The sequence below is a fragment of the Acartia tonsa genome, chromosome 7, assembly GCF_053477335.1.
Source record: "Acartia tonsa isolate MP-2025a chromosome 7, ASM5347733v1, whole genome shotgun sequence".
In the NCBI taxonomy this organism is placed as follows: domain Eukaryota; kingdom Metazoa; phylum Arthropoda; class Copepoda; order Calanoida; family Acartiidae; genus Acartia; species Acartia tonsa.
In genome coordinates, this window is record NC_137266.1 from 49,809,460 (window position 1) to 49,914,171 (window position 104,712).

Here is a 104,712-nt window from a genome sequence, read left to right on the forward strand (position 1 = left end):
TACATATGTCTTCTAAGTAAAGGTTATTTTACTTTTATCTAGCAAAGCTTCTCTATACATATTACTGTAAAGCAATAGAAGGGGAAGGGGTTAAATAACTGTATATCCCTTTCCCAGGATCCAGTGCCGACTTAACAAATAGCGTCGGGAATATTAACACAGCAAAGTGGCTACAATACAGCAAAAAGCAATTTGCTAGCAGACGAAAAAGGGGAACCAGGTATTTGTCTGGGTACACATCTATATTATAGATTTATTCTATATTTCACTTAGTCAACACTTTAAAAAGGAAAAAATGGGATTTACTCACATGTTAAAAGAGATAGACAGCTGAGCTATTTATTTCGAACTTTTGATTTAATGCTGCGCTACTTTTAGACTTATTACAAGAAAGGTACCTTAAAAACATCTTAATTTTTATCTATTTCAACATCTAATTTTTGTAGGATAAAATTATCCAATTTTTTTGTTTAGATTTCGAGAACAATTAGGCATTATGTAATAAGCGAGGCTTCTCTACAATAACGTTTTAAACTTTATGTATGTCCCTATTAAGCATTTAGTATTTAAGTAATATTGAATAAGTTGTTACTCTTGTATAATTGTTATTTGTATGTTTGTCTGACCGTCTGATTTGTTGAGCTTTTTTACAAAAGACTTAAAAAGTTAAAGCACCAGTTTTAAAATTAAGGTAATGTTTATTTTTATGAAATTCAAGTTTTTCAGCCGCGGCCTGCGGGGGGAAACATCACCTGATTTAAGGCTCGGGATATTATAGCTCTCAAAATTGTTCTCTTGCGAACACAGGTTAAAAAGCAGATACTGTTTTGAAACATTTAAAATATAAGTATAAAAAAAAAAATATGTGAATAATTGTTAATAGAAAAGGCATAAAGTTATACAAACTCAAAAATGGCCCACTGTCATAAAGAGTAGCTTACCTTCTAGAGGTTATGAAAATTATTAGAGTTACAAAAGAACAAAAATTTTTATATACAATTTAATAAATGCATTTTTTTGTGGGGAAGAGCTTTGTACAGTATATAAGAATACAAAACTCACGAACGTGGCTCAACACGTCGGGAAGGTGATAGGTTCAAATCTCAGCCCGACAGCATGTCATAACCAAAGACGTTAAAAAATGGTTCCTACTGCTGCTATGTCAGGTGCGCAACATACATAGTTAGAGTAGGGGAAATTCCTCGGCCCATTAACAAGCACAAGTCATTACCATGCACAGATTTTAAAAGGGTGGTTGTCTGTTGAATGTTACATAACCTAATATCCTTGGGCGTTAGAGTATCACATACAATTACAAGCTGATGATGCTATGGATTCTTTAGATGCGACTTAGCAATCGAGAATAAGAATCCCATCCTTATAACGATATAAGTAAGGTATTTCAAGAATACAGACTTGTTATTTGACTCTAGCTACAGGCGTGCGAAACATTTTGTCTAGGGAGGGTGTGCATGTGAATATTTACAAATTAATTTAACAGATAATCCTGGCACCAGAAGAAAGTCAATATTTCTGATTTTTAATTTCGAGCAACTTTACTATCAGAGATATATTTAAATTACACATTTTTCATTAAAATTTGAAAAAAAATCTTTTGAAAACAATAGTCTATATCAACTTTATCCTATATTAAACAATAGATGCTTACAGAGAGGATCATCAACCCTGATAGCAAAAAACTGAAAAAATTCCCCTGTTAAAACCCACTGGACGACAATGATATAAAGTATTAATTTTTTTTGGTTTGTCCGGCTTTTATGATTTGTTAATTAACTTTAAAACTTTTAACAAAAAGAAGGTTTTCTATAATTGGGATATGCCCCTACGTTCGTTCGCAACTGTTAGCTCTTTTTGTTTATGTAAACATGTTAGAATTGTCCTTTCGATTTCAAAATTTGCATCACGATTCCTATAACAGTTTTTGAATTTAATGTATCCTGTATTTAAACAATTTTGCAACAAATATATGTACATTACTGTTTAGATTTACAAATTAATGTTCTACTTGATATGTTCTGACACTATAAACAACTTATTGTTCGTTTGTCCTTCCTTCTGATTGTTCAGCTACGCTTATCATGGATATACTCATTACCCGTCCTTGTTTTTAGGTACTGGGCCAATGGATATAGGGTATACGTGGATATATTGACAGGGAAAAGTTTTCTGTTAATATGAACCTCTTTAATTGGTCAGTTCGTTCATCCATTAGGGGATGGGATAAAGAGGTGAATGGGGGGTATCGTTATTTTAGCCAGCTTCGAGCATTACTTAATCAGAGTACGGGAAAATTTGGCGCTTCATCCAAATAATAATCCTCTATAATACAAAGTAGAACGATGTCTGTCTGTTTGTGTGTGTGTTTGTTTGTCTGTTTGTTTGTAGCGAAGGATCTCGCTAACCGCTGAACCGATCGGGTTCTACTTTACCAGGGTAGCTTCTCATAGGTCCCGGGAAGGTTTATAACTATTTTGGGGGAGGGTACCACCACCCTCCCAAGAGAAATCGCCCCTAGAAAAAATTTCCCCCCCCAAAAAAAAATATTTTTTTTTTTAATTTTTTTTATAACAAAAATAAAAAAATAGATGGGGGGGACATCCCCCCCCCCACAAAAAAAAAATTCCCCCCCAAATTTTTTTTAAAATTTTTCTTATAAAATCTAAAATAATAAAATTGGGTTATAAAATTCGACTCTCCTCAAGTGCCCCTAGAGGCCTCTAGGGGGCGTAACCGCTAGTAATACATATAATGCTAGGCCTATTCTTAACGTGTGTACTGTATAATTCATCTTTTTCCCCATTCTTAGTTGTTGTACCTTTTGGGTCTGTCTATTTTCTCCTCTAAAATCAATTATGTAAACATTTAAACAAGAATGACAACATCCATAAAAGCATAGCTCTTAAACGGTAGGACAAACGAATATAAGAACTAAAAAAGCCGTATATAAATGTATAATTACAAAAATGTAATTAAGTTTGTTACAAAACCGATACGGGATACTGTTTAAGGACATACTTAGATTTTAAGGACTTAATTGTAGAGATACTTTGCTTATAACATTATACTTTATTGTCCAAGCAATGAGTTGATTGTAATCAGATGATTGTAATGATTATTTAACTACAATAAAATACTTTTGTCAAAAATGTTAAAAATCATCATGCTTCAAATCAACGTAAGGACATTTAGTTTACGATTATAGAGTTGTTCGCTTTTTAAATCGTACATTACTACAAAAAGAATCACCATAACAAGTTTGAAATCTGTAGGAAAATTCTAACATGTCTTAATTGACAAGAGAAGCTATTCGTTGCGGACGGACCGCCCCCAATTCTAGAAAAGCTTCACTTTTAAAACACACTTTTATAACTATCCATACAATATATGTAGATTTCAGTAAAGATAATAGGTTTTCTCCGATTTCCCCATTTTTAGTTCTTGTACCTTTAAACCAAATGGTCATTTTTCCTTATGAAAAATTTATGTAAGGAGTAAAACCAATAAAAACACACTTACACAACTATACCTCCAACATATCCATATAATAAAGTAACAGGATGTCAGTTTGTCTCTCTGTACCAAAGGATCTCACTAACCGCTGAACCGTTTGGGTTCTCCTATACAGGGTAGCTTATCATAGGTCCTAAGGAGGTTATTATCTATTTTGGGGGAAGCTACCACCACCCTCTCAAGTGAAATCGCCCTTAGAAATAAAATGCAAATAAATTTTACTTTTTTAAGACTAAACTTAAAAATAATTTTTTTAAATTTTTTGTATCTAAAATAAATAAAATAATAAATAATAAAATTTAACCTTCCCCCTCATCAAGTGCCCCTAGAGGCTTCAAGGGCCATAGCCGCTAGTATTAAATTAGTTGGTTGTTTCATTTAAACAAGCAAAAAGTAGGAAGCAAAATTTTCTTCTAAAGAAAATTATGTAAGGAGTTAAACCAATAAAAAGACACTTATACAACTATTCATACGACTTATAGTAGATTAATTGATTGTTTTTATCACTAATTTAAACAAGCAAAAAAAGCAGGAAGCAAAAACACTAATGTTATACTTAAATTTGAGGGATAATATTAGAGTAAAACAATAGAGGAGGAACGGGTTAAATAACTGTATCTCCCCTTCCCGAGGACCCAGTGCCGACTTTCACTTGGGTCTTTGAAAATCAACAAATAGCGTCGGAAGTAGTAACACAGCCAACTTGCTACAAAAGAGCAGAAAGCATTATACAAGCAGACGAAAAATGTCCACAACAGGGGGATCTTGATAGTTCTCTGTTTATACATCTATACTATTTAGATCTAATTTATTGGGCTATCAACTTTTGTGCAGTTCCTAATAAGAATTTTAACTGTAAGTAGTCAGAATCATATTTGTTTCCTTTGCCCTTTTATCCAACAACCTTTGTTTAAAACTGCTGTAATTTTCTTAGTCTGCAGATTACACATTTTTAAAAAAATTTTTGTAACTTCGGCTAAGAATTGTACTATTCGGGGGTTTGCCACAGTTTTGTTCGAAAAGCCAAACTACTCTGTAATTTTATTTATCTATATTTCCTCTGTAACTTCGTAACCCTGTTTTTCTAGGCTGCTTTATTAGTTTTACAGCTTTCAACTTTCAAGGCTGCTAGCGATCAAAATTATCGTTTCTAAAAACATTTTATCGTAAACTGTTCCAGATCGATATTTTTGATAAAGGTTACTAGGTATCATATCCAGCTTCTTTCTATTTTGTATTTCGCTACTTATGAATGCTGCAATATTTAGGTTGAAATAGCCTGAAGATAGCCTATGAGGACGGGATACGAGTCTTAATTTGGAGCATTTCCGAAGCAAATCTTGTCAAAATGGTTTATGCCAAGGAGAATGTCGCGCACCTGACATATCAGCAATAGGAACCTTGTTTTAACGTCTTTGGTAATGACGTGTACGCTGTGTTGGGTTGGGTCCACGATTACCTTCCCGAAAACAAGCATATGCCACAGTCACAGGTCACCTTTGATTTAATAACGATAGGATATGAACAAAATAGTGTAACCTAAATTGCCTTGAATAAAGATTTATTGAATTTTCTGTACTCAAAAACACTGAAACTTATTTTATAATTTATATTTATAAAAAAATAGATAAAATAATGATTGAAATTTACACAAGAGTCCATTTTGTATTGTCAAAATGTCAAAGATCTTAATCTTAATCTAGGATAACAAAAAAATGTTTAAAACTAAGCTATCTCTAAGCCGCTAGCATGCCCAGTAAGATATATAAGTTTTCCGGAATTTTAAAGTTAGGGGGAGATTTGAAATCTACATAAAATTTTGAGGATTTTTTTTTATAATATTCGTTTTTTCTATAATTCTTTATCTAAAAGCGGAAATGCAATTTAAGTTAATTAATTTTGGCATCTGTGATTGGTGGATTTAAAAAATCTGCGCTCTGATTGGATGGCATACATCATTCAACCAATTAGAGCGCAGGTAGTTTAAAATCCAATATCCTATTGGTCAAAATTAATTAACTTAAAAAGCATTTCGCTTTTAGATAAAGAATTATACAAAAAACGAATTTTATAAAAAAAATCCTTAAAATTTGATGCAGATTTCTAATCTCCCCCTAACATTAAAATTCCGGAAAACTTATATATCTTAATGCCCAGCTATTGGAACAATATTCAGCCGAAGTCGCCGAAATGAATATATTTGTTCCATTTTTTGTCAACATTTCTTGGTTGCCATAAAATTGCAACTGCAACTAATCTAAAATTTAGGGGCTAACGAGATCAGATAGTTTTGTGACGTAATGTTGACGTAAAACTTGTTTTGTGTTGTAACTAAAGGAAATTGGGCAAAGAAGGAAATTTTCATTTATAATTGTTTGTTTAGAATTCTGGTCCCTGAGATCTTCAAACATAATGAGAATGGTTATGAATAGTCATTTTATTTAGATAAGCAAATGTCGTCGTATTTATTTTTGTTATTACAAATATTTTCAAATCTCACGTAAAAAAAGATAATTAACTAATAAGTAAACCGTTTTTTTTTTAACTGGAATGGGTCAACTTCTTGGTTTCAGTACGGACGAACGAACATACTATATTTGTATAATAGCTACACAAATAATACAGACTATAAGATTTGAATGAATGTATTTGATCGAAACTATTAGATATTGTCAGATATACAAAGTAAGGTTAATTTTACAAAAAAGTTCAGGCGGTCAAATGGCACATCATTAGGACCGGCAAAGTATGGTCTGCAAGGAAGCTCTTTACCGTGCCTATAGAAAATGACGTTATACAATGCAAATGCCTAATGATAGTCCGAAGCACAGACTAATTTACCAGTATAAATTTTAATTGACCAGTATTTGGCCATTATGCCGACATTTTTATAGGCAATATAAAAAGCTTCGTCTGCAAGTGCAAGAAGCTAAAAATGTTCATGTAATGTGAGGCCATAGAAGCGTAACGCTTAAAATCTTTTTAAAAGCGAAGCTTTTCTATAATTTGGGTAGGCCCGGAACCTTTAGACCTTTCCGTTTATCTAGACTTGTTAGAATTGTCCTATATCGATTTAAAATTTTGCATTAGGATTATTATGACACAGTTAGGTACGATTTAGGAAGCGTACTAACTCTATAATAGTTACCAGAAAGTCCTTACGTTCATTTAAAACATGTTCTGATTGACACACTACAAGTGCTAATGTGCGTTTGTCCCATCGTTTCAAAGCTCCGCTTTTATGGATGTTGTCATCCCTGTTCTTTTTAGTGAATAATTGGGTTTTATTTACTTCATATTATTTGTATGATTTTTTATAACGGTTCTAAAAATGTGCAATATACAATAAACCATTTTAACTTTAAAGTGAAAAACTGGAAATAATTTATGATTTTTATTTTAATATTTTTGGTGAAATGTCTGTAATACAATGCTATACATGATTTATCAGTATAGCTGAAAACCAGTTCTATGTATTGGACTATGATTGATCATTTGTATTATATGATGTCATTTTTTATAGGCACTATAAAGTGCTTTCAAGTCAGATAAACAAAGATATACGAAGGCCTGGGCTAACGGTGTATTAATCTTATTTTAATAGTCGTGGAGAAATGTCTGAAATACGATGTTATACATACATGATTTCTTAGTATAGCTAAGCACCAGCTCTCATCCACTGGATAATAATCGGTTTCAAAACCATACTGGAAAAATAATGATCACATCTTTATCTTGAACTAAAATCAAATTTAAACTATTGAACAGAAATATTAAAAATGTTTGACAATTCTGAAAGATTTCTTCTATCTGCTAACTCCTAAAAATTAATATACAAATTTGATTAACTTAAATACACGAAACTACCTAATTATTTTTCTTGTTGCTTATCCTATAAATGTTCAAAACATGCATGTCTTAAATCTTTCATTAAATTAGCATAGCATTTGAAAAATTACATGTATAAAAGTAAAAGTTTGGACATTTTTAGATAATCTAAGTTATTTTTTTCTTATTATCCTATTATATAAAGAGTTTTTTTCTGTCTGAATTTTAAGATTTCGATAACTACTGAACTGGAGTTCTCTATTTTAAGGAAGCTTCACACTGGTCCTGAATGGTTTTATGCTATTTTTATAATTTCTACCTTCGAATACAAAGCTCTTAAATATAAAGAGTATTACCGTGTTTGTCTGTATGTTACGATTTCGATAACTACTGAACTGATGGAGTCTGAATAGTTTTTGGCTATCTTTCTATTTTGTCCAACCTTTCGAATGCAGTGTCATTAGATGATAGAGCACAGCCGCATCATCAAAATCTTTTTTCTCTTTTTGCTTTAACAAATATTTAAATTATAAATTTGTATTTAATATCCTTGAGATCAGGTCTATTCATGAGACTGAGGGCGAGTCTCAGGGAGGACCAAACAGTCTCTGACATTGTTGAGCTGGTGTCTGACCCTGCGGGACCTCGACCAGTTGCCTAAACAACAAAAAGTAAAGGGTGTGCAAAAAAATGCGGACCTTTTAAAAAAAAAATTGTGCGGCTTGTGTAGTAAAACAAGGATGACAACATCCATAAAAGCGAAGCACAGAAACGGTAGGACAAACGGACATTAACACTTGTATAGTGTCAGAACTGAATAATCAGAATATAAATGTATAAGAGTCAACGCAAAATTGTAAGTAAATTTGTTGAAAAACAGCTTGATTCAGGATATTGTTTATGGACAAACTTACATTTTTAGGACATGATTATAGAGTTGCTTCGCTTATTACATTATACTTTGTTGTCCCAGGAATCAATACACCAAAAATCAGATCAATCGGATGATCAGATCACATAAAAATTTGTTGTTAAAAAAGTAAAAAAAATCAACATGTTTAAAATGGACGTACGGACATTTTGGTGATGATTATAAAGTTGCTACGCTTTCTAAATCGTATCTAACTATTAAAGGAATCACCATGCAAATTTTGAAATCGATAGGACAATTCTAACATGCCAAAATTAACCGAAAAAGCTATCCGTTACGGACGTACGGACGGACCGACCCTAATTATAGAAAAGCTTCGCTTTTAAAAATGTTACGCATATTGTTAGAATCGCTTTGAACTCTTTTTTTTGGAAATATAAGAACGATTCCTGTGCTATGTATCGTTAGGGAGCTACGTGGTAAAATGTCCCAACTGACTTAAAACTTGACTTGCGAGTAAAGTTTGGGACATTTTACCACCTAGCTGCTATAAATTATTCTCCTAAATTTTGCTACTATTAACACAAGCCGCGCAAATTGAAATTTTAATATGTACTCAATTCTTTTTGCACACCCTTTTCTCAAATATTTAGTAATATACTTGAAAGTCAAGTTTTGCGTCAGTTGGGACCAGATAAGTCTATAACTAAAAGTAGCACAGGCATATTTTTTTTTATTTCCAAAAAATAGAGTTCATAGCGATTCTAATGATATGCATAACACTTTTTTACTATTAACACAAGCCACGCAATTTTAATTTGATAAAGGTCGGCATTTTTTGCACACCGTTTTTCAATAAATAAAGGTTTATCAATAATTTTAAATATAAAAATTGTCTAAAAAAAGCCTAATAAGAGATATTTAAAAAAAACTATAAAACGTGTTCCAACACTATAATTTGTTTTATCAGAAAAGCTTTTAAAAACATTTCTCTATGGATTTCTCATGTCAAAGCAAAAACTTTAGAATATTTATTTTGTTTTGGTTAATAAATTTAAAATTTTTCTTCAGGGATCAGGCCGGTAAATTGATGTACATTCCCAATGGTGATTCATGAAATTACCCCTTCTGTAGAATATAATTAGTGGTTGGAACGTTTGGACACTTAACTTAATTATCCAACCAATCATAATTCACTAAAAGTCCCCAAAGTTGTTAAGCCAACAAATGAGAAAACGCTATTATAAAACTTTGAGGACTAATATAATAAACAGCCTATTGTCCCCTCTATCTCTGATTTTTCTTATTTTCGGTGACGCGAATAAAATTTCTGTTATTGACAACATAAATTTATTGCTTAGAAATAAGAAAAACAAAATAATCAGGGAGCTAAAGGGATAAGATAATGGCTGGTAAATTAATGTATATCCCAAATTATGATGAATAAAATTACCCCGTCTGTAGATTAAAATTAGTCATAAAATAGAAAACATTAATATAAAACTTCGGGGACTAGTGTAATAAACCGTGCAATGTCCCCTCCTTTATTGCAAAATAATATGTGATTCAATTTATTGGTATATTAAAGGTTCTAACTTAAAACTAAATAAATCTAAATATAACCCTTTTTAAGAAAAATAAGGATGTAATGATTTCCAACCAATTAAGTACCCAAAACTAGAAAAACGTAGAAATGTGTTATGAGAGATTCTGAAATACATAGTAAGCTATAAAAATTGGAAAGAATTTTAATGAATATAATAGATTTGAAATCTGCATAAAATTTTAAGGAATTTTTATAAAATTCGTTTTTTGTATAATTCTTTATCTATAAGCGCAAATACAAATTAAGTTAAATAATTTTGACATCTGTGATTGGTGGATTGAAAACTATCTGCGCCCTGATTGGAGAAGCTTAATTGACATACATCATTCAACCAATTAGAGCGCAGGTAGTTTCCAATCCACCTATCCTATTAGTCAAAATCTATTAACTTAAATTGGATTTGCGCTTTTAAATAATGAATTATATAAAAAACGAATTTTATAAAAAATCCTTAAAATTTTATGCAGATTTCAAATCTATTATATTCATTAAAATTCTTTCCAATTTTTATAGCTTAGTACATAGTGTATTATTTTGTTAAAAAATTTAAAAATATGTAAAAAAAAAAAAAAAAAAAATACTAACTTTAAAATATTAAAACAAGACAACATATATTACTTTGAAGCCGGCTGTAAAAAAAAGTGGCTTCGAAAAGGAGAGAATATATGCTTCATTAATCATATTAATGATAGATACATGTATCTAGTAGCAATGTTTAGAGATATGATTACCTGAAAATTTAGAGCAGTAAGAAAATGTTCTACAGCAGAATCATATGCCTTCAGGTTTATACAGGAGATACCCAGGTTATAGCGACACCGTACAAACCCAGGGTTTTGCCTGAAATTAATTGATTAATTTATTATAGTTAGGGATCTAAAGGGATAAGACAATGGCCGATAAGTTAATGTACATCCCCAATGATGATACATAAAATTGCATTACAATTATAGATTGAAACTGAATCACAGGCCTTCAGGTTTATACAGGAGATACCCAGGTTATAGCGACACCGTACAAACCCAGGGTTTTGCCTGAAATTAATTGATTCATTTATTATAATTAGGGATCTAAAGGGATAAGACAATGGCCGATAAGTTAATGTACATCACCAATAGGGTGGGTTCATATCGGAATTAGACAAAGCGGGGATATGCAACAGATAAAATTAACCTTAAAAACATTTCTGACCGAAAAAGAATTTTAAAAAATTGAGTTTTAGAACACGACCACTTAAAAATATAATTCATTACTTATTAGTATGCAAAGACGACATTCAAAAAATATTTTGAATCAGAACTATGGCTTCATGGTGCTCACTGGAAAGGCCTTGAGGAGCTGAATCAGGAACTTTTGTCCGTTCCAAAATATCTCGTTCCTAGCCTTAGAAATCACTAAAAAACCAAAAAATTTTAAGGTTTATTGAGAATTGTCCAATTTGTAGAGGTTTTTTAGATTTTCTCAGGCTAGGAACGAGATTTTTTGAAACGGACAAAAGTTCCTGACTCAGCTCCTCAAGGCATTTCCAGGGAGCACCATGAAGCCATAGTTCTGATTCAATAAATTTTTGACTCCTATTTACAAATAGCTATACAATTGAATGTCTGGTCGTCAGCGGTTTTAAGACTTAGGATAAATTTTAAATCATCCAGAGGTGTATTATATCTATATAAATTGAGTGCAGATCCCCGCTTTGCCCTCAGAAAAAAAATGTCCAAAATCGACCCACCCTAATCACCAATAATGATACATAAAATTACATTACAATTATAGATTGAAGCCGAATCATACGCCTTCAGGTTTATAACGGAGATACCTAGGTTATAGCGACACTGGACAAATCCCGGGTTTTGTCTAAAGATTAATTTGTTAATTTCATTTATTAGAATCAGGGGACTAAAGGGATAATGCAATGGCCTGTCAGTTAATGTACATCCCCAATGATGATACATTCACATCCAGGGTTTTGCCTAAAATGAATATGTTTATTTAATTTATTAAAATAGATAGATAAATCCTGAAAGACTATTACTAACACTAATCCTATTATATAAAGTAGTAAGTTTTTTTTGGTCTGCGGTGAAGGATCTTGCTAACCGATGAACCGATATGGCCCTCCTTTTCAGTGAACCTGAACAGACAATCCATCTTTTTGAAAAATGATTTTTGTCACGCTAGCTGGTTGATACTTGAGGCTTATACGCAACCGAAGCGCGGCTGCCGAGTAGGGTGGGTCGATTTTGAACATTTTTTTTCTGAGGCCACAGCGGGGATCTGCAAATGATTTTTATGAGTAAAATACACCTCTGGATGATTTAAAATTTATCCTAAGTCTTAAAACCGCTGACGACCAGACATTCAATTGTATAGCTATTTGTAAATGGGAGTCAATTTTTTTAAAATCAGAACTATGGCTTCCTGGGGCTTCCAGGAAAGGCATTGAGAAGTAGAATCAGGAACTTTTGACCGTTTCAAAAAATCTCGTTCCTAGCCTGAGAAAATCTAACAAACCTCTACAAATTAGACAATTCTCAATAAACCTTTAAAAATTTTGTTTTTTTAGTGATTTCTAAGGCTAGGAACGAGATATTTTGAAACGGACAAAAGTTCCTGATTCAGCTTCTCAAGGCCTTTCCAGGGAGCACCATGAAGCCATAGTTCTGATTCAAAAAAAATTTTGAATGTCGTCTTTGCATATTAATAAGTAATGAAATATATTTTTTAGTGTTCGCGTTCTAAAACTTAATTTTTTAAAATTCTTTTTCGGTCAGAAACGATTTTAAGGTTAATTTTATCTGTTGCATATCCCCTCTTTGTCTAATTCCGATATTAACCCGCCCTACTGCCGAGCCCTGAATATTGATCTTATGCTACTTTTCAAATAACTTTCGTGGTTTTAGTTTGTTGTATAATTTTTTACAACATTTTATATGATTGTGGCTTAGAATATAACATATCTTATTTTTTTCAGTCGTTTATGAGATTTTTATGGACAATCAATCATTACCTAAGAGCTGAATGATAAGCGGCTACAGCTTCTTCTGAATTATTTCCATTTGCCAGAGTAGCTCCAAGTCTAAAATATTAACAAAATTTTGCGTATGTAGGGCAGCAATATAAAACAAGGATGACAACATCGATAAAAGCGAAGTTCTAAAAACAGAAGTAAGGACAAAAGTCGCATATTAATTCTTGTTGAGTGTCAGAATTAATAAGCAGATCATAAATTTTAAACTCATTGTAAATGCATTTCTTGCAAAATTGTGTAAATAACGGATACAGTAAACGGACCTACTTTAACTTTTAGGATTTATCTATAGTATCATAATACAATGTTTGAAATCGATAGGGCAATTCCAACCAGTCTAAATTAACGAAAACAGCCAATGTAGAGAGCGTCCCTAATAACAGAAAAGCTTTATTTTTAAAAATTGACTCAAAAAAAGGAAAAGCTTTGTACTAGATAAGTTTTACAACTTTTCCTTAATAAAAATTTAAAATAATTGATCATTTTACGTCAATACATAATTCCCCTACTTATAAAATCTATAATATTTTTCTTATGGATGAATTTTCGAACAGTGGTTATTCAAGAAAACTTTATATTGGAGCAAAGCTTATAAAAGTGTATTAAGCCTATTTTGCCCTTCCTTTTTATTTTTGTTTTACAAATTCAAGATAAGGATTTGAGTAAAGGGGTTAGTTTATTTTTCAATGGGCAATCCCTGCCGGTGGAACTAACCTTGCTGAGCCTAACCCTGCGGCGCTTTTGATAATATAATTTTGATAAATCAATGGAGGGGGGGGGGGGTGTTATGTGCTCTACTAGACAATTAGAGGGAAACCGCAACACCATTAAGACATATAATCACAGGGCTAAGCAAGTTATGAATTTATCAGGACGATTTTAACATGCCTAACAAGCAATTATTTCCAAAATTAAATGTGTTAATGTTTTGCAACGCTTTTTATGTAATGTGTTATTCTTTTTTCTTATGGTAAAACTTTTTATCCAAGTTTTTCTTCTTAAACTTGTTTTTCGCAAAATGAAAAAAATATAAAAGAGTACACATTTCGCTAGGGAGGGAGGAGACATTGGACTGTAAATTGCACCTGGACCCAAAGTTTTATAACCCCTTTAACTTTGTTGGCTAATTAACTTTGGGTACTTTTATAAAATTTTTATTTGTTTGTTTTAAACTACTAGAGTCCAAATTTTTCAACTAACAATTTTCATCTACAGTAGTGATGATTTTGTTTATTGTCATTTGGGATGTAAACTAATTTATCATTCATTGTCTTATCCCTATAAACCTTGGTATTAAACAGAAGAATTTTTCATGAACTTATTTAGGGTTAACCATTCTAAGTAAGATAAAGGGATAAGACAACGGCCAATAAATTGATGTACATCCCCAATGAGGATACACAAATTACCCCAACGGTAGATTAAAATTAGTGGTTGAAATGTTTGGATACTCAACTTAATAAACCAACCAATTAAAATTCAAGTCCCCAAGGTTGTTAAAGCCAACGAATACGAAAACGTAATTGTAAGACTTTGGGGACTAGTATATTAAACAGCCCAATGTCCCCTCCCTCTTATGTTGAACCTTGCGGGGATACAATAAAAAGTTACCTGTTCCAAAGCAAAGGGTCATTGGGGGCAGAACTTACGGCTGCTCGAAAACAATCTATAGCCTAAAAGAAAATAGCCTAAAACCTACGAGAAATTATATATATTTACATTTTTTGCGTTTGTGAATTGTCATTCCAATTAATATACTGAAAAATCATGAATAGCATCGTATTAGAGAATTAAAGGAAAATTTTAAAAAATAATCTTCTAATTTTGCATTTTATTATTTGCGGAAATCTGTCTATAATACAATGCGATAAATAAATAAATATATTTCTTTTTTTTGTGGCTAATTTTTTAAGTCTTGAATTTAATTCTAATAATCTTCTACCTTTTCATAATCACTAGAAAGGTTGAAAAGTACTCCAAGGCCAGCCTGAAAACAGTTTAATTTGTTTATTACAAGGACTTTATATTCATTACTAGGGAATCTATATTCGAAGGAGGAGGAATGAAAAAAAAATAGCATAAAACCATGCTTTTCACATTTTACAAAATTACATGTTTAAAAATATATTCTATTCTGAAAAAAAATGAAAAAAAAAATTATTCATTTAGGGTTAGACCTTTAATATTTTTAAACAACAAAGATTCATAGATACTAATAAAGATAAGTAAATCCAAAAGTTATAGAGCAATCCTTTCATGGAACGATAATGGGATAAGACAATGATCGATATATTGATGTATGTAAATCTCCTAATGTACAAAATTATTCCTTCTGAAGAATACAATTAGTGGTTGAAACGTTTTAACACTCATTGTAATGAACCAACCAATATTTTTTAAGTTCCAAAGTTGTTAAGCCGACCAATAAGAAAATTTTATAATAAAATTTTGGGGACTAGTGTAATAAACAGCTCAATGTCTCTTGCGTTAACCAGCCTATTTTTCCTGTTTACATTTTCTTACCATAAAACACTTGTAACAAAATAGTAAACAACATTTAGAACATTTTAGAATAAGTTGCTTTAAAAATAGTGTACATTCTATGTTTTTAACTTATATGTTCTATAAAGCTTAGAATCCATGAATCTGTTGTTTTTAAAGCTTAGTTTCTTTATAAATCACATTGTCCGTAAGTCCGTTAATGTGTCTTTTTTTCTTAAAAAAGTTGAACAAACATTGTAATCTATTTCAGTAAAGTACTGATATTTAATTTTAAAAATTCTTTTTTCTCAGAAATCTCATATTTGAAATAAAAAGTTAAAAGAATACAACAAACATGTGAGGTATTTTTCATTTATATACAATTCTCAATGTTACACAAGACATACAGACTTTGCATAAGGAAACATAACAATCATATTCAAACAAGGATGACAACATCCATAAAAGCGAAGCACTGAAACGGTAGGACAAACAGACATTAACACTTGTATAGTGTCAGAACTGAATAATCAGAATATAAAAATATATGAGTCTAAGCATATTAATTGTAAGTAAATTTGTTGAAAAATTGCTTGGTGAAGTATAATGTTTAAGGACATACTTACATATTTAGGACTTGATTATAGAGTTGCTTCGCTTATAATATTGTACTTTTTTGTCCCAGGAATCAGTATACCAAAAATCAGATCAATCGGATAATTAGATCATATAAAAAAATTTTGTTAAAAAAGTGAAAAATCAACATGTTGAAAATGGACGTACGTACATTCTGGTAACGATTATAGAATTGCTATGTTTTCTAAATTGTACCTAACTACTACAGGGATCATCATACAAAATTTGAAGTCGATAGAACAGTTCTAACATGCCTAAATTAACGGGAAAAAGATCTGATTTTATTTTAAATGATTTTTTTGTACCTGAACGTCAGGATCCAAGTTTGCGCCTGTTCTCAGCCTGGCAGCCTGTAATCAGAAAATTTACAATAAAAACTTTGAAGCAACATATAATGCCTATAACAAAATCACGTAAGGCAACACTAATGAACAATGATAGGCCAGTATTTATTTTACCATTGGTCCATTAAAATGTATACTGTCCTATCATTGGTAATGTCAATTTAATGCCCAAAACTTTTCATTTAATTTTAACTAGAATATCATTAAATCAGTGTAGATTCTAATTTAAAGCATATCAGAGAGAAAAACTAATTAAACAAGGATGACAACATCCATAAATTGCGAAGCACAAAAATTATGGATGGACTGACAAAGTTTTTTTAAAAGGAGATATTTATAATATTTATTTTGTACCAAAATTTTAAAAATTGAAAAAAAAATATTTCTAAAAGGATAATGCCGAAATATTTCTTTAGAATTACCTGGATATACATATTTGTAACTTTGCTGTGTAGATCCTAAATAGAAATATTAGTCCTTTTTATAAAAGTAACAGTATGTCTTTTTGTTTGTAGTGATGGATCTCGCAAACGGCTGAATTGATATAGGACTAGATAAATAGAGTAAAAAGTGGTCTAAAGATATTTTATAACTATTTTTTTAGATATATTTAAATGCAAATATATACAGTATTATTTTGATTAGATAGTAGCTTTACTCCTCAAAGAATGTTTTAAAATAAGTCATAGACAAAATCAAGGAATCTAAGATTTATATAACACTTTTGTACCAGGGAGGGAGGGGATATTGTGCTATTTATTACACCAGTCCCCGAACTTTTATAATTTAATGTTTTCTAATTCGTTGATTTAACAACCTTGAGGACTTTTATTGAATTTTTATTAGTTGTTTCATTAAGTTGAGTGTCCGAACTTTTCAACCACTAAGTGTAATCTGCAGAAAAGGTAATTTTGTGTATCATTATTGGGGATGTAATCAATTTATTTGTTATTGTCTTATCCCTTTAGATTCTTGCAATTTTACTTTAACCAACCACTAGCTAAAAATATTTATGTAAATGTATAAAATACATAATTAGATGTAAACATAATTTTCTCTGTGGGAAATTTAATTTGTCCAACTTACATCATTTACCACAAAAAAACGGAAGATAAAATATTAAAAATATAATAACAAGATCATTTTTTTTGAAAACTTACGCCTTTTTAATTGATAACACTTATATTAAAATACTATTTTCAGTATACAAAGCGATGAGATAAAAAAAATAACATGTTAACTTATTTACATTTGAATGGCAAGAAGCTGCTTATATACGGCCTTCAAAAAATGATAGGCCAGTACATATATATTTATATTAACCAAGTGTAAAATGTATACTGGTATTTCATTGGTCATTTAATTGTTTGATGTAACTTTTAAAGGCACCATAAGCTGCTTCGAATAGCAACCAAAATTTCGCGGAATAAAAATAGTACGGTCTTACCCCTGCAAACAATTGACAAATAAGTAAAAGATTTTATTAACAGCTGGATCGATATGAATCTTCTTTACTTCTTAAAGGTCCCTATTATGTTTGTATAATTTAGGAAAGAGTATGTATAACCTCACAAGAGAAAGAATACTCCTATTTTAAGTCGCCGCTGGTACAATATATATAATTTTATTACAAAATACAAACCTGGGACATAAATGAAGATTTGAAGTCTAGATTACTAATTTTATTGTCCACCAGATGTGAATATTCCTGATTATGTTCTAGCCATAGTTGTAGGGAATCACAGGCCTGAAAATTAATGGTATATACTATTTTTGGCAAGGAAACCTACTCCAGATTGGGGAGGATAATGGTTCGAATCTTATTTTAATTATGAAGCTTTTTACATAAAGACAAAACTACACTATGATATACTCTAATGACATAAAAGTTAAGGTGACCTTTGCCTTTAACAAATATTTAAGACTTCGGAATCCCTTTTTTTTCTAGGCCAATTTCAGAAATTGTATAGAATTTGGCCTAATATGTTTATTCGATATATTTATATTTCAATATCCATTTCATAGGATTTTGTCCAATATGCCAATTTAATTATCTCAATATTCATTATGTACCTGTTTTTGATAAGATTCATTTGTAAAGCTAACAGCTATACTCATCAAAGCTTCTAAATTTCCAGGTTCCAAGTTTAAACATTGTTTTAATGCTGCTATAGCCTAGATAAATAAAAAAACTTGATTGCGACATACAAAAGTAGCAAGCACAAATTGATTGACAAACAGAAAAAAATAAATTAAACAAATGTTCTGTGGTCAAAGAATTAAAGGAAGATAAAGAAAGACTTGAAATTTTGTCAAGAAAAGTCAGATGTATAGCTTTAATATCAACTCAGTAAATTTCATTTCCCCCATAGCGCTAAGAGCATACGGACAAAGTGAATTATAGAGTACCTTCGCTACTAAAAATAAATAAATAAGATAAAACGAATAGTAATATTAACCTCATGAGTTAAAAAATATCCACATTTTACCACTTCGCCCCAAAAATATTTCTACCTCAACTATTTTAGTGGGTCGTAAATCGTCCATGAAATCGAGAATTTGAAATGATCTTACCTTGCTATCCTGTTCATTTTGTGCCTGTGATTTGCCTAGCAGAAGCCAGGCTTCTGGTAACTCGGGATTCTAAATAATGGGAAAATAATTTATACTTAATTATGCATTGTACTATAGCCATTTTTCCGCGGATATTAAAATAAAAAATCATATAATTAACTTGATCACAAATTAATTTTTTTTCACCTTTGCCCTATTAAAAGTCAAACAAAGATAGCCAAATGGCAAATAGCTTCTTGGGTAGAATGTAACCAAGATAATTCATTTAATATAACTGGTCGCTAAAGATGTTTTTTTTCAGATTTGTAAAAGAAAAGGTTTTCTTTTTATGGGCTAAGCCCAGAAATGTAAAAAACGAAGTGCAGACCTTTCCTTCTTGTAAAATATTGCGGGAAAGTGTAAATTGCTTCTTATAAAATAGTTTCTACCTGTTGAACAGCTGATTCAAAAAGAAGAACAGCACTTGGTATATCTCCATCCTGAAACATGATTTGTTAATACAACTTTCAGTGATACTTTATAGTGATATTTGAAATACTAGCAGCTTCGCCCCTAGCCTCTAGGGGCTTTGCCCCAAGAGGTTTGATTAAAAATTATTTATATAAAATAATTTGAAATAAAAATTCAATTTTTTTTTGTTGGGGGGGGGGGGGGGGATGGAGAGGGGGAATAACGTAGTCCATCAATAAAGAATTGAAATTTCAAAAATCTGAAAATGTTTAAGAAAAGTTGATTAAACAGTGTAGAAAGTCAGGGATCTTAAGGGATAAGACAATGGCCGATAAATATATTTACATCCACAAAATTATCCATTCTGTGGATTAAAATTGAAACGTGGGAACACTCAACTTAATAAATCTACCAATTAAAATTCAGTATAAGTCATTAAAGTTTTTATGCCAACAAATAAGGTAACCTTATTGTAAAACTAGTGTAAAAAATGACCCATTGTCCCCTCTCTCTCTGGTAGAAATCAAGTTATAGACGAACATGTGAAAAAGTGAGTTATAGAGTAGATGCTTTTCGGTAATGAATCTTTACAGAAGCTTGCTTTAATAACAGTCTAGTGCTATTTCACTGTAGAAATTCAATGTCCAGAATAGCATTATCTAATTACAAAAAAGTATCTACCTTAAAACAGACGAACGGACAAGCATACGGATATAGAGTAGCATAGCTACTAAAAAATGTCCCACCTTCAACTTTTTCTTTCCTTCCTCAAGAGCATTCAAATTGTCTTTTGCTGCGTTTTCCTCCTACAAAAAAATATTGAACTTAAATTGTAGTTTTAGTGAAGCTGTATCAAAACCGGTTCTTAGCGATACTGAAAAATCATGTATAGCATCGTATAAAAGACAATTTCCACAAATATTAATATTAATAAACATAACAGGTTAAATCTTATAATTTCTTATTTTAACATCTGCTGCAATCTTTCTATAATCCGATGCGTTAAATAACTATTCTTTATTTGTATCTATCTATTTTCTATGCACGTATTTCTATCTGTGAAAGTTGATGACAAACATAAAAAATCAGGGAGGGAGGAGACATTGTGCTGTTTATATTTCTAGTCCCCAAAGTCTTATAATAACGTTTTCTTGTTCGGTGGCTGAACAACCACCTGGGGGCTTTTATTGATTTTTGATTGGTTCATTAAGCTGATCCAAAAACTGATTGTAATCTACAGACAGAGTAATTATGTGTATCATCATTGGGGATGTACATTAATTTTTCGGTAATTGTCCTATCCCTTTAGATCCCTGACATGAAATGCATCATAAGATTATACTCTTTGATTTTTTCCTATTTTCATTTTGAGCAAAGCTTTATAGAATTCTATTGCACTGTTAAATTAGTTTAGAAGTAAAAATGGACAGCTAAACAAATAATTTTTAAATTGCAGATCTTATTCCCAAGTAAAAAAGGGAGAAGTCGACCTTCCCCTATTTATTTTTAAAAATAAAAAAAACTTTTTAATTGGGGGGGGGGGGGGGCTAATTTTTTTTCTAGGGGCTATTTCTCTTGAGAAGGTAGTTGTACTCTTCCTCAAAATAATTATGAACCCTTACAGGAACTATGGTAGACTACACTGTAAAGAAGAAACTTATTGGGTCAGCAGTTAGCGAAATTCGTCGTTGCAGACAGAAAAACAGGCAAACAAAAATAGATTTTTTTACTTTAAAGGTAAAATGATATATTTCTCGTCCCAACCCTTTCTCTTTATTAAAGAACTTCTAAACCATTTTTTACTTTTACAAACTTGTCCTTGTGTTTTGCACTTTAATGTGAAAATTTTCTTTTTTTTCATAGTGGAAATAAAACATTTTGCAATAAAGATGAAAGATTCATTTTTGTTTATAGAAAGTAGAAACTATCGAAAATAAATTACGCTGAGGAGGTAAAAGGTTCGAATCTCGGTATAACACCGCGGCATAACTAAGGACATTAAAGGTGGTTCTTTCAGCTGCTATGTTAGGTACGCTACATTAATAGTTAGAGTAGGAGAATGCCTTGGGCTAAAACAGGCGCAATTCATTAATATGAACTTCCAGGCAAAGGTCGTGCCATTAAAGTGTCTGATGGGTGTTTCTTAACCTAATACCCGGGTCCCGGGTGTTCGGAGAGAAAAGGAAAGATTTGGCTCCCTTTAATTATACTGAGTTGCTGTACTTGACGTGAGAGTGGGAAGCAGCCTTGCCCGTATCTATTTGTAATCTAAATATAATCTACCTATCTGTATATGTACTAACAAATCTTTATAAATATTTATTAATCTATCTATCAATGTATAATAACATTGTATATGGCTAAATATGTGCCCTATATTGACATCTGAAGAGGGAAAACATGCTCAAAACAGTTTTTAATGCTTGAATGAAAAATGTAAAATTCATATTTTAATTGTGAGTTAATCTCTTGTATATTTATTTATCGTTTCTATTAATCTATCTCTACCTGGAAAGAATATTCTTGAAATGGCTGATAAGCTTTACAAAACTCCTGGACCCAAGGATGATTTTCTTTCGACTCTAGATCTATCTATCTATCAATATCTAGAGAGTATATTCTTGAAATGGCTGATAAGCTTCACAAAACTTCTGGACTCAGGGATGATTTTTATCATATTCTAGATCTATCTATCTCTACCTGGAAAGAATATTCTTGAAATGGCTGATAAGATTTGGTAAACTCCTGGACCCAGGGATGATTTTCTTCAGATTCTAGATCCTGCCACTCAGCCTCCAAGTTCTTCCAGAAATCCTACATAAATATTCTTGGGTACCATTCAGTTTTTTTTACAATTCCTTTTGTTTGTTTTTGTTTTGTATTGCCCTTCCCTTTACGTTTACAACGCAAGTTTCTTCTGTGGTAATACGACACCCAGACGGACAGGCCGTTTACAGAGTTGCTTCGCTGTGACTTATGATAACAAACCCCCCGCACTAATCCTATTATATCACTATCCATCTCATGACCGCTGTTGACCCCGCACCCAGCGGTCAAACTAGCCTGCCTAAATGTGGGGAGGGGACTTGAACATGCAACTATCACGAGTCCCTCACGCGCTTATATAATCGGGAGGCGCTGCCTCCCCTTTTACCACCGCTGCCCCCACAGCCTGTCTACCGTCGGGCGCTAAGCCCTAGCGCCCCACACCCCCTTCAAACCTAACCATTGTTATATTTTGTTGTATATATATAGTAAACATAACTTGTAAATATTATTCAGTTTAAATATATAATTTCTGTATGATTGAATCCTGCTTGTTTGTTTGGTAGAATACTTAAAGGCTAGGGCTCGTTGAATCCGAACTCGTTACCCCGTGGGCCGAGAACGCTCGGCTTACCAGAACTTGGTGTCAGCGTGTTTCAATCGAGCCTTACAGAAACTAGCCTATTCTACCTCTGATTGGACCCTTTGGCAAGTAAGGGGACAATCAGCCGCCAACTGACCCGTGAGACGGCCTTTTTAGGTCGAATTTCCATCATTTTGAACGCAATATGTGGGCCTCTGGCCTACGGCAAGCAGATTTAGCCTGCTAAAAGCGCCAGTTAAGACGCTTTTTCCGTGTCGTGTAGGAGTAGCGCTAGGTGCGCAGCCACGGCAATCGGATAATTTAGCTCAGACGGCTACAGAACTGAGTCTAAATTGGCAAGTGTAGCTGGGACAAGCCCCAGGACACCCAGGCCAAACCTACGAGACAGACAGCTGTGTGCTGGTCTCCCTAAGAAGGCAATGTGTGGCTGCGAAGCTTCAGCACACAAGTAAGCCCTACCACTGCGACGGATAGCAGATTTTGAGCTACAGGCACGGCAGGACGGGACATTCCCTGCCGCTGCCTCCCAGGATTCGAACCCGAGGCGCTGCAGGACGGGCCATTCCCTGCCGCCATTTTTCGGGATTCGAACCAGCGGCGCTGTAGGACGGGTCATTCCCTACCGCCGTCACCCCTCTGAACCTTGCAGGACGGACATTCCCTGCTGCCAGTGCTTCCAGAATCACACCTAGAGCTCCTAGTGATAACAACACATCAGTGTGTATAAATGTCAACCAAGTGATAAAAATAAATATAAAATTGTTGACCAAGTGATAATTAATAAGCTCTATTGATTCGAAGCTACAGTCTAAGCCACCATGGTAAGCGATACCACCATAGCTGCGGTGCGGCCACCACCAAAGTTTCTGCCAACCCCAGCCGAACGAGAGGCCCCCTTGTCTCAAGGGCAGGACCTCCACTTCCCCTGCCATGTCAGGGTGAGGTTTCCTACTCCTGACCCTGCCCAGCATGTACAGGTTGATGCCATGATTGATTCTGGCAACCGTGTACCAGGGTCTGCTGTAATTTCTGAGCATCTCATGCACGCGATGGGCGTGCAACGCATGTTGATTCCGGACAACACCCAGATCCTGACTGCTAATGAGGAAGGCCAGCCCCTCCAGGTAATCGGAAAATTAAAAGAGTTATATATGGCAGTTTCACACACTCTTATACTCCATCTATACCACGTGACTGTGGTCCGGAATCTCTCACACCCTCTGAACCTAGGAGGGTATTTTCTCAAGGAGTTCGGAACTAGGCTCTGTTTCGACATGCAACCACCTTGCTTGTGGGTGCGTGGGGAGTTTATCCCACTCCGTGGCGTCCCCATTGACCGGGAGACAGCCGAGAGAGAGCTAAGCTATGAGGGGCCTCTGCCGCGTGTGGTTGAGAAAGGCACACACTGGGTGGACGCTGAGCTCAACGCACACAAGGGAGCTAACCTGCTAGCCATGGGGTTGCCCCCAGTGCCCAAGGTGCCAAGGGAGAGCCTGCCAACAACGTTTCCTGAGATTGCCAGCCCTCCAGAACCAATCTTCTCCGCCGACATTTTTATCAAAGGCCAGCCGTGTCCACCTGGCCCCCTCTACCTAGGACCTCCAGCCAGTCCACCAGCCAAGCCCGAGTCCAGACCCGTCAAGTCGCGGTCTGATGTACCCGGAGCCACACTCAACTCTCAGGCCCCAGCCTCTCCCGGCGTCGTGCCCGTCAAGTCGCGGCCGGACGCCCACGGAGCCAAAGCTTGACCCAGCACTTTGGCCTCTCCCAGCGCCGAGCCCGTCAAATCGTGGCCGGACGCCCCCGGAGCCATGCCTGGCTCCGACACGTCAGCCCCTCCAGAAGCCGAGCCCGTCAAGTCGCGGCCGGTGGGTCCCGGAGCCAAGGCTGACCCCGCACCAGCCACGTATAGGCTAAGCGCTGTCACTCCAACTGACGGTCAACCACCCCAGCTCCGCACAGCCAAGCGGGTGGTCCTGCCTGGCCGCGGGGTTATGGCGGTCCCTGTTGAGCTAGTAGGCCATCGCACCAAGGATGCCATTCAACTAGCTGCCCCAGAACAGAGGTTTGGGGAGGACCTTGTTATTCCAGAGGGCCTGTATGCCCACAGGCCTGGCTCTGCCACTGTGTTTAGAGTACTGGTGGTCAATGAGGGGGAGGTGCCCCTCTTGCTGGATGCTGGCCTCCCAGTGGCAGGGGAGCTGGTCAAACCTGACATTTTAGAGGTCTCTGATACGCCTCCCCCGCGTCTCCACTCGTTCCAAGAACCTGCTGAGCCTATAGACATGCAGGAGTTGTGGGAGGCCCTGGAGATGGAAGACAATGAGTTCCTACGCAAGGACCCCTTGCTCAAGAAGGAGGTCTGGACTACGTTGTCAGAGTACAGGGACGTCTTCTCCAATTCTACCCCCGGCTGCACAGATGTGGTTGAGTTGCAGCTGCGCCTCAAGCCAGGGACCCAGCCGATCCGCCAGAGATTTAGGGATCTGAACCCGCGGCAAGAGGCTGAACTGGAGAAACAACTGGACACCTGGCTACAGGAAGGAGTTATAGAGCCGTCGGACTCCGCCTGGAGCAGCCCCCTGGTGCCCATCAAGAAGAAGGACGGGAGCACCCGCTGGGCCGTCGACTACAGAGCCCTCAACAAGTGTCTGGAGCTGGACAGCTACCCCCTGCCTAGGATCCAGCAGTTGGTGGAACGAGCTGGCGGGCACCGTGTCTACAGTGCTTTAGACGCGGTGGCCGCATACTACACCATCCGTGTGTCTGAGGATAGCCGGCCCTGCACCGCCTTCACCACCCCCAGGGGCTTGTATCAATGGAAAAGGATGCCCTTTGGCCTGGCTACGGCACCGTCTGTCTATTCCAGGTTTATTGCAGGGGTCCTAAACCCACTAGGCACAGCCAACCTCCAGTCATACCTTGACGACGTCCTGACCTTCCATCAGGATACCTGGGCCCACCTGGCCAGGCTCCGAGAGGTCTTGGAAGCCCACCGTAGGGGAGGGATCCGCCTCAAGCCAGCCAAGACCAAGTTGTTCCGATCCAAGGTGGATTATCTGGGCCACACCCTCAGCCGTGAGGGGATAGCCATGCAAGAGGACTATATTGACCGCATCTTGGACTGGCCAGCCCCTAGCACCCCCAAGGATTTGCTGGTGTTGCTGGGCTTCTTTGGATACTACCGCCTGTTCATCCCAGAGTATGCAGACCTCACCTACGAGATGAATCGGCAGAAGACGGCCAAGGCCCTAACCTGGACGCCTGAGATGGAAGCCCAGCTGCTGCAACTCAAGGACAAGTTCCGCAAGGCCCCCATCCGAGCGCCGCCCAGGTTTGATTTGCCAGCAGTGTTCCAGCTCACCACAGATTTCAGCAGCCGCGCCATCTCTGCCATACTGAGTCAATGCCAGGAGGGCAAGGAGAGGCTGATTGCCGCCGTGGGGCGCAAGACAACCGACCCTGAGACGCGCTACCCGTCCTGGAAGGGAGAGATGGCCGCCATTATCTATGGGATCCGAAAATTCCACGGCATCTTGTCCTACCGCAGCTTCCAGATCAACACTGATTCCTCTGCCTTGCTACAGATGAAATCACTGAACACATCCACAGGGATGGTGGCCCGCTGGCAGGAGGAGCTAGCGGCCTTAGACTTTACCGTCTGCCACAGGCCTGGCACCCAGAATACCAACGCCGACGCCCTCAGCCGCCGGGAAGATGCCAACATGCCAACGGCTAGCGCCGAAGAATTAGCAGAGCAGGCTGAGTATATCCACAACCTTTGCCAGCTAGGGGAGGCCGCAGCTAGCCGGCCTCCTGCCGCCCGACTGGATTCAGCTAGAGTATTGGAAGCCCAGACACAGAACCCCCTCCTGCTCCGTGTCCGCCAATGGGTGGCTGATGGCAAGGCCCCAACCAAGGCTGAGCTGCGTGGCAAGGAACGAGACGAGCAGCAGTACGCCAGCCGCTTCCCAGCCCTGGGGCTTGACGAGCACGGCTGCCTCACCACCACTGACCAGACTCTGACAGGAGAGAGGACAAGATACCTGCTGCCTTCGGCCCTCCAGCAGGACGCGTTCTTTCTAGCCCATGGGACCCCCATGGCTGGGCACTTTGGGATGGACGCAACTATCGCCCGCGTTGCCATGCACTTCTGGTGGCCCAACCTGGCCCGTGATGTCCGCCTGATGGTACAAACCTGCCCTGAGTGTGTCCAGAAAGTCACCAAGGAGAGGCTGAAGCAGGGGATCCACGTGCCCTCCCGCCAGGGGTATCCACAGCAAGTCCTATTCATCGACCTGGTGGGGCCACTGCCAGAGACCCCAGCTGGGAACCGCTACATCCTCACCTGCCAAGATGGATTCAGCCGGTTTGTCAGCCTCTACGCCATCCCCAACAAGCGCACCCTCACGGTGGCTGAAGCCCTGTTGCACCGCCACCTGGCCACGTTCGGATGCCCCCTGAAGATCCATTCCGACAATGGAATGGAATTTACCGGCCAGGTATTCCAGGAACTGGCCTCCAGGCTCGAGATTGGCCTGACACATCCACCACCCTACAACCCGCAGTCCAACCGAGTGGAGAGGTTTCATAGGACGCTCAACACAGGCATGCGCCTGTTCCTAGACAGAGACGATAACAACTGGGAGCCACACCTGCCGGCCATCGCCTTTGCCTACAACACCAAGGCCTGCAGATCCACTGGTGTGACCCCGTTCCTGGCCTTCTTTGGGAGAGAGGCCAAACTTCCGGTGGACATGGTGCTACGGCTGCCAGAGACCGAATATGCTTCAGTTCCAGCCAACGTCCAAGCTCTCTTGCAGCGCTACTATGCAGTGTATGATGCCATCCAGCAGAAGGAGGAGGGAGCCATCAGGAGGAGCGCGGCAGCTTACGAAGGCACGGCCAAGTATGAGGTTGGAGACTTGGTCTGGTACCTGGCCCCCCGCCTGGTGCCAGGGAAGGCAGCCAAGATTACCAAGAGATGGACTGGCCCCTGGAAAGTAGTGAGGAAAGCTACAGAAGTCCATTATGTCATTAAACCTGCCTCTCCAGTAGCCAGGATCTCAGAAGTTACCGCGCATGTAGGCCGACTGCGCAAATACACTGGAGATGTGACTGCCCACCAGATCCCAGAAGACATCCAAGTTGACATGGACGGCGACGAGGATGCCACCGAGCTGCCAGTTGGAGCGGCGGCGCCCGCAGCTAGCAACCCAGGAGAGTTCCCAGTGCACCAGCCAGCCGCAGCCGCCCCACAGCCTAGCGGCCAAGATCGTGACCCAGTGGAGGAAAACCTGCAGGAGCAGCCCAACGAACCACCGCCGCCGCCGCCCGCTCCAGAGCCACTCAGAGATGCCATCTGGAACCCTGACGCGGACATGGAGAACCTGCCAGCCAGCAGCGAGCCTGTAGGAGAAGAGCCAGCCACTGCGATGGAAGAGGCCGCCCCAGAAGAAGAAGAAGAAGCCATGTGCCCCCTGCTGATGACAGCCATCCCCATCCGGGTAGGAGCTAGGAGGCCAAGCAACCTGAATCAAGCAGGCGCCCCCATGGAGTTCTATGCACCCTTTGCCATCACCATTCCACCCTTAGGAACCACCAGAGTCTGCCTAGGCCTCCGTGTCCAGCTACCAGCCGCGACAGAACTGATCCTGCAGACGAGGCAAAATTTCCAGCGGCGAGGCCTGGCCGTCGCCAACCCACGCCTAGAAGCCAACCAGGAGCTGACAATGCTGATCACCAACCACAGTCAGACCGAGCAAAGAGTGTCCCAGGGAGCCTGTGTAGCCCGAGCTGTCCTCCATCGAGCTGTGCCCCAAGAACTGCCTGTCCGGCGCAGGAGCCGGCTGTCGTATCCCCAGGTTCAAGGCCTGGTGGCTCAGGAGCCACGCAACCCTTGAAGGGGAGGTTGTGGTAATACGACACCCAGACGGACAGGCCGTTTACAGAGTTGCTTCGCTGTGACTTATGATAACAAACCCCCCGCACTAATCCTATTATATCACTATCCATCTCATGACCGCTGTTGACCCCGCACCCAGCGGTCAAACTAGCCTGCCTAAATGTGGGGAGGGGACTTGAACATGCAACTATCACGAGTCCCTCACGCGCTTATATAATCGGGAGGCGCTGCCTCCCCTTTTACCACCGCTGCCCCCACAGCCTGTCTACCGTCGGGCGCTAAGCCCTAGCGCCCCACACCCCCTTCAAACCTAACCATTGTTATATTTTGTTGTATATATATAGTAAACATAACTTGTAAATATTATTCAGTTTAAATATATAATTTCTGTATGATTGAATCCTGCTTGTTTGTTTGGTAGAATACTTAAAGGCTAGGGCTCGTTGAATCCGAACTCGTTACCCCGTGGGCCGAGAACGCTCGGCTTACCAGACTTCTACCACCCCTTTTAGATCTGTATTGAACCAGAAATCGGGAGAGAGAGAACAATGGTCAATTAAATTAATGTATAGCCCCAAGGATAAATCACAAAATTGTAGATTAGAACTAGTGGTTGAAATGTTTGAATACTTAACCAACTAATCAAAATACATTAAAGTCCCTAAAGTTGTAAAGCCAACTGATAAGAAAACGTTATTATAAAAAAAGTTAGGACTAGTGTAAAAAATAATACAATGTCCCCATCCTCTCTAGTATTGTCTTACCTGTTTATATGCATCATCCGTAACTTGAATATTATTTTCTCTGTGTGATCTATGGAGACGAACATACTTGATTTCATACATGAAGTTATACCATGTCATAAAACTTAATTGTAAGGGTTTCCTTGATTTCGACTAGAGTTAAAGCAACATAAAATGAAGCCAGAGTATGATCATTATATAAGAGTAACATGATGTTTGTCTGTGTCTGTAGCTTTTGATCTCGTTAACCGATATGGATCTTTTTACAGTAAAGATTCTTACAAGCCAAAGGAAGTTACTATTTTAGGATAGGGTAACACCAAACTCACAAGAGAAAACGCCCCAGGAAATGAAATAAATACCATCTCCCCCTTATTTTCAATTTATTTTTAAGAGTTTACTGCTCGATAGCCACTTTGATGAAAAACACTTGTATACCTGTCACCAACAAATACTAATTTGTATGATAATCTACGTAGGATTATAAAAAGTATGAAAATATAAGTTTAAGGTCAACAACAAAATGACTTTTCGATAACAAAATGAATTGAAAATGATTGCTAAAATCGAAATATATCTTCATGTCCTAGAATAGTGTATTTTTTAAAAAATAGGTTGAAAAACATACTAACTTTAAACAATTTTCAATAATCCCAACTTGAAAATTAAAAATTTGTAAATTAGAATTAGGAATTACATCTCTTAATATTAAAGAAACACAAGAATGTCTTCTAAAATTGATTGTCAAGGTGTTTTGTAAAATACTTTTGAATTTTAGGATGTAATCAAAAAGAGAAAATACTAAAAATCAAACATGCTTGAAATGGACGGACAATAGGTTTAGCACCGACAAGCCGCTTCTACCGTGCTTCGATTTAATTTAGGAGCTATCCATTACAAAAATAAGGAAATACACAACGTAAAGAGCAGGTTCGCTCCTTAAGAATGAACGAACCGCAGAGAGAAAAAGTTTTGTTAAAGGAGGAAATGAAACTATAAAAAAGTATAATTGATATAAATCTTCAATTTGTGTCCTCTAATCTGACGCCAGAAAAAAAACAAGAATACAATTGTTCAATCTTGCACAACAAAGAAAAAAAAGCAAAAGAATTTAAATAATCGGTGAAAAAAAATTGGAAATCTTATTTGTATTATTCGGGGGATGGGGCAAATTTTTGGCAAAGGGGTTTTTTAAATGGTTAGGAAGTAGGCGGAAATGTGTTAGGTAAATTTTTTCAAGAAGGAGGGGAACAATGTGGGAGGAGGCGAGGGGGTGGGAGGGGGGAGTGAGGATTGTGGATTTTAAACTTGGCCCTGAATGGTAGATTGAAGTGTAAATGGTGAAAAAAAATGGGCGGAGTTTGTGAGAGTTTATTCTGGGAAATAAGAGGATGGGAAAAAACTTTGGCAAATTTCCTGGTTTGTTTAGGCTTAAAATTGAGGAAGTTGTGAATTATTTGGAATTTTTTTTTTGATAATCCTTTGAAATTACCAAAATAAATAAAAATAATTTTTTTATGAAACTTGACATGAAAACTGCAAGGTTTTAGAAATTTTTATGAAGCAATTTTGATGATTTTTGTTTAAGGAAAAGTTCACTAAATCAAATAGCCAAAAATAACTGCATACATAGGACAGGATTTTTTTATATAAATTTTACAAAGGCACACAGTTGATTTGGGTTTTAATATGTTTAGAGGTGTTTCGCATCTAAAAACCTAAATGTAAACTTTTTTCAAAGTTTATACATTTGCCATGGAGGGGGAGAACAATGGCAGATGAATCTACACTACATTCTTTCTCCCAGTTTTGATAACCTATCAAATGCAGAATTGCCCCTTAAATCCAAAGAGTGGACAATGGGTTGTTTATTACACCAGTCCCCAAAGTTTTTTAATAACCATTTCTTATTCGTTAGCTTATCAACTTTGGGGACTTTAAATTTTGATTGGTTGATTCATTAAGTTTTCAACGTTTCAACCACTAATCTTACGCTACAGAAGGGATTATTTTTTATATCATCATTGGGGATGTACATTAATTTATCGGTCATTGTCTTATCCCTTTAGATCCCTGTGATAAGACGGCGGAAAAGTTGATATTTCCAAGTTGATTTATTTCTAAATTCAGATACAAAGTTTAAGAAGCTGTTTCTACAAAATTATTGAAATTTGTTCTAAAATGTTTACTTACGTAGTTGATATATACTATCAATAAAAAAGATCAGGAAACTAATATACAGTCTCAAATAAGGATGACATCATCCATAAAGGCGAAGCTCTGGAATCATCATGCAAAGTTTGAAATCGATAGGACAATTTTAACATGTCTGAATTAACGAAATAAAGCAAATTATGGGAAAGCAACCTATATTCTCTATAGATTTATTGTATATTTATGATGTTATGAATATTTTGGTAAGATAACAAGAACAATGGTTGTATTGAGCAGAAGAAATTGTCTGTAAAATTAAGAAAGATCAGACAAAAACAAGCTAAACTTTTCAATTTCAACTTTAGTTTCATTTTTTACAAACATCAGTTTTCAATGCCAGACTTTTTTTTCAGCATCCTATATTAAAATATGCTTATCTTCAGTGAAGGTTCTTAATTTTCCAAGAAAGGTTTTAGGCAAGATTGTGCTAAAGTATGGCTCGGTCTTACTTTTATTTCTAAGAGTTTCGATCGTAATAGATGTTGTCATCCTTGTTAACTAAGTTTTCCTATTTTCTGAACACAACAGTTTATTTGTGTAATTTTTAAGGTAAATACCTTTATTGTGTATTTTCCATTGATTGATAATCTAATAATAATCAACAATTTCAAACTTTGCTGTACAAAATTTTATTTGATTGTTGCCTTTTATTTATTATTTTGATTTGTTTCCAAATTTTTAAAAAACTATTAGAAACTAGCGGTTATGCAATTAGAGGCCCCTAGGAACACTTGAGGTGGGTTAAAGGTTGAGAAACACCCGCTCACCATTTTAATTTTTAATGTTTGAATTTTTTTAAGGAGGGTCATTCTTTTCTAGAGGCTATTTTTCTTTAGAGAGTAGAAATCTTCCTCCCGTAAAATATAAAAAAACATTCCTGGACCTGTAAGTAGCTTCACTGTAAAGCAGACCCATAACGGTTCAGCATTTAGATAGATCTTTAGGTACATACAGACAAACAGACACACACCCTGTTACTTTTATAAAAGGATATATATATTTGTACAAAATATTTTAAATTATTATAAATTGAAGTATACATAGTTATATAATCCAGACAATTGGCTTTTTGGGGACCGTTTTTCATATGCTTGCAAATTGCTTTCTGCTCTTTTGTAGTGACTTGGATTTATCAATATTTCCGACGCTATTGGCTGATATTCACAGACTAAATTGAGGCCCATGGACATTCAGTTATTTAACCCCAGTCCCATATATTATTTTACTTTAACATTGAAAGTATAGAAATCAAGCAATTCCTTGTCTGAGCTAAAAATTCATCCACCATTAGACTACTAGCTTCTTGTAACTTTTCTTCTGACACACCTGCTAGAAATACAACAATTAGTTTTGGGAGGGAAAGGACATGGGAAAGTAAAAGAAACTGGAACCCCTGGTAAAATCTTTATCGGTGTCCAAACTAATCAACGGAAAGAGTAAATTTTTGTAACATCAATGGGAATGTATATCAATTTATCTCCATTGTCCATTTATCCCTTAAATCTCTAGTTTTACTATAGCCTCTTGATTTTTGATTTTTAGAAAAAAAAGTAATTACAAATTATTTCAGGTCCTTTCCCTTAAATTGCAAGCACAGAAACCTTTTTTTTGAAATAAAATTAAAAATGAGGTTTGATAGTTTTTTTTGTATTAATGCCTAGAATCAGCAGGGCAACCCAATATAACGTAACCTAACCTTACCTAAAATAAAAATACATAAAAATTCTTATTACCCCCCTTTATTTCTAATTCATTTCAAAATAGAGTGGGGGGGGGGGGTATTGTGCTTGACTAGACATTTTGAGGGGAATTAAACTGCCTTTTGCCGTGGTGTAATAATATTTTTTTATTCGAACACTCCGCGTATCAATTTCAATAATTTTTTTTCTTCAAATTACAAATTCTATACAGAAAAAGAACATATTAATATACAGGAACTAAAGTTTTAAGCTTCTTTTAATACTTAAATCTTTATAATGCGATTTTCTTTTAAACTTTTGCAATACACAGTTAAACTAAAGAAATAGAAAAATCTGTTAAATAAAAATAAATCTGATGCGAAGTAGAAATGTAATTTTATTTACTTTTATTTTCTGATAAAGTATTATTTAAACTGCAGCTGCCAGTTGGTAACCTTTCCTGCATTGTTTGACACTTTTGTAAGGTTGGTTTACAATAAAGAGCAGGGATAAGGGATAGGAAACCTGGCCATAAATTAGGTCTCGGCCTGGTTTTCAAAGGGATCATGCAACTTTTACCATTTGCCTAATTTAATGACCTTACTGGCGGACGGCTCATATTGGCTACCGCTCTAAACCAATAGTGTTCTGTGATTTGGGCTTGTTTTGTATCAACCAAACACCAATTGGCGGAAATTTTAGAAGCAGACAAATCTAGAAAAAATAGTGATTTCGTCTGCTACGAAAAAATAAATATAAATGGTGTTAGATCACATTAGTTTAATTATCAAATCTGCTTAGAGTTAAACATTAAAAACAAAAATAACGGGATTATTTTTTTGGAAAGAAGGTAGCTACGAATTTTCATTTGGTAGTTTATAAAATAAGATGTTGTATTTTGAATTTTAAAAATTTAGTACTGAATTGATACAACACCTTAACCCTAATTTTTGTACAATACAACACAGTACATATATATCATTACATTATAGTATCCAAAGAACTTGATAGAATGTTACCCAAGTGCATATTTATTTGTTTATTTTGAATTTTAATTAGCAATGAAATTTTCAAATAAAATTTTTACTCATTAATAAAAATGCAAATAATACAAACTAAAATCTGTCTGAGGGAAACCCAACGATAGCTTTCTGACAGTTCAAATTACCAAAGTAAAAGATAAAAAATTTTGGGAGAGAAAAAACTTCATTTTAACAAAAGCCATTAATATATAGGTTTATAAAAAGTTATGTTTTTTACTTTAAACTAGCTACCTGAATTTGATTCTATAATTTATCTACACACACACACAGCTTTTTCATTAGCGTTTAGGACGAACCACTGCGTCATCCCAAAACTGGTTTATTAGGCCTAGGCTTGAAATAGGCCTGAAATAATATTTTCCTACGTTTCCCATCCCTTATCCCTGATAAAGAGGTTATTAAAAATAAAGGTTATTAAAAGATGTAAAACCCTGAAACATAATTTAAATTATTTAATTTTTGTATATATACCTGTTTTATTTTTAGAAAGTCCCTCCACAAATTGCCTATATTCCTCTGGATCTAAATAAAACAAGAATAATTAAATTCATATGCTGACAAAATTTACAAAACAAATTTTTTAATTTCACCAAACTTTTTATTTTCATCAAATTAATTTAGGCATTTTTAATTCTTTTAAAGTGTCGTGTTCCATTCATTAGATAAGCAATAAATATTTCAACACAAAAAAATATTACCACTTCATATAACAGAACATCTAGTGTATCTACTTGTTTGAGCAGAAAAGGGCTAGCAAAATAGGATAAACCATTCTCGCATCTATAACCGCTTTTGGCATGTTATTTTACACAGGGAATGAGGGGATATTAAGCTGATTACACACAACGTTTTCTTATTTGTTGGCTTAACAACTTTGGGGACTTTTAGTGAATTTTGACAGTTTGAATAAATGAGTTAAATGTCCACATGTTTTAACCGTTAATTGTAATTTATAGAAGAGGTACATTTGTACTTTTTCGTCATCATTGGGCATGCACGTTAATTTATCGGCCATTGTCTTGTCCCTTTAGTTTCCTGATCTTACCTATATCTTGATTGGTAAGTGTCTGATCAGTAACTTGACTTGGAATTGTGCTAAGAAAATCATCCGCCCACTCTCCGCCATTCACAGACTAAAAAAAGTTTCATTTAAGTAAGCTATTAAAACCTTATTATCCAATAATTGTTTTGAATATGCTTTGGCCTTAAACTGAGAGATATTTTCAGGATTTTATTATTAGGGTTTTTCAATAAAAAAGTAAGTTGTAAATTAAAAATATGTAAATCAAATTCAAAGGGTTAGATATTATTAAATTGTACTCATTTGAACAACTATAAAACATCAAATTGCAAGAAAAAATGTTTTAAATGTCAAACTGTTGTTAGCTTTAATTGAACTTTTGAATATAAATGTCCTTATTTTCTACATATGGAACAAATCTTTATTGTCCTAGTTTCTACAAGGTTCATTGTATGGTATATAAACAATCATGTGTAAGATAAGAAAATTTATATTCTAAGCAAACTAGTTTGGATTGAATTTATTGGGTTACTTTAAGAGGCAATGCTTCTTTACAGGCTAGGTGTATATGTAGGTTAGTTGGTCAGTTGTACTGTTTAAGAATGTAGAATAGCGCTATCTGAATTATAAAGTAAGTTATTTATAACAATCAAATACTTTTTTAGTATATAGGGACTCTTTGTTCAAATGAGAAGAAAAGGGTTAGAAAAATATTTGAAACCATCCAAAGACTTAAATAAGAAAATAAAATAGCCTAAAACCATCACAGAAAACTATGTGAAGCTTGCCTAAAATACATAACCTAATCAGTTCAGTAGTTTTTGAGATCTTATGCTTCAGACAAAAAAAACTTTCTTCTTTATATAATACTAGCGATTTCGCCCAAAGCATCTTGGGGCTTTGCCCCAAGAGTTACTAAACTGAAAAAAGAAAAAGAAAATAATTTCAGTTTTAAAAAGAGGGAGGGTATTTTTCGTTTTGGGGGGATTTGGGGGTGTCCTACCCCCCAAGAAAATAGCTTAAAACCATCACAGGACAAGTAAGTATATTCCCTGAAGTGTAGAGCTTAACCGGTTTAGTGGTTACTGAGATCTTAAGCTTCTGACAGACTGACATCGTTCTACTTTGTATTATAGATAATTAAAGGATATTAGTTGAAAAAGCTTTGGTACTATAAATTGGACTTATTCCTTATATAAGGAAAACTTTCAAGAAAATTGGTTATTTTATTTGATTTATCAATTCTTTCTTTTATGCATGAATAGAGTAGATGGCAATGTGTTTCCGCATAATGTCGGGGAAAAAGTTTTTTTATTTAATTGGTTTCTACCACTGTTTTTTTTCAGTTACATGAAAGTCATATAAGATTAGGGTGTTGCATTGACCATTATACAGGCATAATCTATTTACCATGGACAGTAAAAAACAAAACATATCCTAAAAGTTTAAAAAATTTTTTATATATATAAAAAGTGTTATTTGAATTTGTGATATGCTACTTCAGCATAAAATGTAAGATTAATAATAAAAGCAAGGATGACACTATTCTCATTTATATTAGAAGATATTTTAAATTAACAATATCTTATCCTTAGACAGTTTCATAATCTTTTAATTCGCTATAGCTTACTTAGACCCAATATAATCAAACCTAATTTAACCTAAGTCAAAAGACACGAAACCTATCACACAAAGCATCCCCCCCTCCCATCCAATATTTCAATGTAAAAATAAGAAAGACTGAATTCTTCTGCTCGACTTGGTGCTTTATGGAAAACTTCAGAAAATATTCACCGGACTTTTAGACATAGCTCCCATAAATAATGTTACAGACAGACATTTGTAAATTCAAAAAGGCTTCTCTATGAACTAGAAATCATCAATAATTTTTTAGCATTATGAGAATTTTCTATTAAAAGATAATCTTAATGGTTCTACTCCAATTATAACTTTTGCAGTAAAATAATCATAAAAATGATACCTATTTTCTTTTGTCAAAAGTTAAAATTTTGTTTTAGTTTTATTAAAACCAGCCAAAGAAAAAAAGGCATCAGACAAAGGGTCCATGACTGACATGCCGTTAATCAAAAGAAAAAAAAATTCATTCATAGCTGACCATATTATCACCATATTAAATTACTATTATCATAAACCTTTTATTTGGCTGGGATATTGGGCGATGAAATAATCAACAAGGATGACAACATCCATAAGTGGAAAAGCTCAAAATTATAGTTGGATATTCTGAAAAAATGAACTATAGAGCAGTTTCATATAAAATAAATTTAAAAAATCACGAAACCTTGTAAAATTTTTAACGTGAAAATCTAGGAATCGATCTAGCACCTCAACCAATAAGCAAATCTTGATGAGACTTTGTGGGGATATGTAAATTGTGAACATATTTAATCCCTAAAAATATCAGTTATCTCAAATAGGAGTAAAGAGAACCATGAAAACCTAAAATCTAGGAATTGAAAAATATGGTGAAAATATGAAGAATGTTAACATATTTAATCCCTGAAAATTTCAGCCTTCTATTTTTTCTGTCTTTGACGGACGGACGGACATTTCAATTATAGAGTAGCTTCGCTACTATTAAGAATTGGAGTAATAGGTAGACCATTTTTTACAGTGCATCTGTAATACTTTCAATTATGTATGTTCAAACCAACGGACATACCATAATTAAAGAAATGGATATATTGACATGAGAAAATTTGTCATCATTTTAGTTTGCTAATATAGACCTTAATTATTAGTCAGTTAGTTCATCTAGTAGAAAGGGAGAAGGGGGGAGGGTTGAATAATTTTTTTAGCAATCTTTGAGAATCACTTTGTTAGAAACCATGAAAATATATCAACCATTATAGAGTAGCATTAAAATATTTCATTCATTGTACGCTTTTTCATCATAATACATTCATGTTTTCACTCTTAGTTTATTTAATAAATAACAGGGAATAATATGTACCAAAGTAACAAATTAAGATTTATAAGCATACAAAATTAATATAAAAAAAACAATAAGCAGTAAAAATCTAATTTGAATTAAAACAGAGAGAGGGGAAAATGAGTTGTTTATAACTCTAGTCCTGGAAAGTTTAAAAAAAAAAACATTTTCATATTCGTTGGCCTAACAACTTTGGGGAATTTAGTAAATTTTGATGGGTTGGTTCACTAAGTTGAGTGTTCGAACGTTTGAAGTCAACCACCAATGCTGTGGTTTGGGGGGGGGGACTTAAACAAGTCTCTACAGGTGTTACATGTAAAGCAGGTGGGCATATGTAATGAAAATATGAAGGTAAAACATAAAATTGGTACACATGGAACATAATTAAAGAAATGCCTAGATACTAAACCAAGCACCTATTTCTATCTTATTCATATTCATAAAGTTTATCATGTACTCAATAATATAATAGGGGAAAATTAGGTTACTATTGACAGTATGTTAATTCAATTTTGGTTTTTCAGATTTTTCGTCTAGCTTCATAATATATTTTATCTTTAATTAAAATGTACTAAGAAATAATGGTTTGTACAAAATTCTGCTATTTTTTATCAAGAGTAGAAAATGTCAAATTTCTTGTATGTAAGAAATAGTATGTAGTCATAATGTCAATATAATAAGTCGATACTATATCCAGGAAGGCAGGGATATTGAGCTGTTTATTTTACTGAACCCCAAAAATTTAAACTAATGTTTTCTTATTCGTTGGCTAAATAACTTTGGGGACTTTTATTGAATTTTGATTATATGGCAAATTCAATAGAGTGTCCTAATCTTTCAAAATCTAGTTGTAATCTACTGGAGGGATACTTTTGTGTATCATGATTGCGGATTTACATCAATTTATCGGTCATTGTATTATCCCTTTAGATCTCTGTATTATATATCAGTTATGGCCAATTTTATTAAATGGTATATAGACGACATAATAATATCAATATCTATAATAGAAAGTAGCTTGATTTCTGTCTGAAACTTAAGATGTCTGTAACCGCTGAACCGATCAGGCTCTAATCTTCATGGAATATACCTATATGTCCTGTGATGGTTTAACGCTATTTTAAACTCAAAAAAAAACAATTAATCCCCCTTTTTTAAATTAACTATTTTCTATTTTAATTTTTAAATTTTTTTCTTATCTCTTGTCGCAAAGCCCATAGATACTAGGGGCGAAACCGCTAGTACTCTAAAAAACAATAACCTGATATTGTAGGGATGGAGCATTATTTTCTAAAAATTCTTGTGACCAGTCTCTTGGCTTCTAAATAATGAAAATAACAATGAACAAGGATGACAACATAGATTAATAGTAAAGGACAAAATATCAAAAAGTGATTTAATAAGCAGATGTACAGCAGTCATAAATCAAGAATATATATGTATAGAATTAAACAGAAAAGTTTGTATTTGAAATAGTTTTTTCTTAACTGACATACCAAGTAAACCATTTTCCAGATTTTTATTGGCATTGCATTGGGAAGCTTCACTTTAAAATTAGTCGTCTATTATGAATAGGAGCCAAGAAAATTACACTTCCTCCATCGCGTTACGGACTGACAAACTAATGGACTGACGGAGAGATAGACAGAGTAAATTATAGAGTAGTTTCGCTATAGATAAATTAAATCATTTAATTTGTTTAATGTTGGGAAAACACGATTTACTTGGCTTATTAAAGATAGACATGGCTGAAATTCTTTTAACTACAGAAACAATGCGCCGTATACCTGACTTCCATCTGATAAAATATGGGTTATGACAAGTCACTTAAGTTAAGAAAATGAAACATAAAGTTGTATTTAGTTTTGGCGCAAAGTCTTCAAAGTGATCATTTAAAATTATATTTGTCGAGATTTTTGTTCAGAGACAAAGCTAAAAAAGAATATTTTTGCTCAAAGCTTAGGTCATGGTTTCAGGTGGGGTCTAGGGGCCCTCCATCTTTTTGAATACTCCGATCAAAAGCTACTGTAAAAATACGATGAAACCCGCTACTTCGTTTTCTTTCCATGATTGGAATATTCTTTGTGTAAGTTTGTTAATTGTATAGACAGGACCACCTATTCCTTCATCTATCCTATTATATAAAGTAGTAAGCGTTTTTTGTCTGTCTCAAAGGATCTCGCTAACCGCTGAACCGATATTGTTCTCCTTTACAGTGAAGCTTCTTATAGGTCCTGGGAAGGTTTTAAACTATTTTTGGGGAGGGTGTCTTCACCCCCTCCCCCCAAAAAATTATTTTTTTACTCTTTTGAAACTCAAATTTTAAATGGGATGATGTCGACTTTTACCCCTACAACCTTAAGTGCCCCTAGAGGCTTCTAGGGGGCGTACCCGCTAGTAGTCTATAATTTATGGACTTACCTCCATAGACGTCCAAGTTTTTTTTTTTTTTGGGGGGGGGAATTCGGTTTTGGGGGGGTAAAATGGCGCGCCGCAATTTTTTTTTACCCCCCTTCCATAATTTTTAACCCGGGGGTAAAATTTGCTTGGAGGGGTAATTAATTACCCCCCCTGAAATCTGTTGGCAGGGGCAAATTTTGTTTAATCAAATTTAATTAAATATTTAGTATTAAAAATGCGCACGAAGCGCGCAAAAATTTTTTTGTTAGAGATTTTTTATTTTGGGGGGGGTAAATCCCCCCTCCTAAATGATTGGGGGTGCCGTAGGCACCCCCAGGGAAGGGGTAAATTTTAAATGGGGGGGGGGGGTAAATGAAAAAAACTTGGGGGTGCCTACGGCTCCCCCAAATTCGTTTGGGGAGGGGTAATCGCCACTTTACCCCCCCCCCCTCTTGGACGTCTATGCTTACCCCTTTAATAAAATCTCCAACCCAAGCATCAGCTAGATTTGGTTGATGAAGGGTTCCTTGGACTAGGTTATGTTGCATTGGTATTGCTTCTAGGTTTTCTAAATAGGCAAAAATAACAATTAAAGTTAGCTTTGAAGCTTTTTATACAAAATGACTTCATAAAATACAAATGACTTATAATAGGCCAATACACATTTTAATTGACCGATGGTAGGCCAGTATTTATGTTGATTGACCAATGGTAGGCCAGTATGACTTAATTGTTTTATTGGCACTATTAACAGCTTCCAAACTTTTCATTATTTATAGTCATTACAGGTGTCATAAATTCGTCAAAATTCGTCATGCCTATCAGAAAGTTTCCAAATATGAACAATTATTGTCCCAAAACGAAAATCTTAGTTTTATTTTAGGCTCTAAACAGATCAAATAAATTATTGAGGATTTATAAAAATTATAAGATTAGCATTTACAAAATGTTTATGTTTAAATAGAATTTTAATCTTTGCTACTTAATGAAAAGCAGGGCAAGGTAGCCGCATATAACTTTTTGAAAATACTGACTAATTCTTAAAAATTAGCCACAAACGCCCCTTTAATATAGGATATATAAAAATTGCATTTCATGCTAGACAGTGCTAAAGATAATCACAACCTTAATTTTTATGCAAGCATTAGTGATAAGTAAACAAATTTGCAGGGATATAAAGGGATAAGACAATAACGGATAAATTTATATACATCCTCTATGATAATAAACAAAATTACCCCTTATATAGATTAAAATTTGTGGTCGAAAAGCTTAAACACTCAACCAATCAAAATTTACTAAAGTCTCCGAAGTTACTAAGAATAAGAAAACAATATCATAAAACTTTGGGGACTATGATAATACAAAACAACCTATTGTCCCCTCTCTCTCTGACAAATTTGTCACGAATTATATTTTTTCATTAATTCTTACAATCTAAATACAACATTGGCAGCGAAGCGGCTGACGAGATTTAATGAAAAGAAAATTAATTTAAAAGATGAATAAGAGTTGAAAAGTTTATTAAAAATGCAAAGAAATCCAAAACTTTTTGAAAAGATTTCTGAATATGTTATTTACTGGATTATATATGTTTTTTGTTTTGTTTTATGCAACTTTAGAAATGCTACATAAGTACTTGTATTGTATAATTATATACTTGTAGCCTAATCTTTTGAGGTACTATAGTGTGTATAATACTAGTTGATACGCCCCTAGAGGCCCCTAAGGCACTTAAGGTAGGGGGTCCTCTAAATACGGTTTCTTTTAGGAGTTTGGGGGTAACCTACCCAAGGACTTATTATAAGCAATACTGTAAAAGGGACCTGTATCTGTTTTTTTTTACCGTTTTATAATAAGTACACCATAGTGGTTTCGCCCCAAGATATGTTACAGGTCAAACAGAAATACAGTTTCTAGTTTATTTAGATACTTGTTGCTTTGCCTCTAGCCAATAGGGGTGTGTGGGTTATGTCAGGAAATTATCCTAAAACAATGCAGAGGCTATAAAAAGCTTTCCTGAAAAATATATTTACTTCGGACCAGTAGTTTCCGAGATCTTAAGCTACAGACAAAACTACCTTAATCTTTTTTATGATAGGATACCTGCTTGTCTGATTCCCTGTAGTAAACTGCCCATGTTGAAAGTATTTGGCATTGCTTGATGGCTTGGCCCAACTGAAATCTATACACAAATTCTCAAATAATTTGAACATACAATCAACATTTTAAAATTTGGTATTTTTAAGTGTAAGTCGTAAGATAAGTGCGTGCGTGGAGAGGTTGTAACGCACCTCTTAAAATTGAATTTTGGAATGATTGCATTCCTCTTTCTTTACCTTCAAATGGTTTCCCATTCACCCCCCCCCCCATGAATCAATGTGCACGCCACTGATTGAAATTAATGCCAAAAATCAGCCGCCAGTAAGCTTCAAGGAAATCAACCTTTTCTAATTTTTTAATTCAGCTTGAAGTCTAAACCTGACTCGAAAATGGCAATTCCTCATATAATAAAATACAAAGCATCCAAACGGGATGAAATTTGATGATTAGTCGCAACTGCCGAGTATGAAAATAATACATGAAAATTTTAGAAGAAATCATACTTGTGGATTTTCATGCAGAAATTCTTGGACAAAATTATCTGCACTTCCTTGATGACTAAAACCTTAATGAAAACAAGGATAATCACAATCAATAGAAGTGAGGATTTTAAAATAATCAAGGAAAGAAAATTTTAATGTGTTTTTTTTCACAAGGGATAAGACAATGGCCGAAAAAATTATGTACATACCCAAGGAATTACCCCATCTGTAGATTACAATTAGCAGTTGCAACGTTTGATACTCAACTAAATTAACCAACCAATCAAAATTCAATAAAAGTCCCCAAGGTTGCAAACGAATAAGAAAACGTCAACAAAACAGCCCTATGTCCCCTCCCTCCCTGCTAAACTATACCTGACATTTGTCCATGATGTTGAATCCTGTGAACGCCTCTCCCCACCCCATCTTCGAGTCTTGTTCGTTCCTAAACATTAAAGTTTCGAGGATTTTTGGCCTTGCAATTCAAAGATTTATTAAAGAAATTGATGAAATGATAATTCACTCTCCTTTGTCCTATCCTATGTCAGATATAATTCATTCAACTAGAAATATTATTACAAAAGGCAGGGCTCGACAGCCGCGCGTCAGATGCGAATAAGCCTCATATTTAATCAAATTTGGGTGAATTCATTTTATATTGAAACATAGTAGTGCCGTATTTTGGTCATGTTTAAACTTCGAGCTTATCTATAATACAAAGTAGAACGATGTCTGTTCGTCTGTCTGTCCGTCTGTCTGTCCGTCTGAAGCTTAAGATCTCAGTAACCACTGAACCGATTGGGCTCTACTCTTCAGGGAATATACCTACTGGTCCTGTGATGGTTTTAAGCTATTTTCTTGTGGGGTGGGACACCCCCAACCCCCCCCCCCCCCAATAATGAAAAATACCCCCCCCCAAATTTTTTTTTTTTACTTTTCTTTTTAAATCTAAAATACGAAAAATTAGGTAGCGAAGCCGCTAGTATTTTAAAATGTAAAGTGTTGTTTTCCCTGAGGCTTATAGGCGGCTGAGGCGTCTCTGCCTAGCCCTGATAATAAGGCCAAATAAGCAAAGTTATGAACCTAAAAAAGTCAGGTCTTTTATAATGAATATAAATGGTATAAATTAGGATTACCGTTTAAAAATCAATATGGCTGTAATTATAGAATAAAATGAAAAATAAATGATTTATGCCTTTGAAATTTGACAAATTTAATCAGGTAAACCTAATTAGGTAACCATTTGAAAATTAAATAAAGTTTAATTTTCCATATTAGAAAAATGTAAAATCTAATATATTTTGCAGTGAAGGTTTATTTAAACCAAATTTTGATTAAATTAAACTTTAAAGAATAGTTTTTTGTAATATGAACATTTTTAAATTATGTAAACTCTTTTTTCTTTCTTTTTAATATAATTTTTTTCTCTTGAATTATAATGATAACAAAAAAAATGTAAATGAAATTTATGTGAACAGTCTTTTATACTTCTTAGCAGGGTTCAGCAGCCACAGCCACCATCTAACGCGCGGCTTCGTTTGTTAATTATAAGCCTCTTTGTCAGCCGCGCAGATTACTCAGCCTCCAAACCAGCCGCAGTGTAAACTTTAGCCCTTTAAATTTCACATAACCCACCATAAGTCTCAATTAGCCTCAGCCATCCTCAACCGCAGCAGTTTCACCAAGTAGCTTTTTGTACTCGCAATAAACCGCGCGGATTGGAGAAAGCTAGGCGCCTTTGGGGGTTAAGCAGTTACCCTCAGCCACTGTCCGTTTAAGCTAACATTAGCCAATGTAACTAAATTTTAATTTAGCAACCCCAAACCGCAGCTAGCAATAGTCACTCTCAGTCGCAGCCACACAAAGCCAACCTTAGCCTTAGGCACACCATTGCGCGGCTGAAGACATGCCTGCCAACCCCTGCTCCTTATATTATATAAATATGCTCTTTAAAAATACTTAAGAATTTAGAGGGCTTTTCAAGGATGAGACAATGTACGATAAATTCATTTACATAACAATGTATAAAGCTCCTGTAGATTAAAACTAATGTTTAAAAAGTTTAGTGACTGCTAAGTTGAACCAACCAATCAACATAAAATACAAGTACCATGGATGTCAAAGGATTAATCACCCACCTTATTAAGATTTTGTTGTCATTTCCTCAACACAAAAAAATGTTACTCAAAATCAGCCACGCGACGTCATAAAAATGAGGGATTATCCATCTCTTTTTTTAAGGGATTTCTTTCCCACTTCTTTTCTCTTCTCCCTCATTTTTATAACGTCACGTGGCTGATTTTTAAGTCACTTTGTCCCACTATATAAAAAAAAAATTTAAGTTTTAAATTGTACATATTTAATTTCTAAGAAATAAGTACAATTTAAATAAATGAATCCTAATAAAAGAGAAAATATTTAAATTAAAACAAATTTTATATCAAGTAGGTGGATATTTTTTCTAAGTTTTTTATTTCATTTAATTTTGATTGGTGTTATAATTTTACAAGAGTAAAAGTAAAAGTCTAAAAGCTCCATTGATTGTCCTATTTCATACTTTTGTGAGAAACATCATATAATAAAAAGCGGAACTTTTCTATAATTAGGGCTGGTCCGTCGGTCCGGAAAGGATAGCTTTTTCGTTAATTTAGGCATGTTAGAATTGTCCTATCGATTTCAAACTTTGCATAATGATTCCTGTAGTAGTAAGGTACGATTTAGAAAACGTATCAACTCTATAATCGTTACAAGAATGTATGTACGTCTATTTTAAACATATTGATTTTTAACTAATTAAAGTATTTTAAACGTTTATATCTAAATGTATTTCTATTATGGGAAGCGCTATAGCAAAACTACAGTTGTGGGTAAATGACCGCTATGGCATTCATATGAGAGCACACATAAGTATGATCACCTACATTTTAAATTTTATATGGCAAAAGCTACTGTGAAAATACAAAGAAACGCCCCTTAAAGGACGTTGCCACGAAAGGGACTATACCCAAAGTTTGAAATCTCCTAGAACTTTCATGTGTTCATAGTATCATATATGTTGTTCATATATTGAAAAAGAGCAGATTAATATCATGTCAAGAAAAAGTTAGATAAATGTCTACGCCAATGTTTAAAAAATAAACCATAAAAGAATAATAATTATGCCATGCCTGCTTTTAATAATCAACTAATAATCATTTAGATGAGAAATTGACAGACTCATACCTGGAACCTCAAATTAGTTATACCTTTGTATAATGTGATCTGAGCTGGGTCAGCGGGTTTTGTCCCCCGCAGTCCCCCTCCAAGAGACCCCTGGTTGCCATTTTTGATCTTCAAATATCTGAAAATATAAATATTGACCTCAGATAAAACAAAACAAAATGCATTAATTTTTGAAAAAGGATTCATTTTTAAAACTGACAAACAAACATACAGTATAATATAAAAGAAAGTATGTTGAATATCTAAAATACAAAGTAGAATGATATCTGTCTAATTGTCCGTCTGTATGTCCGTCCATCTGTCCGTCTGTCTGTCCCTTAAGATCTCGGTAACCTTTGAACCGAAAGGATTCTTCTCTTCAGGGAATATACCTACTGGCCCTGTGGTGGTTTTATGCAATTTTCTTGGGGGGTGGAACACACCCAATCCCCAAAAAAACATAAAAATCCCCCCCAATTTTTTTAAGAAGACGAAGCACCAACTATTTGGTGCTTCACCACAGATACTACATTCATAAAATTAATTTTTAACTAGAGGCTAGGGGCGAAGCCGCTAATTTAATAATATTATAGTAGTTGTTAATCTTTAATAGCTTCACAATTCCTCTATAAAAACCTATGGTTGCAATTTTTTATGTTCAAATATATTAAACTATAAATATTGATTTTATAAATAAACAAAATTTATTTCTGAAAAATTTTGATCATAGACAATTGCACAGATAAACAGTTTTAAAAATTGTCTTAATTTCATTTTTAGAATAAAATAAATATTGACATTTTTGATATTTTAAATTTTTTAAATCTTAAATTATTAAGTAGAATCAAATTCTAGATTTGATTATTTAGCAAAATTTATACAGATATCTTTATATATCACCTAAATTTAATAAGTATCGAAGCTTGGATAACAAGATCGATATACCCGGATAAAACTATATAAAGTGTAGACGCTCATTAGATTGGGGAATTATCACAAAAAATCAGCGAAATTCACATTTTAATCTTCATTTTGTTTATTAGATACTAAACATCTCATTAGCCTTATCTTTCAATTCAAGACATACATAAAAGATAAGAAAATAAAAATAAAGGTACACTATTAATTCACTGCGTTTATAAAGAGGGATCTAAAGGGATATGATAATAGCCGATAAAATGATGCACAAGAAATCTCTAATGATGTTACACCAAATTATCCCCTCTGTAGATTAATGTTAGTAAACGTTTGGACACTGAACTAAATGACCAAACCATACAATGTCCAAAGTCTTCAAGTTTGTTAAACCAACGAATAAAGATGAGACTTTTGGGACTAGTGTTATATACATCCTACTGTATAAATTCATTCTAAGCCCTTTCGTACTTTCTAAGCAGAACAAAAGAAAAATTTAATAATTTAAAAATTACTATCCACAAAAAAAACATTTCTTTTTGTTAGTAAAAGACTCTGGACCTCTAGGGCTAGCAAAACGGAAATGAATCTTATGATTCTCTTATTTTATTATGCGCGGATAACGGTCTATAATACGTTGGATGTACATATATATTAGGGCGGGTTCATATCGGAATTAGACAAAGAGGGGATATGCAACAGATAAAATTAACCTTAAAAACATTTCTGACCGAAAAAGAATTTTAAAAAGTTGAGTTTTAGAACGCGACCACTAAAAAATATATTTCATTACTTATTAATATGCAAAGACGACATTCAAATTTTTTTTTGAATCAGAACTATGGCTTCATGGTGCTCCCTTGAAAGGCCCTGAGGAGCTGAATCAGGAACTTTTGTCCGTTTCAAAATATGTCGTTCCTAGCCTTAGAAATCACTAATAAACCACAATTTTTATGGTTTATTGAGAATTGTCTAATTTGTAGAGGTTTTTTTGATTTTCTCAGGCTAGGAACGAGATTTTTTGAAACGGTCAAAAGTTCCTGATTCTACTCCTCAATGACTTTTCTGGGAGCATCATGAAGCCATAGTTCTGATTCAAAAAAAATTTGACTCCCATTTACAAATAGATATACAATTGAATGTCTGGTCGTCAGCTGTTTTAAGACTTAGGATAAATTTTAAATCATCCAGAGGTGTATTATACTCATACAAATCATTTGCAGATCCCCGCTTTGGCCTCAGAAAAAAATGTTCAAAATCGACCCACCCTAATATATATGTAGAAAAACTAATGTCCTTTTAAGCATCATCTGTTTTATTTTTGTACGTATAATCAAATATAGTACCACTTTACTTCTTTTATTTTTGTTTTTTTTGTGTATTACACATAGAAGGAAAAGCAACCTAAATGATGCATATATTAATGGATTTAAATTATGCCAGGGAAAAAATTGTCGTCAATTTAGGTTGCCAACATGAATATCACTTATTGGTCAGTTCATTTATCAGTTCAGTAGGATGAGAGGGGATATGGTAAAGAGGGGTGGATGAGTGGCATAAGTAATTAGCCAGCTTTAAGTTTCACTTTATTAGAGTAAATGATAATCCGGTGTTAGATCCAGATAATAATAAATCCACTAGCATAATTTAGAAAAAAAATTTATTTTATTTTATTTAGTCCTCTTAATTTAGCTAGCTACTCTATACTTGTGGTTCGCCAGAGGAGGGAGGGCGCAATGGGCTTTCTAAAATATGTATAAGTCTAAAAACTTTGGGGACTATTATTAAAAATTAACCAATTTAACCAATAATTTTAAGAGTGGTAATTTTGTTTATGATAATTAGGGCTGTGCATCAATGTATTGTACATTGTATTATCCTTTACGATCCCGGGGTTTGCCTTTAAGAGTATTTTCAAAGAAATAAATAAAATTGTTTGTATAAAAAATATAAATTTTCACTTTTATAACTAGTCTTATTACAACATTAACTAGATGTCTTATGGTTTTGCTTATAAGGCACTTTTAAAAACATCAAGTTGCCAAACTAAAATTAAGTTTTAAGATTGATAAAACAAAAATATTTAAACTCAGATTATTAGGGGTTAGCATATAAGTATATGTTGTAATATTGTAATTAAATGCAGAGAGAGAGAGAGGGGGGACAATGGGCTGTTTATTACAGTAGTCCCCAAAGAATTTTAACAACGTTTTCTTTTTCTTTGGCCTAAAACTTTGGGTACCTTTATTGAATTTTGATTGGTTTGATCATTAAGTTGAGTGTCCCAACGTTTCAACCACATAGGGAATGTACATCAATTTATCGTCCATTGTCTGATCCCTTTAGAACCCTGCATTTAAGCTTATTTTTGGTGGAAAAAAAAACAAATTTAGATTCCAGTGGCAACCCTGGTTGAATTACTGGTCTGACCACTAATACAAGCATATGACTTCAAGGCATGGGGGTGGTAAAGGGACACACTGCAAGGATAAGACAATGGACCAATAAATTTATATATATCCCCAATTATAATACACCAAATTACCCCTTCTGTAGAATAAAATCAGTGGTTAAAACAATCAAAATTCACCAAAAGTCCCAAAAGTAGTTATGCTTACGAATGAAAAAATCGTTATTATAAAACTTTGGGGACTAGTGTAATAAACATCCCATTGTCCCCTCTCTCTCTCTCTAGATATTCTGTCCTTTCCTTTGTTTACCTACATTATTAAGTAATAAGGTGTTCGTCTTTCTTTATGCACGTGAGGTTTTAAATAAAGGGGACCTTCAAAATTATTTTTTAAAATCCCATAATAAAGCCATATATATACTCAATCAGCAAAATGTTTAAATGTTTCATAAGATCTCATGAACTAATGATATATGTTATATTACTCATTTTTTAAGGTCAAATTAATATGAAATTATTAAATATAAAAAAAATTCTATATATTAATAATCTTATTTCTTAAGTAGTATAAAACAAAGTTTAAAAGTCTCTTATCAAAATGGTCTGCTACTGACACTGATCTAGTTTTTAAAAGTAAATCTTTTGCACAAGGCAGTTGCGATGAGGAGATACAGTTATTTAACCCTTTCTCCCTTTTACTCTAATTTTCAATTTTATTACCTCAAAACTATGTGCACACCACGAAGCGTGTATAGAATAATGATAAAACATATATTGTATATTTCTAAACAACCATACGAAAAGACAGATAGATAATTTAAATAACGAATAACAATGTCTATAAAAGATAAACATACAATTGATTACCCATTTTTCCCCTTATTTCTGAAGTTGAACAACAGATAACCCAACTATTGCAAAAGTTATTTTTAGCTACTCAAATAAAAACATAACTTTTAATTTTATACATTATAAATTCAAAATTTTAATTTTTCAAATTTAAATTTTTTTAAAGTTTGAAGCTTTTTTTGGTAATAGTAAATATTGAGATAGGATGAGGGTGATACGTACAAAATCGGAAACTAAGATTCAGCTGGTCCTATAAAAGCGTCAAATAATAAGAAGCTATCAATTATTGAAAGCTATTAGTATTGTATAATATTTATGCTTTACTTAATTTTAAAACTCTCTCAAAAAGTTTTAAATTGAATTCCAGTATGGCTTCGAAACCGAATAATATCTGCTGCATAAGAACCATTTCTCAGCCATACTAAATATTAACAGTCAATTTTCCATGAATAAAAATTGGTTCTAATGTTATGATTTTCCATTTTTATATCCACGGAAAGCTTTCTATGCGAATAACTATAATAATAACCATACTTTTAGCAAATTTCTAAAACTTAAGTTTTACAACTTGTTAATATTTTTCAAATAACTACCGACTATCCATCATTTTAAGTGTATATGAGGATCAACGATTCTTTGCAAAATGTTTTTACATTCGGTCTAAAACGTTTTTATCGCAAAATTTTCTTGTTTTATATAGTTTGTAGCAATGTATTATATAATAAGAAATGTCCACTGTCTGTCTTCTATGCTTTGATATTAATATTTGATGGGGAAATACGATTCTCAAAGTTTAGTTATTTCGAATTTTGTATAGACATTTTGATGCACCATGAGAATGTGTTCCTTTATCCATTTTTCCTTCCATCTGCTTGGCCGCTCTTTTACTTTCATTATTTTATGACCTTCGCTAATTAAAATTGTTGCAATTATTTTTTCTACCTTCATTTTGAAAATTTAATATTTAAAGAATATTTGTATTTAATAAAAGTAACTCTAGACAAAGGTTGATGGTGAAAAAAGTCCCATTTTAAATAACATGTAAAGACTATACAGCTGTCAAGGATCTGTTCAAATTTGTTGTGCACGTAGCTAACTTACTTCAGATTCTTGTAAAAAGCGAAGTTTTTTTTAATTAGAGTAGTACCGTCAGAACCGTAACTGAGATATCTTTTCGTTAATTTAGACACGTTAAAATTGTCCTTTGAATTTCAAACTTTGCATGATGATTCCTATAGCAGTTAGGTACGCTCTAGGAAGCGAAGCAACTTATAATCGTTAACAAAAAGTCCGTACGTCCATGTAAAACATGCTGAATTTTTACTATTTTGCAACACATCTATGTACAATTTTATTTAGAATTACAAATTAATGTTTTGCCTTTAGTTATTACCCTTTACAGGAGTCATTTTTCCTTCCTTCTGATTTTAGAGCTTCACTTTTATGGATTTTGTCATCCTTGTTTTAGGTAAGGTTAGGGTAAGATAGAGCAAGAATGGCCCCACAGAGAAAGTGTTGTTTGATGAATTAAGATATAAAATTTGAATTTAGCTGGTTTTCAAGAACTCTTTTCCAATAAATATGATGTATGAAGATTTATCACTAGTTCAATTATTCAATACTATACACAACATAAATTTTAGGTTTACAAAATTCATAATTTTTAAAATTAATCTATAATGCAAACTATAACGATGTTTGTCTGTCTATCTGTCTGAAGCTTAGAATAATGTAATATTTTAAAAATAGGTTGAAAAACATATTAACTTTCAATTATGTAGTTTAAGAGCCTGGAACTACAGGTCTGATTGGGCTCAACTCTTGAAGGAATATACCTACCGGTCCTGTGATGGTTTAAGCTATTTTCTTGAGGTTTGGGAAACCCCCCAATTTTTTCTTTACTTTAAATCTAAAATAAAAAATTGAGTTGTCAAATCAATCCCCCCCCCCCCTCTTTGGATTTCTAGAGGATTATAGATTATCATTAGTGGTTAATGAATCAAAAGTCCCCAAAGTTGTTAAGCCAACCAATGATTTTAAGTAATAAATAGCTTTAAAGATATTTTTAGTCGCGAAGCTACTATATGATTCGAAATGTCCGTCTATTTGAAAAACTAAAAAGTAAATTTCTCGGCTACTAATAAGGATAGACGGCTGAAACAAATTTTGGATGTACTGCAGTTCACGGTAAAATATTGCTGGTAACGAATATTGCTAAAAATTTATGAATTTTAAAGGCTGCTAGCTGCCAAACGGCTGAACGTACAGATCAATCTTGCACACTGTTTTAAGCGGTATAAGAAGGACTACAAATAATCTGGAATAGCAATAAATCAATAATAATAATTATCTCGCAGTGCAGAGAAATGCGCGAAAAAGACCTATTTTTCGCGGTTTTTCTTCAGTGAAGCTTTCCCTGTGCATCATTGGATCTTGGATATTCCAGATTATTTGTAGTCCTTCTTATACCGCTTAAAATGGTGTGCAGGTATTATCTGTACGTTCAGCCGTTTGGCAGCTAGCAGCCTTTAAAATTCATAAATTTTTAGCAATATTCGTTACCAGCAATATTTTACCGTGAACTGCAGTAGATCCCAAATTTTTATATATTTTATACCATAGAGCTTCCATTATATAATTTACTTAATCTGTTAGTCTGTCAGTAATTCTACAAAAAAATCATTATTAAAAATATTTTTTAAAGTTACCATGATTTTTTTTCTATTAATTTATATTGGATTAATTTCAGCTAAACACCGGCATTTTAAATCCTTGTCAGATGTCTATTTATATTTGGTTGTGGTTTACATCTTATGGATATTCTCATTCTTGCTTTTTATTGTTCTTGACTCTCCTTGTTAGTAAAGACAGTACATTTCTTCAGAGAAGGAGGGGACAATGGGCTGTTTATTACACAAGTCCCCAAAGTTTTACAATAACATTTTCTTATTCATTGGCTTAACTTCTTTGGGGACTTTTATTGAATTTTGATTGGTTAGTTTATTAAGTTAAATAATCAATATTTCAACTACTATTTGTAATCAAGAAGGAGTAATTTTGTGTATCATTATTAGAAATGAGCATCAATTTTGTAGGCCATTGTCTTATCCTTTTAAATCCCTGACACTTTATAGAAAATCTACAATTTAAAGACAATTAGGGAGAAATCTTCGATTTATACAAAACTTTGTTGAAGTAAAATGCGCAAAATTGCTGGGATCTTAGGGGATAAGACAATTGACTATAAATTAATATATTCCAATGATGATAAACAAAATCAATCATTCTTTAGATTAAAATTATATGTGAAAAGTTTGGACATATATAGCTTGAAAGCAACCAATTAAAACTCAAAACAAGTATCCACAGTAATTAAGACTATGAATAAGATAACTTTTTTGGGTTTCAGCATAATTTACAGTCCAATGTTCCCTCCCTCCCTCCCTGGCCAAATTGAGAAATGTGAACGTGTCCCTGTTCCCACTTCAAATCCAAATTGTATTTTGTGTTGTTAAAATAAATTGAATTTCTTTAAGAATCACATTACACAAATCTGGTAAGACCTGTTGAAAAATAATGGTTGTATGGACTATGCAAGTAATAAGTGATCTAATGGGATAAGAGAATAGACAATAAATTGATGGAATCCCTAATAATGATACACAAAATAACCCCTTATGTATATTAGTGGTTGAAACGTTTGAACATTCAACTAATTGAACCAATCCATCAAAATTCTTTATAGCCCCCAAAGTTGTTGAGCCAATGAATTAGAAAACATTATAATAATACTTAGGGGACTAGAGTAATAAAAAGCTCATTGTCCCCTACCTCCATAACAACTAAAACAGGAACAATTAGTAGTGAATAGTAGCGAAGATAACTTAAAGCACAAACTAGAAATAAGAGCATAGCATCGGAATTAATCTTTTTAAGTAACCAAAATTCAGTATTTAAAAGTTGATAGTTTATTTGTTCAGCAAACAGAACAGACAGAAAGACAGACAAATAAACAGAGAGAAAGACAGACAGGCAGACAGACAGTTAGACAGACAGAAATATTGAAATTAGAGACAGACTAACAGAAAGACAGACAAGCATAGAGACAGACAGACAGTAAGAAAGACAAACAGAAAGACAGACAGTTAGAAAGACAAACAGACATAAAGACAGAGAGAACTAAGGGGATTTTTTTTTCGAGTTAGGGAATGCATTGGCACAATATAGGTTAGATATGTCTATATCCCCCTTCTCAAAGGCTAGCCTTGACGTTAGGATTTCTTTATACATAAATATAAAGGAATATGTAAAACCTAGGATAAGGTTATCCAAGACAATTGTATATGATTAACAACATTGTTTTTATGTATAACTTAAAATTAACATGGAAAACGACAATGAATGATTTCCAACCTTATTCTTTTAGAAGTACATGCATAATGACATTTTTGTAAGAAAGGAGAGGAAATTGGACTGTGAATTAAACACCTGAAGTGTCATAAACTTTTCCATCATTAATTTTAGTCCACAGAAGGCTTTACCTCAAATCATCGTCCATTGTTTTATTCTTTAATATTTTCTTTGATAGTTAACTGCATTGGCTAGAAGAGCACGAGAGAGGAGAGAGAGAGAGAGAGAGAGAGAGAGAGAGAGAGAGAGAGAGAGAGAGAGAGAGAGAGAGAGAGAGAGAGAGAGAGAGAGAGAGAGAGAGAGAGAAGAAAAAGAGAGAGAGAGAGAGAAAGAGGGAGAGAGTAAAACAGAGAGAGAGAAAGAGTGAGCGAGACTGAGAGAGAGAGGGAGAAAGAGAGAGAGAGAAAGAGAGTGAGAGATTGGAAGAGAAAGAGAGATTGAGAGAGAGAGAAGGAGAGAGGGAGAGAGAGAGAGAGAGAGATTAAAAGAGAGGGAGAGAGAGAGATAAAGAGAGACACAGAGAGAGAGAGAGACAGAGAGAAAGAGAGACAGAGAGAGAGAGAGAGAGAGAGAGAGAGAAAGAGACAGACACGATATTTGAATGAATTGCTATGCTAATATTAAATTTGTTAAATTGGTATTATAAATATTCCAGAGAGAGAGAGAGATAGGGGATAATGGGCTGTTTATTACACTAGTCCTCAAAAGTTTTTTATAGCGTTTTCTCATTTGTTGGCTTTACTTTGGGAACTTTGTGAATTCTGATTGGTTGAATCATTAAGTTGAGTGTACAACCGTTTCAACTATTAATTGTAATCAACAGAAGGGGTAATTCTATGTATCATCATTGGGTATTACATCAATGTATTGGTCACTAGAAATTTATTTCCAATTTTGCAGTTCATTTAAAAAGTGAAACATGATTTTATCAACAACAAAAATTAATATTGGAATAATACACGGCAGCGATGTTGAAAAGAGACTATCCAAGGAAAAACACACAGCTCATTTTGTAGGAATATATTTCGATTAAATCACATCTAATCCTTGTCAAAATTAATATTAGATTATATAAAAGTAATATGAAAAGGATAACATATATTTTCGTATATAATCTTACATCAATAAAAGTTCTTTCTTGAGAAAATATTTCAAAAATTTTATTAATTATTTATGTTAGTGCGTCAATAAATAATTGGTATTTAATACAGAGATTCTGATGAATACGACAATGGACGATTAAAAAAATGGTGAGACAATGAAAGTTTGAGCCAACCAATCGATCTTTAATTAAAGTACACTAAGTTTTCAGATGGCACATCCATAAAAGCGAAGTCTTAACAAAATTGTACATAAATTTGTAGCAAAACTGCGTCAAACATGGTACAGTAAAATGAAAAACTTTAATATTTAGGATTTGATTATAGAGATGCCTTGCTTATTACATTATACCATGTTATCCTAGGAATCATTATTCCAAAAAACAGATTAATAGGATTGTAAAAAAGTTAGTTATTAGTTTTTTTTTAATGGGCATAAAGACTTTCTGTTTATAATTATAGAGTTGCTTTGCTTATTAAATATTTGTTAAAGGAATCATCAGAAAAAGTATAAGATCAATTGAATACATCTAACATGTCAAAATTAACCAAAAGAGCTAACCGTTACGAACAGACGGACCTACCCCAAGTACAAAAAAAACTTTGCTTTAAAACGGAGTTATCTTTAGTTTTAATTAAGGTTTGAAAGGAACTTTTGGTTTCGGGTTAGAATTACTCAGCAAACACTTTAAAAAATCCTTTTAATTTATCACAAAGACCATATATAACTATACAGTTTTTAGGACAGCTGAATTTAAGTTTTCATTGTGTACATAGTTTCCTCATCCTATCTCAATATTTACTAATCGCTAAAAAAGCTTCAAACTTAAAAAAAATCTAAATTTGAAAAATTAAAATTTTGAATATATAATGTATAAATCGTTAGTACGTTATATCGCTTTTCCCTTTGACCGGAGTAGCTGAAAAAAGGATTTGCAATATCTGGGTTATCTGCTGTACAACTTCGGAAATTAGGGAAGAAATAAGCAATCAATTTTCAGATTATCAGGTTTTATTTACGTGTCCTAACTTTTGCTAAATTTTTTTTAAATAGCTAGTCAGTGCTTTTAGTAAGTAGTAGATGTAAAATGATCCATAGAATTTAGAAGATTTTTGTAGACCTCTTATTTTTGAAGTAATTTAAGTTTAAAAAAAAAAAATGGTTTTAAGTTACTAAAACCGCCATTATGAACAAAAGTAGCAAGATCTTTAATCTACAGCTTACTTTTTAAATTCTGTTGAGTAATATTTGAAAAATTTTATTTTGTTGAACCCCGGTGAATACAACTTTGAGCTTTGGGAGCTCGTCACGAATAGGTTAAAAAATCACAAAAGTTAGGACACGTTCTATTTTAGGGGTGATTACTCTTGGGATAAGCTACTTTGTAATGGAGAGCCAATTCGGTTTAGCAGTCAGCAAGACCGACAGGCGCACAGACACACATCCTGTTACTTTTATACAAGAATTATTTGGACTCAAAAAGTCCAAATATGCGGATTTTAATGTACCCCTTTCAAAACAACTTACCTAAAATTAATTAGAAATTAACGAGAGAAAAAAGATCTCCTTCATCAAATTGTTTGTCATCCAAAGTAAATATAAAACAAATTGTTTCAATTCAAGTATCTCTATCTGCAGGGATCAAAAGGGATAAGACAATGGCTGTAAATTGATGTATATCCCCAATGATTATAAAATGATTAAAATTGGAGATTGAAACGTTTGGATACTCAATGTAATATATAAACCAATCAAAATTCATTAAAAGTCCCCAAAGTTGTTAAGTCAGCGAAAAAGAAAACTTTGGGGACTAGTTTAATAAACAGCCCATTGTCCCCTCTCTCTCTCTGAAATATAAAACTAATTGTTTCAATTAAAGTATCTCTCTCTGTCTAGCTATCAAGTTAAAGTGGATTTAGGATTAAAAGTTGAAGTATTATGATGAAACTTTTAAGTCCTGAAATTGGTGTTCAATCACTTACACATTTGTCATAAATTAAATATGCAGGGAGGGATGAACACAGGGCTGTTTACAGGAGCGTCCAAGCTTTTTTATTTGGGGGAGGTAATTTTTTTTGGAGGGGGGTTAATCCTTTACCCATCCCCTTTGGACGTCCTTGGCTGTTTATACCACTAGCCCCTAATATCTTAAAATTATGTTTTCTTCTTCTTGCTAATACAACCTTAGGGGCTTGTATTGCATATTGATTAGTTAGTTCATTATGTTGAGTGTCCAAATCTCTCAACCACTAATTGTAATCTATAGAATGGGTAACTTTGTGTATCATCATTGGAGGTGTACATCAACGTATCAACTATTTTCTTTTTCCTTTAGAATTTGTTGTTTAGATTATTTAATTGTGATAAACATTAAATGAAAGAGATAACTCAACTTAAAATGCAATAGTTTTTAAAAGCGAAGCTCTTTTATAATTAGGGTCGGTCCGTCCGTACATCCGTACCTAACGGATAGTTCTTTTCGTTAATTTAGGCATGTTAAAATTGTCCTATCGATTTCAAACTTTGCAGGATGATTTTATAGGAGCTAGTTACGAGTTAATTTTTATGTGATAAAATTATCCGATTGGTCTGATTTTTGGAATACTGATTTCTAGGACAACAAAGTACATTGTTACAAGCAAAACATCTCTATAATCAAGTCCTAAAAATATAAGTATGTCCTTAAACAATATCTTATATTTAAGCAGTTTTTCAGCATAATTACTTAAAATTTTGTTTCGTTCGACTTTTATACATTTATATTCTGATTATTCAGTTCTGACACTATACAAGTGGCACATTATTTACGAAAAAAACATTTTTCTGCATGAGGTCTTAGATTTTGATAAAAACTTCCAGTCCCCTTCATTTGGTCATAAAACTAAGGGCTGGGTGATTTTTAACCTTTTTAATCCATTTTAAAATCACCCAGCCCTTAGTTTTATGACCAAATGAAGGGGACTGGAAGTTTTTATCAAAATCTGAGACCTCATGCAGAAAAATGTTTTTTTCGTAAATAATGTGCCAAGTGTTAATGTCCGTTTGTCCTGCTGTTTCAGAGCTTCGCTTTTATGGATATTGTCATACTTGTTAACATAATACTCCCTTATTTAAAAAAATTAAGATATCATGAAGTTCAAGAAATGTAAGGAATGTCTTTTAGTGTTGGTGACAATAGTGACAATTGCCAAATGTCAATACTATTTTGGGCCAAAAATTCATCAATCCAGCCATTTTATAGATTTTAGATAGACACAAATACATCCATATACTTCAGTATATACATTAGAGGTTTTTTTCGGCTTTTTTTAAAATTCAAGTAGTGCAGTTGCAATTATTATGCCTTTTGGTAAAAAAGCACTTGTGTAAAAATTTTAACCATTTTGGACAAATATTATGCCCAGTAATTTCACTTTAAAATTTGAGAACCCCTTATGAGGGTCGAAAAATCATTGCATCAGAACTATGGCTTCATGGTGCTCCCTGTATAGGCTTTAAGGAGTAGAAGCAGGAAATTTCGAAATTTTCTAAATATCTCGTTCCTAACCTGAGAAAATCTCAAAAACATCTAAAAATTTACCATTTTTCGAAAAGTCCTAAAATAACTCAAAATTTCAAAGTGAAATTACTGGGGATAATACTTGTCCAAAATGGTTAAAATTTTACACGAGTTTTTTTCACCAAAAGGTATAAGAATTGCAACTGCACTACTTGAATTTCAAAAAAATCCTCTAATATACATATTTAAAACACAATCTTACAAAATAACATTCGATATATTTAATGTTAGAGTAATACAAAAACTTTTATAATTTTATTTTATTTACATTACAATGAGTGAAATATATTTAAACTTTGGCTTCTTTAAATATAACCTAAGAGTCATTTATCATTTAAATATGATTTTTATATAATTCTTTTTTATCTTTTTATAGAAAATCACAAATGTCTTTAATAAGTAAAAGTTTGAATTGTACTTGTCTTGTAGTAAAATTGAGAGAGGGTAGGTAAAAGAGATTTAACAATAATTCAACAATAAATAATCTTTTTAAATCTTTGTTATAATTATTTTGGGGAAAACAAAGAGGTTAGGATTAATTTAAGCTCTATTATCTCCTCACTTTTTATAAGTTAAAATACAATACAATAATATAAATACCTATGTCAAAATGTCAAAAATATAAATAACTTAAATTTTTTGGCTTTGTCCCTTTTATCGTTTTAATTTAATTTAAAGACACAAAATTAAAGGATAAATGTAATATATATTTAATTTTCTTGTTTATAGGGCCCGGCAGCCATTAAAAAGCGAATCAAGTAAAATACTAGTTTATAGCTTCCAAGCACTGTAAATTTTGATATTTAGACTTTAAAATAAGCTATATATAAAAAAAGACCTTTGCCAGAAGCAGCTTTTAGTGCCTATAAAAAAAGACGTTATACAATACAAATGACCAATGATAGGCCAGTATACATTGTAATTGATCAATGGTAAAATATATACTGGCCTATCATTTGTCATTTGTATTGTATGACGTATTTTTTTATAGCACTATTAGCTGCTTACCTTTGCCTGAAAAAAGATACATTTAAGGATATTTTGGATTGTAAGGTGGTGGTGCTTGCGGAGCATACTGTTGCTGGTACTGCGGCGCTGCTTGGTAAGGTTGTGCTGGGTAACCCTGGTTGTACATTTGCCATCAGATATGCATTTGAGAATATGTATCCAGGGAGGTAGGGAACATTGGGCTGTTTGTTACACTAGTCCCTAAAGTTTATAATGCTATTTTCATATTTGTTGACAACTTTGGGGACCACTAATTGTAACTTAAAAAAGAAGTAATTTTGTATAACATAATTGGAGATCAATTCATCGGTTATCGTCTTATCCCTTTAGGTCCCTGGAATTTACCCAAATTGTTACCTAATCTTTTTTAATTAAGAGGGCTTGTGTACTATTTAGTCCAACATCAAATTTTTAACAAGAACTAGCTTATGCAAAGACAGTGAAAATATCTGATAATTTCCTGAGGTTGGACAGGAGGATAGTTGACCACCAGAGTTGCCTGTACATTCTAAATAAATATAGATTATTCAAATGAAAGAGAAAATAACAATAAGTCACACTTATATTTTAGTTAGCTGTAGACACAATATAGAATGGCGTTATTTTTCTGATATTCCGTGAAATTGGGTGCCAGCTTCCAGTCAAATTGAAATTCGATTATTAAATCAAACTGTTCTTAACTTTAAGTTTTAATAAGACCAAGTGTTTGATCAAAATTATGAACAATTTGACATTATAAGCGCATTTGACTGAAAGCATGCACCCAACTTTACAGAATAATGCCTTTTATTTAAACCAAAGCTGAGGAATTAGAATAGCTAAAAAATAGCTGCATTGAAACCTAGCTAATTTTCTCATCACTTTGTGCATCTGCCGCCAATTTCATGACAACTTGCTTTAAACAAGTCACTACTGTTTTCTTAATTTTAGGAATTATCTTACATCTGAAGGCTTATAGTTGATATTTGTTGAAAGCATAACTTATTTATGTACATAAAAAAAAACATAATTAAGTAAAAAAATAGTCTTAAATGTCTGTGTATATCTCAAACAATGATACAATTGTGGCCTTTCATTTAGCTAAGCTTCATACAAAGCTCCCTGGATGGGTGTATGTGATTTTAAAGCCAAAGTTCTGAGATGATTTTAGGTTATATTTTCTCTACCTTTCTTCCGCATCGAATGCAACCCCCCTAAATGCTAGGGTAGAAGCCACAAAGTATTATTAAAAAAATATTTTATATACATACTGCAATAAATTTATAAATCAAGCACTACATTATAAAGTTTGGTATTCCTTGTACAAGATAAAATTATCATCATAAGTTATATTCAAGGTTTTCCCTTGGTCCCAAAGCTATATCTTATTTAACCGATAAGAAAATATATTTTATCTACATACATATTTGAAATTATATCCCTTTAATAGGACAAACGTCGGAGAAGACACTTAACCTAATTTAACCTATTTCAAACCATCTTCTTTGTTTTTACATGCCTAACCTCTGCAGGGGGCTTATCTTAACCTAGCCTAACCTGGAAAGTTTAAGACACTTAAGTGTTTGTCCACTCAAACCTTTGCCACTGCTGCGTTTGTTCTGGAACCTTTATTACCAGAAAAAAGCTTGTCTGAATTTATAGTTATTCAATCTTATGTCTATAAGCTAAGATCATGAATCTAACTATAGGTTCCACCCCAATATAGGAAATTAAATCACTCCATTTAATGATTTGATACAATTATAAAGTTTCTATTTATATAAAATTTCGTTTTAAGGCGATGGATTGATTTCATACCTACATTGGCAATTTATTCCCAAAAAAAGGATATTTAGAATTTATGGTGGCTTTGTTTTATATCTCAAAATAAAATATTCAAAACATCTTTTGACATTATGTTCTTTATCAGAAAATCTAAAATATTATTTCCAGTATGGCTTCGAAACAGATAAATATCCGCTGGATTAGAACGGTTTTTAGCCATACTGAAAAATCATGTATAACATCGTATTACAGACAAATTTCCACGACTATTAGAGTAATACAAAAATTAACATCAGATTTAGCCTGGGATTTTCGACACTTTGGGATAAAAAAATAGTTTTAATCTTTTAATTTTTATATTCACGGAAACCTGTTTATAATACGATGCAATAAATAACTATTTAAATATGGAGCACATATAATTTGTGTACTAACTAACATTTTTTATTTTCAAATTGTATTGGAAGCTAGGGATCTAAAGGGATAAGACAATGGCCGATAAATTGATGTACATCCCAAATGATAATTCACAATATTACTCCTTCTGTAGAATACAATTAGTGGTTGAAACGTTTGGAAACACAACTTGATTAACCAACCATTCAAGATGTAACTAAGACCCCAAAGTTGTTAAGTCAACGGATAAGAAAATGTTATCATAAAACTTTGGGGACTAGTGTAATAAAAAAAAATGTTCCATCCATGCCCGATTTTATTATGTAAATATCTATAATACAAAGTAGCTTGATGTCTGTCTGTCCGTCCGTCCCTTAAGATCTCGGTAACCACTGAACCGATCGGATTCTACTCTTCAGGATATATACCTATTGGTCCTTTGGTGGCTTTAAGCTATTTTCTTGGGGGGTATGACACCCCCAACTCCCAAAAAATAAAAAAATCCTCCCCATTTTTTGTCTATGGGGTAGTTAGTTCACATAAAACTACTGGCAGCACCAGTAGTACTTAATTTTTAAATTTTTTTTATTACCTCTTGGGGCAAACCCCCTAGAGGCTAGGAGCGAAGCCGCCAGTTAGTATCTAAAGTACTATCTTTCTATAATATGGAGCACACTGGATTTTATTTTGAAAATGTGGTGCAGTGATGTTATTTAAATTGACAACATGATCTAGCATAATCTAGAATACAAGGTTAAGGTTAGATGAAAAATACATTTTCTGTAAAATTTTAACATATTCTGTACTAGAAAGAAGCATTAACCCACATACAAATTCCGCGAGTCAGCTCCTTTTTTTCTGGCTCCCAATATCGAATCTCATATGCATTTTAGTAAAGATTATAAGCAAATTTACATATATAATCCCAGAATTTTGGGAGCCAAATCATTTCTTCAAAGGCGATTTTTTTCAAAGATTTTTGGTGTTTATGCATTTTTTAAGCCTTGACTTCTTACTTTTTTTTTTATAGTTATACTTTTAAACCTGTCTCCAACCTTAGAACAGATGTTTGTTTAAACCCCTACATAGCCAAACTACTTCATCTTTTTTCATTAAGATCTCACTAACTACTAAACCCATTGAGATTATGAAAGCTTTCTGAGTTGGATTCAAGATATTTTTTTTTAAATTTAATTATTGAAATGTTTTTAGTCTGTTTTACAGCCCTTCCATTCCATAGATGTGGGTGCAGCCACTAGTATTTTTTGTCTGAGGCTAAAGATCTCTGGCACTGGATGTCCAAATTCCTTTTTTTAGGGAAGCTTTATAAATGCCCTGGGGTGGTTTAAGCCTATTTTCCTGACCTCTCCCATTCTAGCCTTGAGTGCAATCCAAAATACTTGACAAACAAATATCTGCTTTTACAATTTTCTTAAGCCTTTGATCACTGAGAAAAAATAAGGAAAATGTGGGAATTTTCTATTTTACTAGAGAAAAAGCAAAACGAAGATAAATATATTTTTAGCAGAGAAGCTACTCTATAATCAGGGTCAGTCCTTCCGTTCATCTGTCCGTCCACCACGGACAGTTAGCTATTTTTGTTAATTTCAACGGGTTAGAATTATACTATCGATTTTAAACTTTGCATGATGAATTCATTAACAATTAGGTACGATTTAGGAAGCGTAGCAACTCTATATCATATTTATCCTATTCATCTGAATTTTGGAATACTGATTTATAATACCACAATGTACAATGTTACTTACAATTTTGTTTAGACTCATACATATATTCTGCTTATTCAGTCCTGACACTCTACAAGTGTTAATGCTCGTTTGCCCTACAGCTTCATAGATTCGCTTTTATTGATGTTGTCCATCTTGTTGTGAATAAATATATTGGTCCCTAGTATGGTAATGGTAGCCAATAAAAAAGGAAAAGTTTGTAGGAAAATAAACACAATTACTTTCTAAATATAAATAAATATATTGGGATGCAGCATAGCAACTGTATAATTATTCCAGTCCCAACAATAATGGCTGTAGCATTACGTGGATATTATGACAGAGGAAAAATCATCGTCAATTTAGGTTGCTATTTCCATTGTCTTTCATTTGTCAATATCATTATTCATTATTATGACAATTAGAAAATTGCCATTTAACTCCTGCAATTTCTATTATATCCTTTAAATTTAAACACAAATTAGATGGTATATTTGATTTAGCTGTATTTAAATCGATCTAAGACTTTACTCATATTGTTTTGTCATAATGATTAAACTTGCCATGTTTCAATAAGGAACTAGTTAGGGTAGTAAAGTAGACTTCTCCTAAAACTATGGGTAACTGCATTCTTGTTTACTATTGAGCTATTTTGGTATCAGACAATATATTAGTCTATCATGGGTGCAGGGGCCGTCATTCAGTAAATTAATTCCATTTGAAATTGATGAAAATTTTAATATTTTTATGGCGTAAAACTTATTTTGTACTGTAACTAAAGGGAAGTAGGTAATGCAGGAATATAAAGGGATAAAACTATGGTTGAGGAATTAATTTACATCCCCAATGTTGATAAACTAAGTTACCTTTTTTTAAATTAAAAATAGTGGTTGAAACGTTTAAACACTTAACCTAATGATTCAACCAATCAAAATTCACTAAAGTCCCCAAAATTGTTAAGCCAACCATTAAGAAAAAGTTATCATAAACTTTGAAAACTAGTGTAATAAACAGACCATTGTCCCCTCTATCTCTGATGAATGGGTAATGGGGGAGGGAAAAGAAGAAAGTGTGTTAAGGAGAAATTTTCACTTAGAATTGATTGTCAGAATCCTGATCCGTTGTCCCTGCATGGGTGGTAGGAGGATTGTATCGTAAATAAATCTGTGTCAATTTTAAATTAATCTTATTTAAAGAAGCAAATCTACTCTATATAATCGATTTCACTTTGAAAAAATCTTTAGATTTTATGCTATGTTTTTTATTGTGTTAGTCATAGCTAAAAAGTCAAGTGACTCAATATGATATATAAGAACTTGAATTCCTAACTAAACCTTTTATATTATTGACTAGTATTTATGAAGTTTGGCAGGTGTCATTCTTGAAGCATCTCAAATAAATGCAACATAACTGTAAGATGTAGGGGTTATAAAAAACGACATATGTTTTGTTAATTTTTGGGTAGACTTGAACAATCTACCCACATTACTGTTAGCAAGAGTACATATAAACCTAACCTATCCAACTATCCGAGCAGGGAGGGAGGAGACATTGGGCTGTTTAATACACTAGTCCCCAAAGTTTTATTTTTGGCTTAACATCCTTAAGGCATTTTATTGAATTTAGGCGAGTGTCCAAACGTTTCAACCACTAATTGTTATCTACAGAAGGAACACAGTAATAGTGTCTGACTGATTATGACGTAACAAAAAAAAATAGCCAATGAGAGGCCACTATAAATTTTACCATTGGTCAATAACGGCCTCTCATTGGCAAATTTTTTTTGTTACGTCATAATCAGTCAGACACTATTACTGTGTTCCTACAGAAGGATAAAAAAATCTTTATTTCAGGGATCTAAAGGAATAAGACAATGGCCGATAAATTGATATACATCCCTAATGATTATACACAAAATTACCTCTTTTGTGGATAACCATTATTCGTTGAAACTTTTAGACACTCAACTTAATTAACAAATTAATAAAAATACTATAAGCGTCCCCAAAGTTGTTTAGCTAACGTTAATATAAAACTTTGGGGACTAGTGTAATAAAGAGCCCAGTGTCCCCTCCCTTCCAGTCTTTATTTACCAAATTGCATATAAAAATGATGAATTACTACTGATGTTTGTCTTATTGATATTCAGCGGCCATATGTTTGTATCAGACCAAATCTATTTGGAGACGTAGCAAGAATATTAAGTTTTCTCAGCCAGGGATCTAAAGGGTTAAGACAGTGGCATATAAATTAATATACATCTCCATAGATCAAAAATAAAATTACTCATATTATAGAGTTTAATTGTTGGTAGAAAAAGTTTGGACACTCAACTCAATTCACTGTATGTCCCTAAAGTTATTCAGCCATCGAATAAGAAAACATTATTCTAAACAAATTGAGGATTAGTGTGATTAACTGTCCAATATCCCCTCCCTCCCTGAAGTTTTCTCAGCATACAATTTTATATAAATCTATATTTATTACATTTAGTAGAGTATGCTTACAATAAGGGGCGGAACTACTCTTCAAGTAGAAAAATATAATTGGTTAGCAAGCATCTAGGGACTCTGGAAGGGTAGAAAGGGGATAAAATTATAGCCTACAACAATCACAGGACCGATTAGAAGCTTCCCTTAATGGAGCACTTATATAACATATAAAATGCATGTATCTTTTTATTACTTACAACCTCGAAAATTATATAAATAGGGTGAATATTATTAAATAAATCATATAGAACTAGCGGCTACGCATCTAGAGGCCTCTAGTGGCACTTTAAATGTTTTTTTTAAATAGTATGTTACTTATCTATGTTGCGTTCAAGTCTCTAAACGTAAATTTTTTTGATTTTTTTGGAATTTCTCTTGGGAGGGTATTTAGTGGAACCCTCCCGCAAAATAGTTATAAACCTTCCCAGGACCTATGAGAAGCTACATTGTAAAGGATCCTTCAAAACAAACATTGAAACACAAAGACAAACACACAGACAGACAAACAGACATCCTGTTACTTTAGTATATTGATAGTCTTTCAGTAGAAAACAGCGAATATTTGCTGGAGACTTTTTTAAAATTATTAAACAAGTTCTAATATAAAATTCCGCGAAATTTTGCATCAAAAAATTTTCCTGGTTAGGTATATTTTCAAATAGGAAAATGAAAGTTTTTTTTCTTTTTATTTTCTTAATTTAAAGAAAAAATCTCTAGTTGACATTTTATGTAAACTTATTTCCTACATGCAAACACAGATTCCATATATAAACCAATAGATATAGGATATCCGTGGATAAATTGATAAGGAAAATAGTTTAATTTGCTATTATGAACCTCATTTATTGGTCAGTTAGTTTATCCAGTAGGAGAGGAGGGTTGAGGATAAAGAGGGTGAATGGGTAGTATCGTTAGTTTAGCTCAGCATTCAGTGAGTATTACTGTAACAGAGTAATCTGGTGCAACATCCAAGTAATAATATATTGATTAAGATTTATAAACCCTGTCAACTACACAAATAATCTTGTTAAACTTTAAGTAAATGTCTTGATTTCAAACACAATATTATCTTTATAGTATATAGTTTATTATACTATATAAAATTTATTAGCTATATGTTTTATAAACCCTTCTGTTTCTAGATTTATTCAAATAGACCTCTTAGTTTTTGCTCTCATGCAAATGAATAATATTATTTAATCTTATAATTGATATATGATTAATGTCCTATGCAAAATATCTAAGATTGAAGCTAGCAAAATTTTATCATTGGTCTTCAAGTTGATTTTCATTTAATTCTGAGTATTTGAAATATACATCTTTTAAAAATTTTCCAGAAATCTTTTTTTTTTTTTAAATATACTATGGACCTAGTACCTTCATTTTATTTATAATCATTATTTATACGCTAAGATAATAAAACAGATTTAGGCTAATAACTAAGATTCAAATGTGTCTACTCTACCAGGGTTTCATTTTTAATATCTAGTTAAAAGTAATGAAAGTAATTCTATGATATAAAGTGGAACACTATAAGTTTGTTTCTGTGTTTGTATGTTGTGTGTCTTTTTGTCCGTCCATCCATCCTTATATCCTGAATATAATAACATTTTTTTTTTAAATAAGGGCTTTGATAGTTAATATTGATGATAACACTCGACGGGGAAGAGATGAAATAATTGTATTACTGTTTCCCGAGGACCCTGTTACAACTTTCAATTGGGTCTTTAAAAATCAACCAATAGTGTCGGGAATATTGACACAGCAAAGTCTCTATAAAAGAGCAGAAAGCAATTTGCTAGCAGTCGAAAAAGGTCCTTAATAGGGGGATCCAGATAGTTATCTGGTTAAATGTACTTCTATACTATACTGACGACGCATAGCTTTAGAGTATTCATGTCATTAGTCCTAGTTTTAGAAATGGTTCGTTTAAAAAAATTAGCACTTTTTTGTAATTTGTAAAATCTTTGATGTCTGACTAGCTGAATTAAAAAGTTTCACCTGTGGTGTGTGATTAATGGGTCTCGTCACTATTTCCCTGTAGAGAGACCAAACCACAATAAACACAGACAGATAGAATAACAAGTATGTCAGGGAGATATAATCCTATAATATAATTTCTATGTAGAGTGACCAGACTACTATGAACATAGATAGATAGAATAACAAGTATGTCAGGGAGATATAATCCTAGAATATAATTTCTATGTAGAGTGACCAGACTACTATGAACATAGATATATAGAATAACAAGTATGTCAGGGAGATATAATCCTATAATATAATTTCTATATAGAGAGACTAGACTACTATGAACATAGATATATAGAATAACAAGTATGTCAGGGAGATATAATCCTAGAATATAATTTCTATATAGAGAGACTAGACTACTATGAACATAGATATATAGAATAACAAGTATGTAAGGGAGATATAATCCTAGAATATAATTTCTATGTAGAGAGACTAGACTACTATGAACATAGATAGAATAACAAGTATGTCAGGGAGATATAATCCTAGAATATAATTTCTATGTAGAGAGACTAGACTACTATGAACACAGACAGATAGAATAACAAGTATGTCAGGGAGATATAATCCTATAATATAATTTCTATGTAGAGTGACCAGACTACTATGAACATAGATATATAGAATAACAAGTATGTCAGGGAGATATAATCCTAGAATATAATTTCTATGTAGAGTGATTAGACTACTATGAACATAGATATATAGAATAACAAGTATGTCAGGGAGATATAATCCTATAATATAATTTCTATATAGAAAGACTAGACTACTATGAACATAGATATATAGAATAACAAGTATGTCAGGGAGATATAATCCTATAATATAATTTCTATGTAGAGTGACTAGACTACTATGAACATAGATAGAATAACAAGTATGTCAGGGAGATATAATCCTAGAATACAATTTCTATGTAGAGTGACTAGACTACTATGAACATAGACAGATAGAATAACAAGTATGTCAGGGAGATATTATCCTATAATATAATTTCTATATAGAGAGACTAGACTACTATGAACATAGATATATAGAATAACATGTCAGGGAGATGTAATCCTATAATATAATTTCTATGTAGAGTGACTAGACTACTATGAACATAGATAGATAGAATAACAAGTATGTCAGGGAGATATAATCCTAGAATATAATTTCTATATAGAGTGACTAGACTACTATGAACATAGATAGAATAACAAGTATGTCAGGGAGATATAATCCTAGAATATAATTTCTATGTAGAGTGACTAGACTACTATGAACATAGATAGATAGAATAACAAGTATGTCAGGGAGATATAATCCTAGAATATAATTTCTATGTAGAGAGACTAGACTACTATGAACATAGATAGAATAACAAGTATGTCAGGGAGATATAATCCTAGAATATAATTTCTATGTAGAGAGACTAGACTACTATGAACATAGATAGAATAACAAGTATGTCAGGGAGATATAATCCTAGAATATAATTTCTATGTAGAGAGACTAGACTACTATGAACATAGATAGAATAACAAGTATGTCAGGGAGATATAATCCTAGAATATAATTTCTATGAAGAGAGACTAGACCACTATGAACACAGACAGATAGAATAACAAGTATGTCAGGGAGATCCTAGAATATAATTTCTATGTAGAGAGACTAGACTACTATGAACACAGACAGATAGAATAACAAGTATGTCAGGGAGATATAATCCTATAATATAATTTCTATGTAGAGTGACTAGACTACTATGAACATAGATAGATAGAATAACAAGTATGTCAGGGAGATATAATCCTAGAATATAATTTCTATATAGAGTGACTAGACCACTATGAACATAGATAGATAGAATAACAAGTATGTCAGGGAGATCCTAGAATATAATTTCTATATAGTAGTGACTAGACTACTATGAACACAGACAGATAGAATAACAAGTATGTCAGGGAGATATAATCCTATAATATAATTTCTATGTAGAGTGACCAGACTACTATGAACATAGACAGATAGAATAACAAGTATGTCAGGGAGATGTAATCCTATAATATAATTTCTATGTAGAGTGACTAGACTACTATGAACATAGATAGATAGAATAACAAGTATGTCAGGGAGATATAATCCTAGAATATAATTTCTATATAGAGTGACTAGACTACTATGAACATAGATAGAATAACAAGTATGTCAGGGAGATATAATCCTAGAATATAATTTCTATGTAGAGTGACTAGACTACTATGAACATAGATAGATAGAATAACAAGTATGTCAGGGAGATATAATCCTAGAATATAATTTCTATGTAGAGAGACTAGACTACTATGAACATAGATAGAATAACAAGTATGTCAGGGAGATATAATCCTAGAATATAATTTCTATGTAGAGAGACTAGACTACTATGAACATAGATAGAATAACAAGTATGTCAGGGAGATATAATCCTAGAATATAATTTCTATGTAGAGAGACTAGACTACTATGAACATAGATAGAATAACAAGTATGTCAGGGAGATATAATCCTAGAATATAATTTCTATGAAGAGAGACTAGACCACTATGAACACAGACAGATAGAATAACAAGTATGTCAGGGAGATCCTAGAATATAATTTCTATGTAGAGAGACTAGACTACTATGAACATAGATAGAATAACAAGTATGTCAGGGAGATATTATCCTAGAATATAATTTCTATATAGAGAGACTAGACTACTATGAACACAGACAGATAGAATAACAAGTATGTCAGGGAGATATAATCCTATAATATAATTTCTATGTAGAGTGACTAGACTACTATGAACATAGATAGATAGAATAACAAGTATGTCAGGGAGATATAATCCTAGAATATAATTTCTATATAGAGTGACTAGACCACTATGAACATAGATAGATAGAATAACAAGTATGTCAGGGAGATCCTAGAATATAATTTCTATATAGTAGTGACTAGACTACTATGAACACAGACAGATAGAATAACAAGTATGTCAGGGAGATCCTAGAATATAATTTCTATGTAGAGAGACTAGACTACTATGAACATAGATAGAATAACAAGTATGTCAGGGATATATAATCCTAGAATATAATTTCTATGTAGAGAGACTAGACTACTATGAACACAGACAGATAGAATAACAAGTATGTCAGGGAGATATAATCCTATAATATAATTTCTATGTAGAGTGAATAGACTACTATGAACATAGATAGATAGAATAACAAGTATGTAAGGGAGATATAATCCTAGAATATAATTTCTATATAGTAGTGACTAGACTACTATGAACATAGATAGATAGAATAACAAGTATGTCAGGGAGATATTATCCTAGAATATAATTTCTATGTAGAGTGACTAGACCACTATGAACATAGACAGATAGAATAACAAGTATGTCAGGGAGATATAATCCTAGAATATAATTTCTATGTAGAGAGACTAGACTACTATGAACATAGATAGAATAACAAGTATGTCAGGGAGATCCTAGAATATAATTTCTATGTGGAGTGACTAGACTACTATGAACATAGATAGATAGAATAACAAGTATGTCAGGGAGATATAATCCTAGAATATAATTTCTATATAGAGAGACTAGACTACTATGAACACAGACAGATAGAATAACAAGTATGTCAGGGAGATATAATCCTAGAATATAATTTCTATATAGAGAGACTAGACTACTATGAACACAGACAGATAGAATAACAAGTATGTCAGGGAGATATAATCCTAGAATATAATTTCTATATAGAGAGACTAGACTACTATGAACATAGATAGATAGAATAACAAGTATGTCAGGGAGATATAATCCTAGAAAATAATTTATATTTAGAGTTACTAGACCACTATGAACTCAGACAGATAGAATAACAAGTATGTCAGGGAGATATAATCCTAGAATATAATTTCTATATAGAGAGACTAGACTACTATGAACATAGATAGAATAACAAGTATGTCAGGGAGATATAATCCTATAATATAATTTCTATGTAGAGACCCTAGACTACTATGAACATAGATAGAATAACAAGTATGTCAGGGAGATCCTAGAATATAATTTCTATGTAGAGAGACTAGACTACTATGAACACAGACAGATAGAATAACAAGTATGTCAGGGAGATATAATCCTATAATATAATTTCTATGTAGAGTGACTAGACTAATATGAACATAGATAGATAGAATAACAAGTATGTCAGGGAGATATAATCCTAGAATATAATTTCTATGTAGAGAGACTAGACTACTATGAACACAGACAGATAGAATAACAAGTATTTCAGGGAGATAAAATCCTAGAATATAATTTCTATGTAGAGTGACTAGACCACTATGAACATAGACAGATAGAATAACAAGTATGTCAGGGAGAATAACAAGTATGTCAGGGAGATATAATCCTAGAATATAATTTCTATGTAGAGAGACTAGACTACTATGAACATAGATAGAATAACAAGTATGTCAGGGAGATCCTAGAATATAATTTCTATGTGGAGAGACTAGACTACTATGAACATAGATAGATAGAATAACAAGTATGTCAGGGAGATCCTAGAATATAATTTCTATATAGAGAGACTAGACTACTATGAACACAGACAGATAGAATAACAAGTATGTCAGGGAGATATAATCCTAGAATATAATTTCTATATAGAGAGACTAGACTACTATGAACATAGATAGAATAACAAATATGTCAGGGAGATCCTAGAATATAATTTCTATGTAGAGAGACTAGACTACTATGAACATAGATAGAATAACAAGTATGTCAGGGAGATCCTAGAATATAATTTCTATGTAGAGAGACTAGACTACTATGAACACAGACAGATAGAATAACAAGTATGTCAGGGAGATATTATCCTAGAATATAATTTCTATATAGAGAGACTAGACTACTATGAACACAGACAGATAGAATAACAAGTATGTCAGGGAGATATAATCCTATAATATAATTTCTATGTAGAGTGACTAGACTACTATGAACATAGATAGAATAACAAGTATGTCGGGGAGATATAATCCTAGAATAATAGACGGTATTTTTAATAGGCACTATAAATAGCTTCCTTAACTATTATCTATTAACTCTACCTCAAACTTAGTCCAATCATGTGTGATGATGACATAAATATATTTGATCATGGTCAGAGGGATTATCACCATCCACAAAATCAGCAGACAGGTATTGCTTCGCAAGGCTGAAAAAATTTAAAATCTTTGAAAACTTTGATAGAAATTAAGATGTGTATTTTATTTTTGCAACAATCAAAATGATATTTTAAGTCTGAGAGCCTTATGGTTTAACTTAGGGAGGATTGTATTTGCTCAATAACAGTTTTAATCCTTAATTTACCAGTTAATCTTATAAGATTAACTGGTAAAAGAAGAAGGGTAAATATCATATCGCATTATTTGAACACACAAATAGAATCGTAGAAAAATTAAATTAGTTTATAGATAGAAAACCAACAAATTTTGCGTTTAGAGCAGTTTTTATTCATCAAAATATAGATGGCAAGATAAACACATGTAAAGTGATAAGACACTAAGTATTATACAATACACAATTAGATAATGTAATAGTTATTTCTCGCATCGTATTATAAACGGCTTTCCGCGGATATAGAATGTACAATTATAAGATTAAACCAGTTTTTTTAGCCCCGAGGTGCCGAAGGATATAATACGATGCTAGACATAGTTTTTTCATATGGATGAGAACCGGTTCCTATCCACCGGATTCGAATGAATACGAGAAAAAATCCTTACCTCCAAAAATGAGAAGCAAAGAGCAGAGTATACCAAAAAAGGCATCATACACTAAAATATAAATTAGTATTTTAATTCTTTGTAATACACTAGTGGCTGCGCACCTAGCATCTTCTGGAGAGAAGGTGGTAGAGAACTGCTGAAAAGTAGCTTAAAACCACCCAAAGACACTTAAAACTGAAATTTAAATAGCCTGAAACAATCACAGCACCTATGTTAAGGTTATCTAAAATATAGAACTAAATCAGTTCAATAGTTATTAAGTTCTTAAGCCTCAGCTAAAATACCCGTACTACATTTTATAATAGGATAATAATTGAGTATTCCATTACCTAAACCTATCTTACATCTAACTTGTGAAATAGATAAACACAAATCTTTTAAATATTTAATTTAAAATTGATTTTCAAATTATTTAAGGACCTAGAACCCTAAAAAATTCATAAAATCAGAGGTTATTATATCTAAAAATAACAAATTATCTTATCTTATACCAGACAGTATTTTTAATTAATACATTTGGTAGGTAGATCTTAAACTACAAAAAAAAAATAGAAAAAAAATTCTAAAGCAAATTATCCAAAAATTTAGTTAGAGATAAAATTGTATATCTAAGGACAACCTTATCAAATAAATGTCAGAAGGATATCCTTAGTCTTATTATAAATGTCACATATCTGACAAAGCAGAGGGGATACAATATTTTCAGTAATAAGGTATAGCCAACAAGCAAAATAAATCTAAATTCATATTTTGAGGGCAGATAAAAATGTCATCAATATTAATAAGTGTTAACCCCCAACGACGAGCTGAAAATCAAGTATAGGTTTAGTGATTTTTTTCGAATTAATTTCGTGGTTGGTATAAGCTGAATTTTACCTGCATATTTAATTATTGGTCCAATACAAACATCTGCATCAGGTGGACATTCACTTCTGTAAATAATATTAATTTAGTAATTAATCTATGTAGTGTCTATTTGCAGGGAGAAAGGGGATATTTGGTGGGTTATTAAGATTTTTTGTATATACAGAAATAGGCTTTTATTTACAGATTATTTTAAACCAAAATGGGATTATTACTTAGATTTTACACCAGATTATCATGTACTCGAATAAAATTAAACTTCTAGCTGGCTAAAATAACTTCCACTTCCACCACCTTTACCATATCCCCTCCCTCCTACTAGATGAACGAACTACCCAATAAATTATTTCTATAATAGCAACCTAAATTGACGACTTATTTCTTCCTGTTTTAATATCCACGTATATTCTATATCCATAAAAATAAGTTACCTGTCATAACCCTTTTCATATGAGATTATATTCAGGATAGTTGCTACAACTGTTATAAAAATTTCTGAATAAAACATATTTATTAGAATTGAGGATCTGTATAGTTTTGGTATTATTATTCTATTAAATTAAGTAATAAGGTCCTTTTTGTCTAAATCTTAAGATCTCAATAACAACTGAACCGATTCGGTTCTTTATTTTTGGCAAGGTGACATAAATCCTGTGATTGTTGTAGTTATCTTATTTTTTTATTTGAAACTTAAGCTTGATTTAGGTTACATTTCTACCCCTTTTTAACCTTTGAATATAGAGCCCCCTAGATGCTAGGGGCGCTTCCATTATCCCTATTATATAAAGTATTCAGTGTTTTTGCTTAAAGCCTAGGATCTCAAAAACTACTAAACCAATAGGATTCTTTAAATTCAGGTAAGTATAGGTCTTGTGATGGTTTTAGGCTATTCGGGAAAAGTCCATTTCGTAGCAACGACCCTTAAGGGGCAATTCGTCGTATTTTTAAAATGGCTTTTGATAGGTTAGGTTATATTGAATTAAGTGATTTCCTTACAGGGTTAGGCAATTTGCCCAGCAGGGTTAGAGCCCCTCACAGGGGCAACACATAGCAGAAAAGCTTCTGTGAAAAAAACGAAGAATCGCCCCTTAAGGAGCGATACCACGAAAGGGACTATACCTGGCTATTCTACCTTCGAGTACACTTAGATGTTAGGGGCTTAGCTGCTAGTCATATCTTATAGATATTTGAAATGATGATTCATATGACGATCAAAAATTAAAATGTTACCTATTCCGCCAATAGCCAGAACAGATTTTTTCAGGGATATTCCACAGCAGTTGGTCACAAGGGGACCCCCACACATTTTAAATCACTTAATAGCGTCTGGAATAGAAAAAATCTTTTATTGACATGCCCTTGACAAATTGGATATATTTGCGGCGAAGCAACTACAAAAGTAGTTAATGTCCGTATGTCCAACGGTTACAAAATATTATAGAGAGAACAATTCTGTTCTATTTTGTATTTTAATCAAGATTTAATAATCTTTTCAAAGAATACGCTGTAATCCATAAATCATTGATAATACCTTCACAAATTCAAACCAAAATAGTTATCACTATTTTTCAATAAAAAAGTTGTGTAGCTTGTTATTGCTGCGCTGCTTGAGGATATAATGTTTCAATTACAACTTTTCTTAAACAAAATATTCACAAATACATATTTAAATAAGTTATAACTGTTTGATGATAAACAGTTAGGGAGTTGAATTCATTTTTATAGAAGCAGAAATATAATCTATGATTATGGTTTGGACCCTCTAAAACTGTAATCTACCTTTCCACTTTCCCCTCTCTTGGTGAAGATATCTTCAACGCCTATACGATTTTTGAAATGTAAGATTCTACTTTCCCTTCTCTTGGTGAAGATATCTTCAACGCCGATACGATTTTTGAAATGTAAGATTCCACTTTCCCCTCTCTTGGTGAAGATATCTTCACCAAGAGAGGGGAAAGTAGAAGGGTAGATAACAGTTTTAGAGGGTCCAAACCATAATCATAGATTATATTTCTGCTTCTATAAAAATGGATTCAACTCCCTAATTGATAAACAACACAATTATAAACTAAATACAATTATGATTTGATATAAAAATGTAACAATTTCCTTACTTTGCGTTGTTATCAAAACTGAAAATCAGATGTTTTACTCAGGGATCTGAAGGGATAAGACAATGGCCGATAATTTTATGTACATCCCCAATGATGATACACAAAATTACTACTTCTTTAGATTACAATTAGTGCTTGAAACAAATGGACACTCAACTTAACAAAAAATCAAAAATCACCAAAGTTGTTAAGCCAAAGAATAAGAAAACGATATATTAAAACTTTGGGGACTAAGGTAATAAATAGCTAAACGTCCCCTCTCTCCCTGTGTTTAATTTACTACTCAATTTCATTGAAAAATGAGTAATAACATTGGGTGTGCAATCTATTCCGCATATTTTTCTAATCGAATGGTTCATATTTAAAAAAAAGACATTTTTGCAATATTTTTGTGATGGACGTTGGGGTTTTACTTCAGAAAAATAGTTTAGACCACCGCAGCAGTTACCAAGATCTAAGGCTTCAGACGGACAGACAGACATATATCGTTCATGAACTTAAATCTTAAAACAAAATAGCCTAAAACCTACACAGGAAGTATTTGAAAATTACCTAAAATAGAACACAAAATCAGTTTTGGTAGATATGGAGATCTTAAGCTTCAGACAAATAAACCCTTACTACTTTATATATAACTAACGGCTTCGCCCCTAGCCTTTAGGGGCTTTGCCCCAAGAGGTTTGATCAAACCAATTTTCGTATTTTAGATTTAAAATAAAAAAGAAAAAGAAAAAAAAAATATTTGGGGGGGAATTATTTTTTTTTTTTGGGGGGGGGGGTTAGTCGACCCCAATATTTTATTTTTAGTTTTAAAAGAAAATTTTTTTTTTTTTGGGGGGTGGGTATTTTTCATTTTTGGGGGGTTTGGGGTGTCCCACCCCCCAAGAAAACAGTTATAAACCTTCCCGGGAACTATGAAAAACTACCCTGTAAAGGAGAACCCGATCGGTTGAGCGGTTAGCGAGATCCTTCGCTACAAACAGACAAACAAACACACAAACACACAAACAAACAGACAGACATCGTTCTACTTTGTATTATAGATTGGATATTTATATTATACATATATTAAATCACAATAGCAATACATTATTCACTAGTAGATTTTCACTGTTAAATTTACAGTTTTGTCAAAAATCACTGTATTAGAATCAAATCTTCTTTTGTTTAAATATTTAAACAATATTGAATATTCAAACACTTCAGTGGATTGTAACTTACGTGTTTGATACAATTGATAAAACAGAGTTGCCACATAAGAAAATTGTTTATTGGTAGTCTTTAAGTTATTGATTATGACTCGATAGAAGGATTTTAAATAACAAAAAGGCTGGTATCTAAAAGAATAGGAAAATGGCTAAAAAATTGATATACATACCATTAACCAATAATGATACACAAAATCCTGTAGATTGAAATTAGTGATTAAAAAGTTTGAACACTCAACTGAACATACCAACCAATCAAATTTAAGTAAAAGGCTCCAAAGTTATTAGGATTTGTTGACATCCCTCTAAAAAAATATTTAGTTACTAAGGAAGTGACAATAACATCAAATTAGAATATGCATAAATCTTAAAGATACCAAATGTCTTCACATAGTAAAAGAATGGGCATTCACCTGATTCAAACACCTAAAATAAGCCAATTTTGCACCAAAAATCTTAATATTACTTTAAGCAATCCTCAAAGCATACTCGTAACCAAAGTTGTGTAAACACTTTGGCGCATTCGGTGGTTTAAAACTTTGGATAATTCATTAAATGTTGTTTAATTAGTACAAACTTGCAATGTCCTAACTTTTACATTTAATAATAATATAAAAGGAGAAATTTTGTTTATTAAAAGAGGGAATGTACAGTTATGGCAACTCTGTTTTGTTTGTTTTATTATGCCTAGTGAATCACTGAATATCTCCACAGAAAAAAGTGAGTAAGCCTACTGAGATGAAGAGATAGGTTAAAAAGGGATCTAAATGGATAAGACAATGGCCGATAAATTGATGTACATCGCTTGTGATGATAAACAAAATTACCCTTTTTGTAGATAACAATTAGTAGTTGAAACGTTTTCGACGCTCAAAATGTAATAAAAGTCGATAAAGTTGATAAGAAACGAACAAGAAAACGTTATTATGAGACGTTGGGGACTAGTATAATAAACAGCCCAATGTCCCCTCTCTCCAGGGTTTTCCACATATACAGAAGAATCTTGATAGTGAAATAATCTCTTCAATGAAATAAAAATGAACCCCATATAGATTTATTTTTTGGAATACATAGAGAAAAATAGATTATCATCAAATTGTTTATCCCTATATCCGAATTCTCAACATTTTCTTAAAACTATGCATGGAACACTTTGTAGGTGTGTCATAGCTTTCACATTAGCAAAATCTTTCATAAATAGACGCGTTAGGAATTGTATTAGAGGGGGGACAATAAAAGTGGAGCAAGGAGAAAGGCATAGTTAGTGCCACAGTAATAATTTGCGTTTAAAATGATCGATTTGGTAATGTTATACATTTAGTGGAAGTAGTAATTGCTTGATAGGTGGTTTGTAAAAAAAATATCCTTATAATAAAAGGATATCCGTCTGTGTATGTGTACCGAAGAATCTTGCTAACCACTTAACCGATATGGTTATCCTTTCCAGGGTAGCTTCTCTTAGGTCCTAGGTAGTTCCATAACTGTTTTGGGGTAGTTCGCCCCTAGAAAAAATTACTCCCGCAAAAAAAATTACAAGTTTCTCTTAAAAGCAACTAACAATTAAGTATAAAAAAGATGCACATTACACTGTGTCTATGTTATTGCATGTGAATAAAATCTAAGAATTTTCCAATTATGTAATCAAGCTACAAAATCAGTCTTTTAAATCTACATTTAATATTTAGAATGAGAATTTCATTATTGGTTGAAATATGCTTCTTTTTTAAAATAATATTTTTTGACAAGGGAAACAATTTAAAGCTGTTTTATAAAAATTTAATAATTTTGCATACATATAACAAATTTCATTTAATATGTATGATTTTTAGTAATTTCCGTTTTATTAACTATTTTTTTACAACAAGATATGATACGATAAATAACAAATAACTAAAAATGCAGTTAGTTCTAGTAAAATTATTTCCAGACAATAAAAACATAAATAAAAAGGCTGCTTGTAAAATATGAAAGAATTATGATATAAACTCATTTTCTGTATGATGTAAACATTTGTAAATTTACTAAAAGCCGTCACTTTCTCCTCCCAGAGAAAACCTTTCCCTTGGGCTTTCTCCGTCATTATACAAATAAATATTAAAGCTATGGAAATCCCAAATTTATTGAAGCTAATCGTTAAAACCAATTACTAAGGAATGCATTGCGTCATCATTTGTTATTTTGAAATAAATGGGACTGTATAAGGTCATAACATGCAAAGAATAAAAATGGGGAAAATTACAAAAAGGAAAAAAATATAGAGTTTTAAATAATATATATTACACTTTTTTGTATGTCAATAAATAAAAACAAGATACATAGTGTCTGTTGAATTGATTACACAAAGATTTATTAAAAATCTTAACAAATACCAAACACAAACGGCTTCGGCCCAAGACAAAATAATTTCATAAAGTTTCCTTAACTATATAATAGACTATGTACCGGGCCACTAGCCCCTAGCCTCTAAAAACTTTGACTAAGCAAAATAAATCCTAAAGCCATTCTATTTTATATAGATAGAAATGCTTCACTAATAATTAATTAATCAGTCTTAAAACCGATAGAATTTAAATCACGGATATTTTAAACAATGTAAATATACATTTTCTAAGAGAGGGTTGGGGGGCATTTGTCTATTAATTACACTATTACCCAAAGTTTAATAGTTAAGCATTCTTATTCGTTGGCTTAGCAACTTTAAGGGCTTTTAATGAATTTTGCTAGGATGGTTCATCAAGTTCAGTGTTCTTGTTTCAACCACTAATTTGAATCTTCAGAAGGAGTAATTTTGTATGTATATCATCGTTGGGATGTACATTATACATCAATTTATCTACCATTGTCTTATTCCTTTACATCTCCACTGAGTTTTTTACAATGAGAAATAGTTGTGTTTAACAAAAAGACAAAGTATTCTGGCCTTTATTTCGTAAACAAGATTATTAAATAGTGTAAGCATGACGATCTTTGTTAGGATTTTAGAAAATTTAAACTGCCTTTATCGTAAAAATTAAGTCTTTATTATAGAAAGAATAAAAGTAAATAGATATATAATTACTAACTTCTTTGCGATAAAAATCGGGTATAGTCCCTTTCTTCATAACGCCTATTACGGGGCGTTTTGTCGTATTTTCACATTAGCTTTTCTCCTATTTCTAGCTCCTGCAGGGGCGCTAATCCTGCGGGGCCAATTGCCTAACCCTGCGGGGCAATTACTTAACCTAACCTACAATTTCAAATGTTTACAGGTTTATTAGAAAACTCTTTGCAAAGAATTTTGAAGATGCAATGTTCACAAATGTGTAGGCCCAGAGAGATGAAGGTTCCGTTTTGATTTTTATTTTTACGTAAATTTTAAGAGTTATGTATGTTTTAGTTAAAACGATATTCCAAAACTTTATTTGGTGTGAGGATATTTGATTGTGTATCTTAAACAAGGGGGATTAAAATTATATCCTTGTTAAAAGCGAAGCTTTTCTATAATTAGGGTCGGCCAGTCCGTCCGTCCGTCTGGGATGAGGGATGAGAGGAGAAGTAGAGATGGATTTAGACGTATATTTATGACGTCGCACATGACTAGCTCCAGTGCTTAATCCAATTTGACAGCAACTGAGAAATTCTTCGACTTCAATTTTGACTTTTAGAGTAGCTTCGCTAAACAAATATTTTTTCAAAAAAAATTAAATAGGGGGTAAAAATCCTCCAAACTCAGAAAGACAGGTTGGACAAACAAATAGCGGCCATATTCAATTTTATTACTTAATGGAATTGCCCAAAATATTTTTACAAACATCAAAACAAAATTTAAAATATTTACGTTTTTTTTCTGGTTCAAAATGTTTAACCATTTTAAAATATAACAAGGATGAAAACATCTAAAAAAAGAAACTGTGAAATGGTTAGACAAACAAAAATTACCACTCTAAAAGTGTCAAAACTGAATAAGCAGAATATAAATATATAAAAATTGATAGTAAATTTGTTGCAAAACTGCTGAAGTACAGGATACCGTTTAACGACATATTTACTTTAATAGGACTTTGTTATAATAGGAAACAATAATCCAAAAATCAGACGAACCCCAAACTGTCCCACTTTATACGTCATATACGTTTCGGGAAAGAAAAAGGGAAGGGGGGAAGAAATCTCTTTAAAATGGAAGAGATTTTCTTCCCCCCTTCCTTAAACGTATATGACGTCACTGGAATCGTCTTTCTCAAAGTGGGACAGTTTTGGGTTCGTCCAAAAATCAGATTAATAGGATATTGAAATTACATAAAAAAATTCTTGCCAAAAAGGTTAAAAACAAACATGTTTAAATTGGACGCACAGACTCTCTGGTAGCGATTATAGAGCTGTTACTCTTTCTAAATCGCACCTGATTGTTATAGTAATCAACATGCAAAGTTCGAAATCGATGGGACAATTCTAACGAAAAGAGCTTGCCGTTAAGGTCTAACGGACGGAACGACTCTAATCATAGAAAAACTGCACTTTTAAAATAAGAACAACATATATAGGGGGAAAAAAATATATGGTATGTTCCCATGGTAGGAGGGGACATTAGGCTTTTATTATACTAGTACCCAAAGTTTTATAATAACGTTTTCTTATTTTTTGGCTTATTAACTTTGGGAACTTTTGTTGAATTTTAATTGTAATCTACAGAAGGAGTAAATTTGTGTATCATTGTCTTATCCCCTTAGATCCCTGGTAATATGCTTTTAACTACAAATTCATAAATAAGCTAAAATTTTGCTACTTGACGCTAAAGGATTTATATGCAGTCTTTTTTTCTATTAAATATTCTTTGAACTCTAATCTAAAACAAATAAATTTATGGATTTTCTATTCCTTATTCTGGTTATTACATTTATCTAGATTTGTTATGCAACTATTTTCTTATGATTTATTACCTTAGATAAGAATGTAAATAGAAAAGTTTTTGGAAAGATTTAGCATTTTTGAAGGCGAAGCTTCCCTTTAATTAGGGTCGGTCTGTCCGTACAACCATCCGTAACGGTTAGCTCTTTTAGTTAATCTATACATGTTACAACTGTCCTAGCTATTTCAAACTTTGCATGATGATTCATATGACAGTGCGATTTGAAAGCATTTGATAACATGCTATTCATCTGATTTTTGGAATAAAGATTCTTAGGACAACAAGGTACAATATGATAAGCGACGCATCTCTATAATCAAATCCTAAGAATAAAAGTATGTATATTTGCTATATCCTGTATCCTGTATTTGAGGAATTTTGCAAAAAAAATATTTTCAATATCGTTCAGACTTTTATGGGTGTTGTCATCCTTGTTTTTTTAATGTGTACATATTAACTTTGTGTATTTAGGTCACGTCTAATGTATTTTTACAAGGAATCATTTTACTGCCAGCAACGCGTTCAGAAATAATGATGTGAATATAAACAAATATAGATATATATACCTATTTCTTATATAACAAGGATCCATAAAGGCGAAGCTCTGAAATGGTAAAACAAACGACCATTAACACTTGTAGAGTGTCCGAACTGAATAAGGAGACTATAAATATATAAGTCTAAACTAAATTTAAATAAATGTGTTGCAAAACTGCTTAATTACAGGTTAGTGTTTAAGAAAATGCTTCGTTTATAACATTGTAACATATTGTCCTAGGAATCAGTATTCTAAAATTTTGTAAATAAAGTAAAAAGTCTTCATGTTAAAAAAGAACGTACGTGCTTTCTGATAACGAATATAGAGTTGCTACGCTTTCGAAATTGTCACTTAACTAATCATCTTTCAAAGTTTGAAATGGATAGGACAATTCTTACATGTCTAGATAAACAAAAATAAATAAACGTTATAGGCGAACCGACTCTAATGATAGAAAAGATTTGTGGTATTCGGCAGCCGTGAGCCATGTTCTATGGCAACCCTGACCTTGGTTCGGGGAAGGGCCGAGGGCCCTCCCCCGAGTACTGGGGAAGGGGTCAGCCTGACCCCTCCCTATGCTTTAAAATTAATGATAGATTTTGACAGCCTTATTATGGTTAAGCTGTATTGTTTGGTTCCCCCACCCTTTCCAGGGATGGGGGATCATTATTGCCCAATCTGATTATTGTATATGTATTTATATTGATCCTGCTTTATGATCACTTATTCCAATCTGTGTATTTATTGTTTGTTGTATATAACTTTAGTAAACCTTAGACCCTGAATAAAGGAACATCTGAATAGACTCTCTTTATTATTTAGTGATTGCTAGAGAAGCGTAGCTTCTCTATAATATATGTGTCCACGTCTGTTCGCACTGCCGTAGTCATTTGAACTCGGGTGTTTGCCATTTAACCTAGGCGGATACCACAGATTCGCTTCTAAAAATTCAGGATGTCTGTATGTCTGTACGTTTGTTTGTACTTAAAGTTTTTAATATCATCCAGGGGTAGCTATTATAACAATCAATTCTAAAAAAATCACGAAACCTTATAAAGTTTTTGGTGTAAAATCACGAAACCTTATAAAGTGTTTCATGTAAGTGAAAAGTTGTGGGAAAGAAGGGGAGGAAAAGGGGAAGGGTTTTATGGGGAAATTTTCCTTAAGAATTGTTTGTCAGAATAGCATTCCCTTGTCCCTGAATATCATTATGTTTTATGTAGACCTACGGATTTTCCATTAGTTGTTATTATAGATTAGGTACACTTTCTACATGGCACCTAACTGTTACAAGTATCATTATGCCAAGTTTGAAATCGATATAGGACAATATCAACATGCCTTTATTAACAAAAGACCTAAACTTTGTTTGAAATAAACTGCTATATTTTTTGTCTGTCCGTACAGATCTCACTAAGATTGAAGAATCTTGTTAACCGCTAAACTGATATAGCTCTTCTTTACTAAGTAGCTTCATATAGTTCCTGGTAAGGTTTGATTTGGGATATGGTACAGAGACCCCTTATAAATAAATCACCTTAGAAAAAAATACTTCACCAAACAAAATGTTATACCCCACTACTCAAGAGGCCTCTAGGGGGCGTAGCCGCTCGTTGCATTAAAAAGTTAGTACCAGAGGTGATGGTTTACCGAATACAGAAGAGATAAAAAAGATAATAGGTTTTCTTGGAAAAAATGTAAAAGAAAATAGAGAAGGATAAGGAAAACTTAGGATCAAAAGTTTCAGCGATGTAAGAATTATTAATATTGAATATGAAAAATATTAAAGTAGATTAGATTATTTTTGTGTTATGCTTTAAAACTTTTAAATATGTATTTCTTAGAATGTGAACGTCCAAACTTTTTTGATGCTATGACGCGGTGTCGAACCGAGATTCGAACCTATCACCTTCCCGACGACAAGCGGATGCGCTACGTGTTGAGCCACGGTCGCGGGTTTCAAGTTTTATATCACATAGTAGTCTTTATTTCTTGTTTATAAGATTTTATAATTCAAAACGACTGTTCTTTTTTTCCATTCATCTATAGATAAGAATATATATATGCATAATTTTTGTAAAGAATAAGGATAACAACATCCATGAATATGAAAAAACTCCAAGAAACCTAAAAAAACAGCGATTCCTAAATAAAGTGGCTAAAAAGCAAAAAATTACTTTGAATGCTAAATAGTCGGAAAATTCTTATTATACAGGAAACAACATAAAACCTCTAGCTATAATAGGAGCCGATATGATAGGGGTGGGCGTTTAAACCTTTACCCACCCTAACCAAACTATTCAGAACATTCTGAGGGCCCAAACCCCTTTTTTTAGACATCTATCTTAAAAGCAGCGAGGCTAGTAAATTAAAAGTCTTTCATGGAAATCATAACTCTATGAATGAACAATGGAAATACATAAAAAGAGAGTATGTTACTGGGGAGATACTTTATAGTCTTAGGAATCTCCAGAGCAATTTATTTCTATAGAAGACTTCTAGTTCATAGATTATTTTTACGGTTGATGTTAACTTGTTAAAGAATATTCAATGATAACCGGACGTCTCTCTTTGAAAACATCCTCCTCGCTTGGCCGGACGATAAGCAGACGGGCGGACAAAGTAAGTAGAAGAATAGTCTAAAACCAGAAAAAGTAAGGGAAAAAGTTTGATATTCAGTGTGAGCAGACGGAATAATTAAATTCTAGCTTCTCTTTTCAGTGTTAATATAATACTTTATACAGATCTGATATCAATACATCTTTCATAATTTCCTTTGCACTTGTTTTGAGCTACCTTATAATTGAAAAGCCCCGCCCTATTGACGAAGGAAGGGGGAAATGGGCAGTTTATTGCACTTGTCCCCAAAGTTTTTTATAGCGTTTTCTTATTTGTTGACCTAACAAATTTGGGGACTTTTAAAGAATTTTGATTGGCTGTTTCAATAAATTGAGTGTCCAAACGTTAAAACCAATAATTGTAATCTGCAGAAGAGGGAATTTTGTGCAACATCATTTTGGCATATACATAAATCTGACATTGTCTTATCTCTTTAGATCCTTGGCTCCCATTTTAAATTTATTAGGGATGTAAACTTGTTAAGGGATAAGATGATAGTTTGATGTACATCCCCCAAAATGCTCAAAATAAAACAAAAGTAACCAAAGTTTTTAGGCTAACAAGTTGGAGGATGTGTGTTTACACTTGGGGTTTCAGTAAAAAATAGTTTACAGTTAATTGTCTCCTCCCTATCTGCAAAATCATACAAAACAACAAGTGCGTTTAAAACCAAAAAAACGAGCAACCCATAAGTTTTAAGTGTTTTAAATGAATTATCAAATTTAGTACACAAATATTTAGACAATTTTTTTTGTAAGATTAACTTATATTCTGACGGCCAGCCAAATTCCTGGTAAACAAAAGAAATTTCCTATAAAAAGTTTGTTTAAACCTGTCTATAGAAGATTAGAGTAAAACACTAGTGGGGGGTAGGTTAAATAACTGTATTTTCCCATCACAAGGACCTTGTGCCGACTCTTAATTGGGTCTTTGAAAATCAACCAATAGTGTCTGGAATATAAACACAGTCAAGTATTAGAAAATAATTTGTTGGTAGAGGATTAAGGTCTTTGGAAAGGGGGGAGGGGGGGGAGGTAGTTATTTGTATATACATCTATACTATAGGAGGTACAAATAAAATCAAAAGAAATGGTAAATAAATATTTCTGTAAATGTTTGTCTGTCTAGCGTACTTTAATATTAACAGTAGGGTTGGGCCGGATACTTTTTTGGCCGGATACCGGATATCCGGCTGATTTCGAATGCCGGATATCCGGTTCCGGCCGGATACCTGGCCAACGTTCGATATCCGGCAATTTATCGGATATCCGGCCGGATAAACGGATATCCGGCGTCAAAAATCAGCCGGATTTCATGTAACCGGATAGTTTTAATATCTGGTATCCGGCCGGATATTAAAAATGGCCTGATATCCGGCTGGATAACCGGCCAGACCGGATATCCGGCCCAACCCTAATTAACAGGGAAGACAACATACAAAAGTAGCAAAGATCATAGGTTAGAAGAAAAGCCAAACAGGTAGGAAAAAGTATGCATAACAGTTAAACTGATAGATAGTGAATTTGAAAGTAGATGGTCATATGAATCTTTGGGTATAGTCCTTTTCGTAGCAATACCTCTTAAGAAGCGTTTCGTCGTATTTTCACAGTAGCTTTTGAAAGGTTATTTTAGGTAATTGCCCCAAGGTTAGGGAATTGGCCCCGCAGGGTTAGAGCCCCCCGCAGTGGCTAGAAATAGGTAAAGAGTTACTGTGAAATACGACTAAACGCCCCTTAAGAGGCGTTGCCACGAAAGGCACTTTACCCGAATCTTCTCATACGTTTTCAGGAGTCTATTTTTTATAACAGTTCAGAAAAAAAATGGTCTTCTTTTTTTAAAAAACAGCCTTCTATCTGAAATAGTATAAGAGAAAACAAAATATCTCCTTTTCTACGAACGGTATTATAGATTTATACTATAAATGTATAACCAGACAACTAAATTGATACCTCTGTTAAGGACCTTTTTCGTCTGCTAGCAAAATTTACTGTTACTTCGGCTGTGTTAATATTTCCGACACTATAGGTTGATTTTCAAAGATCTAATTTGGAGTCTGCATAAGGTCCTTGGGAGGGGACATACAGTTACTCTTCCCCCTCTAGTGACAGAATGCTGGATTTCTGGACCAAAATAGATAAATGTATAAGTTTTAACTAAATTGTACCTACATTTGCTGCATAACTGTTTAATACAGGATACTATTTAAGGGACATACTTACATTTTTATGACTTGATTATAAAGACTCTACACTTACAGCATTGTCCTTTGTTGTCCTAGGAATCAGTATGGCAAAAATCACATAAAATTTGCGGTGAAAAAGTTACAAATCAACATGTTTAAAATGGACGTATGGTCATTCTGGTAACGATGATAGAATTGCTATGTTTTCTAAATCCTAACTAACTACTACAGGAATCATCATGTAAAGTTTTAAATTGATAGGGCTATTCTAACATGCCTAAATTAACGAAAAGAGCTATCCGTTTCGGACGTACGACCCTAATTATAGAATAGCTTCGCTTTTTAAAATTACAGGAAAATAAATGAATGTTGTAGAATAATTCAAGAATAAAAAGTGTTATAATCAAATTATTCTACAAGGAAATTGATTAAAAGGGGCCGGGTTGGTTAGAATTGTGTACATCTCGTATACAATTCATAAAAGTAGGAAAGGACGGGACATTGGGTTGTTTATTACACTGGTCCACAAAGTTTTAAATTAACTTTTTTTCCTTATTCGTTGGTTAACAACTTTGGGAACTTTTATGGATTTGGAAAATGTGGTTCGTTAAGTTGAGTGTACAAATGTTTCAACAACTATTTTTAAACAAGAAGGGATAATTTTGTGTATCATAATCGGCCATTGTCTTATCCCTTTAGATCACTGCACTGGCATGAAAGCCAATTATACACAGGTAGGGAGGGAAGGTACCCAAAGTTTAATGACCACGATATCTTAATCGTTGGCTTAAAAACTTTGGGTACTTCTACTGAATTTGTATTTGACGAATAGTTCTGTTCAAACTATTTAATCAACAGTTTTAATATGTAGAAGAAGTAGTTTTTGTTTATCATCATTGAGGATGTATATTAATTTATTGCCAATTGTGTTAGTCCTTAAGATACCGTCGATACTAAAAGCTACAATCTAAATTAATCGAAATTTAGAATGTCACCTTTGATGAAACCTTTGAATATCAGCCAATAACATCGGAAATATTAACACAGCCAAGTCGCTATAAAAGAGCAGAAAGCTATTTGCTAGCAGACGGAAAAGGTCCCAAACACTGGAGCCAGATAGTTGTCTAAGTTATACATCTATTCTTTTGAAACCGTAATTTACAGTGCTTAGTTAGATGCGATAAGGTCGCGTACAAATAATTTTTTTCTCTTTTCAGAATTTTGTAACAAAGAAAATTCTATGTTTAATTTTCTCCATTTTTGCATGCCTAAGTTGAAAGGTGTAAGAGCATCTGAGAAAAATCAATTTGCTTGAAAGGTTTTCTTATTTCTACACCTAGCACCAGAGATACAAAGATAGAACAATAGATGATAAATTAATCTTCCCCCAAAGTGAACCTTAAATACTAAAGTGAACCTTAAATACTAAGTGGAAAATTTGATATTATTTGTTCTATTTTGTACTCTTTAAACAAACAGCCAACAATTTAAAGTTACCAAAGCCAGAGACTAATTCAATAAGTTATGGAAAGATTAATTTATTGTCTATTATCCCTTCTTAATACATACCAAAATGTGAAGAGGGGTTGGGGTTAACTTTTGTTTTATAATCTTATACATTAGTCATTTCCAGTAGTCAGTACCTATTTTTATTTTTAAATTTAAACTCTTTAGCCTCTAGTCTCATTTCCAGACTCAATTTTTTGGGGGAGGGGATTGTGAGGTAAAAATTTATTATTGATTGTAATCATTAACTAGCTGAAGGGGTGATTTTGTGTATCATGATTGAGTATGTAACACAATTTATCGACCATTGTCTTATCCCTTAATATCCCTGCAGACTATAGTTAACGCACGTATCATACTCGGTCATACGAACAATCAAAAGTTATAGAGAAGCTGCACACAAAATAAACTAATCGAATTATATTCATGTTCTACGTAAAACAGACTTATCAAGGAACATTTTATTTTTTTTAAAGAGAAAATTTTAGTTTATATAACGTTTAATGTTTTGTGACGTAGATAGGTGAAATGTTTTTGTATGTTTAAAAGGATGTAGCAGGGAGGAAGGGGGACATTGGGCTCTTTATTACACAAGTCCCCAAAATCTTATATTAACATTTTCTTATTCGTTTGTTTAACATTGGGGACTTATGATTGGATTGATTATTTATTTCAGCGTCCAAATTTTCAACCACTAATTGTAATCTACATAAGGAGTAATTTCGTCTATCATCATTGGGGATGTACATCAATTTATCGGCCATTGTTTTATCCCTTTAGATCCCTGCGTAAAAGGTGAAATGTTTTTGAATATGTTGGAGGATGTAGGCATTTAATTTAATGCATAACAATGTGGTTATTTCCAGGGAGGGAGGGGAATAACATTATTAGTACCGGCCTAAGTTTATAAAGTGTGTGTCATTCCTTATTTTTAAGACAACATCCATAAAAGTGAAGCACTGAAACGGTAGGACAAACAGATATTAACACTTGTATAGGGTCAGAACTGAATAATCAGAATATAAATGTATAAGAGTCGAAGCAAAATTGTTTAATTTTTTTTTATATGGACATACTTACATTTTTAGGACTTGATTATAGAGTTGCTTCTCTTTTAATATTGCACTTTGTTGTCCCAGGAATGTGTATACCAAAAATCAAATCAATCGGATAATTAAAATTTGTTGATAAAAAAGTAAAAAAATCAACATGTTTAAAATGGAAGCACGGACATTCTGGTAATGCTTATAGAGTTGCTACGCTTTCTAAATCGTACCTAACTACTACAGAAATCACCTTGCAAAGTGTGAAATTAATAGGACAATGCTAACATGCCTAAATTAACGAAAAAATCTATCCGTTGCGGACGGACCGACCGACCCTAATTATAGAAAAGCTTCGCTTTTAAAAACTTTGATGGATAATTTTGAATATTATTTGGATTGTTCAGAGTTTACATTAATAATTTAAATACATAAGGGTAATTTTTTTTATCGTAATGGGGTGGTGCATTTATAAACTGTCCATTGTCCTTGTATTTTACAAAAATGGATATATTATTACTTGGATCTTACACCAGATTTTCTTGTTCATTAATAAAATGAAACTTGCTGCGGGCTAAAATAATGATTATTCCCTTCCACCCTCTTTACCCCATCTGCTCGGCTACTACTTTATATCTTAAACTAGCGGCTACGCCCCTAGAGTCCTCTAGGGGCACTTGAGGAGGAGAGAGTCGAATTTAATAACCCAATTTCTTATTTTAGATTTTAAAAGAAAAAGTAAAAAAAAAAATTTTTATTAAGTATCAAGAAGGTCGATTTTAGGTATAGAGTAACTTTACTACTAAAAAGTATTACATTAAGCCAGATTTATATAGATTACATCAATACATAATTAACCTCAATTCTGTGACCTTGATCTTAATGAACAAACCATTTTCAATTGTTCTCTAAAACAATGCAAACTGACACATAATTATTTACAACTTGTATAGTAAAAATTAATGTTTTACAATTTTACATTTTGGTGTACAGAGCTTCTCTTTAAACCTTTTTTTTTATATTTTGAAATATAAATATCTGAGCTGGATCTTTAAATGTGTAGTCGTTGCCGTTGTCGTTGCCAGAGCTACAGCCACTAACCTAATAGCGATCTTTAAATCAAGTTGGCTATATGCGATCTTTAAATCACAACCACTTTTTGAATTATAAGTAAATATATGAAATAAAATAATAATGATAATATGTTAACACTTTAAACATTTAAAAATCCATGTTTTATTGGCAGCACTGGCAGTGGAAGCAGCTACGGCTACGGCCACGACTACGGCCACGACTACGGCCATTGCCACGGCTATGGCAACGGCTACACATATAAAGATCCAGCTCTGTTGATTTCCTTTGATCCTCTCTTTTTCTCTCTCTCTCTCTCTCTCTCTTTCGCTATCTCTTTTTAAAACTACTGAACATCTGCTTACTTTCATGATATAGAGTAGTGCTTCGCTACACATGGATGTTGTAATCACTGATTTTTTGTGTCTATCAGAATTAGCTAAAGTTTAACTTAAGTCTTTTAATATAATCTGTTTGTAATAATGTCTTTTTAATGTGGTAAAACCTGAACTACCTGAAACAACCTGACGCAACCGGAAGCACTTTAACGGCTTACACACCCCCCGACTGATAGCGAAACGAAGTTGAAGTACACACACACACACAAACAGCGGCCATACCCATGGACAGCCAAGCCCCCATTGGAACCCCAGAAAGGTCCTGCACGCCCGCGGGACCTCTAAGATCCGAGCAGTTTTATGCTAAGGAGGATCCAGAAAGAATGGGTCACGTGTAACTGTCCAGCAGCTGCAACCTACTTTTAATTATTATTATAATTTTAAAAAAAAACATATTTGTTGCTAACTAGCTGTACCGGCACCAGCAGCGAGTTAGCGCCCCTATCTAAAATTTTTTGAATAATAAGGTTTATTTTTAAGGCCATTAATGTATGTTGGTGCAAATTGTCAAGTAGGCCTGCAAGCTGCCGTACAAGAGGCGCGCAGTTGCACAGGATTAAATATCATAAACAATTTTCTATAATTTCTAAAAATTGCAGAAAATATATAACCATATAGATTGAAAAAGTGTCCTTTCAAACTATTCTAATGTGAACTTCTTGATTTGTTACTTGAAAAAAGGGGGTGATAGCTTGGTCGGTTTGGCACTGATAATATCCTCTACCTTATTTTTAAATAAATCAAAAGTATTTTTTCATTTGCATATCTTAAGTGAGAGGCCCTAACCCAATATAACCTAACCTAACCTGACCTAAAGTAATAAACAAACAAACAAAAACTATCCCCTATCACTCTCCTATTATTTTTAATTCATTTCAATATGAGGAGGGTAGGGGTTTGTCAGTGCACTTATGTGATAGTGCCAAAAATTGTGAAGATATTTAGCTTATACCAACAACGAAATTAATTCGAAAAAAATCACGAAACCTATACGTTTCAGCTGTCGTTGAAGGGAAGGAGGAACACTTAGTAGAATTTACAACCCTATTTATCTGCCCTCCAAATATTATTTTATATTTATTTCGCTTGTTGGCTATACCTTATTCCTGGAAGATATGCAAACTATTTAGAAATGTGCAGTAATAAATTAAAAGTTTTATACAATATTCTACGAGGGAGGGAGGGGACCTTGGGCTGTTAATTACACTAGTTCCCAAAGTTTTACAATAATGTTTTCTTATTTGTTGGGGACTTTTATTGAATTTGGATTGGTTGGGGTTCATTAAGTTGAGTATCCAAACATTTCAACTATTTTTGTTATCTACAGAAGGGTTAATGATGTGTTGTATTATTATTGGGGGGGGGGGGGGGGGGGATGTACATCGATTTATCGACCATGATCTTATCCCTTTAGATTCTTGATATTCTACAATTTAATATAATGTACATCTTTTGTTAGAATAAGGTTTAAACACATACATAAATCAGTGTTTCAACAAACACAAATTCGCATTTTGTATTTTTTGGTTTTGTGCTAGCCATTGAATTACTCGTCTGACGATTTCTGACACAATATGGTAGAATTCGAAAGAGTTGAAACTAATTAGTAAATATCAGAAGTCAATTTTGGTGTAGTTTGATAATATCAAATTAAATTTGTCCCAAAAGGTCTATAATAAAAATATACATATACTAAATATTTTTTTTTTTTTTGGGGGGGGGGGGAGGGGTGAGGGACGTTATTCTTTTTATACATCTCTACGTAGGTCTGGGAATCGCTCCCCACGATCTGAATAGCTTGAACCTGCCATGGTTAAAAAAATAAGAATTTCACCCGTTTAAGAGATTATGAGGACATATATCCAGGAATCTAAATGGATAAGACAATGGCTGATAAATTGATGTACGTCCCCAATAATAATTCACAAAATTATCCCATCTGTAGATTAATATTAGTGGTTGAAATGTTTGAACACTCAAATTAATAAACCAACCAATCAAAATTCAATAATGGTCCCCCAAAGTTGTTAAGACAACGTTATTTTAAAACTTTGGGGACTAAACAACAGCCCATTGTCTCCCCTTTCTCTCTCTCTTCGACACAAAAGCTAAGGTATTTCTTTAAACAAAAATGTATGGACACCAATCGCCAATAAATCTTTAGAAGCCAATAACAAATGTGTATTACTATCAAGATTTAAGAGAGTCCCCAAAGTTGTTGAACAAACGAATAATAAAACGTTATTACAAAACTTTAAGGACTATCGTGATAAAAAGCCCATTGTCACCTCTCTGTCTGCATACATCCAATAAAAAAGTTAAGGTTTCTTTAAACTAAAATGTTTGAACATCCTTCCCCAATAAATCTTTAGAAGCCAATAACAAATGTGTATTACAGTATTATAATGGTAAACCATTGTTTCCAAATATATCAAAGCTATGGTTACACAGCTGGGTAGATGAATAAAAAGTGTGTGTTATAAGACTTTAACCCTTAACGGTCGGGAGGGGGGGGAAGTGTTGAACCCCACCACCCTCTGTTTTTTTCTATTTCATTTTCTGTGTGTGAAAGATAAAGAGCCCAAACTGCGTGATTGTTTAAGTATGGTTATGACATATAAATGAGTGTTGAAATTATTTGAATATCTCCATCCTGGCGGGCACAGGATGCCAGCAAACCTGACAGGGTCATCCAGGTAAAGAGCAAATATTTTTTTTACTTAAACAAAGCATTTTATCTTAATTTTATCTCAATATCATTCAATAAAATTACCATTGTTTTGTCAAATGCTGTTTTTAGTCAAACTGAAAAAAAACTTTACTTTTAACATATAATTTTAAAATCTAACTGACTACCTGCGTATCCAATAAGATTTCAGAAATTACCTGACCCTAGGAATACAATTTTACATGTCTCCACCCTCACAATCAATATAATTAAGATCTTCTACTTTTTAATTTGTGTCTTTCGGACAAACAGACGGATGGACATAGAATTATAGAGTACCAAAGCTACTAAAAACAATTCCAATTAAGATCTTCTACTCCAAAGTAATTGTTTACTCTACTTCTTCTTGTTTATTTGCACACATTTTTGTAGTGCAAGGAAAATTTTACAAAAATAGGGATTTTGAGGGGATTAAAGAGATTTCAAAGCAAAAACACATTAAATGTCTTTTATAGCAATTATTTTTCTATTATATTTGGTCTTTTTTTCCGTCTGATTGTAAATATGGATTAAAATTCCATATTTAATCCATGGCGCATGGTAAAAAATAAATGAATAGTTCACTTTTGTACATTAAATCATTGGTTGAAAAGTATGAAGACTACCAGTTTAGAACCAACCAATCAATCAAAGTTGCCAACGATTCTGCCCAACGAATTGGATAACATGGTTATAAAACTTAGGTTAGGTATGTATAATAAGATATATAAGTTTTCCGGAATTTTAATGTTAGGGGTAGATTTGAAATCTGCATCAAATTTTAAGGATTTTTTATAAAATTCGTTTTTTGTATAATTCTTTATCTAAAAGCGGAAATGCATTTTAAGTTAATTAATTTTGACCAATAGGATAAACTACATGCGCTCTAATTGGTTGAATGATGTAAATCCACCAATCACAGATGCAAAAATTAATTAACTTAAATTGCATTTCCGCTGTTAGATAAAGAATTATAGAAAAAACGAATTTTATAAAAAATCCTCAAAATTTGATGCAGATTTCAAATCTTCCCCTAACTTTAAAATTCCGGAAAACTTATATATCTTAATGTATAATAAGCCAATAATGATAGTTATTTATTGCATTGCATCGTATAATAGACATCATTATTAAAAATTAAAAAATTAGAAGATTAAAACCAGTTTTGTTAGTTCCGGTGGCTGACGCCCCATGCTAACAAAACTGGTTTTAATTTTATGATTCTTATTTCAATATTTGGGTTAAATTGCATGTAACACGATGTTATTCATTATTTTTCAGTATGGCGGAGAACCTGTATTAATCCAGTGGATATTTATCGGTTTTGAAGACATATTTGAGTAACAATAATTTGCCCCAATTATTTTAAAAGAAGGCGTCTTAACTTTTTTGCTTTTTATTTAGAATAGCTAGTCGGTGTTTTTAGCAAGTAATAGATGTAAAATGGTCCATAGAATTTAAATATGCAATCGGTTTTTTTGTAGACCTCTTATTTTTGAAGTAATTTAAGTTTAAAAAAAAAAAAAATTAGGTCGGTTTTAAGGTACTAAAACGCAACAAAATAAAAGAAGAAAATTGCCAGTATGAACAAAAATAGTAAGATCTTTAATTTGACACCTTACTTTTTCAATTCTGTTGAGTAATTATTGAAAAAATAAATTTTTTAACCACGGTTTAATCAAAACTTTAAACCTAATTATTTTCTCACAAAGGCATAAAAAATATGTGTTTATTACCCCGTCCCGGATTTGAAAAATTTTGTTAAAATTTTTGCCCCCAGCCAAAATATGGTTGATTTATGCAAAAAAATGACCCATGCAAAATATTTTTTCTGTAATGCAAAAATTGCGATGGTACAAGCACTGCAAAGTTTTTAAAATCTGAAAAAAAAACATGTTTTTATGGCTTTTTCGGGGCTTTTGTACCATCCCAATTTTAAAGATTTTTACAAAATTTCAATTCAAGTGTGTTAATATATACCTGAAATTTACCAAAAAAAAAAATGGGGGCAGTCTCAATTATAACATATGAAGGTGTAGCAAGTAATCTTCCAAATACAAAATTGTCAAATTGCATACATATATAACAGGGTTGGGCCGGATACTTTTTGGAAGGATACTGGATATATGGCTCATTTATAATGCTGGATATCCGGTATCTGGCCAGTATCTAGCAAATATCAGGTTATTCGACCGGATATCCGGTTATTTGCTGGATATCCGGTTAGTTGCCGGATATCCGGTTATTCGGCCAGATATCCGGTTATTCGCCTGATGTTCTTTTATTCAGCCAGATATCTGGTAATTTGCCATATAACGATTATATGTCATTAGAAATCAACCGGATATCCGGTATCCAGCCAAAAAAGTATCGGCCCAACCCTATTATATAAGTATGCCATTGTTTCTTCTTTACAGTGAAGTTTCTGATAGATCCAGGGAATGTTTTAGTTATTAACACTTAAATAAAATTAGATGATCGACCCTTCTCTCAGGTGCCCTAAGAGTCCTTTGGGAGCATTACCGCTAGAAAGTTCTACAGTTCTTGTGAAAATTAGATAATTTTTAACATTTTCTTTTCATGTGTCATTATCCATTGTTTATCTCTGTTTATTAATTTTGTATTGACTTAATTGAAAAAGATGTCTTAGCTTATATAAGATGTTCGGTGCTTTCCCCCAACACATCTTTTGAGCGCTGACAACCCCTCCCTCCTTATATTAATTTGCAAGGGTCCCTGGTACCCAATATAAACTACTTGGCACTTGGGAAACTGGCAATAATATGCATTAAACTTACGTCTTCAATATATCAAAAACTAAAGCTATAAAGCAGAAGTACCGATTGCAGTTGCTTAACTTTCTAAACCCTTATTGTTACAGGATCATCAACCAAAGTTTTCAATCAAAAAACTTCAACTTGCTTAGAATAAAGAAAAGAGCTAACCTTTACGGAGTTCGTTCAGACTCATATTATAGAAAAGATTTGCATTTAATAAGTTTAAGAGATAGATGGGACAAAGGCTGTTTATTACACTAGTCCCAAAAGTTGGAAAATGACCTTTTCTTATTCGTTGATTTAACAACTTTGGGGACTTTCAATCAATTTTGATGGATTGGTTTATTAATTTGAGTGTTCAATCGTTTCTACCACTAATTTTAAATTCTAATGGCTTTTAAATTTATTTGTATATCCCATGATGATACACAAACTGACCCTTTTTGTTGATTACGTAGTGGTTGAAACGTTTGATCACTAAACTTAATGCACCAACCAATTAAAATTCAATAAAAGTCTCCAAAGTTGTTGAGCCAAGAAATAAAAAAAATGTTATTATAAACTTTCCGGGACTAGTTTATTAAACAGCCCAATGTCCCCTGCCCTCCCTCCCTAGATATTATTAGACTTGTGATACACTCTTGCATAGTTGATTTATTAAGTTGAGTGTTTAAAAGTTTCAACTTCTAGTCTTATTCTACAGAAGAGATAATTTTTTGTATCATTATTGGGGATGTACATCAATTTATTAGACATTGTCTTATCCCTTTAGATTCTTGAATAACATGTTATTTCTTGTTATGTAATAAAAATAAAAAAAATGTTTTAGTTATTATTAGACTTTGAGTACAGGGATCTAGAGGGATAAGACAATGGCTGATAAATGGATGTGTATACCCCATGATTATACACAAACTTAACCTTTCTGTTGATTACAATAGGTGGTTGGAATGTCTTATTAAACCAATTAAAATTTCAAACAATCTAAAAAGTTGTGAAGCAAACAAATGAAAAAGTTTTTAAAACTTCGGGGACTAGTGTAATTAACAGCCAATTGTGCTCTGCCTCCCTAGTTATTATTAGACTTTTGGTACACTCTGTTATAATTCAGAGAGGGAGGGGAAATTGGACTGTTTATTTCACTTGTCCCCAAAGTTTTATAATTGTTTTTCTAATTCACTAGGTTAACAACTTTTGAGAATTTTATTGAATTTTGATTGGTTGGTTTATTAAGTTAAGTGTATAAACGTTTCAACCGCTAAGTTTAATCTACAGAAGGGATAGTTTTGTGTATCAAACAAATTTAATACTTATATAATAGAGTTAGGCCGGATACTTTTTTGGCCGGATACTGGATATCCAGATGATTTATAATGCAAGATATTCGGTATCCGGCAAATTACCGGATATCCGGCCGAATAACCAGATATCCAGCCAAATAACCAGATATCCGGCCAAATAACCGGATATTTGCTGGATATCTGGCCAGATACCGGATATCCAGCATTATAAATGAGCCATATATCCAGTATCCGTCCAAAAAAGTATCCGGCCCAACCCTGTTATATATGTATGCAATTTGACAATTTTGTATTTGGAAGATTACTTGCTACACCTTCATATGTTATAATTGAGACTGCCCCCATTTTTTTTGGTAAATTTCAGGTATATATTAACACACTTGAATTGAAATTTTGTAAAAATCTTTAAAATTGGGATGGTACAAAGACCCCAAAAAAGCCATAAAAACAGGTTTTTTTCAGATTTTAAAAACTTTGCAGTGCTTGTACCATCGCAATTTTTGCATTACAGAAAAAATATTTTGCATGGGTCATTTTTTTTTGCATAAATCAACCATATTTTGGCTGGGGGCAAAAATTTTAACAAAATTTTTCAAATCCGGGACGGGGTAGTGTTTATATATGACTTTAGAATAGGAAAAATATTACGAATCCATTCTAAGCAAAATTGAAAAAAAGTAAAAACTTAAAAAAATAGAAATGGCCTAAAATATTACATTTTTACAGGCAACACTTAATTGTAACTATTAAACTAGCTAATCAAAAATCTCAAAAATTGACAAATCAAGAAGCTTCACCTCAAAACTTAACCAATAGAATTGACAAAAAAAAAAGGATAATGTTCATACAATATATACTACAATAAAAATAGTGATACTTACATAACATGTAAAGAATGAAAAATTATGATCAAATATGCTTCAGTCTGTCTATAAACTTCAAAACAATGCAGTTAAAAATGCATTATTGTTTCTTGTGTTTAAAAAATATCTGTTACAGTGTATGTACATTTGTTTAGGTTTTGTTCAGGTTTTGTTCAAGTCAACCCTTTAAAGCCGAAAATTATGATTCTTAAAATAAACTTATATTTTTTATTATAGTTTTATAAAACTTCTTCAATTTTGCTTAGAATGGATTCGTAATATTTTTCTGATTCTAAAGTCATATATAAACACATATTTTTTATACCTGTGTGAGAAAATAATTAGGTTTAAAGTTTTGATTAAGTAAAGTTTTACAAACACATTATCTTATTTTGGTACTTTCAATAAATCTTGACTGCGACTAGCATTGCCTAAACTTTTCAAAGAGTAATTTTGGTACACAGAAGGCGTAATTTTGTTAATCATCATTGAGTATGTACATCAATTTATCGTACATTATCTTTTCCCTTGAAATCCATGTACAAAACCTGCAGTATAAAATTAAAAGTCATTTGTTCAATTTAAAAAAAATATTCCAAATTCTAAGTCAATTTCGTCTATATTAAAAAGAAATCCTTATAAATGGAAGTAAAACGCGTAGTTAATATATCATTATCAACAGGTCAATACGACCGTTTGAAACAAGATGATTTTTCATCCATTTTGCTTTTTTTTAACCCAAGCGATGCGCCACTAGTATTCATCCGGGGACTGTAAACAGGGGCAGAAAATTAGCCTAAAACCATATAATGCTTAAAATCTTAAGATAGAATAGCCTTAAACAATCCTTGGACCTACATGAAGCTTCTATAAAAGAGATATAATCAGTTCAGAATTTTTCGAAATCTTAAGCTTTTGCCAAAAGACAACCTTACTATCTATAATACAAAGTAGAACAATGTTTGTTTGTCTGTCTGTCTGTTTGTTTGTAGCAAAGGATCTCGCTAACCGCTGAACCGATTGGGTTCTGTCTTAACCTCTTTTCGAGGAAGCTTTGTGTTTATCAAGATCGAAATTAATTCCTTATTCATTATCCCAAATTAAGCGCAAATGTCGTCTTTGTTTGACTTTCCTTTTCTAAAGAGACGCAGCATGAGTTTGTTTATGTTTTGATGCGTCCACGTTCTTTACTTTTGAATAATATGTGAGTGGGTGAAGATTTTGGAGAATAAAGTTGGGCCTATCATTGGTCTCATAGTGCGTGAACGACCCTAGTATACCAGGGGCTTTAAACCATAAGAACTTCAGGTAGAATTTGTTCATTTTATTTAAATTGAATGGCGTATAGGACGATTTTATTTAGTTTAAAAGGCTTTAGCCAGCTAAACATGAAACTTTATTATGATTTAATTATTATGTTTTAGTAATTTTTTATGTGCTTTTATTTTTGCATTTAACAATGATTTATTAAACCCAATAATTTTCCTTTAAAGCCAAAGTTTCCAAAGATTCTTAACTGTAGAAAAAAAGATTTTAAAAAGCAAATAAGATTACGTGGTTATAAAAACTGGAATTTTGTATTAATTGATTTTGTAATTTCAGGACTTTGAAATAGTTTGCCTCAATAAATCTATAATCAAACCTGCTGTTGAAACTTGATGGTTCCTGGTATTGGGGGTCTGTGTGTACGTCAAACAAGATCTCTAGAACTTCCCGCTAATTCGGAAGTCACACTCAACCAAAGTGTCATGGTTGAGACAGGTTCTCCTTTACAGGGTAGCTTCTCATAGGTCCCTGTAAGGTTTATAACTATTTTCTTGGGGGGTGGGACACCCCCAACCCACCAAAAAAATGAAAAATACCCCTTCAACAAAAAAAAAATTTCTTTTTAAAACTAAAATTAAAATAGTGGGGTCGACTACCCCCCCCCCCTCCCAAATAAAAAAAATCCTCCCCCCAAATAATTTTTTTTCCATTTTTCTTGAAAATCTAAAATACGAAAAATTGATTTGATCAACCCTCTTTGGGCAAAGCACCTAGAGGCTAGGGGCGAAGCCGCTAGTTTTATATAATCTAACACAGCTGGTTTTAATCCTATAATTGAACATTTTTATATCCAAGGAAAGCTTTTTATAATACGATTCAAAAAATAACTATACCTGATCCCCAGTATGATACTGTAGGTAGACCCGAGAATAAGACATGACCAGAGCAGCGACTAAACAGCTGCCAGCCGCCACACAATCTTCCACCCAATTTCTGTCAGCTGTCGGCCGTGGTATAATCGATACTAAAAACAAAATTATTATTAAAATAATTAAACAAATCAAATCGTAGGTCCTTTTGTTAAGCAACTAGCACCCCCCCCCCCCAATAAGTCGCAAGGGGCACTTATGGTGAAGAGGGAGGGGGTAAGGTAACCCCCTAAATTTAAACGGAAAAAGTAATATTTTTTAGGGAGGGGTTATTTTTTTTCAAGGGCGATTTCTCTTAGGGGGGAGGGGGGTTCCCTCTCCCCTCAAATATTTATAAACCTTTCAAGGAACTATAAGACGAGAACGATATTGGTTAGCGCAAGCCTACGCTGCAGATAAAAAAGCTTATGTCGATTTTTCAGATTTTTTCTACAACTTTTTAAATGCTATAATTATCCTATCATTTTGATTTTTAAAAATGGTGATCTTTTGAGCGATAAGACACACAGTAGTGTCAACGAAGCATCTAATCAAGTCTTAAAAATGTAAGTATGTCCTTATCAAGAAACCTGCCTGATTAATTATGTTTCGCTTATATGGATGTTGTCATCCACATTGACATTGCAGTAGGCATCCCCAAAATTTAGATTTTCAATTTTTTACCCCCCAAATAAAAAAACTTGCATTTATAATTATAATCTAAGAAATTTGTGCAGTTTAGAATAGTCATTTATTTAATCGTATTATAGATAGCTCTCCGCGGCCAGTAAAAGGAAAAAAATTCAGATTAATTCCAGTTATGTTGGCGCCGAGGGGCCGTAGGCCAGGTCTAATAAAACTGGTATTAATATTATGGTTTTTGTTATATTGTTCTTTTTAAAATGTCTAGGATACAATAAATAACTTTTTAGTATCGGTTTGTTATATTAGAAATAACGATAATTTAAACTCAACCCCTCCCTCCCCCCCTAAGTCTTATGTATAAAGTTTGGCCAATGGTAGCTGGTAAAATTCGAATTGTAGATTAAACAAGGATGACAACATCCATAAGTAGCGAAGCACAAAATCTATTATAAAATAGACAAACAGACAAAGTAGTTTATAGAGCTGATTAACTGTTATCATAACAAAGAAAAGAAAGGGATAAATATGCAAAAACTTAAAATCATGAAAATTTGAAAAATTAAGGTTTCTGAAAGTTTTAAAAAGAAAAGCAGCTTAAAAGCAATCAGACTACCAAAGATAGGAACCGAGAAAATCTGTTGCAAAAAGTAAAAGCGGTTAAAGAGCTGTTTAGAAGCAGTCTGGCCACTATTGATGATGAATACTTAATTATGCTTCATAGTTGGGAATGTTGACAAGAAGTTTCAGCCTTCTATCTTTTACAGGAGCCAAGAAAAAACAGTTTAAAAAAATAAAAGCGGCTCTAAGCTGCTTAAAAGCAGTCCGACCGCTATTGATGTTTCATACTTAATTA

At 33.2% G+C, this 104,712-nt stretch overlaps 2 protein-coding genes across 2 annotated transcripts; both read right to left on the minus strand.

Moving 5' to 3' along the window:
- Window positions 1–6,167: 6,167 nt before the first annotated feature.
- On the minus strand, window positions 6,168–46,615 carry LOC145323926 (peroxisomal targeting signal 1 receptor-like). Its single transcript, XM_080166529.1, has 24 exons — window positions 46,508–46,615; window positions 43,638–43,707; window positions 43,284–43,345; window positions 42,784–42,862; window positions 41,148–41,245; window positions 39,539–39,598; window positions 35,349–35,436; window positions 34,775–34,825; window positions 32,841–32,910; window positions 29,389–29,437; window positions 22,050–22,163; window positions 20,096–20,155; window positions 19,328–19,378; window positions 18,900–18,968; window positions 18,399–18,500; window positions 17,968–18,072; window positions 16,748–16,783; window positions 16,287–16,331; window positions 14,807–14,851; window positions 14,476–14,537; window positions 12,844–12,912; window positions 10,568–10,676; window positions 7,907–8,016; window positions 6,168–7,349 (listed from the first exon to the last, which is right to left on the minus strand). The coding sequence occupies exons 1-24, from the start codon at window positions 46,583–46,585 to the stop codon at window positions 7,289–7,291; spliced, it is 1,743 nt and encodes a 580-aa protein (XP_080022655.1). The 5' UTR covers window positions 46,586–46,615; the 3' UTR covers window positions 6,168–7,288.
- A 14,113-nt stretch (window positions 46,616–60,728) lies between these two features.
- On the minus strand, window positions 60,729–77,165 carry LOC145324364 (uncharacterized). The gene is made up of 8 exons (XM_080166968.1): window positions 77,059–77,165; window positions 76,260–76,323; window positions 75,841–75,896; window positions 74,962–75,012; window positions 74,284–74,390; window positions 69,096–69,200; window positions 61,175–61,223; window positions 60,729–60,829 (listed from the first exon to the last, which is right to left on the minus strand). Exons 1-8 carry the CDS (start codon window positions 77,132–77,134, stop codon window positions 60,738–60,740), a joined length of 600 nt encoding a protein of 199 aa, XP_080023094.1. The 5' UTR covers window positions 77,135–77,165; the 3' UTR covers window positions 60,729–60,737.
- Window positions 77,166–104,712: the final 27,547 nt, after the last annotated feature.

What these genes read in the sequence shown, in the direction of transcription:
- LOC145323926 (XM_080166529.1), bottom strand. Translation starts at nt 46,585, where the DNA reads ATGGCAACCAGGGGTCTCTTGGAGGGGGACTGCGGGGGACAAAACCCG. An exon ending in TTCTGCATGAAAATCCACAA is followed by an intron (nt 42,863 to 43,283) that starts GTATGATTTCTT and finishes ATTTGTGTATAG; the next exon opens with ATTTCAGTTGGGCCAAGCCA. An exon ending in GAATTTTTAGCTCAGACAAG is followed by an intron (nt 29,438 to 32,840) that starts GAATTGCTTGAT and finishes TCGTCTCCATAG; the next exon opens with ATCACACAGAGAAAATAATA.
- LOC145324364 (XM_080166968.1), bottom strand. Translation starts at nt 77,134, where the DNA reads ATGTGTGGGGGTCCCCTTGTGACCAACTGCTGTGGAATATCCCTGAAA. An exon ending in TCTGGCTATTGGCGGAATAG is followed by an intron (nt 76,324 to 77,058) that starts GTAACATTTTAA and finishes TGTTTTATTCAG; the next exon opens with AAATTTTTATAACAGTTGTA. An exon ending in ATGATTGGACTAAGTTTGAG is followed by an intron (nt 69,201 to 74,283) that starts GTAGAGTTAATA and finishes ATTATATTATAG; the next exon opens with GATTATATCTCCCTGACATA.